Consider the following 144,179-nt stretch of genomic DNA (forward strand, 5'->3'; position numbering starts at 1 on the left):
CCACTTGCGTGTCGCTGAGATCTGTTAAGCCAATCTGTAAATGCAGTTTCCAGGCAGCACTTCTGTGCACAATATTACTGATTGCGCACTCAGTCCACTCCACAGTATCACAGCAGGTTAGATAAAATCCTGCATTATTAAATTTACCTGTGGCGTGTGATAATTTAAAATTTCTTTTTTTAATACTTGGCCACTTCTTTTAATTAACAGCACTTCAGTTAATTTCCTCTTATCAAAATTTACCTTTGAATTACCACTAAACAGCACCACACAAAATAGAGAAACCTTTTTTTTATAATAATTCAACACCTCGGAAGGGAAGGCTGGCAAAACAGTGGTACCCATCATTCTCTGAAGGAGACACTCAATTTCTCGCCACATACGGCTGCGCACTGACCTGCTGAAATATGGCCTGCAGGCAGGGAAGTACATCCGTGACGTAGTGGTATCTGTTCCAATTCCTCTCCAGACGTAGGAGGAAAGATCACATGTTACAGGCAATGACACCCCAAAGTGTCACACTCGGTGTCTGTCCACTATGCAGTTCAGCAGTACAGTCTGCCCGATTGTGTTCGTTACAATGGCGTCGAACGTGTGTGCAGGACTCGTTCGAATACTACATTTTGGTACTCGACATACGAGTATCGAGATTCACATGCCCAGTGCAGTTCTCGTCGTCGGTGCCTTCCGGTCGACGGGAACCGACGCAACGGTACACGTGTCACCAGTCCGGTCTGCAGAAGACGGCACCGAAAAGTCGACGCAGACGTGCCTGCACTCGTTGCGGTGCTCCGACACTGTAGACGGTGCTGTTCTGTCCGTTACGGATAGTCTCGACGAGATGACAGTTATCTCACCCCGTGACGTCCGGTACCCTGGCGGTGCAATGTACTGTCCTCTTCTCTCCACTGGTTCCGAGTACACCTCACTGTCGAAGCAGCGTGCCCTGCACGAGCTGCAGTGCCACGGAATGACAGACCTGCTCCCTGGAGACCAACGATTCTGGCCCGTTCGAATGAAGTCATCTGCCGATATTCTACGGTGTGATGTCGGCGAGGCGTACCAGCACTCAGTTATACTTTTCCACATTGTAAGATGGCTCTACATGGACTGAGTATTGTATAGTACCGACCTGTCCAGTTACACAAAAAAAGGGCACTTATTGTGGCTCCACCTTTCTACACATCCTCTTATCATGGCATGTGGTTCAGTGTGTTTTACTTTTAACAAACAGTAGTGCATTTTAGATAAATAGTCACAACTCTTCCTCTTGCACTATGTGGCTGCTGTTTCTATTTACTATTTAATGATGTTGCCATGATTTTTGGTCTGACGACTGGTTCGATGCATCTCTCCACACTATTCTATCCACTGTGTAAGCCTCTTTGTAGCTGCTCCAACTGAGATCCATTTGAAACTGCTTCCTGTTGTCAAGCCTTGGTCTCCCTCAACAGTGTTTACACCACCACCACCACCACCACCACCACCACCACCACCACCACCACCACCGCAACAACAACAACAACAACAACAACACCACACACACACACACACACACACACACACACACACACACACACACACTTGCTGGCATTACCAGATCAACGACTCTTTCATGCCGCAGGATGTGCCCAATCAACTGATTCCTTCTTTCGGTCAAATTATGCCCTAAATTAATTACATTCCCAATTCAGTTGACTAGCTGCTCACTTTTTATACAATTTACCCATCTAATCTTCAGCATTCTTCTGTACACCTTCATTTCAAAAGCAACTGCAATAGAACACTACACTCCTGACAAATACTTTCCAAAAATGACTTGTCAGAGACAGCAAAGGACTTGAAAGAGCAGTTGAATGGAATGGACAGCATCAAGAAAGGAGGGTATAAAATGAACTTCAACAAAAGCAAAACGAGGATAATGGAATGTAGTCGAATTAAGTCAGGTGATGTTGCGGGAATTAGATTAGGAAATGAGACGCTTAAAGTGGTAAAGGAGTTTTGCCATTTGGGGAGCAAAATAACTGATGACGGTCGAAGTAGAGAGGATATAAAATGTAGACTGGCAACGGCAAGGAAAGTGTTTCTGAAGGAGAGAAATTTGTCATCATCGAGTATAGATTTAAGTGTCAGGAAGTCGTTTCTGAAAGTATTTATATGGAGTGTAGCCATGTGAAATGTGGATGATAACTAGTTTGGACAAGAAGAGAATAGAAGCTTTCGAAATGTGGTGCTACAGAAGAATGGTGAAGATTAGATGGGAAGATCATATAACTAATGAGGTGGTATTCAATAGGATTGGGGAGAAGAGAAGTTTGTGGCACAACTTGACAAGATGAAGGGACCAGTTGGTAGGACATGTTCTGAGGCATCAAGGGATCACCAATGTAATATTGGAGGGCAGCGCGGAGGGTAAAAATCGTAGAGGGAGGACAAGAGATGAATACACTAAGCAGATTCAGAAGGATGTAGGCTGCAGTAGGTACTGGGAGATGAAGCAGCTTGCACAGGATAGAGTAGCAGGGAGAACTGCATCGAACCAATCTCAGGACTGTGTACATGAATTTCTCCCCTACTGAAATGCTTTTATTGCTGTAGTCACTCCGCATTCTGTGTGGCCTCTACTTCTGGGATTATCAGCTATGTTGCAGAACCGCTGTTCTATTTTTCTCGATTTTGATCCTATAAGGTCTTTTCAATGCACTACCCATTCCATTCCACTGATCCTCCACGTAAACACCTACACTGAGATGACAAAACTTAAAGGATAGCAATACACACATATAGAGATGACGGTAGTATCACATACACAAGGTATAAAAGGGCAGTGCATTCGCAGAGTTCTCATTTGTACTGAGGTGATTAATGTTAAAAGGTTTCTGACAGAATTGTGGCTGCACAAATTGAACAGATCTCGAATCTGGAACAGTAGTCGACGCATCGGACATTCCATTTTGGAAATTCAATATTCCGAGACCCACAGTGCTAAAGAGTGCCGGGAACACTAAAATTTGAGGCATTACCTCTTACCACGGACAATACAGTTGCCGATAGTCTTCACACAAAGAGCAGCACCGTTTACTTAGAGTTGAAACTGCTAAACAGCCACATCACTGTTAAGAGACAAGCAACAGTGTGCAAAATAACTGCACGACTCAATACGGGATGAACGACGAACATATCTGTTAGGACAGTGCAGCAAAATCTCGTGTTAATAGGCTCTGGTACCAGATGACCGATGCAAGTGCCTGTGCTAAAAGCACATCACTGCCTGCGGCACCTCTCCCTGGCTCATAATCGCATCGGTTGGACCCCAGACTATTGGGAAACTGTGGCCTGGTCAGACGAGTTCCACTTTCAGATGGTCAGATTTGATAGTAGCATTCAAACACGGTGCAAACCACCCTAAAGCTGTGGACCCAATTGTTAACAAGGCACTGCGCAAGCTGGTGGTGGCGCCATAAAGGTGAGCACTGTGTTTACATGGAATGCACTGGGTTCTCTGGTCCAACTGAACCACTCATCGACTGGAAATGGTTGTTTGGCTACTCGGAGACCACCTGTAGGCATTCCTGGACTTCGTGCTCCCAAACAATCACGTAATTTTTGTGGATGACAACATGCGATGTCACTGCACCACAACTCTTGGCAACGCAACTACAGTCATGCTCATAAATTAAGGATAATGCTGATAGATGGTGAAACAACACTCAGGTAGGCGGCTTGCGGGCTTAAATCACCTCGGGGTATGACCGTGCATCGCATTAAGCATTAGACATGTGGTCGCCGCACGGTGGCGCTGGCAGCAGTTCACATACGCAGGTGTGTGTCGGTGCATGTTAGAGTACAGTGCAGCGAGTAAGTGTGCAGACGTTTTCAGACGTGCTAATGGCGACTGTGTGTTGAAAATGGCTCAAAGAAGACATATTGATGACGTTATGGGGGGTAGAATACCAGGGGGACTGGAGGCTGGTCAAACACAGCAGGTCGTAGCACGGGCCCTCCGTGTGGCACAAAGTGTGATCTCACGATTGTGGCAACGATTCCGGCAGAAAAAACACGTCCAGGCGCTACAGTACGGGACATCCACAGTGTACAACACCACAAGATAACCGATATCTCACCATCGGTGCCCGCAGACAGCCACGGAGTACTGCAGGTAGCTTCGGTTGGGACCTTACCGCAGCCACTCTAACAGTTGTCTCTAGACACAGTCTACAGACCACTGAACAGACTTGTTTATTCGCCCGCAGACCTGCACGGTGCATTCCACTGACTTCTGGTCACAGGAGAGCCTGGTGTCAAGAACACAGTACATGGTCATTTCACCAGTGGTCCCAAGTTATGCTCGCAGACGAGCAGAACCAGGAACCAGATAGCCAACCCCTTAATGTCCTTGAAAGGGGCCTGGATAGAGGTCGTGGTTTGATGGTGTGGGGTGGGATGATTGGTGCACATACACCCCTGCATGTCTTTAAGGGGGATAGGACGTCAAACGGGACGACTCTGAGCAGGAGACACCACAGAAATGTTTAATTTACACTGTCTATACCTTTAAAAATAAATTCATAAAACTTTGTCAGAATGACCAGAAATGATTCAGGATTTACACACAGTGGTGGAAGTTCAAAAATATAAGAAAATAATTTATATTTTTACATTTGTATTTCACCTTTTTTTCACTTACCGTTGGCTGCATTTGTTGCTATAGGTACACTTTTCTTCATAAGTAAGGAAGATTCTTCGATGAATTTTTCACAGCATACAAACCATACTTACGCGTGTATGAAACTATAGTATTTTCCAAATCTATTAAAAATGTGGTAAAAATTGAGATAATTAACTACAAAATTTGAGTTTTTTCTAAACATAAAGTTTAAAATGTAATAACAAATTAATTTTTTCATAAATTAAATAATTTCTAGAGTTTCATACACCTGTAAGTACGGTTTGTATGCTGTGCAAAATTCATTGAAGAATCTCTCTTACTTTTGAAGACATGTGTACCTATACCAACAAACGCAGCCAATAGAACTGAAAAAATGATGAACTTTCAAACGAAAAAAAATAAATTATTTTGTTATTTTTTTGAACTTCCACTGCTATGATTGTGAATCCCGAATCATTCCTGGTCATGCTAACAAAGTTTTATGAATTTATTCGTAAAAGTATAGGCAGTGCAAATTAAAATGTCCTGTGGTGTCTCTCCTGCTCCAAGATGTCCTACCCCCCTTAACAGAGGAAGTGTAACAGGTCAGGTGTATCGGGACATCATTTTGCACCAGTACATCTGCCTTTTCAGGGGTGCAATGGGTCCCACTTTCCTCCTGATGGATGATAATGCACGGCCCCACCGAGCTGCCATCATGGAGGAGTACCCTGAAACACAAGATATCAGGCAAATGGAGTAGCCCGCCAGTTCTCTAAACATAAACCCCATCGAGCACATCTGGGATGCTCTCGGTCGACATATGGCTGCATGTCTTCAAACCCCGACAACACTTCAGGAGCTCCGACAGGCACCAGTGCAAGAATGGGAGACCATATCCCAGCAGTTGCTCATCCCCTTGATTCGGAGTACGCCAACCCATTGGGTGGCCTGTGTATGTGTGCACGGTGATCGTATCCCATAGTGATGTCGGAGTACATACACAGGAAACAGTGGCATTTTGTAGCACATGTGTTGTGGGACGGTTTTCTCGACTATCACCAATACTGTGGACGTACAGATCTGTGTCCAGTGTGTTCCCTATGTGCCTGTGCTATTAGTGCCAGTTTTGCGTAGTGCCACGTCGTGTGGCACCACATTCCGCAATTATCCTTAATTTATGAGCACGAGTGTAGTTTGGGCAATTTGAGTGATTGATTTGACCACCCAGATTACCTGACACAAATCCCATCGTACATTTATGCGACATAATTGAAAGATCAGTTTGTGCGCAAGATCCCGCATCAGCAATACTTTCACAATTACAGACGGCTACAGAGGCAGAATGGATCAATATTGCTGCAGCAAACTTCCAACGACTTATTAAGTCCATGCCACACCCAACTGCTGCACAATGACAGGCAAAAACAGGCCCGACACGATATTAGGAGGTATCCCAAAATTTCTGTCATCTCGGTCTATATTTCTACGTATAAATGTACGTATATTTCTGATGATGTAAATAAAATAGAAAGAAACTTCCACATGGGAAAAATATATTAAAAACAAAGATTCCAAGACTTACCAAGCGGGAAAGCGCCGGTAGATAGGCACAATGAATAAAACACACAAACACACACACAGAATTTCGAGCTTTCGCAACCAGCGGCTGCTTCGTCAGGAAAGAGGGAAGGAAAAGGAAAGATGAAAGGATGTGGGTTTTAAGGGAGAGGGTAAGTATGTTGGTATGTCTGGCCTTCAAAAGTGAAGAAATTGTGGGTCAGGATGAAGCTGGCTAAGGTGACGAGGAAAGAGGTTTTAGGTAGGGTGGCAGGTGATTGGCGTGAAAGGAAGTGCTCCATTGCAGCGAGGCCCTGGACATCCAGGATATTTGTGTATAGGGAAGTGGCATCAATGGTTACAAGGATGGTTTCCGGGGCTAACAGACGGGGTACGGATTCCAGGCGTTCGAGAAAGTGGTTGGTGTCTTTGATGAAGGATGGGAGACTGCATGTAATGGGTTGAAGGTGTTGATCTACGTCGGCAGAGATACGTTCTGTGGGGGCTTGGTAACCAGCTACAATGGGGCGGCCAGGATGTTTGGGTTTGTGAATTTTAGGAAGCAGGTAGAAGCAGATGCCAGACTGAGATTCATTGGAAGAATCTTAAGGAAATGCAATCCGACAACAAAGGAAGTAGGTTACAGTACGCTTGTTCGCCCAATGCTTGAATACTGCTCAGCAGTGTGGGATCCGCACCAGGTAGGGTTGATAGAAGAGATAGAGAAGATCCAACGGAGAGCAGCGCGCTTCGTTACAGGATCATTTAGTAATTGCGAAAGCGTTACGGAGATGATAGATAAACTCCAGTGGAAGACTCTGCAGGAGAGACGCTCAGTAGCTCGGTACGGGCTTTTGTTAAAGTTTCGAGAACATACCTTCACCGAAGAGTCAAGCAGTATATTGCTCCCTCCTACGTATATCTCGCGAAGAGACCATGAGGATAAAATCAGAGAGATTAGAGCCCACACAGAAGCATACCGACAATCCTTCTTTCCACGTACAATACGAGACTGGAATAGAAGGGAGAACCGATAGAGGTACTCAGGGTACCCTCCGACACACACCGTCAGGTGGCTTGCGGAGTATGGATGTAGATGTAGATGTAGATGTAGAAGGTAGGAGTGCAAGGTGTCGGTGGGGTCAGGAGTTTGATGGAGTCAGGTGAAAGGTTTTGTAGGGGGCCTAAGGTTCTGAGGATTCCTTGAAGCTCCGCCTGGACATCAGGAATGGGATTACCTTGGCAAACTTTGTATGTAGAGTTGTCTGAAAGCTGACGCAGTCCCTCAGCCACATACTCCCGACAATCAAGTACCACGGTCGTGGAACCCTTGTCAGCCGGAAGAATGATGATGGATCAGTCAGCTTTCAGATCACGGATAGCCTGGGCTTCGGCTGTGGTGATGTTGGGAGTAGGATTAAGGTTTTTCAAGAAAGATTGAGAGGCGAGGCTGGAAGTGAGAAATTCCTGGAAGATTTGGAGAGGGTGATTTTGAGGAAGAGGAGGTGGGTCCCGCTGTGATGGAGGACGGAACTGTTCCGGGCAGGGTTCAATTTGGACAGTGTCTTGGGGAGTTGGATTATTAGGAGTGGGATCAGGATTATTTTCGTGGCAAAGTGTTATTTCCAGCAGAGACTAAGAGTGTAGGACAGTAAATCTTTGACAAGGGCAGTTTGGTTGAACCTGGGAGTGTGGCTGAAGGTGAGGCCTTTGGACAGGACAGAGGTTTCGGATTGGGAGAGAGGTTTGGAGGAAAGGTTAACTACTGAATTGGGGTGTTGTGGTTCCAGATTGTGTTGACTAGAATTTTGAGGTGTTGGGAGGAGTGGAGCTGGAAGTGGGAGAGACTGGGTCTGTGTGCAATGAGAGGAGGTTGAGGTTTGTTGGAAAGGTTGTGGAGGGTGAGTGAGTTGCCTTTCCGGAGGTGGGAAACCAGGAGATTGGATAGTTTTTTGAGGTGGAGGGTGACATGCTGTTCTAATTTGCGGTTGGCCTGTAGGAGGATGCTCTGAACAGCCGGTGTGGATGTGGGAGAGGAAAGATTGAGGACTTTGATTTGGGATAGGAGTTGACGGGTGTGTTCATTGGCCGAGTCGATGTATGGGTGAAGGTTTAGGGGGGTGAGGGCTATGGATTGTGCTGTTTGGAACTGGTAAAAGGACTGATGGAAAGGATTGCAGCCAGAGATGAGAACGCGTTATCCACCAGGCCTCAATCTCCGCTAATTTCAAGTTGCTGCCACTCATACCTCACCTGTCATTCAACATCATCTTTGCCTCCACACTTCCGCCTTGACTTACATCTCTGCCCATACTCTTTGCCTTTAAATATGTCTGCTTGTGTCTGTATGGATGTGTGTGTGTGTGTGTGTGTGTGTGTGTGTGTGTGTGTGTGTGTGTGTGCGCGCACACGAGTATATACCTATCCTTTTTTCCCCCTAAGGTAAGTCTTTCCGCTCCCGGGATTGGAATGACTCCTTACCCTCTCCCTTAAAACCCACATCCTTTCATCTTTCCTTTTCCTTCCCTCTTTCCTGACGAAGCAGCCGCTGGTTGCGAAAGCTCGAAATTCTGTGTGTGTGTTTTATTCATTGTGCCTATCTTCCGGTACTTTCCCGCTTGGTAAGTCTTGGAACCTTTGTTTTTAATATATTCGTATATTTCAATATATCTCATCCAGTTGAGCGAATGAGTGGTCATAGAAAAGTGCAGGTGACAATTTCAGATGAAAATTGAAGCGGGAATTTACAGGATTACAAATCAATATGAGAAAGGTGTGTCCCTGTAATAATTGTTAGTATAATTTACTACAAGAGGCTACAGTGATTGGGTATACCAATTACTGTATAATTTTACTTACTGTATGCAATAGAAGGCACGATGTATGAAAGGTGCAGGAACGAATGCAGCCATCACATTAGCAGCTGACGTACTGCCGTCCCTGGAAGGGATGTAAAGCAGCTAACGTTGTCCGGCACCAGTAATATTTTTGTATTCTTTTCGCCATTTAAACTGGTAAACGTAGTTCTATTGACTTTTATCTGTGTAGTCAACTTCTGTCACTCATAATGAAATATTTTTGATCTACTAACAATCGGAAGAAAAGGAGGAAGAAGATACATTTTCTCCTGTTCTCACTGTGTTATTGCACGGACACAAAATAGATAGGAAATGCATCATTTCTGCACTAGAAAGAATAAAATAATTTTGGTGAGTTAAATAGCTGCCACAGTTGTTTTTACACATTCTAGACAACATTCAATTACTACCTGCACTTGAGACAATTTTCAACAACTGCTGGTTTCAGAAGCACAGTCCGCTGCTGACCAGAAAAGGTAGATTTCCTGAGTGTCTCGGCTGTCCACAAATGTGAGGAGTATCCCCAAGTCATCTTACTGACGAATTATACTCTCAATAAAATTATTTACACATTGAGGAATAGTGACGTAAAACAGTAGACGTATAATGTTGGCCCTGAAAGAGCACAGACTTCCCAAGAAGCTGCACCATAGTCAGGCATATGTACTAAAACTTAAGCCAGAGGAACATTTCTGCTAGAGAGTGATACTGTAATTTGAAGTAACAATATATCAGATTTATGGAAGCTTTAATGTGCTGGAATTATGGACAAGCATGTCCAATGGTAGATTTCATGTAGTGAAGAATGTTTGTTCTTGAAATGTCATGTGGAGGAGTTAATATTTTTTGAGTTTTAAACAAGAAATACAGATTCAATGGTGGAGTCCACAAGACCGATTTGGGCACCACAAAGTGAAACTGCTGTTTTTACCTCCCCCCCCCCCCCTCTCAAACACACACACACACACACACACACACACACACACACACACACACACACACACACACACACTGCTTTTTAGGAGGTGTTAAAGACTGAATAACAGAACATCTTAGGTTAGGTAAATAATAGAAATGTATTTATTTATACAGTCAATAATAAATTTTTCGTCACACACAGCATTCCTCGCCATCAGGTACTTTTGCGAGTTCGTCGTACGACCCACGGCTGACAGACAATACGGAGTGGAACAGAAAGTCCTCCTACACTGCTACACTGCACGCCGGCCTCACTCGGACTGGAAGCGCAGTGCGCGCAGCCGCTTCCGCTCCGCCACCGTCATATCGGCTGCCTTCGCCTCGGCCGTCGTCGCTGCCGCACCGCTCACGGGCTCCGCCGTCACCGTGCCGAAGCGCTCCCGCCTCTTCCGCATCTTCTCCTCCAGCTCGGCCTGCGATGAGATGTGCCCACGAAATTACTTCTGGTAATGCGGGGACTAATAGGAAATTGATTTGTAAAAAATCTGATCATGTTAAAAAGTAGCGAGTTGCAACAGGTCCACTCGCCGCAACACCACTCCGAACACAGATACTATTTTCCCATTCTTTTCTCATTTCTTTCCCAAATTTAATAGATATTGCCTGTTAAAAAAAGTGAAGCACCCACTGTAACCTCTTCACACCTGCACCCGACATGTGACAACAAGTAACATACTACTCGTGACATTCTGCGGCACTTCGCACCAACGATTGGAAACTAGCAGCAGCAGTACTAGGGATCTGCCATCTGATGCGTAAGCTACCGCTATCGCCACAACCCGCACAGATGCGTTTGGAGTGGTGCCATGACTGGGAAGAACGGACTGCCGACGGATGGTGTCACACAGTATTCGACAACGCACTGCGATTCTGCACAATCCCAAATTATGAATTACTGTCGTCACGGCATACAATGATGACTGGGGAAAAGTACTATTCTTTCAATATTTTGGAGAGACGCGGTGGTGTTACTCTCGGTGTCAAAGTGTGGGGCACCTTCGGGTACTGGTGACCGAGGGATCTCCGATCGCAAGCAGTACATCACGGACGTCCCGTGACGGCAGGCGTGACCTCTCTTGCGACAGTGTCCCTGAGCCACTTTTCACAGAATGACACTCGTTCACACACGGCACGTGTCTCTACGAACTGTCTGTGCAATGTCAAGGTACTGCAGAGGCCAACGAGATCCCGAGATCTGTCCACTATAGAAAAAGTGTTGAACCGAATATGACGTCGAATTTGTCCCAGTGCAAGTACTCGGGATACCACTGACCAGTTATGAAAGTTGTCGGCCAGCTTTCCTCGGGAGAGGATACGGCAGTTTTATGACGTCATTCCCAAATGAATCAGATAATGCATCCGGGCCAGAGGGGATGCAAATATTGTGCCGATAAGTAGATTCACTTTACCAAGTTCTATGTAAATTGGACTATTTTGCAGTCACTGAAATAACACTCTCAAGCTGTGAAATTTCTTTTTATCCCCACTCCCCCCGCCCACGCCTCCGTGTGTTTCACTTCTTTCGTCAGACAATGTATATACACACAAACAATCTGTACATCAAATTGCCGAGTTCTTTTTCAAGCCGTAATTTTTCTCAAATTATTCAGTGTATGATTTACATGCTGGTGCTGATAACAGCTTTGTGTATAAAAATTATCTCTAAATAAATATTTTAAATTTACCAGTCACATAATCTGTGTGCAATGAAAAATTCGATCCCACTTATAAGCCTCTGTTTTAGGAATGACATAACTTTGACAGCTATAATTTCCTTCACTTAAAAGAAAACTTAGTCTTTCCTGAAACCTATGTAATTATGACAACATTTTTATTTAAAATAGGAGGCTGTGAAGCAGAAGTGGTGGTGGGAAGTATCCAGACGGTGTGGGTTGTGGAGCAGCCACTGAAACTGATCGTGTCATGTTCACCTGCACATTGTAACACTGGGTGGTCAGCGCCGTCACACCGACTTAAAAAGCCTACAGTGGGGGAGGATAAGCCTGTGATAGGAAAGGAGCAGGAGGTGCCAGGTCAGGGGACTGGGCAGGTCTCTCACAGGGATACGACCTGCTGCAAACCCTGCACACCCTTTTACATCGGTGTGACTAATGACTAGCTATCCACTAGGACAAACGGGCCACTGACAAACTGTGTCGAGAGCAATATTGACGACCGGTGGCACGCCGAGCAGCCGAGCAGAAGATGCTCGATTTCAATGGCCGGTTCATAACCCGAGACATCTGATTGCTCTCCTCCACCATCAGTTTCTCTGGACTACGCAGATGGGAGTTATACTTACAGCACGTCACCTGTTCCCATAATCGTCCTGCCCTCAATCTCAGGTAACCCACTGTCCCCGCACCCTCCCCCCCGACAGTTTCTCCTTCCTCCGACCTGTCACCCCCTCCCAATTCAGGTCCCCCTGTCGTGTTCCGTGTGTGCCGCTTCCCACAGGCCCCTACCACTATACCTGCCACTCCTCCCTCCCACATTCCTAGCCGGCAAACTGTCCTCCCTCTGAGCTGCTACCCACCCCACCTGACATTACAACCACCACAAGCTGCTCACCTGCCGCAAAACTGCACTGCTACTGTCAGTTTAGCTGGCACCATGTAGGGGCAAAGGCGTGTGTGTGTGTGTGTGTGTGTGTGTGTGTGTGTGTACTCGTCACAGAATAACTGTGAAAGCTGGCAAGTTTTCTTTTTTGTGTGGGCTATCAACAAGTCAATGCATCTGCTTTTCTGTCAGTCGTCTCCTTTAACCTAAAGTATTTACTTTTCACAAGAACTTTCCTACTGCTTTTCATAATATTATCATTATTCCATCCTGGATTTTCCACAGTTCAGGGTGTATACACGGACAAGGAAAAAAAATTTCCAGATTTCCCGGTTGAAAATACACTTTATCCGTGTTAAGTAACAGTATACTTTTCCTCGGCACTGTAAAACGTATCAATTCTTACCATGTTTCTGGTTTTCTACCCCGATGTAGAATTTCCTGGCACTTTAGAAAACGAAACTCAGTGAAAAAACACATTTTGGAAAAATCTTTGATAGCAGCAACACGTACGCTGCGTATTTCCGTGTTTCGAAGGTATAAATTCGAATTCCACCAAACACCACATGTTATTTTCCGAAGCATTGAAATCGAGATAGCGAGGCACTTTTGTAAGCCACTCATAGCTCATGTTAGTTGATCTCGCCAGCTGTTGACAGCATAGGACATGTCACGTAATGTAGTCAGCCAACAGCAAGATCACTCTTAAGCACCGCAATCACACAAATAAGAAAAGTTAATTGTTTAAATTTATATACATAGTGTTGCTATAAGAAAAATAAAACTTTCACATATAATATTGGTCTCACTGATTAATAAGCTCCAAGAGAAGCAAAGCTTCCGCGTAAAATGTTGATTCGTTTGCCCGTGTTACATGTCTGATCTTCTCGGCTCGAAATTCATCTAGATGGTCGTCCTCAAAGAGTTGATTTTTAAATGAGAGTCAACCGCTCTGTGATTTAAGAAATTCATCGTACATTCTCGCACATAGTTCATCTTGCGTAAAAGGAAATTTACTCTGAAAGTAATGGTTTTCAAGCCACCATTCGCAATATTTTCCCGTGGCCTGTTAGAAATTTGTTCATTACGGCAGTTGCCAGAGATGAAAGGCGTCACTGAGCTTGCGCTGCTACGATGATGCAGGAAGTCCTTATGTTCATACATGTATAACATTAAAAGATATTGTATTATGTCATAAAAGAAACAAGACATCAGAGGATACTTCAAGAGCATCGGAATTTCGTGGACCATACTAAAATGCATAAATCGGCTTAAAGTTTGTCAAGATTCAGAAGTAAATTTTCTTGAGTACCAGTACTGTATTATCTCATGTTTGGTCCTTTATTACGGCATAACGCCATATGAGCTAGAAGATGGAAAACATACACTTGAAATGCAGCGAACAGTTGACACTAGCCAACAGTGTGAAATTAAACACTTAATTTCAAATAAATTGACTGGCTCAGTGCAAAAGATTAACAAGAGTCAAATCTCTTTAGCAAACCGTCAAAAATAACTTCATTGTTCTGAAAGACAATTAATGCCTGACAGTCAGATAGAAATAAAACCTGAAACTAATAATATATTTTAGCCTTCCATAATCATGCGAACGTATTTTAATTCACTTGGTAGCTCCCGGCCACAGAAATCCGATTTGTTTTCATTTAATGTGAGAGCAATAAATGAAGAGGGAACAGCAAAATCACTGAACGTAAACACAGGTCATGTGGAGACTACCCACCTCCCCACTACAACTCGGATTGCTCTGTGTATCAGCCCCAGATCTACGAAATTTCCCAACTGGGGCAATATTACATAGTGGTGCCCAGCCACACACCTGTAGCCAGAAGTGGGAGAAGGTACTACTCATTAAGCGACTGAACTGCGCATGCGCCCACAACTGCTCAAACGAATCTAATGTAAACAGCTGTCACGTCACACTCATTGGAGGCAATTCACTGTTAGGAAGCATTGCATATTCTTCCTAAAGCCTTTTGACACACGTTGCTGTTGGCAGGCCCTTGTATGAGCACTGTGTTTTATTGTTGCATATGGCAAATTTCCTTTGGGACTTAAGGTTGTTTTTTTCCCCCCTCGTTCATGTTTTGTTGCTGCAGTATTATTCTGCAGAAGTGGGATAGAGTAATATCCTTTGTTAGAGTATTGCTTCTTACCAGTCAAAATCACAAAAATTTAAATGATAACAAAACCATGAAAAATTCTCAGAATTCTAAAAAATACCTGGGTTTTCCCCAGTTTTCTCCCAGATGAAAAATTTCCGGATCCCCCGGTTGTCCCAGGTCATATACAACCCTGACAGTTACATAGGCCCAGTCTTTTTCCAACTAGAATTTGCTATATTTTATCTTAATGATATATTTGACATTTTGAATGGAGATACTTGTGATCCTTTGATTTAAAACACGTATAGATAAAATTCCTCATCATGTCAAGATCACAAATTTTCTTTGTTGGTTACCGGCTATGGCTCACTGACAAGCCATCTTCCGAGGTAAAATACAGAAAATTGTACATAAAAAGTTAATATTAGCAATACACTCAATATTTGAATTTCCTTTATACAATACATTCCAATCTAAAATGTTGTTCGTATTCTTTGAACTAAGTTGCCCCAGTTAAATACGAGACTCATATAGGCATAATGAGAAAAAATATTGAAATGTGATACAATAAAAACATGCAAAATGTATGACAAGTAATATGAAATACCTTGCCTAAAATGAAAAATTGTAGATCGTAATGTAAATTGACAATATTAAACACTAATCAAATAGTTACGGTGCCCATATTGCCACAAATGTGTACAAATGATTGACAGCAATTATAACTGCCAATTCGTTGTTCCAAACGGCTCATTTCCAGTCACCCACTGTGTGACGGCGTTGCTCTTTACACCGTCTCAAGTGGCGCTCAGGTCTGAGCTGCTCACGCTTAGTGCCCCACTCTTTTTGACTCCCAGCACAAAGTTACTGTGCAACTGGTATGCTGATAGCACTCAGAAACTCACAAGATATTTCTTCTGCAGGTTTTGTTCGATTTTCTACAACCTTTCTCGATAATGCTCACTGTTCCTTCGTCTCTCCACTTCAGAATCACATCACCAAGAGTCTACTCGGGAGGCTATAGCAGAGTTGAAATGACACTGCCGAATCTGTTACACAGGTAACATCCGGCGACTAGTCCGTGTTCGGAGTCACCAAGCTCCCCCGATTGACCCGTTCTTCTGTTACCTACAATGCAACACTCCCTGCTCCTCCTATACTGAGGGGTCCATCTCTTGTGACATCTAATGGTCAATTCCGTATTACACAGGGGTGTCTTTATACTTTTGATAAGGTAGTGTACACGTGTTTTAGTTTTATTGTGTTTCATAATTATGACAAACTACAACCCTCCTAATACAGACACTGCAGTGACAGACTCGGTAGTGCATAACTGCAGCTGTCATTTACCTGAAGTGATCATAACAGTACACAGACTTATTTACTGGGCACGGTCCTACGAGAGGTGCTCCACTCTCTGTCTACTGACTAACTTATCCGACCTGTTACAGTGAGGACATCGACGGGGATACAGAAGCGCAGTGCGAGCTGACACTTCCTACATTGGAATATCTTTAACAGAAATGAAGATATTCTTGCTCTAAAAGTTATTTGAACCTTTATATGACAGATAACCCCAGTACCTTTGTCAGAGCACTCGAGACTGTAGTTCCGAATCGCTCAGCCCGCTTCTTCAACACGTCGGAACTTGGAGCCTGAAACAAGGGGGGAAGAAATCGATTACTTACATACGTACATGGATGACAAAGATATATACAATAAAAGAATGAAACATCAATGAACTACAATCTGAACACGTGAATGGTGCATTTATAACTGCTACTGATGGTTTGAAAATGAGAACTAGGGAAATATAGAGAAATATCAGCAATAATGGCAAGGAAAAGGCCAATCTTTGGCATAACTTCCAATACAATAGGAACAGTCTAATGAAACAAATACATCTTAATTTGTGAAAAACAGTGCCAATAATAGAAGAGATTTTAGAAACACTAAAAGAGACAGAAACAATGTGATATAAGCAGAAATAAACAAAAGAATTTTTTAAGGAAAAGTATTGAGTTTAGAAGCCTTTCGTAGCAGAAACAAATAAGAAATGAAAAACAACATGGACAGAAGAATAGATATACCAACAAGGGAGAAGAGGGAGTACTGGAAATACAGGAAACAATAAAGAGGAGAGGGGAAATAAAGCTGTTACTTAAAACTAGTTGGTCAAAACAAATAATAAAAGAAAAACAAAAGATAAGAAAACTGCAACATGACCGATGGTTGGTGTATCACTTTCAAACGGGAGAGACAGGAAATTCTAACACATGGACAGAATGCACAGGAGTTGCAGAAAACTATAAGAATAGCACGGTGTAGGATCATCTGAGGTGGTGTGTGTGTGTGTGTGTGTGTGTGTGTGTGTGTGAAGAAGTGGTCAATATTCAGTGGCAGGAATGGCCACCTGAAGCAAAAAAGTCAAAAAACAGACTCTAAAATGCATTCCTCCAGAGCTATGAGCATTTCTTCCTTTTTGATACTTTGAAGCAAATCTCTTCTACAAAAAGATCTTTGCTTTCCATTTTTTGGGATGAGATAGTATGGACCAAAACAAGAAAAACTGTCTAATATACAAAATACATACCTCAAGAATTATGAACACTTGTTCAGTATGTGTTTCACACTTGCAAAGATGGCAAAGTGCTCATCACTCATAAAATATTTACAGCCCACATTTACCAAGACTGCTTTGCCCTGAATGATCGCTCCTGTCATATCCACGAACACTAACTATTCTTCCAGGGACACACAGTATATACAAAATGGTAGTCTTTGCCACCGAAAGAAACTGATTGGTTCTTTGCAACATTCCTTAAGAGTGGTACGAAGCTAATGTATGCAATTTCAGTTGTACTTGTTTGTTTTGTTTTAGTGTGCAAAACCAACTAGGATCACGTTTGCCCGTGCCGAACTGTAGACCATGTAGACAAAGAGAGGAGTTAAAAACGACTACATGTCAATCCTAATCAACGGAAGAGAAAACAGCTAGAAACAGGGACCTGGAGAAAGATCTACAAAATATGCCATAGAACAATGGAGGTCCAGAGTTAAAAATTAAATGGCTCTCACCACATTTCTAAAGCGGATAAAAAGCAAAATGCAATTGATAGCCCACACGTCGTTCGCTGAAACGGCCGATAACTCAGATGCCAAACACAAATGAGAATGTAAGTGGTTGAAAAAGGGCATTCCATCACGAATCGGCAGACTGTCAATAGTTGAGTGCAATGTGCACGAAGTGGTGGGGCAACACCACTTAACAAATGGTGATGGCTAAAAAGACAGTGCCCAATACGTAACCTAGTGAAACTGATCTCCTCGTGGCGAGATGGCCGAGAGGAGGTCGTCCGAGCCGCTGGGCGAGGCTTGATAACCGGAGCTAGTTCCCAAGACAAAGTGACGAGATGGTCAACTGCAGAACGGCGTGCTCAAAATCCATATTGTGCAGTGGTTAATAAATTGCGAGACTCGAGCCACTGTACCAGCTGGGCATGAAACACATGTTCCATCACCTAGCAAACACAGCTGGTGAGAGAACGGGGGGTGGGGGGTTAGTTAGAAGGAAGGTGTTTGTCCTTAACGGGCTTAGGTACGGGTATGACGGTGACTTCACGCCAGTGTCTGGCAAACGTGCCCTCTGCACAGATGTGGTTGAATGTATGAAGCAGAAAGTCCTTGCCCGCAAGAGACAGGTGCTACAACATCTGAATGTGAATATCATCTGGCCCTGGGGCAAAAGATGGGGATGAAATGTGAGCACAATCTAGCTCCATCATAGGAAAGGCGGCATTGTAGTACTCACGATTCTGAGAAGAGAAAGGTATCGTGAGAGCCTCCTCTGCTCGTTTCCGAAGGAGGAATGCAGGGTGATAGTGGGAGGAGCTCGAAACGTCCACAGAATGGTGGCCCAAGGTGTTGGAGTTAGCAACAGGGTCCACGAAGACATTGTCTGCTATTGTCAGGCCGGAAATTGGGGAATGGACCTCGGTCCAAGAGGGTCATCGGACGCCAGCCCACACGACGGGAGTGGAAGTGTTAACACAACTAGTGAATGACATCTAGCTAGATTTTCTGCTATCCCAAAGAACATGACTACACTACATGCAACTGTTCATAACAAATGCAGTCTGCCACGACTGTTAAAAATGTTGCAGCACGCCGGCACACACAAATAGTGAAGCATCACGCCTCAGTTCACCAAGGGACCGGAATACAGGGCGGTAAAGAGAAACTGCGCGTAATGGAACATTCTGCGGCAGTAAGGATAATGTCTGTGAGATGTTCTACCTGATCGTCACAACTGGGGAAATGACGTTCGTCGAAGGTCGCCTGGGAAAAGTAAAGCCTCCAGTAACCCTCAGTAAGCTGCCATTTGGGTGTGCACGTAGGTGGGGTACGAGTCAGCACACGGGAAAACGGGAAATGGTCACTTGAGTGCGTGTCAGAGAGAATGGACCACTCGAGGTGACGGGAAAGCTGGGCAGAGCAGAAGGATAGATCTAATTGGGAATAGGTGCGCATGGAGTCTGAAAGGAATGTGGGTGTTCCCGCGTTAAGGCAGAAGGGGTGAAGCCGATTGAGAAGGTCAGCAAAGAGGACACCTCTCGAACAGGTTCAGCAAAAACCCCAAAGGGGATGGTGCGCATTTAAGTCCCCGAGTAGCAGAAAGGGCTCAGGTAGGTGCCCGATAAGCCACAGGATGTCTGCCCTGCCTTCCGTTGGCCTGCGGAGTCCAGGGCAGAAAAATGGTCGGCAGTGCACACAGGTGGCATGGACGTCGACCAGGTGAGGCTATCACGTGGCGACACTGTCGAAGGTCGGCAAAGGAGAAGACCGTCTGCCTCCGTTTGGCTTCTCGGAGCCTTTCCGGTTGGCAGAGGAAGACCAGGTGCCGGTCGGCCGGAGGGATGTAGGAAGCCTTCAGGAGAGCATTCCTTCTGTCCTTTCCGGCTCGCCTGTCGTGTAGCAGGTGACTTTGCCACGTGTGTCGAAAATTCGGTGGCTCGTCGCACAGCTGGACGAGGAGACAGGGAAGCTACTGTAACGCCGGGCGATTTCACGTTCGTGGTGCTAAAGTTGAGGTCGCACGTTCGTGTGGCCACATTCTGTGTGGAGCGAGATGTACCGAGAACGGTAGTGTAGGCACCAGACGGCAGAACGCAGGGTTTCCGACTAGCCGACAACTTGTGAGCGACCGGTCGAGCACTTTTTCCTTCACCCCGATGTCCCGAACAACTTGCTTGTCGAGATACGTGGGACAGTTGCCGGAGGAGGCGACGTGGTCGCGGTTGCCGTCGGTGCAGCGGTGAGGAGGAGGAGGAGGAGGAGGAGGAGGAGGAGGAGGAGGAGGGGACAGTGGCCCTCGTGAGCACCCCTACCCTACCACAGGTTACACATTTGGCAAGATGTCGGCACAACACTCGAAAGTAGTTGTAACGGTGGCACCGGTAGCGGCACGTCGGGTTCGGAAAATACGGTCCGACTATGTTAACTTCATAACCTGCTTTAATCTTTGACAAAAGAACCACTCTGTCGAAAGTGAGAAAGAAAGTGCGTGTGGACGCTAAGGAGGCATCTACCTGTTTCGCCACCCGAGGGACTGCAATGACACCCTGATCGAAGAGGTACGTTTGTATTCCTGCCCCGGTTAGGCCGTCGAGCAGCCCAGTGTTCGACGGACCTCGACAAGGACGGGATATCCCTGAAGGAGCGAAGCTGGTTGAGAATCGGAAGTAGTCTCCAAAAGCAAAGTGCCACTGCATAAATGACAGCAGGATTGCACGAGGCCAGTAATTGCGTCAACACCATTCTAAATAATAAATGGATTTACCGTAGCGAAGGGCTGACTGTCTTCAGTACTCGAAATCACGAGGAAGCGTGGTGCAACACTTTGAATCTTTAGCCTCATTCGTATCGTAGACGTAGATCGTGAAGGTGACTGACTCACTGCGAGAAAATCACTCACGACTGCTGGCGTCTCAGACGGCGCGCTCCTTCCGACTGGGGGCGCACCTGCCTCAGATGATTGTTCACACCTCCCGAACACCTGACAGAGGGATCGATCGCCAATTTGGGAAGACGGCAGCTTGGGCAATCGCCTTTCCGTGGGCCAGGCCTATACCGGTGGGTACACGCAAACCTTACCTGTCGACCCAGGGCTGGAATTACGCATTACCCAGTCACCCGTCATGTGTCAGATGCGTGGGCCGGCCTTCGGGAATGCACCGGGGGAAGAAGAAAAAGAGGAACCGCACATGCCGAAGCAGAGGGAACGATAGGAGAAGGTGAAAGAAGAAAGAAAAAAGGAACAGAAAATAGTGGTGAGTATTCTGATACTGACTACCGAAAATACAGAATACGTTGCCAAAAACAGCAAAGACATGTTTCCCGAGGGAGGGGAAAAAGAACAGCAAGATGACAGGCAAGCAGTACAAAAGAGGAAAGATGCTGCAAAGGCTGCGGCACCGTGGTAGCCGAGCACAGACCCACCAAACACCGGCGAGCCCCCTGAGGGGTCAGATCATCAGATGATTTGCTCAAAAATAATGAGAAAAGGTTTCAGTAACCTAATAGGAAATTAAATTACGGAACAAAGTAATTTCTATAAACAACTACATGTACTTGACTACACTACACAAGACAATGGAAAATCCAGGATGGAATGTCACAATATAATGTAAAGGATAGTTGCTACTCAGCATATAGTGAAGATGCAGAGTTGCAGAAAAGCACAAAAAGAAAGAAACTATTAGGAAGTTAGGTTCCAGCCAACAAGGCCTTTGTCAAAAGTACACCACACACACACACACACACACACACACACACACACACACACACACACAAAAAAAACCAGTGTCTTGTGGCTGGACCCAGACCAGACCTGGCTGTAGCTGTCAGAGAGAGAGAGAGAGAGAGAGAGAGAGAGAGAGAGAGAGAGAGAGAGAGAGAGAGAGAGAGAGAATGTGTGTGTTGTCTACTTTTCACAAAGGCCTCATTGAGAGAGTATGTGTGTGTTGTCTACTTTTGACAAAGGCCTCATTGGCTGGAGGCTGACTTTCTAAAAGTCTTTTTGTTGTGCCTTTCTGTGACTCGGCATCTCTGCTATATGCTGAGTAGCAACTACCCTTTTGATTATATTGTCGAATGCATTACATATTTACTTGTTAATTGGAGAGGCTCGGAGAAGTGCTTACAGTGCAAATACAATTGTGCTTCAATTGATAGAACTTTCCGCTACAGTTCACAGTGTAACAATATAAAGTTGGCAACTCTTAAATCACAAATTTAAGATTGAAAATGTCCACAATGTGAAAGCCATCTCAGAGGGAAAACTGGTAAAAAAGTTGTTTAGCTACTGGCGTGCGCAAATTAGGCACGCGGTGCAGTTACTACCCTGCTTTGACCCACATTTAGCTTATCTAGACAAATTTAAATATTTATTTACTAGTTTTCACTTTCTCAAGGCTTTCACATTCAGTTTTACATTGTGAACATTTTTTATCTTATACTCGGGATTTGAAAGTTGTCAACTGTTTGTGCTAAATTGTCAGCAGTCAGCTCCAACAATCAGGGCACAGACATGTTTACAATATAAGTGCCCCTCTGTGCTTCATCAGTTAAGCAGTTGATATGTAAGGTATTCAATTACATACGATCGTGTATAGCAGTTAAGTTCATTTTGTAATGTAGTTTCTTAGTATTTTCCACTTATTGTTATTTTTAAATGGTTCATCTGATAGCGACTGATACACTTTATAAAGGGAGTTTCCACACCTGACAACTCACACAGTAACATCTCACAATTTCACCTACCGTCTCAGGAGTGATACCGAAGCGCTCTGCTCGTTTCTTCAAAACATCCGAGTCCGGTGTCTGAAACAAAAGCAAAATATCGTGATAGTTACCTGTGTCTACTTGTGAGTCGTCAAGACGGGGGGTGCGTGTGGTTGTGGTGGTGGTGGTGGTGGTGGTGGTGGTGGGAAGGTGGGAGGGGGGGGAGGAAGGGGGGGAGGAAGGGGGGGGGAGGAAGGGGGGGGGAGGGATGCCTGTCTGCGACTCAACATGTCCATTATATAGTGAGTAGCAATCTATTCATTTCATAATGTGTCAGAAAATATTGGGAAGGAGACCCGCCCCCCTCCCAGTGCCTGGGTCACTGATAAAAAATGAGCAGGATAGTAAACAATGCTCTGCCTCATATAAATGCAGCTTAACTATCAAAATACACAAAGAGTTGTTGGTGATATCATCAGTGAAATTCAGATATTGTGCTTGCTGAAATCAGCATTTGAACAACAATCTAAAAATCAGCCTTCAAAATAAAATGTAGCATAATATTAAATTTATTTTCAAGCTATACAACTTATATCAACTAAGAGCTTTTGCAGTGAGCATAAAGGACCTACCTTTGGAGCAATTCCAAACCTGAGCGCCCGTATCTCCTTCTTCGCTTCGTCAGACACAACTCCAAATTTCTGTTTCCTGATCTCCATCCGCTGTGAAAACATCAGTGTCATAATTAGTTAAGAATGTCTGGTAAGCACACAAACATGAAAAACTAAATAAGAATTAAAAATTATGGCAATTTCCAACACTTAATTATGCTTACCACACTTCAATTGAAGTGCGAATTCACACAATTCAATTAAATGTTGAAAATTTATCTACTAATTCTACCAACAAACTGTGACATTTAATTTTCCCTCCTGAAATTGTTGCTCAAGGTATGATTGAGCTCTTAGTCCTCTTCTCTTTAGTGTAACATCGCTCTTGCCTCAGACACGATGTTTCATTTAGAGACACACAGTGAGGTCTGTAAGGAACCAAACTATGTGGCCGTTAACATCTTATAAGAAAGTGCCGAGCTGGTAGCCCTACCCTGCTTCCGCACACTGCACAGAATTAGAGGTAAGTTTGTACTGCTCCATTCGAGATAATGTGCTGCGCCCTCTTTATCAAGAAATTTTCAATCTGGTCACAGATTTTGTTCCACAGTCTATATAACTGTATCAAGTTAATAGACAGACAGGGATACTGAAGAGCTGATGGAGTCAATAAATAAATGACAACAGAAGCTGTATGGACATCTCTTCAGGATGGATGCAACCCAACCAGTGAAGCAGATTTTTAATGTATTGAACAACAAACCTTAAGTACCTGATAAATGGTTCAAGTGAGTAAGAAAGGACAACACATGTGTTGGACTGACACAGGTATACATTTTTAACTGATCAAAGTACAGTGACTGACTGACAACTTTAACCCGGCTTCCACGATGAGCAAAAGCAGGATAGCAACTCGACAGATGAGAGAAGACAGGGAAAAGGCAAGTAGTACTTTTGGTAAAAGCTGATTGCTTTTTCGAAGAAATACTGTGTTCATCTGACTGCCTGCACTTCACTTCATTGAAGTTCTTCTGCACCCCTTGCCGGATAAGGACGCTGACCAGAGCGATAATAGCATACCACTACAACCTAAGTGCCATCGTCAGCACGAACTTTCCACTCCACAGTTAACTGTGTATGCGGTTTGCAGAAGAACTTCTGTTTGGACAGTAGGACACACATACTGATACAACTGAAGCCAGTGGAAGGATCTCAAGGCAGCTGTGGAACTATATTCGTGATTTCCTGTCGTTAACATCACAGTTTGTATTAATTTACAATAGGTCATTGAGCAAAAAAGAAGTGATATCTGGAATTCCGCAAGAAGCATTATATTCTCTCTGCTGTTATTAATCTATATAAATGAATTAGGAGACAATCTGAGCAGCTCTCTCAGATTGATTGCAGTTGATGCTGTCGTTCACTGCTAGCGACGTCATCAGTAAACCAAAATAAACCACAAAATGATTTAGACAAGATATCTGCACGCTGCAAAAAGTAGCAATTGACCCTGGAAAACAAAAAGTAAAAGGCCTTCCACATGCGTACTAATTAAAAAAATTATAATTTCAGTTGCATGAAAAAGAGAGAGAGAGAGAGAGAGAGAGAGAGAGAGAGAGAGAGTCTGTCGCGCTGACCACTCAGCTATCGGGGGCGGACACAAATCGAATGGCTGTCCATACAACCTACATACCTAAGGATTACAATTACAAACAACTTAAACTGGAACTATCACAAATAAAATGTTGTCAGGAAGGTAGGCCAAAAATAGTAATTTATTGCCACAGCACTTGGAAGGTGCAAAAAATCTATGGTGTGAGTCACAGTTGGAGGACACCTATTCACATCGCTCTGCAGTTTTTAAAATGGTTTTAGTTTTCAAATACTTTTTTATTAATTTTTTGTGGTAATATTAGCTGAAACAAATTTGTTAGAGGATGTATATTCACCTTTGACTACCGTATTTACTCGAATCTAAGCCGCACCTGAAAAATGAGACTCGAAATCAAGAAAAAAATTTGCCGAATCTAAGCCGCACCTGAAATTTGACACTCGAAATTCAAGGGAAGAGAAAAGTTTTAGGCCGCACCTCCAAATCAAAACAAAGTTGGTCCATTGTAATACGAGACACAATTTAGGTCGAATGAATGACGATATTGCTACAGTAGTTTGGTTCGAGTCGTAAGCTTAGCAAGTAAGCTTTACCAAATAGCCACTGTTGTGCGTCAGGCGCTCCGTCCGTATATATATGGGTACCCTTCCTTTTTCACATGCTTTGTCTGATTTGAATTGATTGCTTAATTATCTTTGATCTGGTAAGTGCCGTTCTCTTTTTTATAGGTGTTTACATCACTCTAAGCTAAAAATGCATTACTGTACTGTGACATGCATTGTTTGTCGCATTCTGATAATGAGTGTTTACGCCCTGTCGCCGCTCGCGGCACGGCTTGCTTTCGTGTGCGCTACCGCCGCTTACAATAAAAAAAGAGAGGAATTGTCTCATTAGGGAAACAATGGCAAGAGACTGCTATTTGTTGTTACTTACACTGCTGCTTTCTTTGATAATGATCGACAAGGATCAAATAATAGACTGCGTATGATAGAAGATGTTCTGAACGAGAGTTTAGCGAAAATTTTTCTCCGTTTGAAAATCTTTGCAGACGCCTCTTTAGTACATTACTGTTGTGACAGTGTCACGACATTTAACAGTGCCAACACGACAGTACGCGCAAACGGCGATAGAGGCGCTCCGCAACTCGTCTGAGCGCAGGAGTGCCACCTAGCTACGAACGGCGCCGGCTGCATGTCACGGTACAGCAGTCGAATACGAGATACTGAGTTGTTATCATGTAACCAGCTATTGTTCCCAAGTGAGAGTGTTTGAATATCCACGCAATTATTGGTGATTAAAGGCTATAACACTTTTTGGCGACGAGGTCGGATTTTTCACTGCGTTGTGGATTTGTGTGTTCGTGACGGGGCAGACATGGAACAGCTTATGCAAGCGCTCATTGAACAACAAACACAGCTGACGGCTGCTATTCAGGCACAAACAAACACAGCTGACGGCTGCTATTCAGGCATTGTCGACTTCGTTTACTCATTGTCTGTCTTCCTCTTCTCCGCCTCCATCCCCTCTTTACGACGAGGCCGCTGAAGACTGGGAGGATTATGGTAAGTGTTTGCGACAACACTTCTTGGTTTTCGGCGTTGTCGACGCTCCTATGTTTAACTTGTTATTTCTATCTCGGATTTCCCAACGGATCTATCAGCTGCTACCTCAGTTAGCCCCTCTGCAGGAACCTGCCTCTCTGTCCTTCCCAGAAATGTGTGACTTATTGTCTGACTATTACCGAAAAAACACCCACATTGTTGCCACCCGCGTGGCGTTCTACTGGTGTCGTAAACAGCCCCATCAATCTTACCGGGCTTGGGCGGCGGAACTACACGGTCTGAGTAGGAAATGTCAGTTTGTCACGGACACTCATCATGAGTCTTATGCTGATTCAATGGTTAGGGAAGCTATCCTACGGCTTGCTCCCGATAAAGAAGTTCGGCAACGTGCCCTACAACTGCCAAACCCATCGTCGTCTGAAGTTCTAAGCATCGCTCAATCCTTTGAAGTGTTTCACGCTGCTGGCACGCATATAGACATGTGGTGTAATGCTGGTGCTGTACAGTCAACTTTCGACACAGACAGTTTGCCTGTTTCACAGGAGAACAAAGATGTGGCGGTGGTTCACTCGCATAAACGTCGCGTTGGGCCGCAACGCTTGCAGCGAAAACAGCAACCACAGAAGCAGGTTTGTTCAGCACTTCCTTCTGTCCACGTTGTTTCGTACAGCACGACAGGGCCGTGTGTCCAAAACATTGGGCCACGAGTAATTCATGTAGGAAAACAGACCACATTGCTTCTGTGTGTCAGTCCCATAAAGTTCCTGTGGACGAGGACGAGGCGTCGGACATGGATGTTCACTGTGTGCTTTCTCAAACAAATAAAGTTGTTTGTTACTGTTCGTGTTCTGAATAAAGAAATCCGCATGCAAGTGGACACTGACTCTGCAGTAACTCTCATTAATTCTCGCACGTATTTGGCGTTGGGCTCCCCTCCTTTGTCTCCAGTTACGCGCAATCTGAGAAAATTCCTATCATGGGCCAGTTTGATGCTTCCACTCCATTGATGCTGTTGTGCACCTCATATCTGGGGATATACCATATGAACACCTGGATGGATTGTGTTCCGAATTTTCGTCCGTGTTCTCTGCTGGTCTGGGTCGTGCCAAGGATTTTGAAGCCCACATTACTCTTAAACCTACAGCTGGCCCTGAGTTTTTCCGGGCACGCCCTATTCCTGTAGCGTTGGGTGCACCTGTCAAGGCTGAGATAGACAGGTTAACAGCTTCAGGGATTCTCCTTCCTGTTACCTCCAGTGAATGGGCATCACCAATCTTGGTGGTTTCTAAAAGAAACGGGAGTCTGCAATTGTGTGGTGATTTTAAAGCCACTGTCAACGCTCAGAGCCTCATTGACACTTATCCTCTTCCTCGTCCTGAGGAGTTGTTTACCAAGCTCGCTGGGGGCCAGTTCTTTTCCAAACTTGACTTATCGGAGGCGTACCATCAGTTGCCGTTGGATGCTTCTTCAAAGGAATTTCTCATCATCAACACTCCTTGTGGGTTGTATCAGTACCAGCGGTTACCATTTGGCGTCCGTAGCGCACTGGCCATTTTTCAGCGGTTTTTGGAACAGCTCACAGCTTCCGTTCCCGGCTGCATAAACTATCTGGATGACATTGTTGCCACGGCGGCCTCCACTGAGGAGCATCTTCACAATTTGCATTCACTGTTTCGGGTTTTGCATTCAGCTGGGTTGAGGTGCAATCTGGAGAAGTCACAGTTCTTCCAGCGCTCCATTGTGTATCTCTGTTTCCACTTGTCTCGTGAGGGTATACGTCCTCTACGTCAGCATGTTGCGGCCATTAATGCTCTACCCCAGCCGTCTACAGTCAAAGAACTTCAGGCATTTCTAGGCAAATTGCTTATTATCACAAATTCATTCCATCCGCGGCGGCAGTAGCTCATCCTCTGCATCAGCTGTTACTCGAAAACGTCCCTTTCTGTTGGTCCGCCGAGTGTGAGCAGGCTTTTGTCCGGCTGAAGGCTCATTTGCAGTCGGCGCCTTGTCTTGCCACATTCCGTGCGGGTCAGCACTTGGTTCTGGCGACTGACGCGTCACAGTATGGCCTAGGGGCTGTTCTCGCCCATCAGTATGAGGATGGGTCGGAACGACCCATCGCCTATGCTTCCAAAACCCTCAACGATGCGCAACGGCGTTACTCTCAAATCGAAAAGGAGGTGCTCACTATCATTTATGCTCTAAAAAAGTTCAGAGTTTTTTTGTATGGTTCTAAGTTTCACCTCATCACCGACCACAAGCTGCTGGTCTCTCTGTTCAGCCCATCGGCGTCGCTTCCAGATAAGGCAGCTCACCGCCTGCAACGTTGGGCCTTATACTTGTCTCGTTTTCACTATGAGATTCACTATCGCCCCACGGCCCAGCACGCCAATGCTGACGCATTGTCGCGATTGCCGATGGGCCCCGACCCGGTTTTCGATCGTGATGAACTACTCTGTTTCCACATTGATGAGGAAGAACGTCGTGCGGTAGAGGGTTTTCCACTTACAGGTTCGCAGGTCGCGTCAGCTACTACGCGGGACCCGGTCCTGCGTCAGGTGATCGGTTTTGTTCGACAGGGTTTGCCGGACAGAACCGAGGACCGGGAATCGGATCCCCTTCGCACTACCTTGGCTTGCACCTTCGTCTGTCTGTTCATGATGGTGGTGTTGTTCTGGCCACGGATGGCGCATCTCCACGGGTCGTAGTGCCAGCCTCTCTTCGCAAAGATGTTCTCAAACTGTTGCACGAAGGCCATTGGGGTATTTCTCGGACTAAGTCCCTGGCCCGCAGGCATGTTTATTGGCCCGGTATTGATTCGGATATCGCCCTCATGGTTGCTGCGTGTGTTCAGTGTGCTCAACAACTGGCTGCACCTCGTACAATGCCCTCTCCGTGGCCTGATCCGGTGCAGCTGTGGGAACGGGTTCACGCTGACTTTGCCGGCCCCTTCCTCGGTACTTGTTGGCTACTGTTGATTGACGCCTTCTCGAAGTTTCCGTTTGTTGTTCGATGTCCGTCGCCCACCACTGCGGCGATGACGCTGGCTTTGTCCAAAATCTTTGCGCTAGAAGGTCTTCCGTCCATGATCGTCACGGACAATGGCCCTCAGTTCTCTTCGCAGGCCTTCCGTGATTTTTGTACTGGACAAGGGATTTCATCATGATACAGCTCCGCCCTTCCATCTGCAATCGAATGGGGAGGTCGAGCGCCTTGCCCGCACTTTCAAAAGCCAGATGAAAAAATTCCTTAGTGATTTTTCCACAGATGACGCTCTGCTGCAATTTCTGAGTTCTTATCGCTTCACGCCACTGGGTGATCGCAGCCCTGCTGAACTCTTGCACGGCCTCCAACCACGCACTCTACTGCACCTGTTTTCACCCTGTCAGGCCTTGTGCTGTGTTCCCTAGTGCGGGAAAATACTCGGTGGGCGCCGACGTGTGGGCACAAGGGTGTGGATCTCACTCTAAATGGATTCCAGGGGTGGTCAAGGCTCTTCGCGGCCGCCGGCTTTGTGAAATAAGTACGGACGACGGCACGGTTGTTCGCCATTACGACCAGATGTGCCCACGAGTGGTGGCCACGCCGGTGCCACCGCCCCTTCCTTCGCCTCCACCAGCCTGAGAAGCCAGGCCTGTCACTGCTGCCGATCTACCGTACGTGTTGATGCAGCCGACGTCACTACCGCTTCCGAGTACGCCGGAACTGGCCCCAGTCGCGACGCCGCCTTCTCCAGGACCCATCTCGCGGGAGCACACCCCCAGGTCCACGACACCTATGGATGCTACTCCGGAATTTTCACCCATCATCTCATGCAGGAGGCACATTCCACGCACGACCTTCAGTCCTGGACATTTTCGACCGTACTCTTTTGTCTCTCCGCGGGATCTTCTCGGGGCCTCACATGAGGCCATTGATGTCTCCTCACTGTCCATGTCTCCAAGGAAGTGAGTTTGTTTTTCAAGGGGGGAAAGTGTTGTGACAGTGCCACAACATTTAACAGTGCCGCCACGACAGTACGTGCAAACAGCGATAGAGGCACTCCGCAACTTGGCTGAGCGCAGGAGCGCCACCTAGCTACGAACGGCGCCTGCCGCATGTCACGTCGAATACAAGATACTGAGTTGTTGTCATGTAACCAGCTATTGTTCCTAAGTGAGAGTGTTTGTATATCCACGCAATTATTGGTGATTATAGGTTATAACAATTACATTCTGCACAGAAGTTAGAGTCATCTTAGATTGTAAAATCTAGTCAGTTGTCATGCTTCATTTCTGACTGTATCACTATTCGGCATAAGAATAATATGAATATCAACATGACATGATATGTATATTCTTCCGCTTTTGCTGTTGTCTTCACTCTAGTTTCATAGTTTATTAAGCAGACAGGATTTAAATGAGATAGCAGCAAACATGAAAGAAAACATGGGAAAATGTTTATATTCCTATTATTCTTATGGTGAATAGAATACTGCATGTGATTCACAATTCATAAAAGCTCTTATTAACAACCATCTCTTCTCACAGGAAAAAAAAAATCAGAACGTAATGTTGGCCATATTGACAATCATCCCACACAGTCTTGCCAGTCGGATTTTTGCAGTACATTGAAATGCTGCTACATTCGAAGAGGAACAATACGGAATTTGTATTTACTTCATTGGATAATGTAGTTTTGGTGCCCAGAAAAATCATAGAAGTATGCTGAAAAAGCAACTAGCAAAATTCAGTCACACAAATGTATCACTAACATTTCCTTCTGAAATTAATAACTCTATATATTCTCTCAAAAATAAAGCTCACCTGAATTTGATTGCATTTGCAAAAGAGTACTAAAGAACCAACAGGCTCACAACAGTGGTAACACCGGTTAAGTGCTATTGGGCTTGGCTAACACTTGGATGGGTGACCGTCCAGTCACCCAAGCACTGTTGGCAATTGGGATGCACTCAGCTCTTGTGAGGCAAATTGAGGAGCTACTTGATTGAAAAGTAGCAGCTCCGGTCACAAAAACTTACAACAGCCGAGAGCGGTGTGCTGATCACATGTGCCTCCATATCTGCACCCAGTGATCCTATTGGTTAAGAATGACACGGAGCTCGGTCGGTACCGCCAGGGTCTTTTGAGACCTGTTTGGATGGGGAGTTAGTAATAAAGATGTGTTCCCATATAATGAGTCGTGAGTTGTTTGAAATATATAATGCATCACTAACTCAAGACATTTTGCCAAAGAGACTGAAATATTCTGTCATTAAAACTATCTTTAAAGATGTCAATGCTACGTCAAATAGCATGTGAAAATTGCTGGATTTGGACGGGTTACTCCTGTAACTGAAGTATCAGATCTGAAGATGGTTCTGAATGAACCGAAACCGGTCATATGAATAAAAAATAAATAAAAATAAAAAAATTGCAATCTAGATGGTTTTTAAGTAACATTATAAAAATAAGTCAATAGAGGAGCAGGAGCATAAGATCTGTGTCCTTCAGGTGCAGTTAGAAAACACAAGGGAGGAACTAGGCAAGATGAGGAGGGATAACGGGTGCTGGGGTATGGCAAATGGGAGCTGGTAAGAAGGCTGATAGAAGGATATAAGCAGACAGTTTCGTTTGGTGTATCGTCAACAGATTTTACCAACTGTCAAAGTTTAGATGAAAGGTGTAGGGAATATGCAACAGACCTAAAGGGTTAAGAAGCGTAAGTCAGCTGTAATTTCAAATAGAAAGAAAATGGCGGTGTTCTCACGGCGCAGCTGTAGGCCAGCAATTGCAGGAAGTGTTGGGGAGTGAGTACCGGGCCGACAGCATCGTGAAGCTCAGAGCGAGGTTGCCACAGGTGACTGATAACACAGGGGACTTATGTAGGAATTTTACAAAAGTGGACCCAGTAGTGACTGTGTGTGGAAAAGGAGTGTCTCGATAAAGGCAGGGAGTACGACAGAGATAGTGATGTGGAAAAGACAGCTACTCAAACTGGTAGCACAAATGTGCACCTCATGCAGACGTTTCAGCAACACGACAGGCCTCGATCTAATACGACTGTTACGCACATTAACACGGGACTCGAGAGGGCAGTGACGACGGAGGCTACGGCTCACACTGCAGTACTACCGGCTGAGTATACTGATAACGGGATTCACTGGGCACGGACTGCATCTTCGTACGTATGGGAAGGGCGTGTGGGTGGGAGGCTGGCAAAGCTTATAGGTGACAACATAGTGGGGGGGTGGAGGGGGGGACTCGCTCCTGGGAAACTTCCTGTAGTAGTTGGTGCTGAAGCTGCACCTTTTCCAGACTGAAGTCACCCAGTGGGCATTCCTGTGTAACGGAAGTCTCTCTAACAAAGTAACCACCTTCAAAAAAAGTTAACGAATCTAACTTACAGAGCAATTATAGTATTTCATCAAGAAATAAGCGATATTAGAAATAAAGTTAGTGAACTGCTCACTGATGTTGACTCACATTATTGGTATATCAGAGCACCACAAAATGTGACATTTCACGGAGGTTTTCTATACTTCTTGATGTACTTGTCTGTGACTCAACATCTCTGCTAATGGTGAGTAGCAATCTATCCTTTTCATACTATTTTCATTAAACAACACTTTTAATTATACTTACCTGTAAGCCCCCTACTCTGATTTCAGTACATTGCTGTTAAAGCTAGAGATAATTCTTTGTTCAACAGAAAGTACCAAAAATTAGTTGATTATGGTGACTTTAACATTAATTTTAAAAGTAAGAAAAAGATCTTTGAAAGATCTCCTAAATTCATATCATGTCATGCAGATTGTGTCTTTCAAACTAGAGTGCAGGGAAACAGTAGAACAACTGCACACAACATTTTTATTCATTCTTCATTACTAGAGTAACACGTTAAATGGCCTTTCACATCACGATGCACAAATTTTAACACTAAAAGTAATTTGGACACATGTGCACACACTCTGTGCATGCTCACGTGCATGAAGTATAATTATAAACTATTTAGAAATCTCAATCCAGTGACAACCGACTTTTTTAAACCTCATTAAAGAACAAGAGCAGCAAAAAGTTAATAGAGAATGTAACACGTGATAAATACACCGCTCAAAATCATTAGGGGAACATGATGTGGGGCATCTGCCATACTCCACTGAGCAATAATTGTGGTCTGTATGTGTTATCAAATTATATCATCCTGGATTTTCCACTGTTTGATTTTTACCAAATTATATCTTTATCTTTCACAAATCAAGTACAAAACAAATCATCATTACATCCTCATTCCCTTACATAACAAGAACAGAGATGCCTGACAGATTTCAAAAACAAAGTAGAAACAGTCATTTATCTTGTCATCCTGGATTCTTGGACTTTGAAAGCTTCAGTTACATATGTCCCCCTGTGAGCATTAAGCCGGCCATTATGGCCGAGCGGTTCCACGCGCTTCAGTCCGGACATGCACTGCTGCTACGGTCGCAGGTTCGAATCCTGCCTCGGCCTCGGGCACGGATGTGTGTGATGTCCTTAGGTTAATTAGGTTTAAGTAGTTCTAAGTTCTAGGGGACTTATGACCTCAGATGTTAAGCCCCATAGTGCTCAGAGCCATTCGAACCATTTGTGAACATTAATCACAACCTGAAAAGTATGTTGCACAATCCACATAAGTCTATGGAGGTCACACTGTGGTATTGGTCTCCACTCTTCAATGGCAGTCTGTGGCAGAACAGGACAACAAACACTTCACCGAGCACATCCCACACTTGCTCTACAGAGTTTAGGTCGGGACTCACGACTGACCATTCCACTGCTTCGATGTCCAGGCACCGAAAGAGACTCCCGCTGATGCCCGCCAAACGGGCCCTGGCATTACTGTGTGTGAGAACGAATTCAGGTCCACCGGCGTATGCAGCAGCCACCGTACGGTCGAACAGGATCTGTTCGGTGTACTGCCTGCTGGTAAGGCGGCATATCCTCGTGCACTGCGACTCATACGATCGTAAGAATCGTCATATCTCATAAATGATTCAAGATGTAGAAATTAGTTTCTTTTGCAAATGATAGCTTGCTACGAAGCACCTATGTTGTATGAAATGCTCATAACTGAGATACAAAAGTAACTAGTCTGCACCAATGTGAGCTCGGCAGTTCGGGACACAGGCAGACATCCAAAGCGCTGTAAGAAAACCACAGCAGTGTGTGTACACACATCCACATCACCTGAAGAACGGCGTAGCATGACACGCATACGCATCACAGCAGTGAAAGGGTTAACAATCTCAGATTTTCCGATGGCACGGTGCTTTCGGCCATAATCAAAGAGGAATTTGCTGAGTTACTAACAAGAGCAATGGGCATTAGCCTATTATACGGATCTGACATCATTCTTGTCTAGTCCAAACTAGTGATAATAGATCAAAGGCCACAGGTCTAACTCACATTTCAATTAGAGGACCTGAAAGTCGTGCATTCTATCATCTGTCTTGGGTCAACCGTCTACAACACGGGAAGCTGTGAAGACGTGATAAGGAGACATATCACGCTACGACGAGTGGCTACGAAGTATCTCCTGGAAGAACAGAGTGATAACAGACAGCAGAAAGGTTCAGCTTGTCGAAACACATTTCCCGTCTTATTTTGCAGTTGCAAAACGTGGTCCCGACGACAAGCGGCACATCGACGCATTTGAGCTTTAATGTCAGTTCACACGACGCACGTAAAATAAACTGAAAGAAGAACACAGGTGTCAATTATTGATCAACTTAATATCTCCGGGCACCTTTCTTTTCTCGACAACCAAAACACTCTCTAGTTCTTCGGTCATCTAGAGACAATAATCATGAAAGGAACACTCGAGGGCACGAGACCGAGTGGGGTAGCAGCGAGTACGTGGAGAGATCAAATAAAATCGGTCTGCCAGTTCACCTTTCCAGCAGGCGCTAAGCCGGGCACCACACAGCAGCTGGATTTTTGTGGTTTTCTATATTTACACTATACTGATTCCAGAACTCAAATATCAATCCCCCAAATCAGGTTCGTGCAACTCTAAAAAATTCTCACAGAAAGTGTATTCGAAGTTTTATGAGTACCTTTGATTCTCTAAAACTAAAACAATATTTCAACAGGTCACTCTGTTCTCTGCCATACTGCTCACCTGCTGCCAGGCAGCCAGGGTTCAATTTTTGAAATGAAGGTCCACGATCTAAGAGTGTTTCTGCAAAGCAGAAAATATCAAAATTGAAAAATAAATAAATAAATTGCTATCATTCGAGCCTGGCAATTGCTAGTTCAGGTCTCATTACAGTCATTACCTTATTCTTTTTTTTCCATGCAATTAGAATACATATGTAATTTCAATATAAAATTCATCAAATATATGGTAATTAAAAGATATTCTAATTAGTATTATGAGAATTGTGCATAATCTTATTTCTAATTTCATATGACATGCCAAATTCCAGTTTTCATCTTCACGTATTTTTGGCTTCATGGAAAAACCCGTACAATGTGCACCTTCGTTTAGAAATGAGCATTTGCCAGGAACCGAAGCCGGGCCACCCACTGGACAGGACAGGCAAGCCACTCTACCACCGAGGCACGCAGCTCGTCAAACTATTAGCTTATCTTCAGAGAATTAATACACTCCGAAACCTTCAAATTAAATTTTCTCAATAATTTTTGAGAAAACTTTGAACAGCTTTGGGTGATTGGTTTTGGCTCTGAATGTCACACACCACAAACATAAAAAATTACAAAAACCTGATTCCCATGTGGTATCATTGCAAGATAAGTTATTAACTGTCTGGGATTGCGATACTTCATTCGCAGGATCGTAAGAGTCAGAAATGAGTGTACTGACTTGTCAACTTGTCCTTAAGAACTTACACTGTCATACTGAATTATTTGAGTTGCACAACGGTGATCAGGAGGTCACTATCGACAGTTTTGCAAGTCAGTCATCTTGACAACTCGTACTAATCATCAGATAATTTTTCCCGGCAGCCACACGACTCACCTCGGCAGGGCCGAGTGCCGTGATGCGGACTCTCTTGCTCGCGGACCCCACAGCGCTGCCGGGCCGGTCCTCCGCCCCCGCCGTGCCGCCGCCCCCTGTAGTGGTGCTGACGCCCCCGCCGGTGGACGACGTCGCCGCGGCGGCCTCCGCCCCCGCACCACCGCCCGCGTTGGGCGGAGTGGACGGGCGCCGCTTCAGGACGATGCGCCGCGGGGTGCCCGAGCTGGGCGTCGCATCCTGCTGGGAGAGGCGAGGGAGCAGATACAATCCCAGACTCTATCTATTTCGTACCGGGGACATCTATTTCGTACCGGGGACACACAAAAGTACAACATATACGAACTACGACTGTCGTCTGAAAACTAATGCCTCCACCTTCGTAACTCTTGAACAGTAGGCAGCATCGGTATGCGGCAGGTACTGGCTTGTTGTAGGCAGGAAGCCTTAGCATTGAACAGTTGTGTCGCACAGTGAAAAGTGTGTAACCTGTGCAGACGGTCGGTAAATGTGATTTAAGCGACGTGCAGTCACTGAATTCTTTGCTGCAGAAGGCGTTATCCCAAAGGAGATTCATCAGAGAATGAAAGCAGTCTATGGTGATTGTGTCGATGTGAGTACTGTGTGTCGTTGGGCGGTATGCTTAAAGATGTTGAGGCAGGAACGTCTGACCTGTGTGACAAACATACAATCGGATGTCTTGTGACAGCAACCATAGAGTTTCACAGGCAAAATGTTGACAATCTGATTCAGAATGATTGTAGTATCAGTCAGAGAAAAACAGCAAGCAAATTGGCATTTCACAAGAACGTGTGGGTCACATTATTGCTTTGCGTGGCTATCGGACAGTATTCTGAAACACAGATGGTGTTATACTTGTTGATTTCCTTGAGTGAGGAACAACAACAAATGCAGAGCGTTACATCACAACGCTGTGAACTCTGAAACGACGGCTAAGGAGGGTCCGGAAGGGAAAGGGAAATGTTTTCCTTCACCATGACAATGCCAAACCACACACTTCATGTGCCACCACAGCAGAACTTTTAAAGAGACTGAATCTCACCACCTTTTGGCATCCTCCATACAGTCCAGATTTAGCACCGTCTGACTTCCATCTGTTCCCGATAATGAAACACGATCTGCGGGAACAACATTATGCTTCTCATGAAGACGTTGAGGGAACTGTGAGACTGTGGTTGGAGAAACAGTGTCGACTTCTTCTGTGATAGCTTCAGAAAACTTGTCACTGTTGACAGAAATGTATCCAATTGGCTGGTGATTATGTGGAAAGGTGAATATTGGTAATTAACTATCACATTCAAAGGATTATTTCTGCATTTAATTTATTACAATGTTCCCATCCAAACCCGATCAATGAAGGTGGAGGCATTCCTTTTTATTCAACCCTCATAGTACATAAACAAATAAGTTACTTGACATGCAGCTAAAGAACACACCGCAGGTGTGATAGAATTTTCAGTCATACTGTTGTCTTTACCGACTCAGGAGTGTATGGTAAATATTTGTTTAGAAAACATATGTAATACGTTTTTGTCCATTATAATTTTGAAATACATGCAAAATGTTTATTTTGTTTGTGTTTCATGTTGAAAAGCAGGGACTGGAGCAACGTAGCATTGTGTTGCATAACAGTCTGCAAGGGTATTCCTTACTGACAAACGATACTGACGAACAAAAAACTGATATAAGCCAGCACAACTACTGTGTGAATTTACTGCTTTTGTGCACGTGGACAACCAGGACAGGGAAGGTGTACGCCTTCAAGATGGGACAGTGTCGGCAGTAACTTCACAAGGGGAAATACTTGCACAGACGCAATAACACAGCTCTGTGAATTACCAACCTACATCGGGGAAGCGTGTCACCCTAGAATACACGCAGAAAAACATGACGATCACTGTAATCTCTTTATAACAAAGGAATAATTAATTGATCTGCCATTCTGAATTCAGAATTTGTATGATGTATTTGTGTACAAAACATTTCCAAGTTAGTTAAGTTTTCTCAGAAAAAAAAGAAGAATAATATCCACTCCATTAATTGAAGTAAGTCAAATCTAAACTTTTAAATCCAACAGGAACACTATGACAAATTACAATACTTCCTTGGAAATGGACTACTATCTTGCTGGTCAGAGCATTTAGTGGACAGCCCGTGACAGACAGAAGTTACTGCTGTGACGTGCAATCCACAGTGGAATAAGCACATAGGGTCGGCTGTAGGAAAGGAGAATTGTAGGAAGTTGTAGTTCATCTGGAAAGGAGACTGCTGCACAGCACTTGTGCAAGCGACTATGAAGAGTTGTTTGCCTGAACCCCCAGATTGGACTAAAGCAATACACTGAAGCATTTCACAGGCATGCTACTAGAGTTGTTACCAGTAGATTCAATCAACATTTGAGTATTAGAAAAATGCTGCGTGAACTTACGTGGGAATCCATGGAGGGAAAAAGACACTTTTTTCAAAAAACACCATTGAGAAAGTTTAGAGGAACAACTTTTGTGGCACACTGCTGAACAATTCTATTGGCACCAATAAATGTGTCGCATAATGACTGCAAAGAGAAGAAAAAAGAAATCGGCTCGTACAGGAACATATAGAGTTATTTTTCCTTTGCTCAATTAGCATGTGGAAAAGGAAAAAGACTGATGGGCAGTGTTGCAAGGTATTCCACAGACTTCGGTAACTACAAACTGTTCGATAGCAAAACAGTCACGAAAAAGTGGATAAGGAGCACCATTCCTGGGAATGGCCGATGCAGTCAGCACGAGGATCCTCCAATCACCACTGAAATCAATGAACAAAAAAGTGATAATGATAAGGTTAAAATTTGCTAAAACATCCTACATCATAATCAACAAATGTTCACCAGTAAACCGAGATAGCAAGGCAGAGAAAGAAGGTGTCTGTAAGTAACAGTAGGAACTAGAGAAAACCATAAGAAAGATCCCTAAGGGAGACATTCAAATTTAATTAGGGGATTTAAAATCATAATTATGGACAGAAAAGAGATTCAGAAGAACAAGGAAATACCCAGGTCAGAGACTCACTAACAAGATCGGCCAGAGACTGGCCGAATTATGGTATCGACACAATACGAGGATAATATCAACTCACTTCAAGAAAGCCGAGATGTGGGGATCACTAGTCAGATCCCTCGGAGAATAGCAAATCGACCGGGTAGCAATTACATACAGCGACACCAAAGTTTGATAAGACAAAACAAAAATTGTCAAGGACAAAAGGGCGAATGGGAGGAAGAGACAACCGTGACCTCGGAACAATTCAAAGAGAAGATAATCGCTTAATCTGAAGTGAAAATTCCTCGATCAAATAGGAGAGACACCCACCGTGGAATAACATGTGATAAAGCACAAGGACTATGGCATACAACAATACATACAGCACCAAAACAGAAGTTAATCTGGCAATGTACCACAGAGGTGAGAAAGACACGAGGGAGTAAAAAATAAATAAGCAACGAATCAATAAAAAGAAACAGAAGTTGATTTGCGAAACTATAAAACGAGAGGCTTCAACCACACATTTAATACCACAATCATAGGATATCAACCACAAAATCTGTGTTTCGGAAAATAAGGATTGAGAACTGCACTGGATAACAAAGGAAACTGCGAGACACTGGTCGTAGTACTTCGACAAACTACTGAAATGTGTTGAACCGGCAGAGAGGTTCTCAAGGAGTACAGAGATCGAGAGAAATGCCGAGCCAGACGCGCCACAGAAATGGGAAACCGAGAGACAAATCGTGAAAATGAGAGGAAATAGGAATCTACACACATTTAGCAAAAAATCAAAATAGTGTTTTAAACAAACAAAACTCGGGAATAAACTGTATATTGAGAACTGACAAAATTCTTATCAGCTATAAATAATTCAGAAAAAAAGACAAATTTCAATCAGTGATATAAATTCAGTAGTATACCATATCTGACACACAAATCAATATTGTAACAAAAATGCAGAATAAGACAAAACAAATAGTTGATCCCTACATTGTGCTGGTTGGGCCGGTGTTCCACCATCATATTTTTTTCACAAAGATTTGTCAAAGCTTTGTCAAAGCTATGATCAAATATTCGTCAAATTTCTTTGAGAAAGATCTTTGATGTGGAGCTACAGCGCAGTATTACACTGTCATATTTTTCATCAAACTTTAAGATAGCTGACGACAACAACCTTTTATGCGCAGCAGTTGTGTGCACTTTGTGCTCATTTCGAAGAAAAGCGGGGAAAAAAAGGAAACGTACCTGGGTGAAAAATTTGTTAGGTGAGCTTCAACTGGAGGACGTTAAGTCGTACATAAATTATTTAAGAATGGATCACAATACATTTCAGTATACGCCCAGTTAAGTGTCTCGTCATATCAGAAAGCACAATACTCACGTAAGAACAGCTATATCTGCAGAAGGCAGGCTCACAGTAACACAGCAATTTCTTGCTACAGGACAGGGTTACTCTAGCTAACAGTACAGCACGAGAATACCACAGTGCATACTAACAAAAAGAATAAAAATAAATGTGTGAAGCAATTTAAAATACACTAAAGAATCAATGTCTGAAGGTAAATAAATATTCAATACACTTTACGTGCATTAAGAACTATTTTTATTGTCGAACAAAGTAATAATTACATTTTGTGTCCCACAACTACAAAATTAATAAAAGTGTATGAATCTGATTAGGGGCTTTACAATGTGAGGCATTATGAGCACAAAAACAGATTAAGAAGACTGGAGAGCTCAGAAAAATTATATATATATTGTAGGGCATCTTCCTCCTGTACACCAGTTTCCTGGAAGGCTGCCTGGATTTGTCCAGATGTGGCTGTGGAACTATCACCTGCAGCATATCCCACCTGTCCGTCAAAAAACGTTGTACAGCACCTCGTCAGCTTCATATGTTTCACAAACGTACTACTGGTGGCAGATAGCTGCACTGATGCCAACACTCCAAGTGGTAACATTTCAGACTGCAGCGAACAGAAGACGAGCGACTTTTACTATCATTTCTACGTGCCAGATTTGACAAAGTTTCTTGTTACACCATCAAATTTCTTTGACATAAATATTTGACATATCATGATAGTGTAACACCGGCCTGGCCTTCCACACACAATGCTGGGATTTCTGATCAGCTGGTGGGGTGGCTGCCATGTCTGGTGAGGATGAAGTGGGAGCAAGGAGATGGGTTCGGGGTGGCAGGTACACAGGCTAGGCACGAGGTACGGTGAAGATGACACGGGGACGCGGATTGCGAGAGGGCGACAGGACAGGAGGGGGGAAAATTGTTGGGTGTGGGGACAACGAGTTAATGAGGAGGGGAGACCGGGATGTATTGCAAGGATAATTCCCACCTGTATAATTCAGAAAAGCTGTCGGTGAAGGGAAGGAACCAGGTTCATTAGTAGCTACTGCACGTCACGCTACAGGGGGGTCAACCGATTCTCGGCCACAGTTTGGTGGTGACCGTTCGCCCTGACAGGTAGGTGGTATGTTGTCGTGATGACATAAAATGCTGTGCAGTTATTGCAGCAGATTTGGTATACGAAATGGCCATCTAAAACCCCAAACCCCACGTCTGGCTCGAGTTCACTGACGATACCCTCGTGATCTGAATTTAGGATTCGTTGCCTCGTATTCCCACGGAAGACCTAGGTGCGAGACATGCCCAATTCGACCGCACGGCACTTTCTACTCCCCCCGTCACCAGCTTATCCTAACCCGTCAGAGGCTGGGCCACCTGTGAAAGCATCCTATGTCGTATACCGACTCTGCAACAATCACTGCACAGATTTTTATGTCGGGCATTACAATTGACCACAGTCCACCAAAATGTATTACCACTGCCAAACTAAGTGGAACAACATGTTCGAGTGCAACCACTAGTTCACAGTTCCCGAACCATTTGGATCCTTTCCTCCAGCACTAGTTTTTCTGAACTATGCACGTGGGAGTTATCCTCGCCACACATCTTTTGCTCCCTGTAATCCTACTGGGTGAATGGGTGTCACTTGTGTCATATGCCTGTACGCAAGATTTCCACACTCCTACACATCCAGAGGTCCACTGTTTCCGGTGCGATAGTGAAGTGGGAATGTAAAGAGATACGTACAGCACAATAGCGTACAGGCCGACCTCGTCTGTCGACTGACAGACACCGCCGACAGTTGGAGAGGGTCGTAATGTGTAATAGGCAGACGTCTATCCAGACCGTCACACAGGAATTCCAAACTGCATCAGGATCCACTGCAAGTACTACGACAGTCAGGTGGGAGGTGAGAAAAATTGAATTTCGTGGTCGAGTCGTAAGCCACGCAGCATGCCGGTAAATGCCAAACGACGCCTCGCTCGGTGTAAGGAGCGTAAACAACGGACGACTGAACAGTGGAAAAACGTTGTGTGGAGTGACGAATCACGGTACACAATATGGCGATCCAACAGCAGGATTTGAATACGAGGAATGTCTGGTGAACGTAATCTGCCAATGCGAGTAGTGCCAACAGTAAATTTCGGAGGCGGTGGTGTTATGGTGTGGTCGTGTTTTTCACAGAGGGGGCTTGCATCCCTTGTAGTTTTGCGTGGCACTATCACAGCACAGGCCCACACTGATGTTTTAAGTACCCTCTTGCTTCCCAACATTGAACAGCAATTCGGGGATGGCAACTGCATCTTTCAACACTATCGAGCACCTCTTCATAATGCACAATCTGTGGCAGAGTGGTTACACGACATTAACGTCCCTGTAATGGACTGGCCTGCACAGAGTCCAGACCTGAATTCTATCAAACCCCTTTCAAACACTGACTTCGTGCCAGGCCTCACCGACCGACATCAATACCGCTCATCAGTGCAGCATTCTGCGAAGAATGGGCTGCCATTCCCCAAGAAACCTTTCAGCACCTGATTGAACATATGCCTACGAGAGCGGGAGCTGTCATCAAGGCTTTTGATCACATAGTGTAGTTTATTAAAAGTATTTAAATCCATAATACAACTTTTTTTGTATTTCAAATGTAAATACATAATTGTTTTGAATAAAAGTATTTAAATCCAAAATATGTATATTCTAAATATCTTTATTCAAATAAAATATCACTAATTAGTGAACATTTTATATGGCATTTATTTCACTGATTTTAACAGCAATAATAGTTCATATATTAAATCTTTCATATTTCGCTTATGTGGTCTTATTATTATTCCACCAAATGAGGAAATACTTGTTCAATGGGAGAAGAACTCAGTAAACAAGTGTGATATTTCACACACACACACACACACACACACACACACACACACACACACACACACACACACACACACACACAAAAAAAAAAAAAAAAAAAAAAAAAAAATACTGTTGGATATCTGCTCAAGGAATCTAAACAGTTGTCATTGTCTTTTAAATACTGTAGTGTTTCCAGATCTACTGTAGTGTTTGCAGTATCACAGGTTATCAAAGAATTGGACCCCTCATCAAACATATAATAAGTTCAACCTTTTTTTTTTTTTATCAGAATGTTGCACATTCTTCCCATCTCCTTCTTCTAGTTTCATCTTTAACAATTCTGAAATAAAAAGTTCTTTAACATATTCTCTGCTAGCGTTCAGCACCTATTTCAGTTTGAAAAATGGGGTAACTATGGATGCAAATGTGCCATCCTTTGCGTTTGGTTCCTTTAATTTATAGAAACTCTCAAAATACCTATGAAGACTTTCTTTTACAATTTCTGTCAGCACACCACACCATTTGTGAGCTGCTTAGCATTCTCACCAGTTTTGGCGGAAGACGTGCAAAGTAAAGTATCTCTGCCCCCCCTCCCCCCCAAACTTACAATGCCATCAGCAATAGGTTTTGAACAGGTTATGTATTCATTAAGAAATTTTATTTCCATTTCTTTAAAAGCTTCTAATCTGATTTTCCTTACAGTTTTATTCAGAGTATCCTTGACTGTGAGTAGATCTCGTATAGAATTATAGTATGAATTCCACCAAGTTGCACATGGATAATTTTCCAGTTGTTTCTAAAATAGGTTTCAAAAACTTTACAAGTGCTTGAAATTTTGACATGGCTTCATCATAAACTTTTTTGTACGAGTTACTTTGGAAATCTGGCCTTATGCATAAACCTTTAAGCTATTAAGTGTAGTGTGTGCAACCCCGCTGCCACCTTCATTCAATTTATTTGGCATTATCAGATGATTTTGGTATGTTTTACATTAAAAAAACAATAATGGTAAACACACTATGTGTAATGTGTACTTAAGTCTTAATACTGTTTCTAATAATTAGAACCAAGGTAATTTTTGCTCAACAGGTGTACATGCGGTGCTTATTGCGCCATCTGTATCTGTTGTGGAACTACTTTTGTTTTAACAAATGGCTCAATAAATAAAAGAAAACTACGAAGTATAAAACTACTACTATTTAGTGACCGGTTTCCTTTATGCCTGAATTACTACGGAATCATAGGTCTTTTAATACTTATGCTATTTGACACAGAATGCACTAGGTCATGAGCTTAGTTTTTTCATTGTTACACATCTTTTCTGGCAGCTGGGTCACCATAACACTGCTATCAGTAGCAAATGCACAGAGCAAGTAGTGGTATCGAGTTAGAAGTTCAGGTTGTCTGTATTGACATCTGGTCACAGAGTTGAAGGAAACAGACATGTGAAATATAAGGTGGGGAGTGTTTAAGGAAGTGTATATTAAATGACATAAAAGATTAATTACATGATGTAAATTGGATAATCTTTAAAATTTAGCAGAAGTAACTTTACAGGTTCAAATGCCAACTTACGCATTTCGTTGTCGGTTAGTCGATTTGAGGGTGGGGAGCAAAAAAGGGAGAAGGAAGTCAGCCGAGCCCTTTCAAAGGAACCGTCCCGGCATCCACCTGAAGTGATTTAGGGAAAACCTAAATCGGGACGGCCGGACACAGGTTCGAAACGTCGTCCTGCCGAATGTAAGACCAGCGTGCCGACCACTGCACCACCTCGCTCAGTCGCATTTTGTGTCGGTGCCGACTGTTAGTGCGGTTTCGAGCGTGGGGAATATCTTATAACTGACCTTAAAGTATTATAATCAGATTTGTACGGAACGAACCTGAATTAATTGTAGCTTCTCTTTAGTAAGTGGGCTTTTATTTGTGAATTACATCAGTGTGAAAGAGGAGGACGTAACTGTGTGTGCTCTATAGTCTGAAGATTAATAAACCGAGTCTTTTATTGCAGCAGATCCTCGGCGTCAATTGTGTACGGCAGTTAATTATCGGCACCTCATGGACGCCAGCTACACAGTTTTATTATCTGCCCGGTACGGTTGTACATTTTTCTCCCTTCGAAAATCCAGCTACCTTCAAATTAAATTTTCTGTGGTGTCTCAAAAACAGGTGGGGAGCTTACAACTGTGACTGGAATACGCAGGACCAAATTTAACTATTGTCAGGAACAAGGTGAATGCACAACAGAAACAAAAAAGTGCAATAATGACTTCCTCAAACTAAGGTGAAAGCAGGCGATAAGCTTTACAGTTTCTTTTAAGTAATGGAGAGGACAATCAAATGTGACATTTAGCACATATTGTAGATACAGTCAACAACACTTTCCAATAAGGACACGCATACTTTTCTTATCCGTATCTTTTGGTTACTTGTGTGGCCTGGTGTCCACATTAACTCTGACTGCAGCCAGCAGCCGGCATACCTTCTGCGCGGCTTGGGGCTGCTCCCCTCCTGCCGGTGAAGCTGCAGCCGGGGCTGGCGTCACCTGCGTCCCCGACACCGCACCCGCCCCCACCACATCGGGCAGTGCGCCGGCACCGCTCAGGACTTCCTCCTCCTCCTCCCGGCCGAGCACCGCGTCTTCTTCGTCGCCGGCTATCTCATCGCCCTGTGTGGGGAACGACGCACTGTCAGAAAATCTCGGTGTGGAGAACACTGCACTGTTAGTTAGCAAACTTCTCTGAAGACGAAACCACTTTACTCTATTTCCCAATTGGGAGGAGGTAGAATGGCTGGCCCAGAGGTAGTAGGCAGTTCCCTATCACAATCACAGAGGGAAAAACGATTGTTTCAGAGAGTGGAGACCCTGCCCTATACGAGAACTTGTTATTCCTCATCTTCAAACCCCCAGCTGAATGTGCTCTAAAACTCTTACCACCTAAACCTCTACTAATGTCTACGTGACCCTCAACTTCCTCTCGACCCCACCCAATCGGCACAAGAAGATATGGTCCAAAACTTCTCTAAATGAAAATGTCAAACTTTAAAACAAGCATACATCAGGCAAGAAGAGCTGGAGGCTGAAAAGTCAGTTTGCCCAATGGATTAATTGGGGTGTAAAGAGGGGGGGGGGGGGAGGGTGTTGCAAGAATTCAACTAATCAAACTAAACAACTTCAACGAAATACTGCAGCTTATAATACCGAGAAGGTAAGGAAAAAAAGAGAGAAAGAAAGAGATTTTGGAAGTAATAACTGTGAAACATGTGACATGCTGACAAGGAAATGTGTGTTGCTCGAACGGGAATTTCAGAAAATCACTATTAGAAGTCAGTCAATGAGTCTTCTCTCAGTTTGCAGTCAGTCAGACGTAAGACAACATCCACTCCACAGATGCATTTTGTGTTCTGCCATTTGCACAGAGCAAAGTCAGTGATTTAGGTCCAGTGTGCTTTTTGTTGGTATTTCGGCACTGATCCTCCTGCACCCAGAAACATTTGGATAGACTTCAGCAATGCTCTGGTAGAGGACATACAAGATTATGTATTTTTGCCCCAGTTAATTTTGAATGATGCCACAAAATTTCATGTTAGTGGTAATGTTAATTGACATTATACTCCAGATCCCTCACGGCATTAATGAGTACGAAAGAGATTCACCTAAAGTGACTGTTTCTTGTGCCATTTCTCGTGAAACAGTGTACAGCCCTTGTCTTTGACAAGAAAACAAGAACTGGAATGAGCTGTTTTCAAACTTCCTTTTCCAACTGGATGGAGCTCCAACACACAGGCACAACAACACATGTCAGTTTCTCAACGGTACTCTGCCTCGACGCTGGACAGGATGCGTGGGACCCCGAGACATTTACCTGGATTCTTGGTCTCCAATATCGCAATACACGATGACATGCAATTTTTTCTTGTGAGAATATGTGAAGAAAAGTGTGTTCCTCTCTCCTTTGCCTCGTTACATAGAAGAAATGAAGAACAGAGTAACAGCTGTCATAATTTCTAGCAGAGACACTGTGTAAAGTTTATAACAAATTTAGCTATCATCTAGATGTTGCTTCTGCTGCAGCTGGTGGACACACACAGCATTTGTAATGGCATAGCTAAAATTGAGATTCTGATTCTGTGAGTATTTTGCAATTCATCCCATGTTTGTAGTATGTTTTTATCAATAAATACGGACTTTGGAAATCAAGTCATTCTTTTTGGACATACTCAAAAAATAACTTGGGACTTAAATTTGCATACTGGTGGTGTAGCTCTGCTAATTCATAAGACGGGGAAACACTATATCACTAGACCATGTCCACCTTCGTCACAGTGACCAACGCGGCCCTCGAGTTGAATGCTAAGACTGGCCTCTAAGTAATTTGTTCCTACGCATCTACTTCCACCTCAACCGAAGAAGAGCTAGAACAATTGTATGAAGCTGTGACAACAACAAATATTCAGAAAACACCAAATTTACCTAATCCTAGAAGATTTTATTGCCAAGATGAGAGTGAAGTTTGCAGATCTTCCCCTGATTGGAAATTTTGGACTCAGGAACACGAAACCAAAGGGGACAAAAAATGATGAATTTTCTTAAGGAAATAACAATTGTACTGCATGAACGTATTTCACAGATAAGTCTGAAAAGGAAGTGGATCTGGGAAGCCCTGGTGGCACAATGAAGAATGAAATGGATTACATCCTCACATCAAACAAGAGAATATACTCAGACATGTCAGTTATAAATAACTTCAGTACAGGTAGTTAGAATCTGGATAGATGTTAACACACAATCTTTTTTTTGAGGGGGGGGGGGGGGGGGGGGAGAAAACGCTTAAGATGGAAAGGAAGATCCAAGCTACAATAAATGAGCTGAAACAGAAAAGAAAGAAATTAATACAAAGCATAGAAAAAAGCTACCAACAGAAAAGTTATGAGGAATTGGGCCTGGATCAACTCAAAACAGAAATCACCAACAACGTAAAAAAAAATAAAATAAAATAAAATAAAATAATTGCAAAATCCTAAATTCTGAATCAAAACTGAACATCTTATAGAAAGAAAGAGAAACACTGACGGCGACTCACTCAAACACAGATACATTAACAAAAACATAAAGAAAGAAATCAGAGAATGCAAAACACAAAAACCGATTGAAGAGACCATCAAAAACAATGTGAACAAGAAGAGTCCTTTGTTTCAGTTAGTCAAAAGGCAAGTGGATCATCCACAAAATTAGGAATGGTCGAGGAGACGTTGTTACATAAAGAAAGACACTCACATAAACTATTGGGGACCTTTATTTGGTGCTCTACAGTCGATCGGTGAGAAGCCAAGGTGTAGATGATGAATCACAAAGATCTGTTATACTTGTGAAATTGGAAGAACTGGAACCAACAGAGAAAAAATAAAATGAAAACACATCTGAAACAACTCAAGAATTATAAGGCACTAGAAGATCAGATCACAAGCAAGATGCTTAAAATTGGAGGAACAATACTAGAAGAACAACTTTTAAATCTATTAAATAAATGTTCCAATGAAAGGAAAATTCCAAAGTCATGGAGAACTCTTCAATAAATGTGACAACATGATGATCATCAATTACTGATGTGTTGGTCTTTTATCTACCTTTTACAAAGCTGCTAACAAAAATCATTACCATCCACCTGAGTCAGAAATTTGATTTGTACCAGACAGTCGAACTGGCGGGATTCAGAAGAGGTATCAGTACAACTGATCGTACTGAAGCAGTACACACATTAATAGCAAAATGTATGGAGCATTAAGTCCCATTTTACATAGCCTTCATAGACTACCAGAAGGTGTTTGACACGATCAAAACATGGGCAATATTCAGAGTGATGCACAGAGCCAGTATCGACTACAAATATACCAACTTAGTCTCCTACATTTACAAGAACGCCAACCTACTTGTGGAAATAAAGACTCAATATCAGAGATGGGCATAAAATGATAATTGGATTCTTCTATCACCCAACAGAATCATCTCCTGATGTAACTGAAAACTTCAGAGAAAATCTCATTTCACTTGTACATAAGTTCCCCAATCATACTGTAACTATCGGTGGAGACTTTAATCATCCAACAATTAACTGAGGAAATTACAATTTTGTTAGTGGTGGGCATGATAAGACATCTTGTGGAACTTTACTAAATGCTTTACTCTGAAAACTAACAGATAGTTTGGAAACCCACTCATGATGGAAATGTATTGGATCTAATGGCAACAAACAGACCTGACCTCTGAGGATGTCCACATCAAAACTCGTATGTGGCAACAATGATTACCAAGGTACAAAGGACAAGTAAAACAAGTGGAAAGATATATATGTTTAGTAAACTAGATAAAAGATCAGTAGTATCTATTCTCAGTGAGGAACTTGAAACTTTCAGCACAGGGCAGGAGCATGCAGAGGAAACTCTGGCTCAAGTTTAAAGAATAGTTCATCAAGCACTGGATAGATATTCATAATGGGAGGGAATCTCCATGGTATACAGTCAGTGTAAAGAAACTTCTAAAGAAACAGAAAGTACTGCATAACAGGTGTAAAACAAGCATAGGGCTACAAATAGAGAGACACTGAATGAAACGCGTTTGGCTGTCAAAAGAGCAATGTGTGATACCTTCAATGACTACCATAGCAGAATATTGTCAAATGATATGTCACAAAATCTAAAGAAATTCAGTCGTGTTGGTGGCACTAAAGTTAGTGTCCATTCCCCAGTGAATGAGGTGGGAGCTGAAATTGAGTGTAGCAAAGCAAAAGCTGAAATGCGTAACGCCGTTTTCAAATGTTTCTTTACAAAGGAAAACCCAGGAGACCTGCCCGAATGTAATACTCGCACTACTGAAAAGATGAATGAAAAAAGTATCAGTTTCAGTGGTCTTGAGACACATATGAAATAATTAAAATTGAACAAACTCCAGGCCCCAATAGAATCCCTTCAGATTCTATATTGAATTTGCAGCTAAGTTGGCCCATTTTCTGACTGTAATCCATCGTAGATCACTCGAACAAGAAACTGTGGCCTGTGCTTGCACAAAGGCACAGGTGACACCTGTCCATAAGAATGTGATCTACAAAACTTCTGTCCAATAAACTTGACATCAATTTGTTGTCTTAGAACATATTCTGAGCTCAAACATAATGAGGTATCTTGAACAGAATGACCTCCTCAATACCAATCAGTACGGATTTCGAAAACATCGATCGTGTGAAACCTGACTCACACTTTTTTCTTTGGCTCAAGGCAAACAGGTTTCTCGATTTCCGAAAAAAAACATTTGACTCAGTACCGCACCAATGCTTATTTCCAAAAGTACTATCACATGGGGTATCAAGTGAAATTTGTGACTGGACTGAGGACGTTTTGGAAGGGAGGGCACAGCACGTTGTCTCGGATGGAGACACATCGTCAGGTGTAGAAGGAACTTAGGGTGTGCCCCAGAGAAGAGTGTTGTGGCCCTTATTGTTCATGTTTTATATTAATGACCTTGCAGGCAATATTAATAGTAAAATCAGGTTTTTTGCAGACGATGCAGTTATCTACAATGAAGTACTGTCTGCAGGACGCTGCATAAATATTCAGTCAGATCTTTATGTGATTTCAGCATAGTGCAGAGACTGGCAACTTGCTCTAAATGTACAGAAAAGTGAAATTTTGCACTTCACAAAACAAAAAAATGTAAGATGCTATGACCATAATTTCAATGAGTCACTGTTGGAATTGGCCTACTCAAACAAACACCTGGATGTAACACTTTGTAAGGATATGAAACTTAGTGATCACGTATAGTCAGTCACAGGTAAAACAGTCGGTAGACTTCAGTTTATTAGTAAAATAAGGGGAAGTGCAATCAGTCTACTAAAGAGATTGCTTACAAATCACTCGTGCGAAAATCCTAGAATATTGATCAAGTGTGTGGGACCCGTACCACACAGGACTAACAGGGGACACTGGACGTATACAGAAAAGAGCACCACGAATGTTCATTTAAATCACTGAAAAGTGTCACAAAAGGACTGACGGAACACAAATGGCAGACCCTTCAAGACAGACGTAAACAGCTGCAAGGAAGTCTACTGACAAAGTTTCAAGAAACAGCTCAAAATGATTACTCTAGGGATATACTACAACCCCCTATGTATTGCTCACACAGGGACCGTGAAGATAGGATTAGAATAATTATTGCATGCACAGATGCAGTCAAACAGTCATGCTTTCCACGTTCCATACGTGAAAGGAACGGGAAGAAATTCTAATAAGTGGTGTAATGTGGCTTACCCCCTGTCACGCACCTGACAGTGGTTTGTAGAGTGTAGATGTAGATGTATAAGCAGCACAAATTGGCTATGGGTCTGTCAAAGGGCAACAGAGAGCACGGAGCCGTGCGACTGCTATGGTCGCAAGTTCGAATCCTGCCTCGGGCATGGATGTGTGTGATGTCCTTAGGTTAGTTAGGTTTAAGTAGTTCTAAGTTCTAGGGGACTAATGACCACCGCAGTTGAGTCCCATAGTGCTCAGAGCCCCCCCCCCCCCCTTTTTTTTTTTTTTTACACACTGATCAATGCCTGGAGTGGGGTCAAATACATAGAGATAAGAGTGGGGATCTATGACATTGTCGAGTGGATAGTGAGGCTAAAGGTGCATTGAACAGAACATGTGGCCAGAAATAAGGTGCCTTTTGACGAGATGGGGAGGTGAAATCTGACGACGACTGGGAAAAAAATGGAAAACTAGATCTATACCGCAACAGCAAAGCTTGACGTGGAACTCTTCAGAAGAGGCCAATGCCCCAGATTGCATATTTAGAAGCTGAAGAAGAAGGGAAAGGAAGAATGGATGGCCAGTACTACTTGTAAGAGGGGAAGTTTGAAGTGCTGCTGACAAAGAGTTCAAAGTACAGAAGCTTTCTAGATGTTTTAATTTTTTTTTTTGTCAATGAATATAAACTTGAAAACAATATTATAAAGAAATAAGAGGAAGCCAACAAAGATGTAAAATGACATAAGACTGAAAGTGCTAAGTAGGGGGGGGGGGGGGGGGGAAAGCTCTCAAGTCAATGACATTCACTCAAGAGTTATTGATAGCCCTGAGAGAGCCAGACATGATAGAAGTATTCCATCTGGAAGACGTGCGACAGTGGAAATATCCTCAGACTTCAACAAGAATGTAATAATTCCAATTCATGGAAGGCAGGTGCTGACAGAAGTGGATGCCACTTAATTATCAGTTTAATAATTAATGGTTACAAAACATTGACACAAATTATTTTCAGAAAAATGGAAAAACTGGTATAAGATGGCCTTCTCAAAAATCAGTTTGAATTCCAGAGAAATGTAGGAACATGTGAGGCAATACTGACTAACTTACCTTAGAAGGTAGAGTCGAGAAAGACTAACCTGTTTAAAGAATTTGTAATTTGGAGAAACCTTTGAACAGTGCTGATGGCAATACACTGTTTGTAATTCTGAAGGTAACAGGGATAAAATACAAGGAGTGAAAGATCATTTACAACTTGTACAGAAAACGGACTGCAGTTATAAAGAGTTGAAGGACATGAAAAGGGGAAACAGTAGTTGGGATGTAAGACAGATATGTAGCCTATCCCCAATTTTAACTGAAAAGGTTGTAATGAAAGCAAGGAGAAATTTTTGAAAAAGAATTAATGTTCAGGGAGGAAAAAAAGTCGTATTGAGGTTTGCCCACGACATTTCAATTCGTACGGAGACCGCAAAGTACAGTTGAACAGAACTGATAGTGCCTTCAAAAGAGGTTATAAAATCAATAACAACTAAAGTAAAACAAGCATCAAGTAGTAGAATTAAATCAGGTGACCCCTAGGGAATCAGATTAGGAAATAGGATACTAAAAGTAATAAGTTACAACTTGGGCAGCAAAATAAGTATGATGGCTACAACCCATTCAAAACACACTCGCTCCAAAAAGTCAAAAATATTTCTGAAAGAATGTCAATGGGATAGAGTTTTACCGTCAGTGCAGTTTGGTAGGCGGCCTCTGAAGCAATAAGGCAAGAGGGGAGTCATTCTGCAGCGGTGGCCGGTGTGCGCGAGTTGCAGCTACCTTAGTGACTGGCTAAGACACCTGTTAAACTGCTTTGAAGCATTCGCTGTGAGATTTAAACCCCTGTTGCCGATAACAACCATATATAATGAGATGGGATGTGACACACCAGTACTTTGCTGGAAGACAGAAAGCGAATAGCCGATATGTCGTGTTTGCACTGAGATCTTATGCGGTAGGAAACCCGTACAGATTTTACTGCAGTCACACACTGCAGGAACCATCATAGACACAAAACTATGATGGTCACTAATCTACTCAAAGTGAGAATCACGGGATATTAATACTGACCTTCAGTTCCATTGACAGCCCTCACAAATTCCTCTATGATACAATAAACTGATGTTCTGCCCAATTAACATAAATACTGGTACAGATAGAAGGACTTACACCTGAATCTACATCATCATCTTCATCGTCGTGGCCCAAGATGTCCTCTGCATCGACATCGGCATCAATTCCTGCAACAATCGAGAAAACCGATAACTGTATTTCGACAAGACTGGAAGCAGTAAACTGCATGAGATTTGCAGACAATTTGGTGGTACTATCTTAAAACATTACTGGTACGAAATACAATTCAGTCTCAAAGAGCACACAGAGTAACAAACACATATTTACAGTAACAAATATGTCCGAAAGGCCCGCACACAGAATCGCGGTTTGGAGAGGGGCCTGGTGCTCGATTCCTGTTTGAGCTAGGAACGTGGGGTTCTGTTTAGGCTGGACTAGAGGCCATTCGTATAGCCAGTCGAACATCTGTTTTACCGTAGCTATGTTACAGAATATTAAGCAAGTTTTGAACGATGGACCAGAGCTGGTGCCCAAGCAAATTGTGCAAATCGATTGAGTCCTTTCACAAAAGATTTTAATTGGGCTCACATTAATGCTCAGTTACAGGCACCATTTGTATGTGCACTGCGCAGATTCAATGTACAAAAACAATCACCCTCATTCAGATTTTATAAGCAAAAACAATCATCCTTAAATAACTCCAGACTGGAGAGAGGCTGATGCTTCAAATTTGGACTAAGGAAAGTTTTAGCTATTTTAAAAAGTTTCTTTGTTTGGATTTTACAAGCAAATAACACATTTTTCTGGGAAGTTTTTGAAGCGCACTACTTCTCTACTTCGACCTCGCACGAATCAGTACGAACTTTGCACAAAGGTAAATAACGGGATAAAGCCAAAACGAAATTTCTTAATTTAATAATCTCTATCTGTTGTTGAGATACGGCGATTTAAAGTCGAGCTAAATGTAGCACTTAAAACTCGTTCTTACGTGAAATGAATGCGCTGAAACAGATTAAAGGGAATAAAATAAATAAAATTGCATCCTTACAATAAAATTTAAAATTCACTTTCAAAAATTTAGCTTCATTTGGATTTTATGTGCAAAGAACACATTTTTGTGAATTCTTTTAATTGCACCATTTCCACCTTTTAAATGTGTGCGGATTGGCTCAAATTTTATAAGAAGGTAGACAAATACATATAATTAATGGTCATTCTGCTGATTTGTGAAAATTTGATCCGTTGCCACAATATAAGCCACATGGTTAAAAAGTCTATAAAAAAAACCTAAACCAGATCTCGTGGTCCGAGTCAGCAAAAATCGACACCGGTTGCCAAGTTATGGCAGTCTAATGTCACATTTTACGGTAGAGTAAAAGTCGGGAACCAGAATGAAAATGTGTTCAGATAGAAGCACAAAATAAGGCAAATATATCCTTACTTTTTACTTATTTGGCAGCTTCAAAGACATTTACATCTAAACATCTCAACATATTCGCACTTTTTTACAAGTTTACCCTGCTACCCCAGTGCAGTACGCTCTCCGAAATACATTCCCCATTACATGTACTGTGAGGTGTGCAAGAACAAAAAGACACAAATTTATGTGCATCTAGAGTGGGATACATCAACAACAGGAACGATCTGACAGTGGGTAGTGCATCTATCACAGGAATAATCCCAAAGTGGGGATGCACGCATCCTAGACGTTAGAGACATGCTGACAAATGCTTTGTTGCACGACATGACTGCATATGTCACACTATACGACACAACACATTATACGAGGGCTATCCACAAAGTACATTACGTTTTCGTTAGTGTCCGTTAGGGGCGGGGCTAGCGCGGCCATCTTGGTGTCATGGGATTCCTCCGCTCAGTCGGCATCCTGCCGTGCTAGTAAGAAGTTAGTGCTGTACTCCGTTGAGTTACTCTGACAGTTTGAAATGTCAGCGTTAATTGAAAATGCCGCAAAGTGTGAAGTGCGTGCTGTAATACGGTTTCTGACTGCAAAAAACTGTACACTGATAGAAATCTATCGGCAGCTTCGTGAAGTGTATGAGGACAACATAATCACTCAAGGTGGCATGCGTCCATGGGTAATAAAATTTAAAAATGGGCGAACTAACATTCATGAAGAAGAGCGAAGTGGAAGACCCAGCATAGTGACTGCTAAACTTGTCAAAAAAGTCGATGCCGCAGTCCGTGAAAACTGTAATTTCACAATAACGGAACTCTCTATGAGTTTTCCACAAATTTTACGAAGTTTGTTGCACGAAATCATTACCGGAAAGCTCGGTTACCACAAGTTTTGTGCAAGATGGATACCAAAAATCTTGACAGAGATTCACAAAAATCAGCGAATGGCTGCAGCATTAACATTTTTGGGCACTTACGAGAAAGATGGCGACTCATTACTCGATCGCATCATTATGTGACGAAACGTGGGTTAAGCGTGTGAACTGCGAGACAAAACTGCAGTCAATGCAGTGGGGGCACACAAATTCCCCCCAAAAAACGCACTATCCCTCATATCTAGTCCACAGATTTCCCGTGCTATTTCCCATCGTGCCCCCAATCCTCTCCACCCACAAGAACCAGCCATAAAGGAGTGCTACCTTTGTCTTCCAATACAACACTGGACTGGAACAAGTAAACCCCGCATCCTCTGTCAGGGCTTCGATTATCTATCATCTAGCTTTGAAATGAGGGACATCCTACTCGAGATCCTTCCCACCACTCCTAAAGTGGTGTTCCACAACCTACCCAATCTCCACAACATCCTAGTCCAGTCCTATGTCACTTCCAATCCCAACCTCTTGCCAAAGGGATTATATCCGAGACCCAGGTGGAAGACCACCCCAATCCACCTACCCAGCACTTCCAATTCCAGTTTTGTCACAGGCTTATCTTACCACATTAGAGGCTGGGCCACCTGTGAAAGCAGGCATGTAGTACACCAGCTCTGCTGCAACCAATGCGCAGCTTTTTTATATTGGCGGCTACTGACCAGCTCTCTAGCAGAATTAGTGGCCACTACAAACCGAGGCCAAAAGCACCCTATGGCACAACATCCCGCTGAACGTAACATGCTCGATTTCAATGGCTGCTTCAAACCCAGGCCAATGGGATCCTCCCCTCCACCACCAGCTTTCCTGAACTGCACAGATTAGAGTTATGCTTACAACACATTCTCTGGTCCAGAAATTATGCTGACCTCAACCTATGGTAAACTACCCCACAACCTATAACTGGCTAGTCCCTACACGTCTTCCAGACTGCTCATTTCTCTCGCCCCCACCCCACTTCAGATTGCTATTCGTGTGACAATCGTATTTCGGTCAGAGCTGCCACTGGTGGCGGCCGTGAGTGTGTGGGGTGTGCTTGACTGTGTGAATGTGTGTATGTTTACTTTGTTGACGGAGGTTTGACCAACAGTTACATGTGTAACTGTCTCTCTTCATTGTGCCTATCTGCAATCCAAGGGGTCATTTTTACGGTGAGTAGAAGTTATCTGGGAAGATAGGAGGTGGACGTGGTCCTGATCCAGGAGCCTAACTTTGGAGCAACTGGAGGGAACTTGATTTATTCTAGAAATCTAAAAAAGCTCAGAACATGCATTCATGTCAAGAATGGTATTTCACTCATGTCAATGGCAGAATTTTGTTCCAGAGAATTAGTGACCATTGGGATGAAACAGCACAAGGAAGGAAACATGGGGAATCTGCATTTGTCTCAGCTTACCTTCCTTCCGAGGAAAGTGCTCCTCCTGCACAGGAGACTCGTAGACAGCCGATTGCAGCTGAATGAACAACTGTTGGTTTGTTGAATGCCAATGCCCTGAGCTGTAATGCCGTTCGGTGTGAACCGGTAACGCTGTCGAATTCGGAGTTAAAATACCTTTAAAATGATGAATTTGTATATTTTGATTTACTTTTTCCATTAAACCGTATATTCTTCCGACGGTGGACTACTACTACTTTGCAGTTTGCGATGGAAATCTGTACTCACCTATTTCTTCAACCATACTGAATAACAGCACTACTTCTTGTAGAGTACCATCAGTTACAATTAATCACACCTAATTCACCTTCGTATACACAAAAAATGCTCGCAAGTCAAACAGCCATTACCACTCATCTGACAGTTCTTTTTGCAAGAAAGCATATCTCACTGAATGTAATAACAGCTCCAACTTTTCATTACTTTAACATATGCTCAATAACTAATCAAAATAATATTGCTCTATCATCTCTAGTACCACCCAAAACAACTGTCAAGAAAACTTTTTTTAGGCCATTACAGTGGTGTTATCCCTTAACGGATATTTACGACAAATAATGGTATGTGGCATTAGAGCTGTCCTTATCTGGCTATACGTATATCAAGTTTGAGGTTGAAATGGAAGTTAAACTGACACGGCCTATTAAGAATCCTATGAAAACAAACTAACTCAGACAGGAAAGACCTAAACTCACACTTATCTGAAGTCAGACCTTTGATAAGTAATCCAGTACGTCTTGAGCAAATGGCAAATGACGTGATTCACACTATTATTACTGTGCACTTAGAAAACTGTCCTATCACGGGGAAGTGCACACATGAGAATGTACCTCGGTGGAACAATAATCTGGAATTGGAAAGGAAGCAGGTAAGAAGACTGTTCAATTTGCAAAAAGGAAAGGAAAATGGGTAAAATGTTGACACCACCGCCAAAGGCAACCTCGTGCCTGTGCAATTAAAACTATCACCCTGGATGGTTGGGGAAGGTACAGCCACTAGTGCCAGACTTCTTAAAATTCTCACAAGAGCACCAACTAATCCAGGAGGCACTCTACAGGAAGGGGATAGCGCTGGGGACGGAAGGGAGATGCCGGACGTGCTGCTCGAGACTCACGTCCCTCGAACTAGGCAGAACACAGAATCTGCCAGAGAAAGTATTGATTTAAGAAAAAAAAAAATAATTCAGTGAGCACCGGGAACATTTTGACCCTTCGAGTCACCTGCAATAAGCAGGAGAGGGATCAATGAGAGAGCGAGACAGAGCGTCGGGGAGGGAGAGGGATCGATGCGAGGGAGAGGGAGAGGGATCGATGGGAGAGGGAGAGGGATCGATGGGAGAGGGATCGATGGGAGAGGGATCGATGGGAGAGGGATCGATGGGAGAGGGATCGATGGGAGAGGGATCGATGGGAGAGGGATCGATGGGAGAGGGATCGATGGGAGAGGGAGAGAGAGTGAGAGTGAGAGGGAGAGAAATGTCTCTAGGAAAACTGGTCACAGTGTTTCAGGTAGAAATATTTGCTATAGCAGAGATCATTGCAGAACGACATGAGGACCTTATGAGTTTAAGGGAAAGCAACATGGTAAATCTGCCAAAAACACAGCAAGCTAATGATGCTGAGGCCGTGTTTTGAGAGAAGTTCTGCAATGCCGGACGTCTTACAGCTGGAAGTATGCACAATATTAACAAGGTCTGCATGCTATAACAAAACACATCATTTTTTTCTGTTTGGGTGAGTCGAGAAAGCCTTCTGAAATCCGGAATTGGCCATCGAGGAAATAAAAAGAACTGAATCTCGCAACTTTGACTGTTTTCCGCAACTTTGACTGTTTTCTACATCGAGACTGGTTAACACAAGTTGCTGTCCTGTTATAAAATCAGTATGCTGGAAATCCAGAAACTAGTAAAGCTTCTCCTACTACTCTTTAGGTGATTAACTGGCTTTACTAAAATGACAAGGAGAGACAACTGTTGTGTTGTCTCCCTGCACAAATCAAACGAAGAAATGCCAAATTATTGTATAACAACATGGTAGTGAAACTAGAATATCCCTATGTAAGTAAATGTCTCGCACTGAGTTAAGAACTGTAAAAACTACAAATAACTATGTGAATACGGGACAGACTGCTACTTATCACATGAACAGCAGGTAGGCACAATTATTACTGGATATTAACTACTGGACAATGTTCTTCACCAGACACAGGAAACACACACACAGCCACTGTCATCTACCGGTGCCCCAATCCTCATATTCATATTATTCCATGCTGGGCTTTCTGCTGTTTGATTCTGACAAGAAACTGGAACCACTGCAGAGAAGAATGGTGAGCAAAATTTTAGGTCCAATTACTTCCCCATGTTGAAATGCATTTCGTACATCCATTTGTTCCATAGAAAGATCTTGTTGACTCAACACTCAAACAAAAATTCTGAATGTAGTGAGTCTAGCAACTGGAGCATAGATATCCTTGTAGTCATATCTTTTTACCTGTGCACAACCTTTAACAAGTAAATGCATATTACACCTTTCAGTATTTCCAGGTGCATATCTTTTTACTCTGAACATCCACTCATTGTCAACAGATCTCTTATTTGCTGGAATTCCACAAAAGTCCACATTCCATCGGATGGCAGCGTGTCCTCTTCCTCCTTTATTGCTATTATCAATTCTTCCTCGTCATTCCGATCCTTCACATCTTCAGAATTCTGAGGTAACTTTTGTACAAATACTTCTGCATCTGACCCCAATGCTGCAGTCATCCGAGTACCTCCGCTTCTTGTTATTCTACTGCATTTCTGCAAAGGTTTAGCTTCCTTCATACCTTTTGAGTTATCTTGAGCAGTTTGGGTCAGTTTCCTCAAAGTTAGTTTCAGGGGGAGAAAACCAATAAGCACTCTGTGTGCATACCAGGTGGAGTCATTCCGGATGTGGAAATGGTCCTTCCGGATGTCATGAAGAGCACAGGGCGCAGCCAGCAGAAGCTGACGTTCAGCAGCGGCAATGCCAATAGAGTCATAGTAAAGGCAGAAGTCGTCAGCATACAAGGACACTGAGACAGACATTCCCATCGCCGTAGCGAGGCCATTAATTGCTATTAAAAGCTGGCAGACACTTAAAACAGATCCCTGTGGCACCCCTTTCTCCTGAACTCGAAGGAGCTATGTGAGGCTGCGACTTGCATGCGAAGGTTAGATGCGTCAGAAAATTTTGGATGAAAATCGGCAGTGGACTGCGAAGACCCCATCCGTGAAGCGTAGAAATGATGTGATGACGCCACGTCGTATCGTACGCCTTCCGCATGTCGAAAAAGACAGCGACCAGGTGCTGACAGCAGGCAAAGGCCGTACGGATGGCCGACTCAAGGCTTACCGGATTGTCGGCGGCGGAGCGGCCTTTACGGAACCCACCCTGAGACGGAGCCAGAAGGCCCTGAGACTCCAGTACCCAACCCAACTCTGTCCACCTCCAAAGGGCTCTTGCCAGGTTTCAAAATTGGGATAACAATACTTTCCCGCCACTGCGATGGAAACTCACCCTCGACCCAAATACGGTTGTAAAGGTCGAGGCAGTGTCACCGGCTTCAGCATGAATGCGATCTGGCCCAGGAGCGGTATCAGGGCAAGCGGCAAGGGCACTGCGAAATTCCCACTCACTGAATGGAACATTGTAGGATTCAGGATGATGGGTGCGAAATGAAAGGCTCCGAAGTTCCATCCGCTCTTTAATGGAGCGGAAGGCCAGTGGGTAATTCGAAGAAGTGGAACTCAGAGCAAAATGCTCTGGCAAGCGGTCGGCAATTACGTCGGAGTCAGTACAAATTGCTCCATTCAGTGAGAGCGTAAGGACGCTGACTGGGGTCCGATAGCCATAGAGGTGTCGAATCTCGGCCCAGACCTGCGATGGAGTGACACGGACGCCAATGGTGGACACATACCGCTCCCAGCACTCCTGCTTGTGTTGGCTGATAAGTCGGCGGGCTCGCACAGGCAACCGTTTGAAGGCAATGAGGTGTTCTACGGAGGGATGTCGCTTGTCAAGCTGGAGTGCCGCCGACGATCTTTAATCGCTTCAGCGATCTCAGGCGACCACCAAGGCACAGTCCAATGCCGAGGGGACCCAGAAGAAAAGAACGGGGAATGGCAGATTCTGTGGCATTAACGATGCCGGTGGTGACCGAGTGAACCACCGTATCAATGGCTTCACGAGAAACAGGGTCAATAGTGGCAGTGGAGGAGAACAAGTCCCAGTCAGCCCTGTTCATAGCCCATCTGCTAGGGCGCCCAGAAGAGTGACGCTGTGGCAGCGACAGAAAGATCGGAAAGTGGTCACTACCACACAGGTCGTACTGCACTCTCCATTGGACAGACGGTAAGAGGCTAGGGCTGCAGATCGAAAGGTCGATGGCGGAGTACGTGCCCTGCGCCACACTGAAGTGTGTGAAGGCGCCACCATTTAAAATCGAAAGATCGAGCTGTGCCAATAAATGCTCAACGGTGGCACCTCGGCCTGTCACCACTGACCCACCTCACAGAGAGTTATGGGCGTTGAAGTTGCCCAGTAACAAGAAAGGTGGCGGCAATTGGGCTATCAGCGCAGCCAGGACATGCTGTGCGACATCACCATCAGGTGGAAGGTAAAGACTGCAGACGGTAACAGCCTGTGGCATCCACACCCGAACAGCGACAGCCTCTAAAGGTGTGTGGAGAGGTACAGACTCGCTGTGAAGAGAGTTCAGGACATAGATGCAGACACCACCAGACACCCTTTCATAAGCTGCCCGGTTCTTATAGTAACCCCGATAGCCACACAGGGCGGGGGTTCACATTACTGGAAAACCAAGTTTCCTGAAGAGCAATGCAGAAGAAAGGGTGAAGGCTGATAAGTTGTCGGAGCTCAGCTAGATGGTGGAAGGAACCGCTGCAGTTCCACTGGAGGATGGTATTGTCCATGGCTGAGAAAGGCACGAAGGGACTGGGGATGCCGTTTACGCCGTGTCTTCACTCGCTGCCACCGTTTCAGTACCCGCACGAGTGACATCCACGGTGTCTGAGGGACCGGCGTGATCAAGGTCCTCAGCAGACGCCAGGATCTCGACCTCATCCTCAGATGCAGAGCTCGAAGGGTGCGGTGGGGTCGGTGCCAACGCAAGTTCTTTGGCCTTAGAGGTCTTTCGCTTGGACTTCTCTCGCTGAACCTTGGGTTTCACTGGCTGGGAAGGCTTCACCGATTCAGTCTCCAGGACGGAGGAGGATCGCAAAGCCCTATGACCAGCTGCTGGTGGGGACTTATGCCACTGTCTGGCGTCATCCTTCCCGCTGGTGGAAGCCTGGGAAGGGAGGGTCCCAAGGGAACCCTTACGAGCGAGAGTAGCCGAAGAAGTTGGACGTTTCTCTGGCTGAGAAGCGGGGACGGACGTCCACGACAGGTGGGAGGATGTTGCTACTGAGGTAGGTGGTGCAAGAGCAACCAGGTGGGTAGAGGCCCCCACAGGCAAGGGGGCAGGAGGAGTCGTACTGCTCATCGAGCCAGCTGGAAGTCTCGAAACTGATGGGGCTAGCACAGTTGTTGTAGCAGCGGTGTAAGAAGGTGTCATTCTCACAGGATATAGTCTGTCATATTTCCTTTCGGCCTCAGTGTAGGTCAGTCGGTCCAGGGTCTTATATTCCACGATTTTGCACTCTTTCTGATAGACTTTGCAGTCTGGCGAGCAAGTTAAATGATGCTCTCCGCAGCTGACACAGATGGGAGGCGGGGCACACGGAGTATCGGGAAGTGATGGGCGTCCTCAATTTCGACATGTGAGGCTGGAAGTGCATCGGGAAGACATATGGCCGAACTTCCAGCACTTAAAGCACCACATCGGGGGAGGAATATAGGCCTTGACATCACAACGGTAGACCATCACCTTGACCTTCTCCGGTAATGTATTACCCTCGAAGGCCAAGATGAAGGCACCTGTAGCAGCCTGATTGTCCCTCGGACCCCGATGAACGCACCGGACAAAATGAACACCTCTACGCTCTAAGTTGGCGCGCAGCTCGTCATCAGACTGCAAAAGAAGGTCCCTATGGAAAGTAACACCCTGGACCATATTTAAACTCGTATGTGGTGTGATGGTAATGTTAACATCCCCCAACTTGTCACAAGCAAGTAACCTGCGTGACTGAGTGGAGGATGCAGTTTGTATCATTACTGACCCAGAGTGCATTTTGGACAAGCCCTCTACCTCCCCAAACTTGTCCTCTAAATGCTTAACGAAGAACTGAGGCTTTGTGGATAGAAAAGATTCCCCATCAGCTCTCGTACAAACTAATAATCAGGGAAAATAGCTGTTACCGCCATCCTGAGACTTACGCTCCTCCCACGGTGTGGCCAGGGAGGGGAACATTTTCGGATCGTACTTCTGAGCATTAAATTGAGACCTCGAACGCTTAGAGACTGCTGGCGGCTGGCCGCCAGTGAGAGATGATGTACCACACTTCATTGCGGGTCATCCGCCCTGATGCCACCTACTCCTGTGTTTTATTGGCAGAACACTTACAAGATGCAATGCATCTACTACAGACTGCCTGCGCTACACTTGTCCATCCTCTTTTGGAGTACTGCTGCGCGGTGTAGGATCCTTACCAGATAAGATTAACGGAGTACATCAAGAAAGTTCAAAGAAGAGCAGCGCATTTTGTGTTGTTGAGAAATAGGCGAGACCGTGTGACTGACACAATACAAGATTTGGGGTGCACACAATTAAAACAAAGGCATTTCTTGTTACGGCAGAATCTTCTAATGAAATTTCGATCACCAGGTTTCTCCGGTGAACGTGAAAATATTTTGTTGGTGCCAATCTACATACTCACAAAGATGTCACTACAGTGCTGCTAATAATGACACACTGATAGCACAGATTGACGCACAGCCATAGATTCAATTTACGCATATTCTTCGGTGCCGATCAACATCTCTGGCACTCAAGTTCCCCGTGGTTTACAATTAGTCAACAAGTGCTGTAGCATACTGCAGTTTCAGTCAGCTCACTCTGTAGATGGCTGGAATACACAGGGCTAAAATATCAGATGATGTCTCTTCCAAATATAATTTTATGTTTTTGGGATATCATAAACTGTTAACTACTGGGGCAATATCTGGTCATGAAGTACTTTAATGACCCAGTGTTGACCTTGTTTGCCTTAAATACTTTGAAGAGAGAGAGAGAGAGAGAGAGAGAGAAGACTCACCAGAGATGGCTGGGCCGGGCACCCCACCAGTGGCTGTGATGAGCCGCTCCACCAGCTCATTCTTGTTGCCCGTTGTGTTCAGCCCTCGTGCCTTTAGCTCCTTCTTCAGTTCTGCCACCTACACACAAAGACAAGAGTGTTTGTTACAAGTCGTGTTTGTGAAAAATTTACAGGGGAGACGAATCAATTCCTCATCGTGCTCACAAAATCAGTCCTGAACAATGCAAGGCATGAACGAGGACCAGTTATCTCGGAACACAGCGTCACCATTGTGGAACAAACACTGTACCACGGGATGGACCTCATCTTTGACAGTCACATAATCCATAGGAGCAATGCAACCTTGCCACAGAATACCACAATATCGCTGCCTGAATCATCAATGAAACCAGGGCACATTTCACTCTTGGGAAGTATACTTGATCAGAAATTGGAAACAGGAATGTGGATACAAAACAGTAGTTGTTACAGACTAATCTGTAATTTTTTTTTAACATGGCAATATTTGTTACATACTTAATGCACATCTTTAAACTGACAAGTGAATCACGTATGTGATTGGCTGCAGTTTTTTTAATTTCAGTATGAAACCTATATACAATCTATTCAAAAAAAATTGTCTGTTTCAGACTTGGTAGTACTTCTCGAAACACACACACACACACACACACACACACACACACACACACGCACGCACACGCACACACACACACCTGTGAGTCCAGTAGAGAAATCACCCCCTCCCTCTTCCATTTGCCACCTATTTTCCTAGCTACATATCCTCATCCATCTACATTCCTTTCCATTACGGTCAGAATGGCAATGTGTGGAACCTTCAATGACTACTGTAGCAGAATGTTATCAAAAACACTCTTACAAAATCCAAAGAAATTCTGGTCATACGCAAAGGCTGTCAGTGGTACCAAACTTAGTGTCTTGACACTCGTGGACAAGACAGGAACTGAAATTGAGGCTAGCAAAGCAAAGCCAGAAATGCTAAATGGGAAATCACTAATAGTGAATAAAACTCCTGCAGCCTATGCTCTCAGTGAAGCAGCCCATGCATGTTCAAAGTTGCTTTTCAAATTCCCTCTTTTTCTATGCACAGGTTTGTCAAACAAGCCCGTGCATGTACCAACAAAGTTTGTAAATATAACCTCACTTTTCAACCACTTGTTGTATGTGTCACAACTAGGGGGAATGAATACCAATGCCGACGAAGCATTTCTTGCATCAACTCAGTACTGTACTGTTTATCTTTTTTATTTATTTTATTGTACAGGTCTATTCCCATAGGACCAAACTCTCAAAGGTCATGGAACAAGTCACTACATGAAATTATCACAGACAAAACTCTACGCAGATGTCAAGCTCCAAGTATGTATTACCACAATCTACAGGAACTAGCTTCCTTTTTTCCCAGGAAGTGCCTGACAGAAGAGGAGGGATCCTTGCAGAAATTCTTCAGTTTAAGACTTCAATGTGCGACGATTACTGCTAAAATTTTTTAATTCTTGTGGCAACTTACTGAAAATGGATGCAGCAGAATACTGCTTGTCTTTTTGCACAACAGTCAAGGAGGTGTGATCCTTTCTGCTTAGTATTAACTGAGTGAAAGCTGCTAATTCTTGGGAATAAAGCCATATTGTTAGCAACAAACAGCGTTAAAAAAAATGTATTGAGAGACCAGTGTCAGAATTCTCAGGCTGCTGAACAGTGGTCGACAAGACGGTTGTTAACTTACACCACATATTGTTCGAACTGCCATATTCTGAGCCAAAAATACCTTTTGAGTGTGGGAAATGTTACTCCACAGTATAATAATACGAAAAGTGGACTAATTTTCATGTCGGACGCTCATTTATTGTAGATACTGTTCTAATGGCACGGAGAGCAGTTTTTGAACAAGATCCTGAGCATTGACATTCCATGACATTTTATTACTTATCACAACATCTAGAAATTTGAATTCTTTAGACTTGCTAATGAAATGCCCACTCTCTGTACTCAAAATGAATTGTGTCTTAGAAACTGTAAAAGCTGAGTCTGATTAGAAATCAATCTCTTTTCTACAAGCCATCAACTTATGCTTTGAACTATAGTATTTGATACATGCCTAAGTTGCACTAGACATCCTCCACTGCCAAGCTAGTGTACAGAAGAAAAAGAAAACAAGACACTGGTCCCAGAAATGTTAGAAATTGAGAAAGAAATACACTCATTAAACTATGTTAAAGGGAGTGCTAAACTTGGACAATCTCACGATTACACCAAGTTTCTCCAAATGGGCAGTCAAACAATTAATAACTTGTTAAAATTACTTTTCTCTAACATTGGAAAAGAAGGTGAAGGTACAAGTTTGTGAAAAGAAATTCTCTTCCACTTGGTACTCTAATGAAATTTCATTAAAATACCACAATGTGAGAATAAATATTATGCTGGTGAAGTTCATAGTGTTTCTCTGCAAGTTTAATAAACACAGCAGATACACATAACAGAGACATTTCTTACAACACTCTGCCAATCTTATGGTAACTTTTCGCTTCTGTGACTATAGAAATGACTTGTTTTTCAGCAAAGAACTTTCCGAGCCACATTTGGACGGCATTTTCATCTGGAAAGGAAGAGCCTTTAAGTCTGTTCAACAGACAAAAGAAAAAGTAAAAATCTGAGGGCACAAGATTAGGTGATTGAGGTTGGTGCAGAAATACTTCCCAATCGCACCCCCGTATAGCGACTTTTTATCAGTCTAGTGAAATGTGGGCAGGCATTACCGTGGAGTAGTGTCACTTTATGCAGTCCTGCACTGTGTCTGCAAAACGTATCAGTTGCTCACGATAAACGTCAGTAGTAATGGTTACACCTCAGGGAAGGAAATCATAATACACCACACTGTTGCACCAGATGCAAAACATTAGCACGTAGATCTTTGCATGTGGAGTTGCTGCTTTGTTTGGAATCAATCACTCCTTTCTTTTCCTTATGTTAGCACAAAAACAGCATTTCTCATCACCAGTAACAATACAGGACAGAAATGATCGGTGCTCTTCACATGACGATTGATGACGAGCAAACAGAGACGGTACACGTATGGCCACTGGCCGATTTTTTGTGACGGCTTAGAGCATGCGGCACCTGTACACCCGATTTTTTAATCTTTCCCACTGCACGAAAACATCGCACAATGGTAGAATCACCATAGATCGTCACATTTGCCAGTTCTCAAGTACGACAGCTTGCATCTCTGTGGATTAATTCACTTAAATTATTTTCATCAAATTACTTCCTCACTGCTGAAGCATTTGCATCAAAATTGCCAGAGTTTGAAGTTCTCCTGAAAAGCTGTGAAGCTCACATAATACTAGGTACAGAGAGCTGGTTGAAGACTGAAATTCATATCGGTGAGTGTTTCGGAGAAATATTTAAGTACACATTGAAAGGATAGGCAAATTGGACACGGAGGTGGTGTATTTGTCACAGTAGACAAGAAACTCAAATCCACCGAGACAGAAATTGAAGCTGCATGTGAGATTGTTTGGACAAGACTCAATGTCAATAAATAATTATTGGATCCCTCTACAGTCCACCAGACTCATCTCCTGATATAACCAAAAACTGTAGAGAAAACGTCAGTTCACGTGTACGTAATTTCCCCAATCATACTGTAATCATTGGTGTAGACTTTAATCAATTAACAATCAACTAGAAAACTACAGTTTTGCTATTAGTGCATGTGGTAAGATATCCTATGAAACATTACTAAATGTCTTCTTTGAAAATGACCTGTAACAGATAGTTAGGAACCCCACTCACAATGGACATACATTGGATCTAATGGCAACAAATGGACCTCACCTCTTTGAGGATATCTACATCGAAACTGGTATCAGTCACCATGATGTGGTTGTGGCAACAATGATTACCAAAGCACAAAGGACAATTAAAACAAGCAGAAAGATATATATGTTTAGCAACCTAGATAAAAAATCAATAGTATCATATTTCATTGAGGAACTTTCAGCACATGGCAGGAGCATGCAGAGGAACTCTGGCTCAAGTTTAAAGGAATAGTTCACAAAGCAATGAATAGATATATCTACCCAGTAGAACAGTTCATAATGGGAGGGAACCTCCATGGTATACAATGTAAAGAAACTTCTAAAGAAACAGAAAGTACTGCATAGCAGGTGTAAAACAAGCATAGGGCTATAAAGGGAGACACACACAGAATGAAACAGTTTGGCTGTCAAGACAGCGATGTGTGATACCTTCGGTGACTACCATAGCAGAATATTCTAAAATATGTCACAAATTCTGGTCATATGTAAAAGCTGTTGGTGGCACCAAAGCTAGTGTCCAGTCCACAGTGAATGAGATGTGAACTGAAATTAAGTGTAGCAAAGCAAAAGTTAATATAATAACATAAACAAAATAATAAATATAATTATTGTAGATTCCTCAAACAAAAAACTGTGCCCAGTTCTTGGAAAAAAAACACAGGTCACACCCGTCTACAGGAAGGCTGATCCACAAAACTACCATCCAATATTCTTAACATCTATTTGTTGTAGAATCTTGGAACATATTCTACGCTCAAACAGAATGAGGTATCTTGAATAGAATGACCACCTCAATGCCAACCAGCATGGATTCTGAAAACATCGATCATGTGAAACCCCATTTGCACTTTTCTCACGACCCACTGAAAGCTTTGCACCGTGGCAGTCAGTCAGGTGCAGTATTGTCAAAAAGCATTTGACTCAGTATCACATTTATGCTTATTGTCAAAAGTATGAGCATACGGGGTATCAAATGAAATTTGTTACTGAATTGAGGACTTTGTGGTAGGGAGGACGCAGCATGTTATCTCAGATGGAGAGCCATCGTCAGATGTAGAAGTAACTTTAGGTGTACCTTGGAGATGTGTGTTGGGACCCTTGCTGTTCGTATTGTGTATTGGTGACCTTGCAGACAATATTAATAGTAACCCCAGATATCTACAATGAAGTACTGTCTGCAGAAGCTGCATAAATATTCAGTCAGACCTTAATTTGATTTCAAAATACTGTAAAGATTGGCAACTTGCTTTAAATGTTCAGAAACATAAAACTATGCAATTTAGAAATTGGAAAAAATCAGTATCATACGACTATAATATCAACGAGCCACTGCTGGAATCGGCCAAGTCATACAAATACTGTGTGTAACACTTAGTAAGGATATGAAATGGAATGATCGTGTAGACTCAGTCATAGATAAAGCATGTGGTAGACCTTGATTCATTGGTAGAACACGAGGGAAGTGCAATCAGCCTACAGTGGAGATTACTTACAAATCACTCGTGCAAGCCATCGTAGAATATTGTTCGTGTGTTTGGGGCCCATACCGAATAGGACAAACAGGGGATATTGAACATACACAGAAGTGGGTAGTACAAATGGTCACGGGTTTGTTTGATTCGTGGGAGATCTTCAAAGAAATACTGAAGGAAGTGAACTGGAAGACTATTGTAGGTAGATGTAAAGCATCCCACAGAAATCTAGTAACAAAACTTCAACACCCAGCTGTAAATGACGACTCTAGAAATATACTACAATACCCCACGTATTTCTCACATAGGGATTGCGATGATAAGATTACAATAATCAGTGCATGAACAGAGGCACCCGCGCTCTATATATGAATTAAATATCTACATCTACATCCATACTCCGCAAGCCACCTGACGGTGTGTGGCGGAGGAAGTAACCCTAAACTGGTACAATGGGACATATCCTCTGTCGTGCATTTCATGGTGGTTTGCACAGTGTAGACATAGATGTACAATGTGATGAGTCATTAATGTCAAAAGAATCCTCCTTTAAATGAGAAAACCATTTTCTTGCTGTGTTTTGTCCAGTGGCATTATCCCCATACACGGCCTCCGCTGCTGTTACCCCTCTACTGAACTCAAACAGAAGAATATGTCGGAAATGTTCTGATTTCTCCACTTGGCACTCCATTTTCGTGTCCACAGCTCTGCTCACTCATTATCTCTAAATAACAAACTGACAATATGTAAATTCAAACAGCAACAGTAAATTACAAATAAAAAATGACAATTGATACATTAACTCATAGCAACCAGAATACCAACACGAAAAACAGAAACGCTACACACTTGGGCACCAACCTAATGCATTGTCTGTGGAACAACCAGAGTGTTTCTTTAATTGTTTTTTAACACACACTCACTTCTATGTTATGCTTAAACTATTCATTTTCTTAAGATTTTACTGTGTACTATATGGCTGGGAAAGACAACACCCCTACCACTGTGAGAACTGCCTGTGGTATTTTCTTTTTATCTGTGATCATAGTTTCCATAGCTGTAGAAACTCACGAAACAGTGAGATAAACTGTAATGTATCACTAAATATGCACAGCAAATCATCACCACAAACATCCACCACCTCATCAAATCTGCCATCGATCAAAATGTCTCTCAAATACACTTCACGTTTGACAAGCATGTCAAACAGTGCAGTACACAGACAAATAATTGACAAACCTAGCAACGATAAAATCTTCTCAGGTGATAAGCCAAGTGGTGAAGCCATCTTGTTGTAACTATTCAATGAGATTCATACACACTATTTTCAGGTGAAGATGATGCCATCACTTACCCAGTCACACGAGGAAATTGTATCATTGGAATATGCCGAGAAAGCCTACGGTCAGATAAACCCCGTAAAGTATAACAAATGGTATGATCTGTACACAGCAAGGGTTATTTTAACGACAGTACAATACAGATCCCTCAGCCAGTAGTTGGAAGAATGCAATGGTGACACCCATCTACAGGAAAGGTAGCAGAAGTGATCCACAAAACTATCATCCAACATGCTTGACATTTATTTGTTACAGACTCTTAGAACATATTCTGCGGAGCACAGTGAGGTCTCTCGAACAGAAAGGCCTCCTCCACACCGACTGGCACAGATTCTAAAAACATTGATCGTGTGAACCTCAATACACCCTGAAAGCCACTCGACAAAGAAATCTGAAGGATGTAGCAATTCTTGACTTTGAGAAAGCATTGGACTCATCGTGCTTATTAATGAGAATACAGTCTTTCGGGGCTCAAACAACACTTGCAACAGGATTAAGGATTTTTTGGTAGAAAGGACACAGCATGTCACCTCATATAGACAACCACTGACAGATGTGGAAGTAACTATTCATGTCCTGCAATCAAAATTGATAACTTGACTTTTGCAGATGATTCACAAATCTATAGTGAACTAGTCTCTAAAAAACATATCTACAAATATACGAGGGGCATTCAATAAGTAATGCCACACTTTTTTCCCCTGAAAGCAGGTCAGTTTTATTCGGGATTCCAATACTCCGTACTTTTACCCACTCTTTCAACTACAAAAACTAATTTTTCAACATAAGCTCCATTCAATGGGACAGTCTCACAACACATTACTGGAAGGGGATGTATGCCAGAACTTCATGAAACTACATGGGCTGAAGCAGAAATACTATACAGTGTCCCCTAACGAATTCTGCATTTTTTTCAACTGAAATTGGGCGAGGAAAAAAGATGTTTTGCATTACTTACTGAATGCCCCTTGAAGAAGCAGATCTTAATTGATTTCAAAGTGATGCAAGGACTGGCAGAAGTGTAAAATTATATGCTTTACAAGATGTTAAAATACAAATCCTGCAACTAGAATATCAATGAATTCCAAATGCCATCAGTTCATTCATACAAATAACCCTGTGTCAAAATTCGTAGGGATATGAAATGGAATGACCTCTCAGGCTCAGCTGCATAAAGGGGCAGTCACATGAAAATTAGGCAGATGGGAAAAAAAATAAGTAAACTATTTATTTTTTCAAACATAATCAGCATATTTGTTAATACATTTGCTCCACTTTGAGACTAAACGGGCAATGTCTTCATGGAAACATGTTTGAGGTTGCCTATGGAACCATGGCTGTACCCAGATGTGCACCTCTTCATCCTAAGCAAACTGACAGCCATGAATTTCTTTCTTCAGGGCTCCAAAAATTTGGAAATCCTGTGTGGAGAGATCAAGACTATATGGAGGATGTATAGGCAAAACTTCTGCAGCAGGCTCACATGTTTGGCATACGGTGCAAAAGTTTCGCTGCAAAGCCCTTACACATCTTTCATGCAGTCCAGGTCCCTCTCTATGCAATTTCCATATTTTCAGAGCAAAAAAAAAAAAAAAAAATGTGGCCATTGACCTGCTGTGGATGAAGAGGAGCAAAACTGCATACAGTCATGGTTTCTTAGGCAACCAGAAATATTATTCCGTTAAGGCCTTGACCGTCTTGTCTCACAGTGGGATAAACATATTAAAAGCTATGGCAATTACTTTTGGAATACACACCTTCCCACTTATTTTACATCTGTCTTCATTTGACTGCCATATTATAGCTGACTACAACTCATTGGAACAGTAGTGGGAAAATGCAGTCGGTTTATGAAGATGACTGCTCAGATATCATTTTACATCTGTCTTCATTTGACTGCCATATTATAGCTGACTACAACTCATTGGAACACTAGTGGGAAAATGCAGTCGGTTTATGAAGATGACTGCTCAGATACTTACAATACTATTTGGTGAAATTTAACAATACATCCGAAACCAATTCAAAGAGCTTGGCACATATTAGAATTATACGGAGGTATTGAAATGTTGCTAAGAAGTAAATGTACAAATCTAAATAAAAGCTGGTGTACAGTGCACTGAAAATTATATTTTAAAACAAACACGGGTTAGCATTTAGTGACAAATGAAGTTGACTGATTAGAAAAGATGCCAGATCCACTCAGAAAATAGTGTTCAATAAACATCATCATGATGAGTGCACAAAAATAAGCAGAGCCTTAATGAAATATAGTTGTGTAAAATTCCGTCACATAAAGTACTGCTTTGTAAAATTTAAGTTATACTCTTTAAGTTTCCTGCCTAACCACAATCTCTTAAATCGAGACATTCTGAAAATACCCAAAAAAGTTTCTGAAACCATCAACTGAAATGTGATTGGTACGAGTAAACAAGTGAAGTGTCACAGTCTAACATAACGCAGACCTCAGGCTACACTACACATCAGCCCTTGGCACACCAGGTTGTACACAAGAGACTACTACAGCCCCAACTTAGCATTGCTTAATTTCCTTTGACCCGAACTAATAGTTAAGTTTAGCCACACTACTCATGTGTGTGGGACCCATACCAAGCAGGACTCACAGGGGATACTGAAGGAATACAGCGAAGGAAAGCACAAACATTCACAGGTTTGACTCACGTATGGGAGAGCACCATAGAGATGCTGGAAACCTCAATTAACAGATGTCAACTATCCCACAAAAGCCCACTTACAAAGTGTCAAGAACCAATATTTTCTGAGGAATCTAGACTTGCCTATGCAGATAATGTAATATTAATAAGTAGTTCCAAAACAGGTCTGTGTGTTAATGAACAACAGAAAAAATATCTGCTTATAAGTGGGCGATGTACGTTTGCCTGCAGATCGATTCACCTTCGAGATGGTTGTCCATTTCAAGTACTTAGTTATAGAAATACACTGAAGCACCAAAGTCCGCTCCCAGTAGCTGAGTGGTCAGCATGTCAGGAAGTCAATCCTAAGGGGCCAGGGTTCGATTCCCAGCTGAGTCGGAGTTTTCCTCCACTCAGGGACTGAGTGTTGTGTTGTTCTAATCATCATCATTTCATCCCCATCGACACGCAAGTCGCCGAATCCAAAGACTTGCACCCGGCAAACGGTCTACCCGACAGGAGACCCTAGTCATAAGACATTTACATTTTACTGAAGCACCAAAGAAACTGGTATATTCATGTGTATTCAAATACAGAAATATGTGGACAGGAAGAATAATGCACTGCAGTCGGCAATGTCTATGTAAGACGACAAGTGTCTGGAGCAGTTGTTAACTCGGTTACTGCTGCTACAATAACAGGTTATCAAGAGAGTTTGAACTGTTGCTATAGTCACGGCATGAACAGCGGTACACTGCAGCTCTGAGGTAGCAATGAAGTGAGGATTTCCCCATACGACGACTTCATGAGAGTACTGTGAATATCAGGAATCCATTACATCAACAAATCTCTGTCATTGCTGCAGCAGGAAAAAGATCCTGCAAGAACATGACCAATGACGACTGAAGAGAATTGTTCAATGTGGCCGAAGTGCAAACCTTCCACAAACTGCTGCACATTTCAATGCTGGGCCATCAACAAGTGTCAGCATGCAAACCATCCAATGAAACATCATCGGCATGGGCTTTCGGAGCCAAGGCCCACTCATGTACCTTGATGACTGCACAACACAAAGCTTCACATCTACACTTATGTGATTACTCTGCTATTCACAATTAAGTGCCTGACAGAGGGTCCAATGAACCACCCTCAAGCCGTCTCTCTACCATTCCACGCTCAAACAGCGGGCGAAAAAGATAAGCACTTACCTTTTTCTGTGTGAGCCCTGACTTCTCTTATTTTCTCATGACGATCATTTCGCCCTATTTAGGTGGGTCCAACAGAATGTTTTCGCAATCAGAGGAGAAAACTGGTGATTGAAATTTCACGAGGAGATCCCGTCCCAACAAAAAACACCTTATTTTAATGAATGTCACTCCAATTCACTTACCGTGTCTGTGGCACTATCTCCCCTATTTCGCAATAACACAAAACAGGCTGCCCTTCTTTGAACTTTTTCAATATCATCAGTCAGTCCCCAACTGATACAGATCCCACACCGCACAGCAGTACTCCAGAATAGGGCGGACAAATGTAGTGTAAGCAGTCTCTTTTGTACATCTGTTGCACCTTCTAAGTGTTCTGCAAATGAGTCACAGTCTTTGGTTTGCTCTACCCACAACATTATCTTTGTGATCGTTCCAACTCAGGTTATTTGAATAGTAACCCCTAAGTATTTAGTCGAATTTATAGCCTTCAGATTTGTGTGACTTATCGCAAAATCGAAATTTAGTGGATTTCTTTTAGTACTCGTGTGAATAACTTCACACTTTTCTTTATTCACGGTCAAGTGCCACTTTTCGTACTACACAGATATCTTATCTAAATGTTGATGGTGTTGGGACAGCAACCAGCCACAAATTTACTTTCAGTTCCTTTATTCAAAGGGTACTGTTACCCATTTCGAATTGTTGTGATTCGTCTTCGGATGGTTTACACACTTTCCTTATGATACGTGATGTGTTTTTACAGATTAATTGTCCTAAAATATAAATAATACATAATTATAAGCACGCCACACACAGATGGTTGCGTTACAGATTTTCATTGCATGCGACTTACGTAAAATGTCGGTTTGGAGTGTTTGTTTTCATAACATTCGTCCAACAGATGTGAATACATTCCCGCTGCATTCTTATTGTTGCAAACTTAAATTTTTCTCACTGAACACTTTAGATTTGTCACTGAGAAGCTTTCTGCCACACACCACATGTTTTGATGTATACAAAGAGCTTACAAACATATGAGTATCAAAGATGCTATGATATATCGTAACATTTGAAGATGTCCAGTGTTTGGAAAGAATCATATATTTATTTACATAACTGAAATGCCTTTTACACTAGTACAGAGACATTGATTTTTTGAGCAGCTGCTATAACATTAATTCTAAAGTTTCTGTACTGTATAGGTAAAATATTACATTATTTAACTACATGTAGCATCATGAGGCTTACAGTGACCTAGAAATTTGTTGCTTGATCTGCAGATAGGCATACTAATATTACTTGCTTTGGAGGTTGGAAAATAATTTTTGGAAATTTTCAGGAAAGGGGTGTTAGCTAATTCTCTTTGTTCATTAAGGATAAAGTCTGGGGTGCTGTTTTTGTGTGTGTATTTCTATTTCTTCTAATATATTCATATTGGCTCCTTTTTCTACTAGATGGAAAATTTTTAAGTTGTTCTCGATGTTTCCCACTGAATGGTTTTCTTCAGCAATATGGGCTGCAAATGCAGATTTGTTCAAGTTAACAAATCTTAAAGCATCAATGTGTTCTTCGCACCTAATTTCAAAACTTCTGCCTTTACGTCCAATGTAGAATTTTGGGCATGTATCGCATCTGAGTTTGTATTATCTAAATCATTTTGCAATCCATTTTGGTCATCTGATGACTTTATAAGATGCTAAATGACAGCATCATCTGCAAATAATCTAAATGGGCTACTCAGATTGTCTCTTATGTCATTAATATATATCAGGAACAATAGAGGGCCTATAACACTTCCTTGGGGAATGCCGAATATTACTTCTGTTTTACTCGATGACTTTCCGTATATCACTAGAAACTGTGACCTTTCTGACAGGAAATCACGAATCCAGTTGCACAAATGAGGTGATACTCCATACACACACAGTTTGGTTAGAAGACGCTTGTGAGGAACAGTGTTAAAAGCCTTCTGAAAATCTAAAAATTTGGAGTCAATTTGGCATCCACTGTCGATAGCATTCATTACTTCACGAGTATAAAGAGCTAGTTGTGTTCCACAAGAACGATATTTTCTGAATCTGTGCTGACTGTGTGTCAATAAATGATTTTCTTCGAGGTACTTCATAACATTCGAATACAGTATATGTTCCGAAACCCTACAGCAAATCGACATTAGCGATATGAGGCTGTAATTCAGCAGCTTTCTCCTATTTCCCTTTTTGGTATTGGTGTGACTTGAGCAACTTTCCAGTCCTCAGGTATGGAACTTTCTATGACCAAGCAGTTGTATATAATAGCTAAATATGGAGCTATTGTATCTGCATGGTGTGAAAGGAACCTGACCGGCCTCACCTGGGCCTGTAAACACCGACACTGGACTGTTGACAACTGGAAACACATTGGCTCATTGGACGAGTCTCGTTTCAAATTGTAACGAGTAGATGGATGAGCACGGGTATGCAGACAACCCAATGAATCCGTGGACCCCACATCTCAGCACGGGACTGTTGGAGCTGGTAGGCTCTGTAATGGTGAGGGGTGTGTGCAGTTGGAGTGATATGGAACCCGTGATACGTCTAGATACGGCTCTGACGTGTGACATCTTGTCTGGTCACCTGCATCCATTCATGTTCATTATGCATTCCAATGGACTTGGGGAATCCAGCAGGAAACTGTTACAGAGTGGCTCCAGGAACACTGTTCTGAGTTTAAACACTTCTGCTGCCCACCAAACTCCCCAGATGTGAACATTATTGAGCATATGTGGTATGCCTTGTGATATGCTGCCCAGTAGAGATCTCTCCCCCCTCGCACTCTTACGAGTTTAGGGACAGCCCTGCAGGATTCGTGGTGTCAGTTCCCTCCAACACTACTTCAGACATTAGTCATATCTATGCCACATCGTGTCACGACACTTCTGCGTGCTCGTGGGGGCCCTACACTATATTAGGCAGATGTACCAGTTTCTTTGCCTCTTCAGTGTAGATGTCTGTTTAGTAATAGCAAACAAAACACTTTCTAGTTTTAGCAAAATCTTAAAGAAAAGAGCACTTAATGTACTGACTTCAAAATCTGGTTGATCACTAGACTATAATACCAGTGACATTACACGTATGTGAAGCAATAATATTTAGTAGGAAAAATCAGAAGAAACTTAATATTTGGAAAAAAATACTAAAGGAAATTTTTGGATCTCTATGTGATGAATGTAACAGAATGGAGGATAAGAAAAACTGAGGAACATGATAAATGTATAAACACCATAACATTGTTGCAAGTGCTAATGAAGAGAAGGTTGAACTGGACAACTGTATAGCAAGAAAGATGGAGAACAGATTACCTAGAATAGCATTCTGAAGAACAATATAGTGGACAAAAGGAAGACCCAGAGTTAGCTCGTGAGGTAACATCTGGTAGCACACAGCTAGGATGCATAACAACAACAAATGGACAAACAGGGCACTCAACAGGAAGACACGTTAAGAGACTCATGGAACAGACGTAAAGTTGATAGGGCCTTTTTCCACATGTAAATTAAAAGTTAGGTATATACTACAGTCCCCTGTATGTCACAAAGATAGGAACTGTGAAGGCTAGATTAGACTTTTCAAAGCACATACAAGAGGCATTTAAGAGCCACTTTTCCTGCGCTCCACAGAAATAGGAATGTGGAGGAACCTGAAAATGTGCTGCAATTAGAAGCACCCTCTACCATGAAACTAACAGTGTACGTGTGCAGAGTGTGGATGTAAATAACTACTGCTTAAACTGCAGTCTGCTGCCCCCCCCCCCCCCCCCCGCATCATTCGTTTAAATTCAAAAGCAGAACACAGGCTACCGACAAGTAACATAACCCATACAAAGGCTAGTAGTTACACTCCACTCATTAGCAACTGGATACAACTACATTTGTAATTGTTTCACATTTTTTATAGCTGCTATACCCGATGTCTACACTGGCACATGCAAAGTATTTCAAGGATATTATTAAAGTACACACAGAAAAGATAATATCAATAAAATATGATCAATGACACGTGAAATATATAAGTGATCTACAAAACAGGGTACTTGATATGTTAAATAGTGGTAAAGAAAGCATGAATCTAGGTAAACCATTTTTATTTGTCATAAAAAAAAACTCTAATTTGATGTAGAAATGGCCCAAGTTGTGAAATTCAATTGTTTTTACTTAACTGATGACCCAGTTATCAGAACCCTTTCTCAAATCATCGTGAAACACGGAAAGTAAGAATTACTACTTATCCAAAAACCACTACAACAGTAAGTGCATGTAACAAGATACAGAACATATTGCAAAAGAATATACGTACCAAACAGAAAAAAATGGTATATTCCCGTGATAGCAAGCAGACCATGGGGTAATATTGTACATGCTGTGTCTAAGCCAAGTTTCACAGTGACCACTGGCAGGATAAACATGCCAATGGTCTATTTCTTACGTCTCCACAAGGAAACTTTCAGGCAGGGGACACCCTATCAGGATGCAGGGAATTTCTGTATTATGATTTCTAAGAAAATTTTTTTACGGCAACAGTACAAATCGACCACCACACTTCAACATTTTAAAAGGCTATTTGGGCACAGTAAGATGTATTAAAACTCTTTAAAACTTTTGTGTTTAAAATAAGCAGTAAACAACAGGGGTGTCACATACTGTATATAGAAACAAACATCATCTGCTATGACAACACATAACGCCATACATTTTAAACCATAATTTGTGCAGAAAGAAACTTAGCATGACACTGAAAAAAATTAACAGACCATATACCTATAAATTTCTCCATATTATTTTTATTTAATGACATTTCATAGATAAACAGAAATTAACATACAAGAGTAGCTTTTCCATTGTACCAAATGCTAAGGCCCATTGGAGTTTGACAAAAACAAGTGTGCTGCAGCTGTTCAATGGATGTTTAGAACCAAGTACAGTAATAAGCCACCAATAAGGAAGGCCATTTACCACAGGCACAACAAATTCGTTACAATAGGTTTTTGTCGAACTTCAACACACAGAAAGCTCACTCCACTCCTGAACTCACCATGTTTGCTACTAGCATTATCGGCAAATTACCAAACTATGCTGTTGCAGTACACACACACACACACACACACACACACACACACACACACACACACACACACACACACGACATATGTATGATGTCTGTACAGTGTTTGGTTCTTGTGCAATAAATAATTGAAAGTGTTGCCTGACTTTATGTACACCCAGTATATTAAAGGCTGGGAAATCACAGACAACTTAAATCAGGATGGCTGGACACGAGTTTGAACTGTCATCTTCCCAAATGTGAGTCCAGTTCAAGAACCACTGCACCAGTTCGCTCCTAAGGAAGGAGAGGGAGAAAGCGTTTCTTTGGGGGGAGGAGCAATGTAGAATGCTGTGAATATCTTTATTACAATTTACAATTAGCCTGGATAAAACAATGATACAATACAGTACAGGTCATTACCGGATGCAAGCTCTTATAAATTATCATCCTGAAAACAACACGACTTTTAAAACAATTGAACAGTCAGAAACCTCAGCATCACATGCAAACAAAAGCAGATGGCTGACAACAACAACCTGTTATTAACGGCAGCAGTTGTGTGTACCATAATTGCACTGTGTGCACATGTGCAAGAGAAGCGAGGGGGGGGGGGGAGGCAGGAAACATACTTGGGTGAAGCAGTGGGTTTTACGATGAGACGATAAAAGCATTCAAGAAAACATGAGCTTGTAGTGGAGGATGTAAAGTCATACATATATTACTTAAGAATGGATGAGCATACATTTCAGTATTTGCTCAGTGAAGTGTATCCTCATATCACAAAGCACAATACTCACTTAAGAACTGCTATATCTGCAGAAGACAGGATCACTGTAACACTCTGATTCCTTGCTACAGGAGAGGGTTGGGTTGGGTTGGATTAGGTATCCAATCTTCTTAATCTATTTTTGTATTCAGGGTGCCTCACATTGTGAAGCGCCTCATCAGCTTCATACATCTCAATTTTGTAGTTGTCGGTACACACCAACTGTATTTACCGGCTATGTTTATAAAAACACTACATATGACAATGCTGCAGTGATGCTAGCACTCCACGTGGTAACACGTCACATTGCATTGAACAGATGACAACCGACTTAGTTATGATCAAATCTACAGCGAGGTCCTAGATTTGATCAAGTTTATTTGATGACGGACAAAGTGCCCTATTACACCATCAAGCTTCTTTGGCAAAAATATTTGACATATCAACTTTGACAAAGAAATTTGATAGTGTAATACCGGCCTTAGTGATAGATACCATCAACCACTATGCACCATGAATAATATGGACTTAGCGTGGTGTTGAAAATACCGCCACCTTCACATTTTCCTCATAAAACATTTAATCATAACCAAACCTAAAAGAATGTGAAAGTATAAAAAATTTCTTAAATAGCTACTTCAATGTTAAGTCTTGCACAGTTCCAAATGCTGGGGCCCATAATAGTACACAGAAACAATAGGGATGATGGATACATGAAATATATGAAAAGTGTTAAAGCAAAATGGCAAAGACTGGAACAACTCCAAGAAATAAAATGGTGGAAGTTCTGGGGACAGGTTTCTTGCAAATCTTTGCATCTTAGCTGTTTCAATTATCCCCAATCCTGACTTCTTTTACACCTCCCCTCGCCCCCCCCCCCCCAACACTCCATTAACAGGAATGTGAATAACCTGTTCAGTATAATCTCCTTTGGCTGATAACGAGCTTTTCCACCAGATGATGCTTTGTGGCTGAAGCACTAAGTGGTTAACACGATCTTTGATTCCAGCACAAACTATAGTTTGCTGGATATTATGATGTTACAAAAAATGTTTTAATCTAGTGTAGTTTAGTGAAAGAGTTTTTTTGTGCATATTTTATAAACTTATGGCTATGTAACAATATCGTGAATAAGTTTTGTGAATGATACACCCTATGTAATACTCTGAACATTTCTTAGTCTGCTCCTGAAGCATTTGTAAACAACAAACTGAATCGTGCTAAAAAAAATTTTCTCCATTTGCTAACAAGTTTCAGTTTAGTGTGTCTTATTGCCGAACAGTTTAGGCAGTTCGCAAAAGTGACGTAATAACTTTGCTTTTTGTACTTTTGTCTACAATTTTAGTGCCATAGTATCTGGTTCCTTTTCACGTTACTTTAAGGACCACAATAAAGGATTCTGCAATTTCTTCCTGCTGCCCTCCCTTTTGGCCTCTTCCCTTCCCACATTTCCTTCACCCCCTCCTACGCTAACCACCACCACTCCTGCCGCCTTTCTCCAGGTGTGGTGCCAGTCCCTGTCATCCGGAATGGCTTTTGCCTTTTAATATATTTTATGTATCCATTATCCCTACTAGTCGGTTTAACAGATGGATTATGTTGTCATGTATCAGCATCGACCATAGCATTTGGTACAGTGTAAAACATAACATTAATGTCTCTATTTAAGAAAAAGTTTTTATACTTTTATATTCTTTTAGGTTTGTAACGATTAAGTGATTTACAGGGAGGATGTAATTTGAAAAATGGTAGTGATTTTCACCGCCAAACTAAGTTGCCTTTTTTCCATAGTATTCATGGTGCCACAGTGGTTGATAGCACGTGTCACCAAAACGTGAGGCTTTCGTTTGTATACACCATATGTGGTGCTAACGTTTTCTACTATTCAATGATTTGAAACAATCCGCTGTTTTCGAAATACGGGATTATTGTAAATTGTAATAAAGACTACTACACATTCTACTTCTAGCCTTCTCCCCCTCCCAAAAAAAAAACCCTCCCCCTTCCTAGGAAGTCCACCCTCCTTATTCTTCCCAGGAGTGTCTCCATCACTCACCTCTCCCCAGGATGTCTATTGCTCCATGCCTTCAACCTTTAATATATATTATGTATCTAACATCACTATAGCACTGTTGGAAAAATTGATACATCATGTTTTCATGTGTCATTACATGCCTTAGCCTTTGGTACAGTGGAAGAGATAAACTTGTACATTAATTTTTGTTTTACCTATGAAGTGTAATAAAATAAGAAACAAAAGTAAAAAAAAGAAATTTAGTGATATGTATTCTGTTTTACGAACATGATACAATACAGAAATTCCCTGCATCCTGATAGGGTGCCCCGTACCCAAGGTTTCCTTGTGGCAGCATAGGTACAAGAATGTACAATATTAACAGGAATTGCATGCTATCAAGGAATACACCTTTTTTCTGTTTGGTACGTATATCCTGGTACAATGTGTTCTATATCCTGTTATTTGCACTTACTTTTGTAATGGTTTATGGATAAATAGTAATTTTAACTTTCTGCCTTACAGGACAATTTGAAAAAGGGTTCCGATGCCTGAAACTGATCATCAATTAAATAAAAACAACTAAGTTTTGCAAGTTTGACTGTTTTCTAGATCAAACCGATTAACACAAGTTGCTCTCCAACTTTAAAAGCCTGAAATACACGCAACCTCTGACAATGAAATATCAATTCTACTTTATTCTCTCCATGCACCTTTTACAATACTTTATTCTCCTTGATCTTCCTGCAATGCGAACATTTGTCCATCTGCAGCCAAACATTTCAACTCCATTACTGGATAGTGGCTTTGTAACACCTTAAGGGAAATACGAAAAAGTCCGATTACACCCATCTGCTTTGACCCGTGACGTCACAAATATGGAGGAAACAACCATCCACTACAACTCCAATATGGCGCCTATGACGTCATTATGTAAACATGACAACAAACATGAAAATACATCAAAAAACCACACACACATCTTCCACAAGAAACCTAATCAAACTAATGGGACAAGTGTGGGAAATTGAGGGTTTTTTGGTGGGGACAAAGTAAATATAAACAAATTTAGACACACACCACCATACCAAACCACACAAAACTAAGGAAAAAAACTGACAACACAAAACTCCCAAAATTCCATTAAACACAATATCCTCTGGAATCGGACACTTCTCTTGACCTATATAGCTCATCAGCAGCTCCCAATCCCAGAACACCTAAAGCTACAACCACAAATTGGAATCTAACACTTCCCTTGACCTATATACCTCAACAGCAACTCCCGATACCGGAACATCTGCAGCCACAGCCACAACCACACATTGGAATCTAACAGTTCCCTTCACCCACATAGATCAACAACGGCTCCCAATACCAAAAAACCCTCAGGTACAACCACAAATTGGAAAAAAGTGTGTTTCAATGACACACTACAACTTAACAAAAACTGCAACAAAATTGATCTTCCACAACTAAGTTACAAACCAACACACTCCCCCCCTCCCCCCACATACACTACCAACAACTAACACCCCCACCCCCCAAGCTGCAGCCACCCACCCACACCAATCACTCTAACTAACCACCTTTGGCCTGTACATCTTACTGATAGCCCTATTTATTTGAGAGAGAGAGAGAGAGAGAGAGAGAGAGAGAGAGAGAGAGAGAGAGAGAGAGAGAGAGAGAGAGAGAGAGAGAAGAAACAAAGAAAAAAGAAAACATAACAATAGACCTCAGGGGCGCTATTTCACTAACAATACTCATCTAAATGAGACTAAAGGTTACAAGAGCGCCTCTTCTCCTTCCCAAGAACTGACTTAACGGCCTCCCACATCCCCTCTATGGTATTCGTACAAGCCCCCCCATCTCATAATTTTTAAACTCTAAACTATGGTTCACTACTAAATGACTGTACCCCCTCTCACCCAACCCCCAATAAGAAGAAAAAGGATCATAAACTACAGTAGAACCCGGTTCTATAAACTCCTAAATTAACTCCACTAATTCCCTCTCAGACTGCCCCTCCACAACCCTAAAAACACATTCCAAAATCCCACCCCGCAGTACAACAGCCCCCCCCCCCCCCACACACATCCAGAGATCAACTACAGACTTACCCCTCTCATACTTCCTTTTCCCAAACTGTGAATCATCCACCTCCACCACAACCCCAGGCCCACCCAACTTACCCCTGTACTTAATAAACTCAGAACATACTTCACGAGAAAACGAAAACCAGTCAAGCACACTTCTCTCATTCACACCAGTCTCATGCGCGCAAAAACTGTGAGACAATTTATAACAAAAGTAATATGTCAACAACACAATCTCATGCATGCCCAACATAGACTTCTCTAACTGGGAACCGCGATGTATGGAGTGCCACAGGTTATCCCTACGGCACCGCCACATATAATCATCCCTGGTCTGAGACGCCGGAACTTTTGCCAATTTCTCATCGTGCCCACACCTCGTAGCCTCTGCCAACAAGCCAAACAGCTGCAGAAATTTAATCAACTTCAATGGACTTGCCCCCCATCACAGCATGCAAGAGCACACTGTTAATTTTATCCTTCATAGCCATACCTATCAACAGCAGCAGCAAATTAATTTACTCTAACACACGACCTACAGTGAACAGCACTACAATAACTTTCACCAAAAACACTAAATCATTAACTCACTGAAAACAATTCCTCTCCACACACAGCCAGAACAAGAACCACTCAGAACAAGCAGTAACGCCCAACTGAACCCGATACACCACACATCACGAAAACCCTAAAAACACCACCAGAAGGCACCACAAACAGCAACACGAGGACACCTACAAACACGCCACACTCACAAACCGAACTCCGCGCCATCACGATGTCACACACCACAACAGTCTTACGTCACACGTCAAAGCCGGCAGGTGGGATCGGACGCTTCGGTCGACCCCAACTTGAGACCGGCAGCTAAATTGCAAATACATCTTTGATTAACATTATACGGTGTAACAGTTTCTCCGACATCAAAAACTGATTCATACTTTGTGTATTACTCTCATAACTATGATTGTTACAGCTTTCTACAGTTACCATACAAACTAGATCTTTAATATTTACGCCTATTGCACCAGGTAAGCATATCTATCTTACTTAGCACAAATACTGTAGCTGACATGTCAAACTTGCAAGAGGTTAAAAGCAAATAATCAATCTTTACTGTTCGAACGACGATAGCTTATAACTGTTTCTAGTGTGATGGTTTTAGCAAAATGTTAACCCAGATCACTGGAACAAACTTATTGGCATAACCCTTAGCTCAAAATATTGATTGATCTCTCAGAACCATTATTCATTTTAAACATCGAGTATGGCAGCATTGCATAAAGCTGCGGTCTCACTTTTTTTAGTCTCTTTGTCTTTAAAACTGTTGCATGTAAAGCAATATTCAATAATCGTCTGACTTTGAAAGTCTAGCGATAAAGTGAGGCCCACATTGTTTAGAGATGAGCACAAAATTGGATGTCTGGAGTACTGCACGTATCACATTGCTTGTAATAATTAGGAAAATATTTTCCATATGTTTTTAATGTTTTTAACTATGGAATTATTATTTAATGTTTTTAATCATGTATGTATGTTTTAATTACTACATATTTTGTGTTCAATTCCATTACTTGTTATTTTTCAGTTAGAATTTGTAGTGGTTTTATAAGAGATATAAGCTGGCTGCAGCTGCTTCAAATTTTGAAGCCTGTGTGCAAGAGTAGTGTCATTATATAGCTGAAGCGGAAAATGTGAATGACAATGATATTTTTGATTATTCTGATACTGATCCTGAGGCAGCTGATTACCACACTCAGAGTGTGATACTAGTGAAGAAAATAATTTTGCGATTTGTGCAACATAATTCCTTACAGCAAACATAATACTACTATGGCAAAAATAATGTCAAGTGGGAATGTTGTGAACCTGTTAGTGCAGATGAAAGCAGCAACTACTCCATCTGATTAGAGATACTGACATCACTGAAATCAAAGTTTTCATAGGCCTTCCAATGATGATATCAGTATTAACATCATTTGATGAAGATATGTTATCTCATTTTGAAGAAGACCCTCACCGGTCACAGGATATTTGTGGTGACAATGCCAGTGAATTTCTTTGAAATACTTCTAAGCAGCCTGAGATCTGACACTATGACTACTAGAGGGGCAAGAACAGTCAGATTACACAGCTGCAGTATAAAATGTTTTTTATAAATTCATTGTCAATCCCCAGTGCACACATTGTTTAAAAGCCAATGTTACAGTGAATGAAATGTTAGTCCCATTTAGGTGAAATTCTCCTTTCTGCATTTATATGCCTAGCAAGACCAAATATGGCATAAAAATGATGTGCCTAGCAAATTCTGGCAGCACTTACATCTTCAGATGTCTATATAAGGGAGTGATGCGCATGGCCTGAAAACTCATTGGTAAGCTATGAAAGAGGGGACTAACCTATATGGTAACAGTCAGAAAGAACAAGTGTGAAATTCCCCCAGCGTTTTAGACTGATAAAATTATATCAGCAGTATAGGGCATCTCTGATAACACAACAGCAGTTTCATTTTCTCCTAAGACAAATAAGACAGTAATTCTTATATCTTCAATAAATCATTCAACTGAAAATGATATAAAAAATAAGCCAGCAATTATATGTTACAAAAATTCAACAAAATCTGGTGCAGATTTGTTCAACACAAAATCTTTCAATTATTCGCCAAAAGATGGATACAACACTGGCTGATGGTAGCCTTCTATATACTGGTAAACTATCTGTTGCATCAACAAATTTACTCTGTATTTATGTTGCACAGGAAACCACATGATGACTGTTTCAAAGTCACCAAAAGTCTAGCCATGGAACTGATAAAGCCACATCTAAAGAAGTACCTGCACATTCAAAATCTACCACAGACATCAAGCTAATGATCCACAAACATTCAAGGAGGCATTTAGGAATCAAGTGAATGCATACCAAGTAATAGAACAGAAAAGACGAAGACGCATATGAAGTCTCCTGTGGCCCAGAAGAGAAATACAGAGTATAAGTGAATCAAATGTGGCCAGCTAGCTTGTTTGGAATGCAGTAGGAAGGCGTGTGGCAACTATGTAAAGGTGCTGTGTTTGATACTTTCAGTTTATTTGATTGTTACCTTTGTTTACATTTTCTACACACTTTAATTTATATTCACGAATACCGTGAGTGGTGTAACAATCATTTCAAGACTGGTACTAAAAATACTCATGATATTTCGCATTCATTTCAAATAGTTAATGTAAACAAAGTCTTTCTACAGTCTGGATAGTATGAAATTTACTTGTAATATGAATTAGCTGATCTATTATTGCTAACTAGCATGGAGTTATCTAACAAAAAACATTACGAGGACTAAAAAAAAATCAGCACGTTTCTAATTACTAGATGAATACATATTTCGAAGATAAGCTATTCTATCAATTTATCGACACTGGCACTAAATCAAGGAACATTCTGTTAACCAATGCAAAACTGAACGTACCTTACACTCATGCCTCATAAAGCAGCTCGTATTCTAAACACGACGAAACTCATGCTGCTTTCTTTCGGACTTAACGAACATTAGCAACTACTAAAACATACACACCTGAAAGTTACGCTAATGATTTCATTATAATCAGACACATGAAAGAATTTATGAAGGTGTTGATACTTAGCTTACAAAGTAAAGAATAATCACCATACAGTTTTAAATTAGTGGTCCAAACTTACTGGCAAGTATCGCGAATTTCTGATTGTAAATATACTTCATACCTACGCAATGTTCATGCGCTAAACCATGAATATAAGTGCACCAAACTTCCACAAGAATGGGACGTCCACAATTAATAATACAGTTATGTAATAAAATACCCAAGGTTTACTCAATGCATTTTTATTTTAAGGACGCCGAATGCGTTTCGAAGTCCTTATAATGCAGGAGATGTGGTGAATTAAGCAACTATAAAAAGACGTCGACAAATCAGGCATTCCATAACTACCAAAATATTTCGTGCGTAATTTAAAAATAGCCGTTAATATACCTTCAGTTTGGCATAATGTTTAACGTTGTCATTCAATTCTTCAGACATTTTTCAAACACACATTAACCAACTCAAATACGACCAAAGTACTCACGAAGAAGAAGGTAGCTATTGTAAAATACAAAATTAAAAATGAGGAAAAATTTCGTAAAAATACTTGGATTTTCTTCTGTCGAATTACTTTCCCTATATCATACATTTAATAAAGAAGCACAACGAATAATGGAAGTCATTCTTTTTATTTTTCACATTACGTGTTCACTAGACATTCGTTGATAGTGCGTTGTTCACTACGCGGGAGGTGGGAAACTGGTAGTACTTCCGCGCACGTACGTAGATGTTTGATATTTGACAAGCGAGGAATTGGGACTTGCCTAGGGAAGTCGACGAGCAAATCAGTGATAGGTTAGAGAATAGCAGTGGTTCTGTCGTTCCAATGCGTTGCATCAACCGGCTACGCAAACATTCCTGTGCAAATATTATAATAATGTTTTAATACCCTAGCCGTTTCTGTCCTGCATTTACAACAGATTTCGAAATGGAAAACAAATGTTGCAAAGGCAACAAATTGGAACCGGAACAAATACAGTGGACGCTTTCTTTAAAACGAATGGTTGTGTAAGAACCGATGTGTTGCTATGAGTTAACGATAATAATCATGTAATCCTAAAATAGTTAATATCCATCGAAGAGATGGTCATCATGGAGGAGTGTGATACAGATAATTCCTGATTTATACGAGTAAGGTGTTGACAGTCTTCCAAACTTAATGAAAACAGTGTATTCTTTTCAAGGGCCTCGGCGCAACGCACAAAATATTCATAAAGCCCGCCTGGTGATTTTTAAGTCTGAGAAAAGAACCCGCTATTACACAAGGCGATTCAGGAACTAGAGAAAACTTTCGAGGTCAAAAATTAGCTAATATTGAAAGCGTATCCAGAAGTTTATTTGCGACGTATTCTGCCCGTCTACGGAATCGTTACCAGCGTTGATTAGGAGTTTCGCGTTATGTTACCAGTTGCAAAGAAAATAACGATCGTATGTACATGACACAAGGTTATCTTAAATAATACAATATATGAATACAAAAACTTAAGTGCCAAAAATAATGGAGTGGTAAAATTTCGAACTTAACATATACTGTTACCTAAGAACACAATGAAGCCGAAAATTATAATACAGACATTGCCATTTAGTGGAGCGCCACTGTTAGGTTTAACATAGAATTTCGTGCGTAAAGTTAATCAGAACTAGTTCCAAAACAATTATAAGGTCAGCAGTAACAAAAAATATGAAAAGTATGACACAGACATTGTTGTATACAGTCAGTGTAAAGAAACAGGGGTTAACACATGATATGTGTAAAACAAAGCGTAGAGCTACGGCAGGGAGATGCTGAATGAAATGCGATTGCCTGTCAACAGAGCTATGCATGAGGCCACCAGTGACTACCGTAACACAATGTTGTCAAGTAGTAGTTCACAGAACCCAAAGAAATACTTGTCATATGTAAAGGCTGTTAGAAGCACCAAATTTAATACACAAGCCCTAGCGGATGAGACAGGAACTGAAATTGAGGGTAGCAAAGCAAAAGCTGAAATGCTTAACTCTGCTTTCACACCTTCACTTAAAGCTTCTGGGCCGATAGGCCGAGGTCGATGTATAAAACTCTCCCCTGACATTTTGTCTTTGACTACAGGAGATATCCTGATAGCAGTTCGCCGCTTTACCTCGGAAAATATCTCCCGTTGTCGGAGACGAAATGTCAGGGGAGTGTTTTATACATTGATCATGGCCCAGCAGACCAAAAGTTTTAAGTGGAGACAATACCAGCTGTGAAAGCCTACATTGTATGATCTGTTTTCACACGTTTTTTTTTACAAAGGAAATCCCAGGAGAATTGCCCCAATTTAATTCTTGCACTACGGAGAACATGAATGAAATAAATATTAGTGTCAGTGGTGTTGAGAAACAGCTGAAATCATTAAAATTGATCAAAGCTCCAGGCCCCAATGGAATCACTGCCAGAGTCTATACTGAGTTAGCTGATCTAATGAGAAACTGTCATAGACCCTTCGAACAAAAAACCATGCAGTTCTTGCAAAAAGGCACAGGTCACACCATCCGCAAGAAGAGTAATAGAAGTGACATCAGTGTGTTGTAGAATCTTAAAACATAATGAGCATCTTGAACAGTATGACCTCAATGCCACAGCAGGGGGCAATTTTTTATATTCATTTCATCTTCTCAATCCAGAAAATTAATGAAAACTTATTTGTTGTAAGTTGACCTTTTTTATGGTTTACCTAATTTATAAAAACTTCTTTTTTTTTACCCTGAAGTCCAAAACAGTTATCAGGAACTGCTTTAAGCAACACTAAATTTCACCAGTTTGTCGGTGGAGGACCCCAACTCTCCTTGTGTTAAGCGATATTGCATTCCCCCCACCTCACACCAACCCCCTCCCCCTCCCCTTGACTGAATTCTAGAATCGCCCCTGATGCCAACCAGCATGGATATGGATGTGAAACATAGCTCACACATTTGTCACATGACATACTGAAAGCTTTGGATCAAGGGGCAATCTAGTAGATGCAGCATTTCTTGATTTCCGAAAAATATTCGACTCAGTACTACACCTACATGTTCTGTCAAAAGTACGATCATATGGGATATCAAGTCAAATTTCTAACTGGATAGAGGAGTGTTTGATAGGGAGAGTCATTGTCAGATGTAGAAGTAACTTCAGGTGTGCCCCAGGGAAGGGTGCTGGGACCCTTATTGTTCATATTGCATATCAGTAACCTCACAGACAATATTAATAGTAAAATCAGGCTTGTTGCAGATGGTGCAACCATCTGTAATGACATACTACTTGAAAGTAGTTGCATAAATAATCAGCCAGATCTTGATAGGATTTCAATGTGCTACAGAGACTGGCAACTTGCTCTAAATGTCCAGAAATGTTAGATTATGTGCTTCAGAAAATGGAAAAATGTAGTATCTTATGACTATAATATCAATGAGTTAGTCTTGGAATTGGCAAAGTCATACAAATACTGGGTGTAATACTTTGCAGGGATATGAATGATCACATAGGTTCAGTCATGGGTAAAGCTGGTGGTAGACTTCAGTTTATTGGTGGAATACTGGGGAAGTGCAATCAGTCTACAAAGGAGATTGTTTACAAATCACTCGTGTGACCAGTTTTAGAACGTTACTTAAGTGTGTGGGATCCGTACCAGAAAGGACTAACAGGAGATATTGAATATATATTCAGAAGAACAGCATGAATGGTCACAGGTTTGTTTAATTTGTGGAAGAGCTTTACAGAGATAGTGAAGGAACTGAATTGGAAGAGTCTTGAAGACAGTTGTAAAGTATGTCAAGAAAGTCTATTAACAAAGTTTCAAGAACCAGCTTTTAATGATGATCCTAGTGACACACTACAACCCCCAAAGATCACTCACCTAGGGATCATGAGGATAATGTTCGAGTAATTACTGCACACACACTGGCATCATTCTTATTGCGCTCCATAGGTGCATGGAACAGGAAGAAACCCTAATAACTAGTACAATGGGATGTGCCCTCTGCCATGCACTGCAAGGCGGTTTGCAGAGTATAGATGCAGATGTAAATTGTTAAGTGGTGCATCACAATCATGTTCAAATTAGATATCCTGATATAAAATTAATCAAATCTAGTTCTAACATAATTGTAAGTTTAACAGTGATATTAATTTTGTCTCAGAAATTCATCAACCACATAAAAAGATTTCTCTGTTAGGTACTCTTTGAAAATTATATGAATTTTGGCAGTTGTTTATGAAGACATGTACTATGTAATGGGAGCACATAAAGAGCTTAATGCTGGACGAATAAACTCCTTTTTGAACCTGATCAAGGCTTTTTGGTCCAATATGAAAAACGAGTTTCCAGTAAAAGTAGGGTTACATCAAGGGTCTGCGATTAGTCCCAACCTCTTGGACCTGATTATGGATGTGCTGGTGAAAGATGTGAAGAAGGAAGCACCGTGGAATATGATGTTTGCGGATGACGTGGTTCTTTGAGAGCAGAGCATCGACAGACTTCAGAAAAAGCTGGTCGATTGGATGAACATACTAGAAAAAAGAGGGATTAAAATAAATTAGCAGGACAAAGTCAGAATATTTAGCACTGAAGGACGTGCAGATGAGGTCTTGAAAGATCCAGGACGATGAGCTGAAATCGGTCTGTACATATAAATACCTAGTGTTGTACATACAGAGGGACGGAGGACTGGAGAGCGAGATACGACACCGAATAAATTGCGGTTGGAACAACTGGAGGAAAATGAGTGGAGTGTTGCGTGGCAGGAAGGTGAGCATTGGGTTGAAAGGGAAAGTGTACAAGTCGGTGGTAAGACCTGCTACGATATACGGGGCAGAGACGTGGCCAATCAAAGTAGCCCAGGAAAGGAAGATGGAAGTGGCGGAAATGAGGATGCTGAGGTGGATGTGTAGGGTAACAAGGAAGGACAGGATTAGAAATGAATTTGTTAGAGGAGCTGTGAAAGTGAGACCCACGGGGAAAAAGATGCAAGAGACCAGACGAAGGTGGTACGGACACTTACAGAGAAAAGGGGAAGAGTATAACGGAAACAGAGTTGAAGATATAAAGATTGAAGGAGAGTAAGATCGAAGATGAGGTGGAAGGATAAGATATCCGGGGACCTAAGGGAGAAAGGATGGACGAAGGAAGAGGCAATGGATAGAGTACCACGGAGGAGAAGGATCCAGAAGAGCAACGCCGACCCTACGTGACGTGGACAAGGCAACAATAAAGAAGAAGAAGATGCAGACTGTTTCTGGTTTTGTGTTATAGTCACAATATTTGCTGTTGTTTTTATACAGAGAAAAGTTATTACAGTCAAAAGTCAACAAGGAAAAAATGTACTGTCAAGCGGTGGTAAGGACCCCATACTTTAAAACATTAGTATTTGCAAAGTAGCCAGAATAGAAAACCTTTATGGTACTTGCTTCAGCCACTGAAGTGATAATCTGTAGTGCAAATGTTGGTCAGCTAAGTCTTTTAAAAAGATGAAAACTGTAGGTTCACTATTTGTATTTGCTTCCTATATAAACACCAAGGAATTTTAATCTCTACTCTTTATTTGAGTTTCTTCATACTTTCTTTGTGATGTGTGGACACTCATACACACATCAGAAAAAAAGGTTTGCATACCTCAGTTCTGAGAGTTTCGGAACCTGTACAGTATAATGGAATAGAGATCAACATAAACATCATTGCTGCCCTTTTTATTGCTCACGAAAACCGCACATTGTATGTTACACCACCATACAGCGAGACCTTCAGATGTGGTGCAAGACGTGCACGATGGGGGCACGAATTGCTGTAGACATCGGACCTCTAATACCCAGTAGCATGTCCTCTCGCATTGATGCATGCCTGTATTCATTGTGGCATACTATACGTGCCATCCCAGGCATCTTTGCTGGATTCATGTCTGGAGAACATGCTGGTCACTCTAGTCTAGCGATTTCATTATTCCGAAGGAAGTCATACACAAGATGTGCACGATGGGGGCGTGAATTGTCGTCCGTGAGAATGAATGCCTCCCCAACATGCTGCCAATATGATTGCACTATCTATTGGAGGATGGCATTCATGTATCGTACAGCAGTTACGGCGCCTTCTGTGACCTACAACTGCATACGTTGGCCCCACATAACGCAACCCAAAACAGCAGGGAACCTCCACTCGCTGGACAGTGTGTCTAAGATGTTCAGCTAGAACGGGTTGCCTCCAAACACGTCTCTGAGTATTGTATGGTTGAAGGCATATGCGACACTCATCAGTGAAGAGAACGTGATGCCATTACTGAGCGGTCCATTCGGCTTGTTGTTGCGCCCATCTGTACTGCACTGCATGGTGTTGTGGTTGCCAAGATGGACCTCACATGGACATCGGGTGTGAAGTTGCACATAATGCAGCCTACTGCGCACAGTTTGAGTCATAACACAACGTCCTGTGGGTGCACGAAAAGCGTTATTCAACATGGTGGCGCTGATGTCAGGGTGGATATTGAGTCAGATGTGTGTATTTTAAGACTGCTACATTGCCAAAAACTGGCAACCCCAATCCATCTGTCTGCTGTGAACAAGTGTTCAGTACTGACCTGTGACAACCGATACCTTACAATTGAAGATGTCACTGGTGCTGACCTGCTGGTCCTTCCACCTGCTACTGGACCACCGAGGAGGACACGTCTCTACTGCGACAGTTCCTGGCCTCGACACGACTCCCAGGAGCACTGCAGTAGGCACATTGCGTGATCAGAAGTATCCACGCATTTGGCTGAAAATCACTTACAAGTTCGTGTCTCCCTTCACGGAAGCTTCCGCTGGCACAGGCATAAGTTCAACGAGGTGCTGGAAGGTTTCCTGGGGAATGGCAGCCCATTCTTCACGGAGTGCTGCACTGAGGACAGGTATCGATGTCGGTCGGTGCAGCCTGGCACTGAATCGGCGTTCCAAAACATCCCAAACGTGTTCTATAGGATTCAGGTCAGGACTCTGTGGAGGTCAGTCCATCATAGGGATTTTATTGTCATGCAACCACTTCGCCACAGGCCGTGCACTAACAACAAGTGCTCGATCGTGTTGAAAGATGCAGTCGCCATCCCCGAATTGCTTTTCAACAGTGGGAAGCAAGAAGGTGCACAAGACATCAATGTAGGCCTGTGCTGTGATAGTGCCACGCAAAACAAGGGGTGCAAGCCCCCTCCAGGTAAAACATGACCACACCCTAACACCAGCAACTCCGAATTTTACTGTTGGCACTACACACGCTTGCAAATGACATTCACTGTGCATTCGCCATATCCACACCCTGCTATCGCATCGCCTCATTGTGTACCGTGATTCGTCACTCCACATAACGTTTTTCTACTGTTCAGTCCTCCAATGTTTACGTTTCTTACACCAAGCGAGGCATCATTTGGCGTTTACTAGCATGATGTGTGGCTTATGAGCAACCACTTGACCACGAAATCCAAGTTTTCTCACCTCCCGCCTAACTGTCATAATGCTTGCATTGGATTCTGATGCAGTTTGAAATTCGTGTGTAATGGTCTGGATAGATGTCTGCCTATTACACTTTAGGACCCGCTTGAACTGTCGGCAGTCTCTGTCAGTCGACAGACGAGGTCGGCCTGTACACTTTTGTGCTGTACGTGTCCCTTTACGTTACCACCTCACTATTACATTGGAAACAGTGTACCTAGGGATGTTTAGGAGTGTGGAAATCTCGTGTACAGACGTATGACTCAAATGACACCCAGTCACCTGAACACATTCGAAGTTCGTGAGTTCTGCAGAGTGCACCATTGTGCTCTCTCACGATGTCTAGGACTACTGAGGTTGCTGATATAGAGTGCCTGGCAGTAGGTGGCAGCACAATGCACCTAATATGAAAAATGTATGTTCTTGGGGGTGTCCAGATACTTTTGATCAGATGATACTGTATACTGTATAGAGACCACAGACAGCCTGTCAGTTTCCTGTTGACCACAACACCTTGCCCCAGATTGCTGAGCGATCACAAAGGCCATACAGAGGAAGTGAACTGTACAGCCATCGAGTAGTTCGTGTCACTCCCTTCCACCTGATGATGAGGAAAAACGGTGCGTGACGTCTGTGCAGGGACTACAGTCCCCTCAATGCCTGGACAGTGCCTGATTGGTACCCCATTCGTATACTGTGGGATTACAACTACGCATTACGCACTACGACAATTTGTAGCGTGCTAAACTGTGCTGAGGCTTATACACAGATACTTGTAGTGGAAAAAAAACGCGATTTGGATTGTCAGAGAGTGTGTATATGACATAACGCTTGTGAATCGCCGCAGAAACATGGCAGTGATTTATCAACGTGGTTCTACAGGGACTGCGCTTCTGTTTCGCACACTGAAACGGCATTCTCATCTTCTCCTCGACTGCAAAACAACATGTACACCACCTCCTACAAGTATCGGTCTAACTAAATAAAAATAGTGTGGTACTGAACACTGCCAAGTGTGATTTTGGACAGCCACGAATGGTTCTAACTACTTAACATCTGAGGTCGTCAGTCCCCTAGACGTAGAACTACTTAAACCTAACTAACCTAAGAACATCACAGACATCCGTGCCCGAGGCAGGATTCGAACCTGCGACCGTAGCAGCAGCGCGGTTTCGGACAGAAGCGCCTAGAACCGCGCGGCCATAGCGGCCGACTGGACAGCCACAATCCTATCTTTTATGAGACCAAATTTCGTCCGAGGGCTCGTGTCCTCTTCCTGAGAAGGTAGAAGCCATTTTGCACTCGTGCACTGTTCGGGAGTTACGACATTTTCTCAGTGTGCTGAACCTCTGTCACCAACATCTGCCACACTCAACGTCATTATGAGAACCTCTTAACACAGCCCTCGCCAATCGAAAAGGGAGCCGACTTCACCAGTCCAGTGGACCGACGCCACGAGTTCGTCCTTCGAGGTGGCGAGGCTTAGCAGAGCAGATGCGGCACCCCTCCGTCGTCTTGCATTAGAAGGACCTCTCACACTGGTGGTCAACGTGAACAGAATAGCGATCGAGGTTTCTCTACAACAGCTCCGTGAGGGCACGTGGAAACCTTTGTCCTTCTTCCCCCATAAGCTGTCATCATCTCAGCAGAAGTGGTGCACTTACGATCGGGAACTCCTCGCAATATATGAGGCAGTAAACAGGTTGTATACGACCCGGAAAAACCAGAGTATTTTTTCATCTGGGAAAAACGCGGGAATTTTTTTAGAATTCCGGTTTTTTTTTCATTGTTTGAGTTTTCAGTTGAATTTTTGTAAGTGTGAAGTGATTTTGACTGATGATCCAACAAAGAATTTTACTTTAACCCGCTATTGCACAGTAACGCTGCAGCAATAAAACATGAAGGAGAGAATAGTACCGGAATAAAATTTCAGTTGCAATAGAAAAGAACCATTTACAACGAAACTCAGTGCACACGCAATCGTCTGCCGTCAGCAAAATGTGCCACAGACTAAGCGATACTTCGTAACAACAAACTACTTTCTATGCATCTTTGTCATGGGCCTCTTTCCGATGAGCGTGACGTCACAATTGTTAACATACCTGACAATTCGCAGGAAAATATTGCTAATGGTGGTTTCAAAGTAAATTTCCTTTTACGCCGGTTGCATTATGTTACGTGTGAGAATGTACGACGGATTTCTTGAATCACGGAGCGATAGGCTCTCATGCAACAAGGATCATGTGTGGAGTGCATCCTAGGGCCACATGCAGGTATCTTTTTAAGAAGCTTGAAATACCTACATCCACTGCGCAATATATATTCTCTTTGATGTGCTTCATAAGTATAGAAATATCCATCTTTAAGATGAATAGTGCATATCACAGCCACAATACTAGAAGGAAACATGATGTCCACTATGAACAGCAAAATCTAAGTATGGTGCAGAAAGGAGTCCATTTCAGTGGCTGTAAGATTTTTAATGCCCTCCCTTCAAGAATTAAGTGTTTGGTAGATGATGATCTCTTGTTTAAAAAAGCCTTAAGGCAGTTCCTATTGCAACGATCATTTTATACAACAGAAGAGTTCCTGAACTACAGTGTTTAACATTTCTTGCACTGTAAATTGCAAATGTATGCCCAAATTTGTATTTGTAATACCGAATACTTTTATTGTAAACATATATTTTGCAATACTTATTTCTCTGTTACACTTATTATTTTGTAATCTTTGTCTATCTCTAAAATCTATTTTTTGTAATGGGACCTAAGTTACTGTTTACTGTTTTCGTTTTGTAATCTCTGAAATGTACTGTTTGTAGTGGGACCTAAGTTACTGTTCACTGTTTTTGTTTTGTTTTATGTATTACCATAAATTCTGGCTAAAAGCTTGTAAATTTGACACGTTCCATATCCTGTTATAGTGTCACAACATGGATCACCAGAACAAAAGATAAATAAATAAATAAATAAATAAATAAAAATCAATGCTTAACACTGAGGACGAGGCACGCAGAAAAATTCCAGGTCCAGAAGACCAGGCATTTATGCCATGACTTCAAATTTTACTGGCACATTTATGTTTCATACATCTTAAAGGGTAACACGCGCTAAAGAAGATCAGACTTAAAGGTTAGTTTCTCATATTTCTTTCAGTTCTTTCATAGATTACAGATTATGCAATAACAATGCAAAAAGTATAATTGTCTTCAAAAATAAAAAAACGGGCGAGGTGTGTTCTTGAGCAATTTCACAATTAACTGGCTTTTCAATGGAAAAGTCGAAGCGCTCGACGAAACATTCATTTAGTCAGAAAAAACACGAAATATTCAGTGACCAGCAGTAAGATTTATAGCCGTCCTGGTCAGAAATATTCAGCTGTTGCAATTTAAGGTGTGCTCGTAGGATCCTGCGAAACCACACCCTTGGTGAAAAATAGCAAAAAAATTTAGACCACCAATGTTATATGAGAAAGCTTGGCGTTTCTTGTAGCTACACTGTTTGTACATTTTGTGGTCAAAAGTATCCGGACACCTGCTAAAAATGACTTACAAGTTCATGGCGTCCTCCATCAGTAATGCTGGAATTCAGTGTGGTGTTCGTCCACCCTTAGCCTCGATGATAGCTCCCACTCTCGCAGGCATACGTTCGATCAAGTGCTGCAAGGTTTCTTGGGGAATGGCAGCCCATTCTTCACGGAGTGCTGCACTGAGGTGAGGTATCGATGTCGGTCGGTGAGGCCTGGCACTCTGTGGTCTTCTGTAGGATTCAGGTAAGGACTCTGTGCAGGCCAGTCGGTTACAGGGATGTTTTTTCCTGCAACCACTCCGCCACAGGTTCAAAAATGGTTCAAATGGCTCTGAGCACTATGGGACTTAACATCTGTGTTCATCAGTCCCCTAGAACTTAGAACTACTTAAACCTAACTAACCTAAGGACATCACACACATCCATGCCCGAGGCAGGATTCGAACCTGCGACCGCCACAGGTGCTTGATCGTGTTGATAGATGCAGTTGCCATCCCCGAATTGCTTTTCAACAGTGGGAAGCAATAAGGTGTTCAAAACAGTTTACTCCGTGCTCTTGTACGTGCAGGTGCCGAATAAACCTTCGTTAAGTGATGTTTGTGTTCGTCATTCATCTAATCACACCACCTTTGATGTGACATTATTCTGGTGGAGGCGCTGGTATTGGAACTTGTGATTCTGCACAGTGGCTGCCATCAGGCCACGGCAGAGCTGCCGTTTATGAGGCGAGAAACGTTCAATCGTGTGCTGGAAGGTTTCTTGAGGAATGGCAGCCCATTCTTCACGGAGTGCTGCACTGAGGAGAGGTATCGATGTCGGTCAGTGAGGTCTGGCAAGAAGTCGAATTTCCAAAACATCCCAAAAGTGTTCTATAGGATTCAGGTCAGGACTCTGTGCAGGCCAGTCCATTACAGGGATGTTATTGTCGTGTAACCACTCCATCACAGACTGTGCATTACGAACAGCTGCTCGATTGTGTCGAAAGATGCAATCGCCATCCCCGAGTTGTTCTTCAGCAGTGGGAAGCAAAAAGGTGCTTAAAACATCAATGTAGGCCTGAGCTGTGATAGTGCCATGCAAAACAACGAGGGGTGCAAGCCCCCTCTGTGAAAAACACGACCACACAACACAACACCACCACCTCCGAATTTTACTGTCGGCACTTCACATCCTAGCAGATGATGTTCACCGCGTATTTGCCATGCCCACACTCTTCCATCGGATCGCCACACTGTGTACCATGATTCGTCACTCCGCACATTTTGCCACTGTTCAGTCGTCCAATGTTTACGCTTCTTACACCGAGCGAGGCGTCGTTTGGCATCTACTGGCGTGATGTGTGGTTTATGAGCCGTTGCTCGACCATGAAGTCCGTTTTCTCACCTCCCGTATAACTGTCATAGTACTTGCACTGAATCCTGATATAGTTTGGAATTCCTGTGTCTTGTCTGGATAGATTACTCATTACGACCCTCTTCAACTGTCATCGGTGTCTGTCAGTCAACACTCGAGGACGGCTTGTACGCTTTTATACTGTATGTGTCCCTTCATGTTTCCAATTCACTACCACATTGGAAACAGTGTACTTAGGGATGTTTAGGAGTGTGGAAATCTCGCGTATAGACATATGACACAAGTGACACCGTCACCTGACCAAGTTTGAAGCCAGTGAGTTCTGCGGAGCGCCCCATTCTGCTCTCTTATGATGACTAATGCCTACTGATATGGAGTACCTGGCAGTAGATGGCAGCACAATGCACCTAATATGAAAAATGTATGTTTTTGGGGGTGTCCGGATACTTTTGGTCACATGGTGTATGTAAAGCCAACTGACAGTTGCACCATATCGATACTTATACACACGTTTGCACACGCCACAAATCGACAGTGCATCACCTGCGAGAACATCGAAGCTCAGTCACTACATTGGCCTCCTCAGGGAAGTGGAATGCCGTCGCGATAGCACTCCGGGAAGTGTACTCCCCGCCGCCGTCTCGTCGCGTGTGCCGGCAGTGGCTCTGAGCCATGTGCTGGCAGTGCTGGTGCACAATTTTGGAACACGTTTAATTTCGAGTATAATGACTTTTCTGGAGACTGGAAATCTGCTCTGTAGGAATCAACATGCGTTTCGAAAAAGACGGTCGTGTGAAACCCAGCTCGCGCTCACAGGGCCATAGGCACGGGTTGCCAGGTAGATGCCGTGTTTCTTGACTTCCGCAAGGCGTTCGATACAGTTCCCCACAGTCGTTTAATGAACAAAGTAAGAGCATATGGACTATGTGACCAATTGTGTGATTGGATTGAGGAGTTGCTAGATAACAGAACGCAGCATGTCATTCTCAGTGGAGAGAAGTCTTCCGAAGTAAGAGTGATTTCAGGTGTGCCGCAGGGGAGTGTCGTAGGACCCTTGCTATTCACAATATATATAAATGACCTTGTGGATAACATCTGAAGTTCACTGAGGCTTTTTGCAGATGATGCTGTGGTGTATCGAGAGGTTGTAACAGTGGAAAAATTGTACTGAAATGCAGGAGGATAGCAGCGAATTGTCAAATGATACAGGGAATGGCAATTGAATCTCAATGTAGACAAGTGTAATGTGCTGCGAATACATAGAAAGATAGATCCCTTATCATTTAGCTACAAAATAGCAGGTCAGCAACTGGAAGAAGTTAATTCCATAAATTATCTGGGAGTACGCATTAGGAGTGATTTAAAATGGAATGATCATATAAAGTTGATCGTCGGTAAAGCAGATGCCATACTGAGATTCATTGGAAGAATCCTAAGGAAATGCAATCCAAAAACAAAGGAAGTAGGTTACAGTACGCTTGTTCGCCCACCGCTCGAATACTGCTCGGCAGTGTGGGGTCCGTACCAGATAGGGTTGTTAGAAGAGAGAGAGAAGATCCAACGGAGAGCAGCGCGCTTCGTTACAGGATCATTTAGTAATCGCGACAGCGTTACGGAGACGATAGATAAACTCCAATGGATGACTCTGCAGGAGAGACACTCAGTAGCTCGGTACGGGCTTTTGTTAAAGTTTCGAGAACATACCTTCACCGAAGAGTCGAGCAGTATATTATTGCTCCCTCCTACGTATATCTCGCGAAGAGACCATGAGGATAAAATCAGAGAGATTAGAGCCCACACAGAAGCATACCGACAATCCTTCTTTCCACGAACAATATGAGACTGGAATGGAAGGGAGAACCGATAGAGGTACTCAAGGTACCCTCCACCACACACCGTCGGGTGGCTTGCGGAGTATGGATGTAGATGCAGATGCAGCTACTGGTGCTGGGGCTGGTAGGTGTGTTCGTGAGCAGTCAGATAGTCATTGTGTGAAAGGTACGCCCCTGTTTCCCTGTCTATGGAGAATGTAAAAGGCTTGCCATTCACCAATATCCTGAAAGTGCGTTTCCCTCATTGCAACACCGTGTGGGGGCTGGTGTGCGACAGTTGCAGCAGAGCTCCAGCTGTACAGACAGGTGCAGTGTTCGTATGGACCCAGAGGCCTAGTGGTGCCATCCGATCTGGATGTAGGCTTACAACTGCCGATTCGAGTGGGCGGTGCCGGTGCTCAGTCGTATCATTATTGGCCGGGCGGTAGCTGGTGATGCTGTGGTTACTGTGCTGCACGACTTTGTCGCTTGGCTCAACAGGTCTGGTTCGAATCAGTGGCCGTAATCTGTCATTGTGTACGATGGACAACCGAAGCCAGAAAACCAACTGGATGTAGATGTAGATGTGTTATCCATCAGGGTTGCTTCTGGCCGGCATGTGAGACAACCGTTCGTGCTCAGGAGGTGTCGCTGACCACTGGAAAATGGGAGTGGGCCGACGATGTTGATGTATGTGTCTGCAAACCACGTGTTAGTAATCGTAAAATTCCCCAACCAGTACGCATATGTGGTGGTTGATCTTGCTCCGTTGGCATTTGACACGTGTGCGGGTCCTTTTGTGGCAGTATTTTTGTATTCTCGGTCACACAAAGCGATGGGAGACTAGGTGAATTGTTAACCCGATCCCAGGATTACTTAACCCATTGAGCCCTAAATTAATTTTTTTTAAATTGAATTTTTTATTCCTTGATTATAATGTACATAGTACATGAACCACAATAAGTACAAAAATAGCGAAAGAATATTTATACATGCTGATATAATGGCCGTCCTCAAATTAGGACACTGGGATCTAACAGTATCACCGAGCGAGGTAGCGCAGTGGCTAGCACACTGGACTCGCATTCGGGAGGACGACGGTTCAATCCCGTCTCCGGCCATCCTGATTTAGGTTTTCCGTGATTTCCCTAAATCGTTTCAGGCAAATGCCGGGATGGTTCCTTTGAAAGGGCACGGCCGATTTCCTTCCCAATCCTTCCCTAACCCGAGCTTGCGCTCCGCCTCTAATGACCTCGTTGTCGACGGGACGTTAAACACTAACCACCACCACCATCTAACACTATCATATACTATACTAAACTGTCTTCAAGTCTTTACTATTTGTTTCTTGTGAAATGGTACAAAACACTTCACACACAGTCTTACACGGCATTTAACACATATATGTTTTTGTTTTCCCGTTGCATTTAGCTCTTACACATCTTCCTTGCGTGCTTCTTTTCTCAATCATATGACCAATTCCATCAAACCTAATGTCTGGTATCACTGTCAACTGACTTGGTGGGTATTCCATTGGACGTTCAATATTCAGTCTTCCAGTGTCCAATTTCAGGTATGTAACTGTAACAGCACGTCTGAAATCCAGTAAATCCTGTGCATTTTTCCCATGTACTAGTCTGTAGAAGAGTCAGGCATTTACGAGGGTCATTCCAGCAAACGTGTAATAGGACCCAGTACCATTTTTCCCCTCTAATTACCGACACATATTTTCCAACTGACCAGTCATGGTGGTCAACACCTCCCACGTACGCGTTATACGACTTCAAAACGGCAGCTTGTTGCACGTGTGCCTTCTTACTTGCTTGTCTACTTACCGCGTTGCTGCTCCAAAAGGTTCAACGTGGTCAAAATTTGTACCAATTGTAACACATCTGTTGTCGTGCCATCGAACAAATAAGACTTCACCATTCCTGTCCAGCTGGTAGCCATGGTTTCCTCGAACTGTCTTTTTCAGTTCGTTGCTGCTCAGTAGTGGACAGTCACCAACTCGATTCTCTCTGACAGTCTCAGTTGCCCGAAAACCCAAATTTCTCAGATGAGTCAGAAGATCTCTACTAATGAACAAATTGTCAAAGTACACACAATGATTCTCGAGTTTTTCAATGCAGTCCAACATGTTTAGGACTACTCTCGATCCCAATAGTAGGTCATCCCTTGCAGTATCTTCTGGATCCTTTCCACAGTATAAATCAAATTTGAAACAGTAGCCACTTGCTCCACAAAGAGACCACAACTGATAGCCAAATCTAATAGGCTTGCCTCGGGATCGTTACTTACCTCAGCAACAAAATCTGGAAAAATTACCACGTTCTAAAAAGAAACTACATCAGCAGTAGAAGAGTTTCATATTCGAACGTGCAGCAATACAAATAACTGAAATGATAACACCAAGTCCCAGTGTCCTATTTCGAGTACACCAAATTTTATAACGATGGAAAACACTGAATATAGCTCCAATTGAGCTAACAGTGCAAGTAGTTTAAAAGACACATTGTTGACTATAAATAATCGCAAAAAGATCTTTGCCACATATTTCAAATATTACTAAATTGTGGATAAAGTAAATGCCTGTAATAAAGAAAAGTGTGCCTTAGTATTCAATAATCAATTAATAGTAGGACTTATTGCTTTTAATTGCCTGTAAGCATACATTTGTTATAAAAAGCATCAACAAATGATGTAGAACAATAATAGTTGCAAATTAATAATTTACTGTGTATTTATAAATAAATATGTACTCTATCCTCAATCTGGACACTGGTACTTAGTGGGTTAAGTTAAGCAGGTTGTCACAGCTGGGCTTCTGAAACGCTACTAGCTTTGGTTTTCCAGTCGAGAGGTCACAGTTTATGTTGATGTCAGTGCCGAGCACATTGGAGCCACTGGCTAATCTCAATTCCAGCTCTGTCGGTGGATTGCTGGTGCAGTTTTGAAGATCTCAGTCAGATATATTTGCCTCGGCGCGTCAGACAAAATCCTTAGTGCTTGAGCGGTTCGAAATGGCACAGATGTGCGACAGGCTATCAACACCACGTTGTCAACACCCCTGATGTCTGTGCTGAACTGCTCTCTGGAAACGAGTTGGCTGTGCTGGCAAGGTGAGCTGTTGTTATTCTGCCACAATGCATATGTCTGCAGGATGTGGTCTATAAAAATCGTGAACCCACTTGCTTGTAGTTGCGGGCAGAAGTATTTTATCAGGGTGTATACGAAGGCAAGACAAAAAAATCCCGGATATTTCCCGGTTAAAAATACACTTTTTCGAAAGTGAAAATTCACTTTTTCCCGGTGAAAGTATGTTTTATCCATGTTAAGAGACAATATACTTTCCCACAGAGCTGTAAAACTTATCAAACCTTCGAACAGTGGAAGTTTCCTACACTGTCATAAAACTTCTAGGCATTTTAGGAGACAAAATGTACCAAAAAACAACAGGTTTTATAAAGATCTCTAATGTGCACACCGAATATTTTCCTATTACGAAAATATAAACGCAAATTCCACAAAATACAAGACGGTGTCTTCCAAAGCACTGAAATCTCGATTGCGACGCGCTTTCATCAGCCAGTTATAGCTCAAGGCACCTGACGTCGGAAGCCAATGACAGTAGATATTCACAGCATACGATACGTGATGTAGTCAGCCAATAGCACCATCACTGTTAAGTAGCGCCAAATAAGAAAAGCTAATGGTTTCATTTAATATACACTGTGTGATCACAAGTATCTGAACACCCCCAAAAACATACGTTTTTCATATTAGGTGCATTGTGCTGCCACATATTGACAGGTACTCCAAATCAACGACTTCAGTAGTCATTAGACATCGTGAGAGAGCAGAATGGGGCGCTCCACGGAACACACAGACTTCGAACGTGGTCAGGTGATTGAGTGCCACTTGTGTCATACGTCTATACGCGAGATTTCCACACTCCTAAACATCCCTAGGTACACTGTTTCCAATGTGATAGTGAATTGGAAACATGAAGGGACACATACAGTATAAAAGCGTACAAGCCGACCTCGAGTGTTGACTGACAGACACCGATGACAGTTGAAGAGGGTCGTAATGAGTAATCTATCCAGACAAGACACAGGAATTCCAAACTACATCCGGATTCAGTGCAAGTACTATGACAGTTATACGGGAGGTGAGAAAACGGACTTCATGGTCGAGCAACGGCTCATAAACCACACATCACGCCAGTAGATGCCAAACGACGCCTCGCTCGGTGTAAGAAGCGTAAACATTGGACGACTGAACAGTGGCAAAATGTGCGGAGTGACGAATCATGGTACCCAGTGTGGCGATCCGATGGAAGAGTGTGGGCATGGCAAATACGCGGTGAACATCATCTGCTAGGATGTGAAGTGCCGACAGTAAAATTCGGAGGTGGTGGTGTTGTGTTGTGTGGTCGTGTTTTTCACAGAGGGGGCTTGCACCCCTCGTTGTTTTGCATGGCACTATCACAGCTCAGGCCTACATTGATGTTTTAAGCACCCTTTTTCTTCCCACTGCTGAAGAACAACTCGGGGATGGCGATTGCATCTTTCGACACAGTCGAGCAGCTGTTCGTAATGCACAGTCTGTGATGGAGTGGTTACACGACAATAACATCCCTGTAATGGACTGGCCTGCACAGAGTCCTGACCTGAATCCTATAGAACACTTTTGGGATGTTTTGGAAATTCGACTTCTTGCCAGACCTCACTGACCGACATCGATACCTCTCCTCAGTGCAGCACTCCGTGAAGAATGGGCTGCCATTCCTCAAGAAACCTTCCAGCACACGATTGAACGTTTGTCGCCTCATAAACGGCAGCTCTGCCGTGGCCTGATGGCAGCCACTGTGCACAATCACAAGTTCCAATACCCAGCGCCTCCACCAGAATAATGTCACATCAAAGGTGGTGTGATTAGATGAATGACGAACACAAACATCACTTAACGAAGGTTTATTCGGCACCTGCACGTACAAGAGCACGGAGTAAACTGCCTCCGGCAAGAACACGTACAGTATATATACAGCTACAGAGCATTCCAGTACAATGGTACTTGACATTTGTGGATACCTTTAGAATATACTCGAACCGAATATAGAAGTTTTGAACTCACAACCCTCCATGCAACAGTTTATCATCATAACCACTATACGACAGTGCTACTCAGCCTCTTCTGCGATAATACGGTTGCCCTGTTGGTCGGAGGATGGCATTCACGTATCGTACAGCCATTACAGCGCCTTCTGTGATGACCAGCGGAGTATGTCCGCCCCATATAATGCCACCCCAAAACTAAAGGGCACCTCCACCTTGCTGCACTCTCTGGACAGTGTATCTAACACATGCAGCCCGACCGGGATGCCTCCAAATACGTCTGCGAGGATTGTCTGGTTGAAGGCATATGCGACACTCATCAGTGAAGAGAGCGTGCTACCAGGCCCGGGTGGTCCATTCGGCACGTTGTTGGGCCTGTCTGTGGCGCACTGCACAGTGTCGTGGTTGAAAAGATGGACGTCGCCACGGACGTCGTGAGTGCAGTTGCGCATCGTGCAGCCTATTGCGCAGAATTGAGTCGTAACACGTCCTGTGGCTGCACGAAAAGCATTATTCGACACGGTGGCGTTGCTGTCAGGGTACCTCCGAGCCATTGTCTGTGGGTAGCAGTCATCCACTGCAGTAGCAGTGAGCGAGGCACTTCGTCGACAGTTCCAGTCTCTCTGTATGTACTCAATGTCCAAACAACATCGCTTTGGTTCACTCCGCACGTGATTGAAGCGCAGTATTGACTGTCTAGGCACGGTTGAACTACAGACGACACGAGCCGTGTACCTCCTTCCTGGCACTGCTCGTGCATGGTTTTTTATATCTTTGTGCAGGTTTAGTGACATCTCTGAACAGCCAAAGGGACTGTGTCTGTGATTCGATATCTACAGTCGACGTCTATCCTAAGGAGTTCTGGGAACCGAGGTGATACAATTTTTTTTTTTTATGTGTTTATTTTCAGGAGGTGGAGCCCCAGAGCTCTTATATGTTTGAAAAATGTCGTATACCACCATGAGCTGCCGATAAAACACTTCATTTATGCAACCACTTTCAGTTGTCTGACCATCATCAGGTTCATAAAGGTATTCACAGCATCATGATAGGTGAAACTTAAAATTATAATTTTAATTTAATCAACTGTGGCTTGTTGGTGAAACATTGTAAATTAACTAAACAAGAACTGTGTTTTGCTTCGTTCCACAAATTTTGTTATGATTACTGCACGACCTAGGTTTCCGGTTCCAAGTCCATTACTGATACCAAAATGGTAAAGTAAAGATAAACATCTCAACTTCGTAATGTATCAATCCTTGGCTTCACACAACATTATTTCAGTGATTATTTTTAGACAAATTACGCATGGAATTACACAATTCAGCAGTTACACTAACATGATCAAACATATCTAGGAATAAAGTTATGCACCAGCCTAGAACTTCTTATCTACTCGTGGGTTTAGGCCCAATGTTTTACTTTTGTCTAGGAGTTGTGATATTGTCTAAAAGCTGGGAATAACTGAATTGGGGTTCCTCATTTAATAATAGATGTGGGGATATACACATCTGTTTTGTAATTCCTGGAATTTCTAACTGACTGAGTTTTTCCCCCTTTCCGTCTTCATGTAAGACATCTAGATCTATTATGTATTTGTGTTTTTTGTGAAGGTAATGTTCCACAAAGACTGACTCAGACTTCTTCAATCTCCAGCTCCTACGATGTTCTTTGATCTCCCAGTCTGTACAATGTAGCAAGATTGACACTCGCAGCTTATGATCTTATAAACCTCATTTTTTGTGACCATTGTTTGTTTGTCTTTCACAGTGAACAAGCAGCTACCTATTGTCTGGGGGACATAGAAAAGCACGGAGAAACCCTTTGCCTTCAGAATTTTGACTATCCTGTTTGATATTTTTCCTATAGAAGGTAATCGGCACCATTTCTGTTCCAGTTTATCTGTGTTATTCATTGGAGACAGTAAGGACCTGACTTGCTTCTTCATCTTTGTACTTAGAATTTTGTCAATGATGTTGGGGTCAAATTCGTTATTGTCAGGTGATAAAATAATTGATTATACGCTGTTACCACATTGTAACATAAATCGTGACATCTGCCTGCAAAAACTATGCCAGATTGTGCACTTATTCATGCCATAACCATAACCACTTTTAACACCGTGAATCGATTTATATCACATGAAGCTGACTGCACAGCTGATTACAGAGATAAACAGTGATCAGCTGTGCAGTCGGTCCCACGTGATATGAATCCATTCACTGTGTTAACAGTAGTTACGGTTATGGCATGAACAAATGCACAACCTGGCACAGTTCTTATAGACTGACTATGTGATTTATATTATAGGGTGATAACAATGTATAATTTGTGGTTTTGTCACATGTCGATAATGATTTGATGACAATATTATGAAAATGATAGTTACTACTCACCATATAGAGGAGATGCTGAGCCACAAATAGGCACAACAAAAAGTCTGTCAAACAAAGCTTTCAACCAAACAGGCCTTTATCAGAATTAGACAATATCTACATCTACACTCTGCAAACCACCATGAGGTTCATGGCAAAGAGTATGCCCCATTGTACCAGATATTAGGGTTTCTTCCAGTTCCATTCACATATGTAATGTGGGGAGAATGGTTATTTGAATGCGTCTATGAGTGCAGTAATTACTCTAATTTTGTCATCACGGTCTATATGCGAGCGATACATAACATGTTGTCGTTAATTCCTAGAGTATTCATTTTAAACTAGTTCTTGAATCTATGTTAACAGACTTTTTGGGATGGTTTACATCTATCTTCAGGAGTCTTCCAGTTCATTTTCTTCAGTATCTCTGACCCAGGGATCAAAGAAACCTGGTATCATTCACGCTCTTCTTTTTATATGTTCACCGGCCGGCGAGGCCGAGCGGTTCTAGGCGCTACAGTCTGGAACCGCGCGACCACTACGGTTGCAGGTTTGAATCCTGCCTCGGGCATGGATGTGTGTGATGTCCTTAGGTTAGTTAGGTTTAAGTAGTTATAAGTTCTAGGGGACTGATGAACTTAGAAGTTAAGTCCCATAGTGCTCAGAGCCATTTGAGCCTTTCTACACTCCTGGAAATGGAAAAAAGAACACATTGACACCGGTGTGTCAGACCCACCATACTTGCTCCGGACACTGCGAGAGGGCTGTACAAGCAATGATCACACGCACGGCACAGCGGACACACCAGGAACCGCGGTGTTGGCCGTCGAATGGCGCTAGCTGCGCAGCATTTGTGCACCGCCGCCGTCAGTGTCAGCCAGTTTGCCGTGGCATACGGAGCTCCATCGCAGACTTTAACACTGGTAGCATGCCGCGACAGCGTGGACGTGAACCGTATGTGCAGTTGACGGACTTTGAGCGAGGGCGTATAGTGGGCATGCGGGAGGCCGGGTGGATGTACCGCCGAATTGCTCAACATGTGGGGCGTGAGGTCTCCACAGTACATCGATGTTGTCGCCAGTGGTCGGCGGAAGGTGCACGTGCCCGTCGACCTGGGACCGGACCGCAGCGACGCACGGATGCACGCCAAGACCGTAGGATCCTACACAGTGCCGTAGGGGACCGCACCGCCATTTCCCAGCAAATTAGGGACACTGTTGCTCCTGGGGTATCGGCGAGGACCATTTGCAACCGTCTCCATGAAGCTGGGCTACGGTCCCGCACACCGTTAGGCCGTCTTCCGCTCACGCCCCAACATCGTGCAGCCCGCCTCCAGTGGTGTCGCGACAGGCGTGAATGGAGGGACGAATGGAGACGTGTCGTCTTCAGCGATGAGAGTCGCTTCTGCCTTGGTGCCAATGACGGTCGTATGCGTGTTTGGCGCCGTGCAGGTGAGCGCCACAATCAGGATTGCATATGACCGAGGCACACAGGGGCATCACCCAGCATCATGGTGTGGGGAGCGATCTCCTATACTGGCCGTACACCTCTGGTGATCGTCGAGGGGACACTGAATAGTGCACGGTACATCCAAACAGTCTTTCTACCATTCCTAGACCGGCAAGGGAACTTGCTGTTCCAACAGGACAATGCACGTCTGCATGTATCCCGTGCCACCCAACGTGCTCTAGAAGGTGTAAGTCAACTACCCTGGCCAGCAAGATCTCCGGATCTGTCCCCCATTGAGCATGTTTGGGACTGGATGAAGCGTCGTCTCACGCGGTCTGCACGTTCAGCACGAACGCTGGTCCAACTGAGGCGCCAGGTGGAAATGACGTGGCAAGCCGTTCCACAGGACTACATCCAGCATCTCTACGATCGTCTCCATGGGAGAATAGCAGCCTGCATTGCTGCGAAAGGTGGATATACACTGTACTAGTGCCGACATTGTGCATGCTCTGTTGCCTGTGTCTATGTGCCTGTGGTTCTGTCAGTGCGATCATGTGATGTATCTGACCCCAGGAATGTGTCAATAAAGTTTCCCCTTCCTTGGACAATGAATTCACGGTGTTCTTATTTCAATTTCCAGGAGTGTATGTACATTTGAATTACAAAAAACAAATACTAAAAAAAAGTTGCATCGCGCGAGATTCAATCGGGCGACCTTCGGATTACGAACCCGAGCGCTTACCGCTGCGCCACGACGCTGTAGGAAATTATAAATCGTAGAGAGTATTTCACCGCAACGGTTATTTTAACTGTCGATTTTCTCGACAACGGCTGAGAAGTGCATCTTGGTGCTTTGCCACATTACACCTCTGGCCATGAGCTTTTATTATGCGCAGTATGAATCGAATCAGAATTTCACAATTGGCAGCCTCCCCTCGTTAGTGACATATGGACAGTAACTCTGCAGAATCGCTAGACAGTTTTATCTTTGACAAGACGACAATTGATGGTTAAGTTTTATCTCTGACAAGGATCATCTCTGCTCATCATGTGTTACTCTGACCACACCCCCCTTTCCTACAATATTTTTGTCGCTCTCGGATGCTCGAGCTGTCAGTCAGCAAGACTCAGTGGAAGAGCACCTCTGAAGATGTCCAGCGCAGTCCTGGATGAAACGTCAGAAACAGAAGAGTTCCTTGGGCCACAACCTCACATCTCCTAAGGTTTACCAGCAGCTATGTTATTTGGCGTGGAAGTCTTCATTCTGTGATCTAAGTGATCATTCCACTTTGATCCCTTCAAAGTGTTACGCCCAGGTATTTGTATGAGATGGCCAATTCCTGCAGTGACTCACTGATATTATAGTCATAGCATACTATGTTTTTTTCATTTTGTGAAATGAAAAATTTTACATTTTTGAAGGTTTAGAGCAACTTGGCAATCTCTGCACCACTCTGAATTCTTATCAAGATCTGCCTGAATATTTATGCAGCTTCTTTCATTTGATACTTTGCCATAGATAACTGGCATCATTTGCAAAATCCTGATTTTACTATTGATATTGTCTGCAAGGGCATTAACATACAACATGAACAGCAAGGGCTCCAACACACTTCCATCAGACATACCCAAAGTTATTCCTACATCTGATGAGGACTCTCCGTCTGAGATAACAGGCTGTGTCCTCCATACCAAAAAGTCCTCAATCCAGTAACAAATTTGACTCAATATCTCATACGACTGTACTTCTGACAATAAGCGTAGGTCCGGTATCGTGTCAAATGCTTTTTGGAAATCAATAAATACTGCATCTATTTGGTTGTCTTGATCCAAAGTTTTCAGTAAAACCTGTGAAAGAGGCGCGAGTTGGATTTCACACGATTGATTTTTCATAATCCATGCTGGTCGGCATGGAAGAGGTCACTCTGTTCGTGATACCTCAAGCTTTTGACAGTCTTTTTGTTGTGTGTACCTGCAACTATTGTTTTCATAATATTGTGATTATTCGATCCTGGGTTTTCCATTGTTTGACAATAATGATTTTATATTTCATCTAACATGATCCTGATGATGGTCAGATGACTGGAACTGGTTGTGTAAATGAAGTATTTTAACAGCAGCTCGAGACAGTAATATGACATTGCTCAGGTATCTTCAACCTGGTGCTTCAGTGGGGAAATTGCTTCAATGCTTGTGGTAATTTTGGCTGAGTGGTATATAAATGTGGGACTGTACAGCCTTTGAAAAGAATCTTATTGATCACCCCTTACATTAAACTAGCTTCTAAATCTCATTTATGTGTATTTTTCCTCATTCCAGAACATAGCTCTCCTTTACACAATCACTCCCTAAAACTGTTAATTAAGACAGATAGCTCAAGACTGTTCACTGCAACACTAGGAATTGTGGTGATTCAAGAATTTCTGTGTAGATTCTAGAACCACTCAGCCTTCTATCATCTCGAACACACGATATTCTAGGTACGAGTGTGGGATGGTAAAATCCTACCTACTGCATGTCACACATTTGTGTGTGCAGGCTTAAAATCAGTCACGGGAAAAAGGAGACGCGGTGGTCGAATGGCACTGACAAGTACCTGTCGGACAATCCATAGATGTGTTAGTGAGTGTGTAAGGAAGAACCAAGGAGTTTACATGCCACTCTGTTCTTATTGTGTCACTGACTATTCTTATGTGAAACAAGAACAGTTGAAAAAGTACTCTTGTAGACTCTTGACTCAGCCTTGTGAGAGGCAAGGCGTTTTTTCAGTCTCTTTTTCTGAAAGTCACAGTGTCTAAGCAGACTTTCTTTCAAATCTAAATCAATTTGTTTCAAACATTCGACTGTAGGAGAGACTTACTTAAGTTACATATTATGTTGAAAGTGAGAATTTTTATTGTGCTTGAGAGTCAAATACATTAGTGATTGGTGAAACACAGTTTGTACGGCTACTTATTTCACTAGTAAAGAGGCTTGAAAGTTTCTGTACCTAGTGTTATTTGACGTAGGAGAAGTCAAATGAGCTTCCAGCAGTCGGCTATCCATTAGAGAACAGTCACTGCAAAACCCAAGTAGCCATCTAGTAGAGAAGACGAATGTGGTGTGGGGAAATAAATCAGTATAACCCAGACCCACAATCACACTTTAAGTCGTCAAAACGTTAGACAATGCAAGAGCGAGTATTCCTAAATTTTTATTCCTCTATCAAAGGGAGAACATAAGAACATAGGCAGTGATGTGTACAGTATCTTATCTGTCGCTAACATCATCCCAGACCAAGGTTAATCACTGAATTGTTACTTAACACTTTATCAAAAAACTTTAAAGATTTAATTCCTACACATGATAGAAGGCGGAGAGCATATGAGATGCTACATCATCTTCAATGTATGGAGGAATTATTCAAAATAGTAGAATCATACCTGCCTATGTTCTTATTTCTGTTATTTAATTATTGTTTCATTACACAAGCAGTTAAAACTAGGCTTACAAGTCAACTGAGCCAAAGTTTCAAATACGGGTATATTTAAACTTGTAATTCTAACTAAACTTTAACAGTTTTCTCTACTTCTGACAAGTGTTTACATTTTTATATCTTTTCTTTCAAATGAAGACCTGAACTAGCCACCACTTTAACAAGAACTATCAGAGTAGAATATGGTATGACATATTAACGGGATTAGGGGAAACATCAGAACAGGACATAAATTTGTACATATCACAATTACACCACATATTTCTCCTAATGTGTTAAGCATTGATTTAAAACATTCTACACTGAGCATTTTATGTGAGTTATATGAAAAGGTCTTTGCTTCAAAATAATTCATTTCAGATATTAATATTTCGTAGTATTCATTCCTATAGGTATTCAGAATAGATTGACTTTATAAATATTTTTCAGTTAGCTTCTTAGCGACACTGGTTTGGGACATGTAACACATAAATACATAACATGTAAAAGTGTGACGTGTAAACTAAGAATTTCTTATAAATTGCTTTTTGTTGGTAGAAGGGGGCAAAGTTTCACTTTGCTTCACCATGGAATTCACCCACAGGTTGGCAGGAAAATGTCCTCTGGTAATAGCGATGACAGAGAAACTTCTGGCTTCTCTCTTGTGTTTGATTTACAGTGTGATACAACATCTAGATAACAGCTTTGTGTTGACAATTACACAGGTTGACAACAGCACTGGGTTAGTGACTGCAACGAGTTGTCGAAGCATGATGTTAACAGCACGAAAGTGGGTCCGCATACTCGTCAGGATGTCATGATGATGATCGTGTTGCATGTGCGATAGAATGTACAACAGATGTTAGTTTCATGACATAGGTTCCTGGAAGCATTTACAGGCTCATACATTCATACTACTACTTATATCAATTTTACAATGATGTCATGTAATGCAAGAGGCACAGATGAAAAAATATATGACATTAAGCTTAAAATTAACATATGTTAAACTTGTAAGAGCGCTTTTGTTCTGTTAATGCGTAGGACAGGAATGTTTCAACATGGTGCTGTTTAACGCTTATTACTACTACAACCCTCTTTTTTGCTTTACTTATTTTGTCTGTGGTTCACATCCTGAATTCCCTGCTGCTATGTGTGCAGACGTCCACACGGGTCCTGATAAAACTCGAATCTAGTTTTACTGTCTATAAAAGGCCAGATTCTCTCACAGTTACTTCTTGCACAGTGCTCAGCAGCTGGAGTGCCAAACATTACGTCAGTATTCCGTCTGGGCTGGTAACACTCTCAGTACTGAATGCACATAGTTGAACATCAGTTATCTCTGCAGGACAGTACATTCATATTGCTGAGTTTATGTTGTAGATAATTTCATTACGTCATGTCAGTGGGTGTTCATAAAGTCTTCACAAACCACATACACTGCTGGAAAAAAATTAGTACACCAATTTCGAAGTTTCCAATTCATTCAAGATCTATTTTTGTGAAAGTAAATATGGAGTACATGAAACTATTACATTTGCAGATTAATAGCACACGCTGTTCTGAGGTACCAGGTATCGACCCATGCTGAAGCATCCATATTGGTACGTGGTGTAGCATCCACGGGCAACCATTTTGGCACTGACTTTGGCACCCGGTCAATAGTAGAGATGGCGAATATCGTTCTGGGATATGTTTTGCGGACCTGTTCACAAAGTTGTGTAAGAGATGGCGGTTGATGAATCGCACGAGTCACTTCTCATTCTGTCATATCCCACACGCCACAAGCCCAGAGATTGTGCTGGCAAGGGAAGACGCTGTACATATTGCAGGGCACGTTCAGTTTCACGTGTGTGTGTGTGTGGACAACTGTTATCCTGTTGGAGCAACACACGATCATCCAGTTGCAAGAACAGCAAAATAAAGGGTCTAACAACATTCTGCACGTACCGAGTGCCACTAGCGTCCGTCCGGGAACACCAAAGGTGAACCAGAATTGTAGCTTATCGCACCCCACACTGTAAGGCCCGGGGTGGGGCTAGTATGCCTCAGACGAATGCACTCTACGAGACGGCACTCAACGGGTCCAAGTCTTACGTACAAATGACTGTCACTTGCGTGCAGACAGAATCTGCTCTCATTGCTGAAGACCGTGGCACACCATTCCATTTTCCAAGTGAACCTGTGATACTATAAGTCAAGCCATACACATCAATGCTGTGATGTGTGTGGAAGACGGGCTTGAGTCGTACATGCCCCTAATCCCACTGCTAACAACTGGTTGGCAACAGTTCGTGGTGACACGTCTGGTCTCACAATCTCTTGTACAGTGAGGGCAGATACTGAATGGATTTATTAGTATAAAGTCTGATTTTTGTTTTTTAAGTTTATGTTTGTGAGTGCCTTCTGCCTGGTAGTAAGCTGCAAAGCCTCAGTCACATTGCCCAGAACCGGGTAGAACCACCCTGAAACTCACGTGTTGAACCATCAACAGCTAAACTCACTTTTTGATGACGAGGTAACGCTACCGAACTACGCGTCTTACAATCTGACCACTAATAGGGAGGCTCGGAGGTGGTCCAGTGGGGTTGGAACCGCGACCGGCTGCCGGGAGCGTGCACGCCGTTCGCTCTCTTCTGCTGGCAGCTTCCAAACCACTCAGACGCCGTCCCCACCTGCTCTCTTGGGCGGCTGCCCATTCAGTCCTGCCTTTCTTTACGGCATTAAAACTTCGTACAGTTCAAACTATGTTTTATTCTTCACCTCAACGGGTGCCCACTGCTTTCCCCTCCTGTCCAGTCCTGATGCATTAACACTCTCTTTTCTGTGCCGTGGTAGCTGTATGATCTGCCACTGCTGTCCTCGCAATACAACATTACTGGCAACCGTCTCTGCTATGTGGATGTCCAGAATCTCATCTACGGATGTGAGAATGTTCACGTGATCCCTGATTCCAGAATCAATGCACAACTGATACAACACATCCAACTTGTGTGGAAATCCATTCAGAAGGCCACTATGTTACCCCTTTTTAAACTTGCTCACTTGCCTGTAGGAAGCACGAGTGTGTCTCCCTGGCCCGGTTGCCTGCTCGGTTCACATATTTGCACCGCGCTGCATCTTCTGGCTGTGAGCATTCACTATTAAAGGGTAGATACAGATAGCACTCTGATAGCTATGCAGCTATGCTATCTGTTGGTGGATGATGTTGCAACTCTTATCAGTACATCTACTACCCCCCGGGTATGCATTAATTAGATCAACACTGATTTCATCTTTCCAGGTGTACTATTTTTTCCAGCAGTGTGTTTTCAGTTTTAACTTTCAGTCCACCAGCCTCGCACAGCAAAACAGGCCGTTCTTCACGAGGTAAGCTCAAATCACTATTACTGGCAGCACAATATACACACGAATGTCCGCATAATGTCAGTTACAGTGAGTGCTAACTGAGTAAACATTCCAAGCCGCCGATAGTCATAAGAACACTTCATTCCCAACAAAAGCACAATAACTTACACGTAACATAACTGACCTTCAGATTAAAAGTAAAACAAGTGAAACTTATTTGTGTTAACTATGAGTCTGTTATTGTATGCAATGCGTGACGCCTTCAAAGACTACCGCAGCAAAATATTGTCGAATGACATTTCACAAAACCCAAAGAAACTGTGGTGTACTTGGAGGCTGTTAGCAGCACCAACGATAGTGTCCAGGCCCCAGCAAATGAGGCAGCAGCTGAAGTTGAGGGAGGCAAGGCGAGAGCTGAAGTGCTTAACTCTGTTTTCAAATGTTCATTTACAAAAGAAAACCCAGGAGAATTGTCCCAATTCAATCCTTGTACCTCCAGAACGATCAATGGAATAAGTATTAGTGTCAGTGGTGTTGAGAAACAACAGAAATCGTTAGAATTGAACAAAGCTCCAGGGCCCCATGAAATCCCCATCAGAGTCTATACTGAATTTAAAGCTGAGTCAGCCCCTTCTCTAAACACAACTGTCACAGATTCCTCAAACTGAAAACTGTGCCAGGTTCTTGGGAAAAAGCACAGGTCACACCCATCTACTAAGAAGCACAGTAAAAGTGAATCACAAAACTACCATCCAGTATACCTGACAACAATCTGTTGTACAATCTTGGAACATATTCTGAGCTCAAACATAATGAAGCATCTCGAACAGAATGACCTTCTCAGTGCCAACCAGCACAGACTCCGAAAACATCGATATTGCAAAAACCCAACTCGAACTTTTCTCACACGATGTACTGAAAGCTTTGGACCATGGGAGTCAGGTAGATGTAGTTATTTCTTGACTGTCGAAAAGCGTTTGACTCAGTACCACACTTACACTTATTGTCAAAAGTATGATCGTATGGGGTATCAAGTGAAATTTGTGACTGGACTGAGGACTTTTTGGTAGGGAGGACACAGCATGTTGTCTCAGATGGAGAGTCATCCTCAGATGTACAACTAACCTCAGACTTTTTGCAGGTTATGTAGTTATCTATAATCAAATATCATCTATAATGAAGTACTGTCTGAAAGAAGCTGCATAAATATTCATTGATATCTTGATAAGATTTGAAAATGGTGAACAGATTGACAACTTGCTTCAAATGTTCAGGAATGTGGAATTGTGCATTTCACAAAATGAAAGAACATAGTATCCTATGACTACAATACCAATGAGTTACTGTCGAAACTGGCCAACTCATACAAGTACACAGGTGTAATACTCTTTAGGGATACAGAATGGAATGATCACATAAGCTCAGTCGAAGGCAAAGCAGGCGGTAGATTTCAGTTTATTGGTAGAATACTGGGAAGTGCAATCGGAGAAGGGCACCACAAATGGTCACAGTTTTGTTTGATCCACAGTAGAGTGTTGCAGTGATCGTGAATGAAACTGCACCGGCAGAAACCTGAAGATAGATGTAAACTACTCTGGTGGTTTCAAGAACCACCTTTAAATGATGACTCTAGGAATTACGTGCAACGCCCTATGTTTCATTCGCAAAAGGATCACGCGGACAAGATTAGAATAATTATGACATGCACAGAAGCATTAACACAATCATTCTTTTCATGCTCCGTATGTGATTGGAACAGAAAGAATTCTAGTAATCGGTGCAGTGGGATGTACTGTTGGTCATGCACTTCACAGTGGTTTTCAGAGTATGGCTGTAGATGTAGATGTACCGTTGGTCATGCACTTCACAGTGGTTTTCAGAGTATGGCTGTAGATGTAGATGTACCGTTGGTCATGCACTTCACAGTGGTTTTCAGAGTATGGCTGTAGATCTAGATGTACCGTTGGTCATGCACTTCACAGTGGTTTTCAGAGTATGGCTGTAGATCTAGATGTACCGTTGGTCATGCACTTCACAGTGGTTTTCAGAGTATGGCTGTAGATGTAGATGTACCGTTGGTCATGCACTTCACAGTGGTTTTCAGAGTATGGCTGTAGATGTAGATGTACCGTTGGTCATGCACTTCACAGTGGTTTTCAGAGTATGGCTGTAGATGTAGATGTATAGTAGTCCCCCTAAAAGGCAATGGAAAAGGCTCTGTCAAATTGCTGGATATTCACCTCAACACAAAACTGAACACACACACACACACACAGTCGATGACAGGATATGGAACAAAAAAGGTCTACTGAACTTAAGTTTGGAAATGCATGGTTTCCATGCTAGAGACCATTTATTCAATCATACATTGGTACAGAGACTTCAGTCTAACACACGCTATTCCATTTACAGTATATGTTGAAAATGGTTTCCATGTGCCTCGACACATGCATGTAGCATGCTCTGTCTCCCATGTTCCCATCAGCCGTGTTGTACCCAAACAGTGTCAAAGACAGCACCAATATGCTGCTCCAGTGTCTCCACATCAGGAATGGGAAGACACGATAATTTTGGGGTGGCCCCATACCCAGAAATAACAGGGGTTGAGACCCGGTGAACGAGCAAGCCGTGCAACTGGACCCTCTCATCCGATCCATCGACCAGGGAAGACACGATTGAGATACGTTGAGATGTTAAGGGTGAAGTGGGTTGGAGCACCATCACATAGCAGCCACATAACCCTTCGAATCATCAATGGCAGTTCTTCCAACAGTGGAGGCAAAGTCACCTGCAAGAAACACCAATAATTGTGGCCTAGTAGGGGAAGTGGAAGGAACATCGGTTCCAAAATATGGTTACCAATTATCCGAGTCCACACATTGCACCTGCAAGGATGCTGGCGATTCGCTGTCACCGTACCGTGGGGGGTCTGCATTTTATCCCACAGACGACTGTTGTGAAAGTTTAAGATACGACTCCAGATAAAGGTGGCCTGTGAATAGAATGGATGACACAAATCCCAGAACAGTGGTTGCTTGGTGAAGAAACTAGTGACAAAAGTGCTTCCAATGTGGAAAGGCTGCCGCTAGCAAGTCCGGCACGCACTGTAAATGATAAGGGTAGTAACATCTGTCGTGGAGAATGTTACAGGGTCGTGTGGCTTACCCTGTGCTGGCAGGCCAACTGCCTGGTACCGACATGGCACTCACATTTTCCTGCAGTCTGGTGTCCTAACATTTCAGGTACATCCTGCATGATTTGCTGCTTCCTGAAACGTCTCTGTCTCTGACAAATGGTGAAACATTGTTGCAAATATTGAATACTAGGTTGTTGTCAGCGAGGATATGTCTCCTGATACAACCTTACTGCCCACCGCCTATTGTCATTTGCCTTTCTGTAAGTAAACACCATGTTGGAAAGCTCTCAATTCGGATACGGAACCACTGTGCACAACGCTGTGCACAGAAGTGCAAGAGAAGTGAATCGGACACTACATTACCAATGACTGTGGCAAGAGAGGGTGCTTGGGCATAACGTACCAACCTCTAGGAGGAAAACTTGCATACTGTAACTGTGGCTGTATGGTACAGCACATATCAGACTGCAGTCTCTGTAACAAAGCATGGAAACCATGAATTTCCAGACATAAGTTCATTAGATCTTTTTTGTTCCCTACCCTTTCATCGATAAATGCATAGAGTTTGTATACGGCGGAAAAAGTCTTGTATATATGAGATGTATTTTTGTTTAAAAGGTAATAAATGATCTGTCACATAACATGTAAATGTTCAATGCACATATGATAATTGTTAGGCTATATGTAGCCATGCATCATCAAATAGCAATATCATTTTATACCACTGATTTACAATAATCGTATTACTGCACTCAAATTGTACAGAAGTTAGATTGTACTATTACTTGCATTATCTGAGGTTATTAGTAACATAACACATCAGTTGGTTCTACTTAGAAATTAGTCAGTAAATTAGAGTTTGCTACCAATGAATCGTTTAGGCTCCTCTAAACTGAATTTTATTGGTAGTGAAACATTTTATGGCTGCTGGCAAGTTGCTGAAAATATGTGTTTCTGAATCATGGACACCTTTGTGGACTAAAGTAAGTGACTTCAAATCTTTGTGAAGATTATTCTTTTTTTCTGGTATTGGTACCGGGAACTGAGTAGTTATTTGAAAAATAGATATATTTTTAATGGCATGTTTCGTTAAGGGCTAAATGTATTGGGGAGCAGTGGTTAGTTTCCCTAGTTTCCTAAACAGACCTCTACAGAATGTTGTAGAATTCACACCACAAATAATTCTTACTACACGTTTTTGAATGCAGAAAACTTTAGCTTGTCTTAATGAGTTACCACACAAAATAATTGCGTATGACATTGTGAAATATGTAAGCACAATACGCCAGCTTTTTATTTTAATATCACTTGTGTCTGACAACATTTGTGTCGTAAATAGGGATTTGTTAAGACACTTCATCAGTTCTGTGGTATGCTTCTCCCAGTTCTATTTATTATTAAACTGTAATCCCAGGAATTTAGCATTTTCAACGTCTTTCATCTGTTTGGTGTCATATTTTAGGCATATATTGATGAGAAACTTCTTACAAGTTCCTGCATGTGGTGTGGTTTTTTAAAAGTTTAGTGACAAAGAATTGTGTAGGAACAATTTATTAATGTTGATGAAAACTTCCTCAATCAATGTTTCTTATATTATACTCGTGGAACTCCAGTATGTAATAGTGACGGATAATAGGCAACACTGTAAGTATGGAGTATAAAGCACTGTTTATTAAACACATTATTATACATATAAGAATCCACAGCTGTGTGCCACTATGTGAATGACCCAACTGTTCAATCAGAGAGTCTACATTGCACTTCTCACTAGTCAGCAACATTGTTGTTCCCACAACTCCACTGGTAGTGCAGAGTATGGCGGGGGGGGGGGGGGGGGGGCATTCCCACAAGTGGCACGTGTTCGCCGTGAGGCACAGAGTCTGAAACCACACAGGTGTGCAGCTGTACGAATGGCACGGCCCGTGTGAGAAAAGGCAGTGGCCGACGGAGAGGAAGTGTTTCGGGGCCCGGGAGACCGAGGCGAGTACCTGGCCTGGGGCATGGCGAGCACAGTGGAGTAGCTGTGAGGTGGCCTCCGTCAATGAAGTGAGCAAAAAGGGATGAAACATCTGCAGGTAGTGTAAATGTTTCACAAAAGCCGCGTCGGTCAATGTCGTACGTAGCCTCGCAGCCTGCGCGCGTCCCTTCGACGGTGAGACCGGCACCGGTGAGCTGGAGCTCCTCGGGATGGAACACTGCACATCTGGGCACACTTCCGACGGGACTGTTGCGTCCGAAGAAGAGGAGCAAGCATTAGTCGGTGGGGTGCGAAGATGGTGAGGTGTCAGCAGCTGCAAGTTCATTGTTGGGTGTCCAGGCTGCTTTGAGTCTGGCTGTTGATATACTTTCCGGGATGTGAGGCCGTGGTCCAAGAACTTTTTCTGCTCCTTCCGTTTCGTCCAGGACTGCGCTGGACGAAACGTAAGGAGCAGAAAAAGTTCTTGGACCACGACCTCACATCCCGGAAAGTATATCAACAGCCATGTCACCCGGTCGTGAAAGCCTTCATACTTTGAGTCTGCCCAGGGAGACTGTGACGGGCTTCCTACGAAGAAAGATGTCAAATGTGTGGGCATCTTGACGATGCACTTTGTCGGGGCCAGAGTTGGGAGATCCGAGGGGCGCAGGTATCGCGTTGTCGCAAAGTGTGACAAATTGGCTATCTGCGAGTTCGTCGAACGAGAGTGGGGGGGGGGGGGGGGTAGGGGGATGTATGTAGTGGTGGGAGATGTCTTTCTTTCTCGGTCGACAAGGGTGAGAACAGGCACTGTCACAAAGGGAGGTCGGCGCGGCACGAAATTGCTCGGGAGTAACGACGTCTCACCGTAAAGCAGCTCGGCGAGGGAGCAGTGCGGACCACATTTGTGAACCGTGAAGTGCCTAGGGGAGGGAGTCAGCCCACTCACCTCTGTGGCACATTAGGGCCGCCTCGACGCTACGGTGCCACCTCTTGAGGAACCAGTCACTTTGCACAAGAAATGCTGTCATCCTGGAATGAGTGCAAGGAATAAGGAGGGCTCAGACTGAGTCAGTGGTGATGGACGAGCGGCATCCAAAACGATCAAACCGAGTGGACACCAGAACCTTTGCAACAGTTTCTGGCACGATGTCACCTCTCCCAGTTGTGTCAAGTGGTCAATGACAGAGAGGCAGGGAGCCTATGAAGTCGACACGTATATTCTGGAACGGAGCCTTTATTATTTCAAAGTGGCCACTGGTGGCTGGGTGTATCCTGAGGTTTTGCTTCGTTGACAGGGAACACACACGCTAGTTCACAGCTTACAGCCTTTCTCAATGTTTGACCGAGCAAAAAGCTGAGTGAAGAGATGTCTGGTTCGTTACACACCAGGCTCTCCAAGGTACTGATAATGCTCAAAGATCAGGCAACGGAAAGGTTGAGGGATGAGGGGGCATGCGCATGTCCAGTTGTGTGAGGCGTCACCGAGAATCGGTGACTTTGTGCCGGAAGCAAAGGTTCGTTACGGCATCATTATGCAGATATTAGAGTTGCTTCTCGATATTTTGTGCTGTGCAAATGTCTCGTAACGAATGTGCACAGAAATAGTGCCAACGCATGGGAGATAATCGACCTCAATGTTGTCTGCACCTTTTACATGCTACACGCTGTTATTATATTACGCAATATGTTGTAAGTGTGAGTATCACCTAGGGCACTCATCTTTTGGAGGGTTACAGATAGCATGTGCAAGTGATCAGAGGCTGACATATGCCAAAAGCGGAAATCCTTCAATTGTCCTCACAACAGCTCTCTGTAGTAAGCAGACCATTTACACTGCGGCTGTGTACGCTTGTGGGAAAGGAAGTGCAGGGGCTTTACTTCCTGTTTGCTGCAGAGCACAATGGCCAGATCAGCAGCATCTGTGGTAAGTGAGAGCCGAGCATCTGCGAGTGCGTGCGTCTAGGTGATGGCTTGCACAACGCCATCCTACACGTGTTCAAATGCCGGCTGCATATAAGGCCTCCACGTAACTTTGAATCGGCTGGAGGTGTTGTTGCCCTTTAGTGCATGGGTGAGGGAGGGCTGCAAAGTGGCTGCGTGTGGTAGATCCCAGAAAATGGTGAGGTTCGTGGTGTGCAGTAGCTGGAGACAGGTGGCGGGGGCATTCACAACGTGGTATAGGAATGTCACTTCTGCTTGGAGAAGTTTATTACGACACCATTATCATCTAGTGCACTGAGAACTCGTTCGAGGTGAGACAATTGAGTGTCAAAGTTGGGGGAGAATATTAACATGTCGTCGAGGTAAGCATAGCAGAATGACATCTTGGAGAGTACACTGTTGATGAACTGCTGCCGCATTTTGGGCGGCATTTTTGAGAACGTACGGCAGCGGCGGCCAAGATTTTGACTGGTAGGGCAAGCCCAAACGTGAGCGCCAAAGTACTCGCTCCGCATTTCCCCCACCACCACGCCACCCTGTCTGAGCACGAGGAGAGGGAAGAGAGAAAAACAGCGAACACACCACATTTAAATTGCACTATAGCCATACTGCATATACCTTGTTTTTATATTTCATTTCTCAACAACATGGATCACAGACAAAATAAGTTTTCAGTATTAATTAATTAATTTTGGTGCTTTAAAAACAATGTAATTTTTATCTAGTACAAATTGTCAGCATACCGACTGAGACAGCCTCTTTCACAGAGTTTCGCACTCAAGTTTCCATGTAATTGTGACTTATGTAGTTTCATGATCGCAAAAACGTCTTTCACACAAATATGTCGATCGAAATATTGTAGCTACCTTTGCAGCCTCATTGTGCAGACGGAAAATCTACCTGAGAAAAGCCATGTAGACGTCCCGGACAATTTTAACGTAACAAGATTTGCAATTTAAATTCGAATTGCTTTGAAAGTCGGTCAGTTACGTCTGCACATACACAGCGGCAAACGGTCTAGAAAACAGCTCTGAAGTGCATATAAGAGTGACAACAAAGGATGGATGATATACACAGCGAGCATAGAAATTTGAGTTTGGCGCAAAAGGGTGTCCACTACACTGGAACAAAACTCTTCACTGCTCTTCCTTCTGAAATAGAGACAGAGATTCATAACAAGAGTAAGTTTACGAAAGCAGTAAAATGTTTCTGCTAGAAAAAGCTTTTTACAATCAAGATGAATTTTTAATTAAATAAATTGTAAAATTTTAATATTATATAATACAAGTTGATGTAACGCCACTAAGAATGTGTTTAACATGAGCTCTATATCTGTGTGTGCTCTGTATCCGTATTCCGTAGTGCTTTAATGATTCTAAGAAAATATGTATTTTCTTTTTTCTGTATTCCTGCTCAAAGAATTTACTGTATAAATTTTTATATAATTATGTACTGAAATGTCCGTATATCCTATAAAATTACCATATTGTATTTGTAAAAAACTGACTCGTTCCACGTCCTTGTGAAACCAACACAGCTGGACCTACGGAACACGAAATAAAATAAAATCAAAAGCTTTGTAAAACTATCGTTGTATTTCTTGCAAGGCCACAATGAATTCTTGCACACCTCGCTATTTCTTTAACGCCAGTGAGCTTAGGGAACTGGATTGTCTTTGTCAGATTTTCTTTTTAAATATATCTCTAACGAATCAGAAAGAAGTTACCTTGTAGTGTCTTCCTACGGGCAATATGCGGTTAAGTCCACTCAAAATGTGAAGTCTGCAACCCATTGTGGATGTTCTAATTTTCATTCCTGCACACCTTTTTGCTTCATAAATTCAACAATAGCGAGATTTAAATCGAAATATCGTTCCAGGCATGTTCCTTGACTTAACCAACGAACTTTTCAGTAATGTATGAAGTCCCCCCCCCCCCCCCCCATGAACCATGGACCTTGCCGTTGGTGGGGAGGCTTGCGTGCCTCAGCGATACAGATGGCCGTACCGTAGGTGCAACCACAACGGAGGGGTATCTGTTGAGAGGCCAGACAAACGTGTGGTTCCTGAAGAGGGGCAGCAGCCTTTTCAGTAGTTGCAGGGGCAACAGTCTGGATGATTGACTGATCTGGCCTTGTAACAATTACCAAAACAGCCTTGTTGTTCTGGTACTGCGAACGGCTGAAAGCAAGGGGAAACTACAGCTGTATTTTTTCCCGAGGGCATGCAGCTTTACTGTATGATTAAATGATGATGGCATCCTCTTGGGTAAAATATTCCGGAGGTAAAATAGTCCCCCATTCGGATCTCCGGGCGGGGACTACTCAGGAGGACGTCGTTATCAGGAGAAAGAAAACTGGCGTTCTACGGATCGGAGCGTGGAATGTCAGATACCTTAATCGGGCAGGTAGGTTAGAAAATTTAAAAAGGGAAATGGATAGGTTAAAGTTAGATATAGTGGGAATTAGTGAAGTTCGGTGGCAGGAGGAACAAGACTTCTGGTCAGGTGACTACAGGGTTATAAATACAAAATCAAACAAGGGTAATGCAGGAGTAGGTTTAATAATGAATAAAAAATAGGAGTGCGGGTAAGCTACTACAAATAGCATAATGAACGCATTATTGTGGTCAAGATAGACGACATAAAGCACATGCCTACTACAGTAGTACAAGTTTATATGCCAACTAGCTCTGCAGATGACGAAGAAATTGATGAAATGCATGATTAGATAAAAGAAATTATTCAGGTAGTGAAGGGAGACGAAAATTTAATAGTCATGGGTGACTGGAATTCAAGAGTAGGAAAAGGGAGAGAAGGAAACATAGTAGGTGATTATGGATTGGGGCTAAGAAATGAAAGAGGAAGTCGTCTGGTAGAATTTTGCACAGAGCATAACTTAATCATAGCTAATACTTGGTTCAAGAATCATAAAAGAAGGTTGTATACATGGAAGAATCCTGGAGATACTAAAAGGTATCAGATAGATTATATAATGGTAAGACAGAGATTTAGGAATCAGGTTTTAAATTATAGGACATTTCCAGGGGCATATGTGGACTCTGACCACAATATATTGGTTATGACCTGTAGGTTAAAACTGAAGAAACTGCAAAAAGGTGGGAATTTAAGGGCATGGGATCTGGATAAGCTGAAAGAACCAGAGGTTGTACAGAGTTTCAAGGAGAGAATAAGGGAACAATTGACAGCAATGGGGGAAAGAAACACAGTAGAAGAAGAATGGGTAGCTCTGAGGGATGAAGTAGTGAAGGCAGCAGAGGATAAAGTAGGTAAAAAGACGAAGGCTGCTAGAAATCCTTGGGTAACAGAAGAAATATTGAATTTAATTGATGACAGGAGAAAATATAAAAATGCAGTAAATGAAGGAGGCAAAAAGGAATACAAACGTCTCAAAAATGAGATCGACAGGAAGTGCAAAATGGCTAAACAGGGATGGCTAGAGGACAAATGTAAGGATGTAGAAGCTTATCTCACTAGGGGTAAGATAGATACTGCCTACTGGAAAATTAAAGAGACCTTTGGAGAGAAGAGAACCATGTGTATGAATATCAAGAGCTCAGATGGCAACCCAGTTCTAAGCAAAGAAGGGAAAGCAGAAAGGTGGAAGGAGTATATAGAAGGTTTATACAAGGGCGACGTACTTGAGGACAATATTATGGAAATGGAAGAGGATGTAGATGAAGACGAAATGGGAGATAAGATACTGCGTGAAGAGTTTGACAGAGCACTGAAAGACCTGAGACGAAACAAGGCGCCCGGAGTAGACAACATTCCATTAGAACTACTGACGGCCTTGGGAGAGCCAGTCATGACAAAACTCTACCAACTAGTAAGCAAGATGTATAAGACAGGAGAAATACCCTCAGACTTCAAGAAGAATATAATAATTTCAATCCCAAAGAAAGCAGGTGCTGACAGATGTGAAAATTACCGAACTATCAGTTTAATAAGTCACAATTGCAAAATACTAACGCGAATTCTTTACAGACGAATGGAAAAACTAGTGGAAGCCGACCTCGGGGAAGATCAGTTTGGATTCCGTAGAAATGTTGGAACACGTGAGGCAATACTGACCTTACGACTTATCTTAGAAGAAAGATTAAGAAAAGGCAAACCTACGTTTCTAGCATTTGTAGACTTAGAGAAAGCTTTTGACAATGTTGACTGGAATACTCTCTTTCAAATTCTGAAAGTGGCAGGGGTAAAATACAGGGAGCGAAAGGCTATTTACAATTTGTACAGAAACCAGATGGCAGTTATTAGAGTCGAGGGGCATGAAAGGGAAGCAGTGGTTGGGAAAGGAGTGAGACAGGGTTGTAGCCTCTCCCCGATGTTATTCAATCTGTATATTGAGCAAACAGTAAAGGAAACAAAAGAAAAATTTGGAGTAGGTATTAAAATTCATGGAGAAGAAGTAAAAACTTTGAGGTTCGCCGATGACATTGTAATTCTGTCAGAGACGGCAAATGACTTGGAACAGCAGTTGAACGGAATGGACAGTGTCTTGAAAGGACGATATAAGATGAACATCAACAAAAGCAAAACGAGGATAATGGAATGTAGTCAAATTAAATCGGGTGATGCTGAGGAAATTAGATTAGGAAATGAGACACTTAAAGTAGTTAAGGAGTTTTGCTATTTAGGAAGTAAAATAACTGATGATGGTCGAAGTAGAGAGGATATAAAATGTAGACTGGCAATGGCTAGGAAAGTATTTCTGAAGAAGAGAAATTTGTTAACATCGAATATAGATTTATGTATCAGGAAGTCGTTTCTGAAAGTATTTGTTTGGAGTGTAGCCATGTATGGAAGTGAAACATGGACGATAACTAGTTTGGACAAGAAGAGAATAGAAGCTTTCGAAATGTGGTGCTACAGAAGAATGCTGAAGATAAGGTGGATAGATCACGTAACTAATGAGGAGGTATTGAATAGGATTGGGGAGAAGAGAATTTTGTGGCACAACTTGACTAGAAGAAGGAATAGGTTAGTAGGATATGTTTTGAGGCATCAAGGTATCACAAATTTAGCATTGGAGGGCAGCGTGGAGGGTAAAAATCGTAGAGGGAGACCAAGAGATGAATACACTAAGTAGGTTCAGAAGGATGTAGGTTGCAGTAGGTACTGGGAGATGAAGAGGCTTGCACATGATAGAGTAGCATGGAGAGCTGCATCAAACCAGTCTCTGGACTGAAGACCACAACAACAACAACATGAAGTCCCTGTACTCTTCATTCATTCCAACTGAAAACTGTTGCAAACGCAAATGAAATAATAGGTGTGGCCAGAAATTTTACTGTTTGTGCCATCAATTTCTTCAAATGTTCAATGTCTGCAAATTTAGCACGAAGTGCATCTTGATGTACAGAACAATGAATCCTATCCACATCTACATCTACATTCATACTCCGCGAGCCACCCAACGGTGTGTGACGGAGCGCACTTTACGTGCCACTCTCATTACCTCCCTTTTCTGTTCCAGTCGCGTACGGTTCGCGGGAAGAACGACTGCCGGAAAGACTCCGTGCGTGCTCGAATCTCTCTAATTTTACATTCGTGATCTCCACGGGAGGTATAAGTAGGGGGAAGCAGTATTTTCGATACCTCATCCAGAAACGCACCCTCTCGAAACCTGGCGAGCAAGCTACACCGCGATGCAGAGCGCCTCTCTTGCAGAGTCTGCCACTTGAGTTTGCTAAACATTTCCGTAACGCTGTCACGGCTACCAAATAACACTGTGACGAAACGCGCCGCTCTTCTTTGGATCTTCTCTATCTCCTCCGTCAACCCGATCTGGTACGGATCCCACACTGATGAGCACTACTCAAGTATATGTCGAACAAGTGTTTTGTAAGCCACCTCCTATGTTGATGGACTACATTTTCTAAGGACTCTCCCAATGAATCTCAACCTGGTACCCGCTTTACCAACAATTAATTTTATATGATCATTCCATTTCAAATCGTTCCGCACGCATACTCCTAGATATTTTTCAGAAGTAACTGCTACCAGTGTTTGTTCCGCTACACATAATCATACAATAAAGGATCCTTCTTTCTATGTATTCGCAATACATTACATTTGTCTATGTTAAGGGTCAGTTGCCACTCCCTGCACCAAGTGCCTATCCGCTGCAGATATTCCTGCATTTCGCTACAATTTTCTAATGCTGCAACTTCTCTGTATACTACAGCATCATCCGGGAAAAGCCGCATGGAACTTCCGACACTATCTACTATATATATCGTGAAAAGCAATGGTCCCATAACACTCCACTGTGGCACGCAAGAGGTTACTTTAACGTCTGTAGACGTCTCTCCATTGATAACAACATGCTGTGTTCTGTTTGCTAAAAACTCTTCGATCCAGCCACACAGCTGGTGAGATAATCCGTAGGCTCTTACTTTGTTTATCAGGCGACAGTGCGGAACTGTATCGAACGCCTTCTGGAAGTCTAGGAAAATAGCATCTACCTGGGTCTCATGAACAAATAAAGCGACTTGGGTCTCACACGATCGCTGTTTCCGGAATCCGTGTTGACTCCTACAGAGTAGATTCTGGGTTTCCAAAAACGAATGATACTCGAGCAAAAGACATGTTCTAAAAATCTACAACAGATCGAAGTCAGAGATATAGGTCTATAGTTTTGTGCATCTGCTCGACGGCCCTTCTTGAAGACTGGGACTGCCTGTGCTCTTTTCCAATCATTTGGAACCTTCCGTTCCTCTAGAGACTTGCGGTACACGGCTGTTAGAAGGGGGCAAGTTCTTTCGCGTACTCTCTGTAGAATCGAATTGGTATTCCGTCAGGTCCAGTGGACTTTCCTCTGTTGACTGATTTCAGTTGCTTTTCTATTCCTTGGACACTTATTTCGATGTCAGCCATTTTTTTTATTTGTGCGAGGATTTAGAGAAGGAACTGTAGTGCGGTCTTCCTCTGTGAAACAGCTTTGGAAAAAGGTGTTTAGTATTTCAGCTTTACGCGTGTCATCCTCTGTTTCAAAGCCATCATCGTCCCGGAGTGTCTGGATATGCTGTTTTGAACCACTTACTGATTTAACGTAAGACCACAACTTCCTAGGATTTTCTGTCAAGTCTGTACATAGAATTTTACTTTCGAATTCACTGAACGCTTCACGCATAGCCCTCCTTACGCTAACTTTGACATCGTGTAGGTTCTGTTTGTCTGAGAGGTTTTGGCTGCGTTTAAACTTGGAGTGAAGCTCTCTTTGCTTCCGCAGTAGTTTCCTAACTTTGTTGTTGAACCACGGTGGGTTTTTCCCGTCCCTCACAGTTTTACTCGGCACGTACCTGTCTAAAACGCATTTTACAATTGCCTTAAACTTTTTCCATGAACACTCAACATTGTCAGTGTCGGAACAGAAATTTTCGTTTTGATCTGTTAGGTAGTCTGAAATCTGCCTTCTATTACTCTTGCTAAACAGATAAACCTTCCTCCCTTTTTTATATTCCTATTAACTTCCATATTCAGGGATGCTGCAACGGCCTTATGATCACTGATTCCCTGTTCTGCACTAACAGAGTCGAAAAGTTCGGGTCTGCTTGTGATGAGTAGGTCCAAGATGTTATCTCCACGAGTCGGTTGTCTATTTAATTGCTCGAGGTAATTTTCGAATAGTACACTCAGTATAATGTCACTCGATGCTCTGTCCCTGCCACCCGTCCTAAACATCTGAGTATCCCAGTTTATATCTGGTAAATTGAAATCTCCACCTAAGACTACAATATGCTGAGAAAATTTATGTGAAATGTATTCCAAATTTTCTCGCAGCTGTTCTGCCACTAATGCTGCTGAGTCGGGAGGTCGGTAAAAGGAGCCAATTATTAACCTAGCTCGGTTGTTGAGTGTAACCTCCACCCATAATATTTCGCAGGAACTATCCACTTCTACTTCACTACAGGATAATCTGCTACTAACAGCGACAAACACGCCACCACCAGTTGCATGCAATCTATCCTTTCTAAACACCGTCTGTGCCTTTATAAAAATTTCGGCTGAATTTATCTCTGGCTTCAGCCAGCTTTCTGTACCTATAAAGATTTCAGCTTCGGTGCTTTCTATCAGCGCTTGAAGTTCCGGTACTTTACCAATGCAGCTTCGACAGTTTACAATTACAATACCGATTGCTGCTTGGTCCCCGCATGTCCTGACTTTGTCCCGCACCTTTTGAGGCTGTTGCCCTTTCTGTACTTTCCCGAGGCCATCTAACCTAAAAAACCGCCCAGTCCACGCCACACAGCCCCTGCTACCCGTGTAGCCGCTTGCTGCGTGTAGTCGACTCCTGACCTATCCAGTGGAACCCGAAACCCCACCACCCTATGGCGCAAGTCGAGGAATCTGCAGCCCACACGGTCGCAGAACCGTCTCAGCCTCCGATTCAGACCCTCCACTCGGCTCTGTACCAAAGGTCCGCAGTCAGTCCTGTCGACCATGCTGCAGATGGTGACCTCTGCTTTCATCCCGCTAGCGAGACTGCCAGTCTTCACGAAATCAGATAGCCGCTGGAAGCCAAAGAGGATTTCCTCCGATCCATAGCGACGCACATCATTGGTGCCCACATGAGCGACCACCTGTAGATGGGTGCACCTTCATGGCAACCGGAAGGACCCTTTCCACATCTGGAATGACTCCCCCCGGTATGCACACAGAATGCACATTGGTTTTCTTCCCCTCTCCTGCTGCCATATCCCTAAGGGTTAGCCGTCCCTCTGTGACTGCCCGGATCTTGCAGACTGAGGGGCAACCTGTGGAACAGGACAAGCAGACATCTCCGGCCGAACATCAGTATCAGCCGAAGACGGAGCCTGAAACCGGTTCTTCAGACAAACTGGAGAGGCCTTCCGTTCAGCCCTCCGGAATGTCTTTCGCCCCCTGCCACACCTCGAGACGACCTCCCACTCTACAACAGGTGAGGGATCAGCCTCAATGTGGGTAGTATCCCGGGTAGCCACAGTTGTAGTCTGATCGGGGGATGCGTGGGACGAGCTGGCCGCCCCCGACAAACCCCCATCCGGACCCCCACAGTGATGCCCATTGGCAACAGCCTCAAGCTGTGTGACCGAAGCCAACACTGCCTGAAGCTGGGAGCAAAGGGATGCCAACTCAGCCTGCATCCGAACACAGCAGTTGCAGTCCCTATCCATGCTAAAAACTGTTGTGCAAAGAACGTCTGAACTAATCTACAGAGAGCACAAACAATTCGACACAAAATTTAAACGGTTATTAAAATACAAGAGTGCGTAGTAAATGCAGTAATGCTGTTACTTGTGCACTGCTGACACACTGCTTGGCGGCGGAAGGAGACCACGCTATTTTACACTATTCAGGTACTAAAAACGCGATGCTACAGCTCTCAAGTACTATAATACGCCCGAAATTTATGAATCAAACAATGCAAGTACCAAAAACACGCAAAGAAATTAAGAATTAAAATATGTAACAAATGAGTGAGCTAGGAGTATACGACTTGCCGCTGCAGCTGCTTATCCAACGGCGGCAGGGAGCACACTTGCTCTTTCATTGTGTAAAAGTTTAAATTGTTTCTGCACGATACTACGAGGCGTGTTTTTTTAAGTAAACACAGTTTTTAAAATTAGAAAAAGACGTGCTAACATATCTGAATAATTTTATTTTTACATGAAAGCCTGTACCTTAATCTACGCACTGACGCCATTACAGTCTGATTCTTCCTTGTTTACGTTGTGTACAATGCCTCCGATAATCGTGAGTCCCGCAGACTGTGAAGTACGGGCTGTTATAAGATTCCTTAGTGCTAAAGGCCTAAAACCGATAGATATTCACCGTGAGATCTGTGCAGTTTACGGAGAAAACATTATGAGTGATGGAATGGTATTAAAGTGGGTGAGAGCATATAAAGATGGCCGTACAAATGTACACGATGAACAACGGCGTGGACGTTCTTCGGTCGTTAATGAAAGTTTGGTGCAAGAAGTGGACAATAAGGTGAGAGAAAAAAGACACTTTACGATTTCCTCCTTGCGAGATGACTTTCCTAATGTTTCTCGAAGTGTTTTGTATGGCATTGTGACCGAGCACTCGGATTACCGAAAATTGTGCGCACGTTGGATACCGAAAATGTTGACGGATGTGCACAAAACCAAACGTTTAGACAGTGCATTGACTTTCCTTGAGCTGTAGGTGCCACAACGACGGTGATGATTTCTTAAGCCAAATTGTTACGGGCGATGAAACACGGGTGGCCTATGTCACAGCAGAATCAAAGCAACAGTCTGTGGAAGTTTAGCAAGGGCATCGTTTTGCTGCATGTGTCGAATCGGACCAAAGATCTCGTCACGTCTTTTCTATGGGAAACTCTAGACCATCCTCTGTAGAGCCCCGATCTTGCGACGAGTGACTACCATCTGCTCCTGCACTCGAAGAAACACCTGGGCAGTCCGGTCGGTGTGGCCGAGCGGTTCTAGGCGCTTCAGTCTAGAACCGCGTGACCGCTACGGTCGCAGGTTCGAATCCTGCCTCGGGCATGGATGTGTGTGATGTCCTTAGGTTACTTAGGTTTAAGTAGTTCTAGGGGACTGATGACCACAGATGTTAGGTCCCATAGTGCTCAGAGCCATTTGATTTTTTGGTCAGCGTCTTCAAGACGATGACGAAGTCAAGACAGTGGCGATGCATTGGTAAACAAGTCAGGCGGCAGACGTCTATGAGGAGGGTGTTCAAAAACTGGTACAACGTTACGACAAGTGCCTCAATATTGGCGGAAATTATGTAGAAAAGTAGATTAAGGTACAAGCTTTCATATAAAAATAAAATTATTGAGATATCTTAGCACGGTACTTACTTAAAAAAAACACGCCTCGTATAATGTCGTTTTGTAGCAAATAAGCAGTACTTGTCGCTTATGCAAACTGAGACCCTCATTCCTCTCTTCTGGCCAGCCGGACTGGCCGTGAGGTTCTAGGCGCTAGTGTCTGGAGCCGAGCGACCGCTACGGTCGCAGGTTCGAATCCTGCCTCGGGCATGGATGTGTGTGATGTCCTTAGGTTAGTTAGGTTTAAGTAGTTTTAAGTTCTAGGGGACTGATGACCTCAGAAGTTAAGTCGCATAGTGCTCAGAGCCACTTTCTTCCTCTCTTCTGTCAGTCATTCCCATTCACTTTAAAGGATTGTGACGTCAGGTCGGTAGACTGCCTCTCCTTTTGTGTAGACAGCCACTGGAACCTTGAACGTCCTTCAGACCACGAACAAAGAGCGAATGGCAAACAGCGCTGACGCTGACACTGCAGTTCCGCCCAACTGAGAGAATTGAGCCGACCGACAAGTGTCGCACCGCAGTGCTGAACGAGCTGTGGCGCTCTTCTGCGTACTCCGGAGAAGGAGCGACCAAAGCCGAGAGACAGGACAGTTGTTGCCCCGCACGTGCTGCAGGCGTGAACGTAGGCAAACCTCCGTCGGCTCTGCCGTATAGAATATACACAAGCTCAAACTGGCCAAAAGACACGACTATACAGGCTGATACAGAAAGGTACGGCCAAACTTCAAGGAAACATTCCTCACGCACAAAGAAAGAAAAGATGTTATGTGGACATGTGTCCGGAAACGCTTACTTTCCATGTTGGAGCTCATTTTATTACTTCTCTTCAAATCACATTAATCGTGGAATGGAAACACACATTTATGGGGGCATTTGAAAGCTCTCGTCTACGCAACCCCGGTACCAAATGTAGAGACTCTTCGTGCTCGTATTGTGGACGGCTGTGATACAATACGCCATTCTCCAGGGCTGCATCAGCGCATCAGGGATTCCATGCGACGGAGGGTGGATGCATGTATCCTCGCTAACGGAGGACATCTTGAACATTTCCTGTAACAAAGTGTTTGAAGTGTCGCTGGAACGTTCTGTTGCTGTGTGTTTCCATTCCATGATTAACGTTATTTGAAGAGAAGAAATAAAATGAGCTCTAACATGGAAAGTAAGCGTTTCCGAACCCACGTCCACATAACATATTTTCTTTCTTTGTGTGTTTCCTGGAAGTCTGGCCGCACCTTTTCGTAACACCCTGCAGTTGTCTTGTGGATGCCGACGACGGTGTGGGCATTGACGCCACGATTATCACGACACAGTCTGGCTAAACTGTCTTCCTCGGCGGTGAGACACTTTGGTGACGTCGAACAACTCTCCGAGCAACTGCCCGCCTGAACAAGTACGGAGACGATCGGGGTTTCGCGTGTGAGGGCATTGACTCACCAGGGGCCTGGGGCCTGTGTTGATTCGGTGCACTGTGTTATGTCTCCTAGCAAAACACATGTTATATGTGGTAAAAAGGAGAAAAGAATAATTGAGCTGGATGATTGTAATTGCGTGGACAACGATTGTGTCAACTTTATGTAATAGACGAGAAACCATTATGTGCCATGTTTTGTAGTAGTATAGAATTATGTACCGACTATTTTTTTAAAGATAATATCTGTGTCGGCGATTACTGAAACCGCCATAGATGATACTTATTAAATAAACTAGTGGAAATTGAAATAAGAACACCGTGAATTCATTGTCCCAGGAAGGGGAAACTTTATTGACACATTCCTGGGGTCAGATACATCACATGATCACACTGACAGAACCACAGGCACACAGACACAGGCAACAGAGCATGCACAATGTCGGCACTAGTACAGTGTATATCCACCTTTCGCACCAATGCAGGCTGCTATTCTCCCATGGAGACGATCGTAAAGATGCTGGATGTAGTCCTGTGGAACGGCTTGCCATGCCATTTCCACCTGGCGCCTCAGTTGGACCAGCGTTCGTGCTGGACGTGCAGACCGCGTGAGACGACGCTTCATCCAGTCCCAAACACGCTCAATGGGGGACAGATCCGGAGATCTTGCTGGCCAGGGTAGTTGACTTACACCTTCTAGAGCACGTTGGGTGGCACGGGATACATGTGGACGTGCATTGTCCTGTTGGAACAGCAAGTTCCCTTGCCGGTCTAGGAATGGTAGAACGATGGGTTCGATGACGGTTTGGATGTACCGTGCACTATTCAGTGTCCCCTCGACGATCACCAGAGGTGTACAGCCAGTGTAGGAGATCGCTCCCCACACCGTGATGCCGGGTGTTGGCCCTGTGTGCCTCGGTCGTATGCAGTCCTGATTGTGGCGCTCACCTGCACGGCGCCAAACACGCATACGACCACCATTGGCACCAAGGCAGAAGAGACTCTCATCGCTGAAGACGACACGTCTCCATTCGACCCTCCATTCACGCCAGTCGCGACACCACTGGAGGCGGGCTGCACGATGTTGGAGCGTGAGCGGAAAACGGCTTAACGGTGTGCGGGACCGTACCCCAGCTTCATGGAGACGGTTGCGAATGGTCCTCGCCGATACCCCAGGAGCAACAGTGTCCCTAATTTGCTGGGAAGTGGCGGTGCGGTCCCCTACGGCACTGCGTAGGATCCTACGGTCTTGGCGTGCATCCGTGCGTCGCTGCGGTCCGGTCCCAGGTCGACGGGCACGTGCACCTTCCGCCGACCACTGGCGACAACATCGATGTACTGTGGAGACCTCACGCCCCACGTGTTGAGCAATTCGGCGGTACGTCCACCCGGCCTCCCGCATGCCCACTATACGCCCTCGCTCAAAGTCCGTCAACTGCACATACGGTTCACGTCCACGCTGTCGCGGCATGTTACCAGTGTTAAAGACTGCGATGGAGCTCCGTATGCCACGGCAAACTGTCTGACACTGACGGCGGCGGTGCACAAATTCTGCGCAGCTAGCGCCATTCGACGGCCAACACCGCGGTTCCTGGTGTGTCCGCTGTGCCGTGCGTGTGATCATTGCTTGTACAGCCCTCTCGCAGTGTTCGGAGCAAGTATGGTGGGTCTGACACACCGGTGTCAATGTGTTCTTTTTTCCATTTCCAGGAGTGTATCATACAAAGATGAGAATATGCCACAACGAGTATATTGTATGCTTGTGTATATTATATTATATATCGTATATTATACTGTATGCTTGTGTAGCATTCTTTTGTCAAGATTTAGAGAAGGACGCCATTAGGTACTGATTTATTTATTTTTTATTTAATTTATTTATTTATTGTTCCATGGGAGCAAATTAAGGCGCAGCCTCCATGCTCATGGAACGAGTTAACACATGGAATTATAACATGATACTAGAAACAGATAAAATGAAATATAAAAAAAAACATATTCAGGCGATAAGACTTAAGTTTAAATAAAGAAAATCAACAATGTAGCACTGGAATTTGCTTCTTCCAGGAGCTCTTCCAGGAGCTCCTCGGCAGAAGGAGTGAGCCATGAGGAAACTCTTCAGTTTAGACTTAAAAGAGTTTGAGCTACTACTAAGATTTTTGAGTTCTTGTGGTAGCTTATTGAAAATGGATGCAGCAGAATACTGCACTCCTTTCTGCACAAGAGTCAAGGAAGTGGATTCCACATGCAGATTTGATTTCTGCCTACTAGTAACTGAGTGAATGCTGCTAACTCTTGGGAATAAGCTAACATTGCTAACAACAAACGACATTAAAGGAAATATATACTGTGAGGGCAATGTCAGAATTCCCAGACTATTGAATAGTGGTCGACAAGAGGTCCTCGAACTTACACCACATATAGCTCGAACAGTCAGTTTTGGAGCCAAAAATACCCTTTTTGAATCAGAAGAATTACCTCAAAAGATAATACCATACGACATAAGCGTATGAAAATATGCGAAGTAGACTACTTTTCGTGTTGAACTGTCGCTTATTACAGATACTGTTCTAATTGTAAATAAAGCAGCATTTAGTTGCTGAACAAGATCCTGAACGTGGGCTTTCCACGACAGCTTACTATCTATCTGAACGCCTAGGAACTTGAACTGTTCCGTCTCGCTTATAATATGTCCATTCTGTCTGATTAAAATATCGGTTCTTGCTGAATTGTGAGTTACAAACTGTAAAAACTGAGTCTTACTGTGATTTAGCATCAAATTATTTTTCACAAGCCACGAACTTATTTCATGAACTACATTATTTGATACTGTTTCAATATTACAAACAAGATCCTTCACTACCAAGCTGGTGTCGTCAGCAAACAGAAATATTTTTGAATCACCTGTAATACTAGAAGGCATATCATTTACATAAATAAGAAACAGCAGTGGACCCAGCACCGACCCTTGGGGAACGCCCCACTTAACAGTGCCCCATTGGGACTGAACATCACTACCACTCTCAATATTGCGGAGAATTACCTTCTGCTTTCTGTTCTTAAAGTAAGAGGCGAACCAATTGTAAGCTACCCCCCTTACTCCATAATGGTCCAACTTCTGCAGTAATATTTTGTGGTCAACACAGTGAAAAGCCTTCGTTAAATCAAAGAAAACACATAGCGTTCGCAACCTTTTATTTTTTGTAAAGGTATATAATAATTTAACCTGTCTAAATGTTTTGCATAGAGTTACTTAGTGAACACTTGTATTATGATTTGTAATAAGCTTGGCTGGTATTTTATCCCATCGTTTTAAAGACATTGTCAGCTATTTAAATATTATTTGTGGTGCAGAGCTGCGCTAAGAACGAACGAGCCGCTGCCGCGGCGCATTCAAACTGGATTAAATGAAACCAATCATACCGCAAAGAAGTGGACAGGTAATAGTGAACTAAAATTATTTATTTCACCTTTCGGAATTGCAAAGCAGGGCTGCAGATTTTATGATGTGTTTTACAGGTGGACGCGGGCTGCGGATGATATATTACTAACAGCGCAAAAAGATAATTTACCTTCAGAACAGGAAAGAAATCTTGCTGTGCGTAGTTCTGGTCTAGCAAACCTTATAGTAAAAACATATTTTCCTCTGATAATAGTCTCATGTTCTCGTGTTAGTCGTGGTTCTTATTGGGGTTTTACTGTTAACAAAAATCCACTGCAAAATTTTGATGTCGAACAAACATTGCGTACTGTAACATCAGTATTGATAACGAATTAATTTTTCAGTAACTGTAAAGTAAAGAAGATATGTTGAACTTTATAGCGAGTTACAGTAACGAAACAATGTTCCTTTAATAGAAATCCAGATCCAGAATAATAAGAACATAATATATTTTGTTTTATTGAAAATTAATGATCCAAAGAAAGTCACAGCACAGCATCCCTAAAAAGTATTTCAGGACTCTTTTCGTAGCAACATATTTTATCTCATATATTAGTTCTTACGCGAACAATAACAAAGCAAAAAGACCAGCGAAAACTGTTCCATTCTTAATCACGCACCTAACACACGAATCCCGAGGGGAGCGACTCCGAGAGGTAGGGGGCGCTGTGCAAGTGGCAGGGGTGTCTCCATAGCGCGTTTACAATGAGTTGCGACTTTTGGCAGTTCAGTGCGGAACGAGTGGATGGGAGCGTTGTTGCCAGTGTCAGCAGGTGACTGCATGAGCAGCAAGCCGCTCAACCTCGCCGATTTGCAATCTTTCCCAAACGATTGTAAAGAAACTGTCAGCTAAAAACATCTGACTCTCTGTCTTATAGGTTAATTGGTCAGCTTCATGATGAACTGCGTAGCATTTCGTTAATGCTCGTAGTTATTGCGATTTTCCATATTTGTTTGGTACACTACTGCAAGAAATTCTTAAAATTTGCAATGAAACATAATGGCCGCTATGGATTTGCGTTTCGTGCATGTTAGGCCATATGTTGCTTCGTATGAAATGTCGAAAACATACTGAATTATTCCAGAGTTAGATTTTCACTCTGCAGCGGAGTGTGCGCTGATACGAAATTTCCTGGCAGATTAAAACGATGTGCCGAACTGAGGAGGTAGGAGAAGAGATACTGGCGGAATTAAAGCTGTGAGGATGGGGCGTGAGTCGTGCTTGCGCAGCTCAGTTGGTGGAGCACTTGCTCGCGAAAGGCAAAGGTCTCGAATTCGAGTCTCGGTCCGGCACACAGTTTTAATGTCTCAGGAAGTTTCATACCGAATCATTCTTTAAACGTGAAGGGATCTGTCTGCACTCTTGAGAAAATGGAATGTATGTAAACTACTCCATTATGAAAGCAAGCACCAGTGAAAAGGCCAGAAAGAGTCACAAAACCCACATACCTCATAAACCGTTCGAGGCAACGAAACACGATTTTGGCAAATGATAGCACACATAGAGCAGAATATTTTACCATATGACTAATATCAGAAACTTTCTTATCCGCCGCAATATCAAGCAACTACAAATTTTTTCAATAAAAATGTGAATGTCGTGTGACTAGGATCTTCCGTTTGGTTGACCGTTCGCCGGGTGCAAGTCTTTCGATTTGACGCCACTTCAGAGATTTGCGTGTCGATGGGGATGAAATGATAATGATTAGCACAACACAACACCAAGTCCCTGGACGGAGAAAATCTCCGACAAGGCCAGGAATCGAACCCGGGCCCTTAGGATTGGCATTCTGTCGCACTGACCACTCAGCTACTGCCGGCGTACATTTTTTCAATGCAATAATCTAATCTTTAAAGACCATCGATAGCCGGTGAAACGAGAATTGCTGCGGGTTTTGTGACAATATGTGTGAAGAAGTTACGCTTTTATTTTATTCTGAGAGTCGGCTGTTTTGTAAACTGTTGCCCTGACTTGCCCCCAATTACTAGTTTAATAATATACTATTTCATGATTCTGTTGCAATTTCAACATCATTGGTACGTTAGTGAGAGGAATATTTCTAAACTATGGTGTGTTTTGGCAAAAGAAGCAGATTTTAACGTGGCAACAAGAGTAGTTAAGTATTATTCAAAACTCATTATAGTCCTTTGTGAATCCTTCTCTCCTCAACTACCTTCTTGGTATGTGTGACAACTCGAGATTTGTCCCGTGGTGTAACATTTCCAGTGGCTTCTTTTTTCAGCATTTGAGCTTCATTGAGGGTATCCTCAGTCGGATTTAAATTAGCGTGATATGGACGAAGACTGATTAAACTATGTCCTTCAGCGTCAGCCAGTTTGTCGACCTGGCACCGTGAGGTTTTGGGCTTGTACAGCACTTCACGTTCCATTAACGTCGCCTTATACATGCTACTTTCAATTTTATAAAGTGTAACATTTCTTTGTACCCAGAACCAAATATCCGCTTTCATCGACTGCATTGTTGTAGCTTTATCTGTCACAGCAGAGTG

General features: G+C 43.0%; 1 protein-coding gene across 3 annotated transcripts; it reads right to left on the bottom strand.

Annotated features, from left to right (window-relative positions):
• Positions 1 to 10,118: 10,118 nt before the first annotated feature.
• LOC126295308 (uncharacterized) lies at positions 10,119 to 89,762 on the bottom strand. 3 transcript variants are annotated; one of them, XM_049987754.1, is made up of 9 exons: positions 89,611 to 89,762; positions 64,980 to 65,097; positions 54,056 to 54,126; positions 46,041 to 46,226; positions 36,293 to 36,532; positions 23,141 to 23,230; positions 22,548 to 22,607; positions 16,310 to 16,381; positions 10,119 to 10,457 (listed from the first exon to the last, which is right to left on the bottom strand). In XM_049987754.1, the coding sequence occupies exons 1-9, from the start codon at positions 89,650 to 89,652 to the stop codon at positions 10,296 to 10,298; spliced, it is 1,041 nt and encodes a 346-aa protein (XP_049843711.1). In that variant the 5' UTR covers positions 89,653 to 89,762; the 3' UTR covers positions 10,119 to 10,295. The 3 variants fall into 3 exon arrangements, with proteins under 3 accessions (XP_049843711.1, XP_049843709.1, XP_049843710.1); XM_049987752.1 differs by having other exon boundaries at positions 89,454 to 89,738; XM_049987753.1 differs by having other exon boundaries at positions 36,293 to 36,529; positions 89,454 to 89,723.
• Positions 89,763 to 144,179: the final 54,417 nt, after the last annotated feature.

Source organism: Schistocerca gregaria, chromosome 11 (genome assembly GCF_023897955.1).
Source record: "Schistocerca gregaria isolate iqSchGreg1 chromosome 11, iqSchGreg1.2, whole genome shotgun sequence".
Taxonomy (NCBI): Eukaryota; Metazoa; Arthropoda; class Insecta; order Orthoptera; family Acrididae; genus Schistocerca; species Schistocerca gregaria.

Excerpts from the sequence above, each read along its gene's own strand:
- LOC126295308 (XM_049987752.1), bottom strand. The coding sequence starts at position 89,501 with ATGTCTGAAGAATTGAATGACAACGTTAAACATTATGCCAAACTGAAG. Across the intron at positions 65,098-89,453 it reads AACATTATGCCAAACTGAAG|GTGGCAGAACTGAAGAAGGA; the intron begins GTATATTAACGG and ends CTTTGTGTGTAG. Across the intron at positions 46,227-54,055 it reads ATGATGATGTAGATTCAGGT|GGCGATGAGATAGCCGGCGA; the intron begins GTAAGTCCTTCT and ends TTCCCCACACAG.